Source organism: Porites lutea, chromosome 12, assembly GCF_958299795.1.
Source record: "Porites lutea chromosome 12, jaPorLute2.1, whole genome shotgun sequence".
In the NCBI taxonomy this organism is placed as follows: Eukaryota; Metazoa; Cnidaria; class Anthozoa; order Scleractinia; family Poritidae; genus Porites; species Porites lutea.
Window position 1 is genome coordinate 20649920 of NC_133212.1, and position 142435 is coordinate 20792354.

At 39.6% G+C, this 142435-nt stretch overlaps 11 protein-coding genes across 15 annotated transcripts in view; 5 read left to right on the forward strand and 6 right to left on the reverse strand.

Moving 5' to 3' along the window:
- The first annotated feature begins 20152 nt into the window (after positions 1 to 20152).
- On the forward strand, positions 20153 to 21106 carry LOC140953853 (histamine H2 receptor-like). The gene has a single exon (XM_073403230.1). It carries the CDS (start codon positions 20153 to 20155, stop codon positions 21104 to 21106), a length of 954 nt encoding a protein of 317 aa, XP_073259331.1.
- Positions 21107 to 26673: 5567 nt separating this feature from the next.
- LOC140922024 (melanocyte-stimulating hormone receptor-like) lies at positions 26674 to 27780 on the forward strand. The gene has a single exon (XM_073372055.1). The coding sequence runs from the start codon at positions 26734 to 26736 to the stop codon at positions 27682 to 27684; it is 951 nt and encodes a 316-aa protein (XP_073228156.1). The 5' UTR covers positions 26674 to 26733; the 3' UTR covers positions 27685 to 27780.
- A 3531-nt stretch (positions 27781 to 31311) lies between these two features.
- On the forward strand, positions 31312 to 34621 carry LOC140922025 (melanocyte-stimulating hormone receptor-like). Of its 2 annotated transcripts, XM_073372056.1 has the most exons (3): positions 31312 to 31755; positions 31902 to 31973; positions 33446 to 34621. In XM_073372056.1, exon 3 carries the CDS (start codon positions 33695 to 33697, stop codon positions 34619 to 34621), a length of 927 nt encoding a protein of 308 aa, XP_073228157.1. In that variant the 5' UTR covers positions 31312 to 31755; positions 31902 to 31973; positions 33446 to 33694. The 2 variants fall into 2 exon arrangements, with proteins under 2 accessions (XP_073228157.1, XP_073228158.1); XM_073372057.1 differs by lacking the exons at positions 31312 to 31755; positions 31902 to 31973 and adding an exon at positions 32848 to 32968.
- On the reverse strand, positions 34587 to 41861 carry LOC140953854 (tolloid-like protein 2). The gene is made up of 6 exons (XM_073403231.1): positions 41846 to 41861; positions 40709 to 41071; positions 40165 to 40554; positions 38832 to 39269; positions 38074 to 38418; positions 34587 to 36801 (listed from the first exon to the last, which is right to left on the reverse strand). The coding sequence occupies exons 1-6, from the start codon at positions 41859 to 41861 to the stop codon at positions 36629 to 36631; spliced, it is 1725 nt and encodes a 574-aa protein (XP_073259332.1). The 3' UTR covers positions 34587 to 36628.
- Positions 41862 to 46600: 4739 nt separating this feature from the next.
- On the forward strand, positions 46601 to 47838 carry LOC140922023 (trace amine-associated receptor 8b-like). The gene has a single exon (XM_073372054.1). It carries the CDS (start codon positions 46672 to 46674, stop codon positions 47836 to 47838), a length of 1167 nt encoding a protein of 388 aa, XP_073228155.1. The 5' UTR covers positions 46601 to 46671.
- Positions 47839 to 51260: 3422 nt separating this feature from the next.
- On the reverse strand, positions 51261 to 56648 carry LOC140922021 (uncharacterized). Its single transcript, XM_073372052.1, has 6 exons — positions 56610 to 56648; positions 55649 to 55960; positions 54625 to 54912; positions 54223 to 54531; positions 52659 to 52958; positions 51261 to 51679 (listed from the first exon to the last, which is right to left on the reverse strand). The coding sequence occupies exons 1-6, from the start codon at positions 56623 to 56625 to the stop codon at positions 51465 to 51467; spliced, it is 1440 nt and encodes a 479-aa protein (XP_073228153.1). The 5' UTR covers positions 56626 to 56648; the 3' UTR covers positions 51261 to 51464.
- A 1866-nt stretch (positions 56649 to 58514) lies between these two features.
- LOC140922029 (uncharacterized) lies at positions 58515 to 66682 on the reverse strand. Of its 2 annotated transcripts, XM_073372060.1 has the most exons (8): positions 66024 to 66682; positions 65731 to 65781; positions 65378 to 65413; positions 64870 to 64905; positions 64368 to 64403; positions 63276 to 63323; positions 59887 to 60078; positions 58515 to 59077 (listed from the first exon to the last, which is right to left on the reverse strand). In XM_073372060.1, exons 3-8 carry the CDS (start codon positions 65404 to 65406, stop codon positions 59068 to 59070), a joined length of 351 nt encoding a protein of 116 aa, XP_073228161.1. In that variant the 5' UTR covers positions 65407 to 65413; positions 65731 to 65781; positions 66024 to 66682; the 3' UTR covers positions 58515 to 59067. The 2 variants fall into 2 exon arrangements, with proteins under 2 accessions (XP_073228161.1, XP_073228162.1); XM_073372061.1 differs by lacking the exon at positions 64870 to 64905 and having other exon boundaries at positions 66024 to 66681.
- A 1319-nt stretch (positions 66683 to 68001) lies between these two features.
- Positions 68002 to 73347, reverse strand: LOC140953855 (uncharacterized). Its single transcript, XM_073403232.1, has 4 exons — positions 73182 to 73347; positions 71754 to 71996; positions 69440 to 69823; positions 68002 to 68360 (listed from the first exon to the last, which is right to left on the reverse strand). The coding sequence occupies exons 1-4, from the start codon at positions 73237 to 73239 to the stop codon at positions 68002 to 68004; spliced, it is 1044 nt and encodes a 347-aa protein (XP_073259333.1). The 5' UTR covers positions 73240 to 73347.
- Positions 73348 to 75794: 2447 nt separating this feature from the next.
- LOC140922022 (uncharacterized) lies at positions 75795 to 82345 on the reverse strand. The gene is made up of 8 exons (XM_073372053.1): positions 82192 to 82345; positions 81064 to 81306; positions 79978 to 80373; positions 78807 to 79157; positions 77644 to 77796; positions 76751 to 76838; positions 76322 to 76375; positions 75795 to 75934 (listed from the first exon to the last, which is right to left on the reverse strand). The coding sequence occupies exons 1-8, from the start codon at positions 82247 to 82249 to the stop codon at positions 75904 to 75906; spliced, it is 1374 nt and encodes a 457-aa protein (XP_073228154.1). The 5' UTR covers positions 82250 to 82345; the 3' UTR covers positions 75795 to 75903.
- A 1395-nt stretch (positions 82346 to 83740) lies between these two features.
- LOC140922016 (uncharacterized) lies at positions 83741 to 106369 on the reverse strand. Of its 2 annotated transcripts, none has more exons than XM_073372045.1 (13): positions 105575 to 106369; positions 97787 to 98035; positions 96076 to 96462; positions 95277 to 95633; positions 94562 to 94717; positions 89811 to 90059; positions 89126 to 89515; positions 88330 to 88686; positions 87630 to 87785; positions 86764 to 86854; positions 86124 to 86177; positions 85361 to 85408; positions 83741 to 85277 (listed from the first exon to the last, which is right to left on the reverse strand). In XM_073372045.1, the coding sequence occupies exons 1-13, from the start codon at positions 105630 to 105632 to the stop codon at positions 84779 to 84781; spliced, it is 3051 nt and encodes a 1016-aa protein (XP_073228146.1). In that variant the 5' UTR covers positions 105633 to 106369; the 3' UTR covers positions 83741 to 84778. The 2 variants fall into 2 exon arrangements, with proteins under 2 accessions (XP_073228146.1, XP_073228147.1); XM_073372046.1 differs by having other exon boundaries at positions 86764 to 86851; positions 105575 to 106367.
- Positions 106370 to 115402: 9033 nt separating this feature from the next.
- Positions 115403 to 142435, forward strand: part of LOC140953525 (uncharacterized) — a 50887-nt gene continuing 23854 nt past the window's right edge. For both annotated transcript variants that reach the window (XM_073402931.1, XM_073402932.1), the window contains exons 1-17: positions 115403 to 115733; positions 117305 to 117443; positions 118816 to 119141; positions 130858 to 130996; positions 131578 to 131903; positions 132303 to 132441; positions 133014 to 133342; positions 134150 to 134288; positions 134876 to 135201; positions 135636 to 135774; positions 136053 to 136378; positions 137020 to 137158; positions 137510 to 137835; positions 138305 to 138443; positions 139434 to 139735; positions 140432 to 140570; positions 141126 to 141457. In XM_073402931.1, the coding sequence (XP_073259032.1) occupies positions 115419 to 115733; positions 117305 to 117443; positions 118816 to 119141; positions 130858 to 130996; positions 131578 to 131903; positions 132303 to 132441; positions 133014 to 133342; positions 134150 to 134288; positions 134876 to 135201; positions 135636 to 135774; positions 136053 to 136378; positions 137020 to 137158; positions 137510 to 137835; positions 138305 to 138443; positions 139434 to 139735; positions 140432 to 140570; positions 141126 to 141457 (4020 nt within the window). In that variant the 5' untranslated portion in view covers positions 115403 to 115418. The remainder of the gene's footprint in view (positions 115734 to 117304; positions 117444 to 118815; positions 119142 to 130857; positions 130997 to 131577; positions 131904 to 132302; positions 132442 to 133013; positions 133343 to 134149; positions 134289 to 134875; positions 135202 to 135635; positions 135775 to 136052; positions 136379 to 137019; positions 137159 to 137509; positions 137836 to 138304; positions 138444 to 139433; positions 139736 to 140431; positions 140571 to 141125; positions 141458 to 142435) is intronic.

The window sequence follows — 142435 nt, forward strand, 5'->3', positions numbered from 1 at the left end:
TATCCACGTTGTAGGTCAGGCCAGTTGTTTTCCACCAATTTGAGTATACCTATACTTGTATAGTTAGCGAAATGGAATGGACCCAGAATGAGAGAAGCGATTTAGGGGTATGGATTTTGGGAGAAACAATAGATTCTGCTGTACTCCAAAGGTGGAAATGATTTCTTCAGACTGCTTATTTTGGCGAAAATGGTAGCTCACCGAGAGTAGACTAAACAATCAGCAGCGAGGGAAATAGGATAAAATACATTAGATTTTTTTCACTATAAATGTTGCATTAACTAAGTGGTGAATACTTATTTAGCGATGACACAAAAATTATACTGAGAATTAGCTACGGCACAATGTTATTTAGTTCTAATGAGCTCACTATTATAGTTAACAGGAACATAGACTGATGGCAATTTAAAAATTAAATAGTCTGCTCAGAAGGTCTGTCATTCTCATCAGGGGCGCAGTGAAATTAGACCTGTTAGGAGCCTTAGCGTCGACGACGGCGACGGCAGCAAAATAAGTCACTTTTAAAATGAATTCGCGTTTTTCAACTAAACTTTGTCGCGTCTATTCCGATCCGCCGAAAATGTCAAATGTAGGCGAATTTTCCTGGCGTTGATTTCTTGAGGGCCGCCGTCAAGTTAAGAAAGAGAAAGAAAAATTCGTCGTCGCTTGTTTACGTCCTCCATAAAACGTGAAATTAGGCATTTTCACGCAGGAGTCGTGCACAGTGACGGCAAAGAAATGACAAAAAAAGCGTGCAGAGTTTTTGTTTTTCTTCAAAAACCTTTTTCTTTTTCTTACATTCTCATTGCGCATGCCTTTGTCGTCGTCGTTGCTAAAGCTCCCTTTTTACAATCGGCTCCTGCCTGGGCTCATACGATGAATGTTTTATCATGCACTGTTTAAATAATTGCGCGTCAATAAAAGCGTATTTAGACAAAGACAACGGCTAAATTAAATTTTATTCAGTGGAAAACAGAGTAAGGCTTTTTAAAGAGTCAAACAGGTGCCAGTTAAACCACTAGGATAAATTATGAATAAAGGCTGCAAAGTCACCGTGTCGTTTTGTAAACTAAGAAAACTTGACGTGCATCAACAAAAGTTAAAAAAGAAATCCAAGATGCTAAACTACTCCTTTGTCAAAAAGAACGAAACAAAACCCGACAACATGGGAAATATGGAGAACAGTTCTAGCTTGGAAACTGTTCTCGTCATAAATTGCATCCTCAATGCTCCACTGATGCTGACATCCATCACTGGTAATGCTTTGGTGTTATCCGCCATCTTGAGAACTCCTTCGCTTCGTTCGGTACCGTCTAATATCTTCCTATGCAGTCTCGCTATTACAGATTTTCTTGTTGGGCTTGTTGTCCAACCTGTTTGGCTTGCCTTAAGACTTCACTATTTAACTGGTGGGTTTATTCGCAAAGCCACATTCTCGATGTCTATTTCTCTCTGTGGTGTTTCCCTCGCAACAATCACAGCCATAAGCGTAGATCGACTTTTAGCTCTTCACTATCACATGACGTATCCGAATTTAATGACAACAAAACGTGCATTATATGCCTCAGCAAGTCTCTGGTTTGTTTCATACTTTTACCATGCGTTACAGTTTGGAAATGGAGAGTTTTTGATCTTATGGAGAATTGTATATTACAATTTGTTTTGTCCTTTCATCCGCTTCTTACATCAAAATTTATTTCATTGTTCGTCACCATCAGATCCAGATTCGCGCTCATCAACAAGCTGTGAACAGTTTTAATATTAGCGTAAATATTCCAGATAGTAATAACATGATAATATCAAAGAAACGTGCTTTAAAGACTTTTATATATTTCATCTGCATGATATTTTGTTACTTACCTTTTCTGTGTTATTCATTGCTACAAGCCACCTCAGTTATAGTCTATGAGGAAAATTGGTCCTTTGCAGAGACTGTTGTGTTCCTGAACTCGTCCGTAAATCCATTTTTGTACTGTTGGTGTAATCGTGAAATCCGAACGTCAGCTGTAAAGGTAGTCCGAAAAATGATGTGTAAACAAACGGAAGTAGCTAGCGAGCTTGAAGGTAAAACTTGTCTTTGTAAAGAGACCTTCACTGCGCTATGCAAACTTCCTTAAACTTTGCCTAAACTTTGCAGAGAAAAGTATAACTTTGTTCCGTGAAGATTTGTGTGCTGAGCAAGATACCGCACTTTACATAATTCGTCAAAACCACATTTCACAGCGAAGCCTTTAAACAGTATACATTGCTAATGATTTTTGGAAAGTTCAATATCAGCTGTTGAAATTTAGAAAATACTTAAGTATGGCTTAGGGTACTTTGCACTGTCTCTCTGTTCGCAATGAATACCGAGAGCACGGTGATGACTCTTTCACCTACTTTGGTAACCGTAGATCCATGAACCGCAAAATAAGCGCTGCATTCCGCTCAGAACCAAAGCTGTGAAAAGGTAAATGCATGAGAATCCTCTTCCTTATGTGCGGCGAGTGCTCTAAACCTTTTTTGTACCACTGTCGACAAAATCGTGAAATCCGAACGTCAGTTGCAAAGGTAGTAAAAATTATGACAAAACATGTAGACAAACAGTGCAAAGTGACTAAGCTGAGCATTAGTCGATTCTGTTGAGACTGCTAAAGAGTTACTCTTCCTCTAACTCAAAGAAAAATACTAAAAAGTTATTTCCCCATTTTCTTTAGTAGTTTTTATTAAGGATTACCCGAAAATATCAAGAACGGTTCTAATGTATGCACAGTTTTAAAATCACTTGTTTATTCATTTGTATACACCAGTAATGATTCTCACCATAATTTTTTCCTTTTTAAAAATGCGTAATATGTAACTGTTATATACCAGCGTAATAGTTAAACTTTAATCATACTGGCGCATTATTAATTCTGTGTTATTTATCATAAATAGTTTGTTGTGAAGGTTGGTTAAAGCAACGATTGTGACGTCATGTGACTTGATTAAGCCGTTATTTATAGGCATTTTTGCCCATGTAGCTTTTTAGCAAAAGTCTTCTACAGTTTGCAAGATTATTGTAAATTCAGATCAGTTCAAGAAAAAATAAAATATTTTAAAAATGGCGAGGAAGCCCAAGGGAAGCCACCGGGCTTATAAGGAATGAGCTCTCTCGGTTAAATTATAACAACAAAATATTAACAGAAATATACAGTTATGTAAAAATCAGTGGCAGAGCTACAGTAAATCTTAAAATATATTCCAGATTATCGTATTAATCATGGTTAGGCTAAAAAACTGAGAAAAACTGAGAGGGAACTTACTTACATATTAGTCCTGCATTGTGGTAAAACAAAAAAGCTCCTAACTTCTAGTGCCATAGAATGCACCTGGCGTGTCACTAAAAACATATATACTATTGAAGCTATCAGGAAGTTAGCCGTGTTTGTATTGATACATAAATTTTCCCATTGGAAGTTTGTAGATACTCTCAAGATTCAGAGTTACTAAATTTTTAAACAAAGGGTCAGTGTGAGTATCGAAAGCACTCCTCGACATTATTCTTACAACCTAGGCCTTTTTTGAAGTGTAATTAATCTTATGGGGGTGGGAAGACAACAACGACGTTTATTTCGCAGTACCATTTACATAGATGGTGTTGCATATAAAAGGAAGGAAAAGTAGAAAAATAGATTTAAAATATACATGTAAAATGAAATAAGAAGGAGGGAAGAAGGGTCGAGGTTAATAACACTTAGTCTCCATCTTAGCGCCAGGTGAAGATCCATTTTATAAATATTTAAAAATATTTATTTTTAATGAAATCCCTAATTTACTATTCATCATAAACCAAGCAACTGCTCGCTTTTCTATTTATTTAAAAATAGAGAAAGGCACAAATTATTACCAAAAAATTAAAATTACCCGGTCTGTGTGTATATTAGTGCTATTATGAGGAAACAACTAAACCAATAAAGGTCTGTCACCTGCCTTATTAGCTAAGCGTGAGATCAAAGGCAAATGTTGAATAACCATAAATTGGTTCAGGTAGAGATGGCCAGTCTTCCAATAACTTCCGCTGAAACTAGCGGAACCGGTTTTAATTCTCTGACACTAAATTGAGCTTTCCGGAGCTTATTTTATCATATCATTGTTTTAGGTTCCTTTTTCAACTGCCAAAAGTAAAAAAAAAAAAAAACTATCACTGTCTCATTTTTTATACATTGCCCTCATCCGAAGTTTTTAAGTTCGATAAGGCAGAGGAGCCTTCTTTGTAGTAACACAATATCATTGATCATTTTTCACTAGAACAGAGAACGTCTTAGCGTCATGATAGTGTGTCTGAGTAATCGTAGAGAGTCCTAATTTTCACAAAGTTTATCTATTTATCATTAGAGGAAGGGAGACGGACCCTGAAATCTTTGTCTTGACAGACCTGAATCCGCGACATGTCTGATCTAAATAATTATAACTTGAATTCGTATTCAAATACTCTCTGGACGAAAGAAAAGTTATTAACACCCAATAAGTCGTGCTGGTTGGTAAATTTGTAGCGCTATCAGTGGCTGATTTTGCCGTCTAGTTTCTGTAAAAAATATCATGATCATTTTTCCAGTTATGTTTAGAATTATAAGTGAGTTCGATTTAGGTCTAAATGGGATCAAAATACGTTTCTTTGAGGCGTTCGAGCCAATTTCACCTGCAATTCAGTTAGAAACAAGTCGAAAGGTGAAAGCACTCGTGCGCCTAGCCTGCGTAACTGGCGGGGTTAGCGGGCGAGTGCTGCCGTTTTACAGTTAGGAGCCGCGTGAAAGATGCGCCTTATCATTCATGCTTGTCATGCAGACCCTTCCAGTTCAGAAGGCAAACATTTAGCGTGCATGGTTTCAACATTTGTTTTCACTACTTTTCTCGCGGACTCGCGCGTGGGAGCCGTAATTGAAATACACCAATCAGATAGTAATCGTGCCGACTGTTCCACATCTTTCGAAAGAGAAATAAATGGTTTAACTAACTTTCGCAGCGTTAAGATGTGGGTACTGAATTTGCTCTTTTAACAAAAAATTTTGAAAACGAGAAGTAGGAATTATAAAGATTAAACATCGATTAATGTAAAACATTAACGCTGCTGTCATTTTTACCCCAAGGGGTAATTCAAGTAGTCTGCATCGCACTGGCGTAATCTTTCCCAGCTAGTAACGTCTGCGAAGCGGCGGCGAGATCCTTGTTGTGGGTCCCTCTACAAAATACCGGAAGCACATTTGGAATTTCCCTTCAACCTAATTGGCAAATCGGTAATATCTCTTTTAACAGGCCAATCATTGTACCTACTCAAAACCTGCTACACAGGTGGGGGCCCAGAATAAGGCTTTCGGCGCTGGCTCGAAGACGGTCTTAACCAGAGCCGGTTTTAGTTTCGTTTGTGATGCAGGTCATTGCTTCATGAATGGGACGTTTTTGAAATGCCTTTATTGGATAATTTGGGATTACCAGTTCACGCATCATCAATAGGGAACTTAATAACCACGACGACGACCGGAAGTGAGTTACAGTGTAGTGCGCAAGCGCGACCAGTAAATTTCGTGGTCGTGGTGTCGTCTGAACCACGACAAACAAAGTACAATCACGTCGTGAACTTCGTCGTGGTTCTTAAGTTCTGGGCTAGCTGCGAGAAAATGGTCAAATAAGAATTTTTTCCCCTCAACTGGCTATCAACTGAAAGCTACAATCAGTCTCAAAATGGACGTCTTTTTTTATTGCGATACAAAAGTGTTAGAGATCGTATAGAGCAAACGCAATTGGACAACATGAAACACTTCTTGCTCAAGCGAACGGTTGTCATGGTAGTATCTTGAAATATTTTTTAGATATAAAACGGTTTTTGGTTCCATTGGTGGTTATTTGAGTATCGTGCAGTTTTTGGCTATATAAATGAAAACACGCAAAACCTTCCGCTCATGAAGTAAAAGGACGAGATAACAGATCTTTCCATTGTGTTCATGGCTGATGTTCAACGCGTCGCGCTACGTGAGTAGCAAGGCAGGTGATTTTTGGCAAATAAGAATTTAAGACGGAATCCAAGACAAAATTAAGCAATTTTAATTTTCAGTGGACAAAAACCTTGTACCTGAATATATTTAAAACAATATCGCATTCTTTTTTACATTTTTCAAGGGCTATAGATATAATTAGTTATGTGTAATAACACCAAAGAAAATTTCATATGAGAGCCCGAGAAAATAAATGTCAAATTTCACAAACTGACACGTACCTTACACATGAAATTTTCAGATTTTTACCTGTGTTTTCACAATTCTTGTGAAATTTGACATTTATTTTCTTGGGCTCCAATGAGAAATAGTCTTTGGTGTTATTGCAGATGACTAATTATATCCATAGCCCTTGAAAAATGTAAAGAAGAATGCGATATTGTTTATAAATTATTCTAGTTCAAGGTTCTTGTCCACTGAAAATTGAGATTACTCATGACAATTTCCTGATGGATTCCGTCTTAAGACAATTTTAAGATGTCAAATTATACCCAAAGATCCAAGATCAGTCACGGTATAAGCTAGCTGAGGCCAGCTGTTATTGTCTGATTAAAGGTTATGAAAAAAAAGTCGAACTTTAAAACACACTGTTATATTTACATCAGTAAGACTAAATAAAAAAACTAGTAGACAATAAAAACCAGAAAGCAATAAGGAATAGTCGGCTTAAATTAAAGCTGATATTTTTACCCTAATGGAGGCGTTTTGGTCTTATGAACAGCATTTCGTATGGCAGGAAGTCAAAGTTTTCAATTATCCCCTCAAGATGTGGAATTGTTTGCTTATTTTTGAAGGGGCTTTAATTGCAAGCGTCACGTACACTTTTGTCAGTCGGCGCATAATTTTTATTGTAAGAGTTCTTCCTTATGAAATGTTTAACCAAAGTTTCTTTCACCCGCACGATAAAACCTCTACACTTCTTCATCGCATTATAGAGACAAATCTTCAATTTGAGATCACGACATACGAGACCTATAATCATGGAGTTATATAATCCAGAAAAGAGCGTCTTTTTTTTGTTGGCAAATGGAATTCTGATGACAATTTTGCTAATCCTATATTGTTAAAGATTTCTAAGCAGATTCCTCAAATTTTGTAGCTTTCACTGCAGGCAACATTTCAGTGAAATACCTATTTGTTCATACCAAAGTTATTACTAGTTAAGAGTGGAATGGTTATGAGGCCGTTAGACTCTTTTTTTACATATCTTTGTTAGCTGTTTGGACCTGACCGTGCATAACGTTCAGTACCATTCCTATCATTTTGAACTTACTGACCAAGAGAAACATTGCATTAATTTATTCAGTCACAATTTGTGAACAAAAAACAATGGATTGTGCACGGTCAGGGAGCTTCCAACATAAACTACAGCACCGTTTTTTCAACTTTGATGTTTGCCGGCTTTTCTAACCAGTCTCCTTGGCTAACTATGTTCATACTGATCCTGAATGTTAAGTTTTGACGACATTAGGAAAATTCTAAGCAACACGCCTCGATTTCTGATGAACGTAACATGGTGTCAGAGGCGATGGCTGTTATCATTTTACCTCAAATTAAACGGTAAACTTCGCAGCTATCTAAGTTAAAAAAACAATGCAAATACGATTACATCCTCATCAAGGAAATTTTCAGACTTTTAAGTCAGTTTTAACTCATTTCTTGTTTAGGCCCCAGTAAAAAGCGTTACTTGTCATGAGGAGTACTTGGTTACAGTTTTGGTAAAACAGCCGAACTTAATTCAGCTCAACTTTTTTAAAAGAAACTCACCGGTCTTTTTGCTCAGCAGCTTTGCAAGACAAGTAACATTGCGTTCGACTCATGTGAGGTGTGACGATTTGACGATTGCCCTATTTAAGTTTGGATGGACGGAGGTGTAAAATATCTATTTGGAGAAGCAAACATTGCCTAGAACAGTTCTATCACTTGAGGACGGCTACAAATTTCCAGATGACCCTACCATTGATGTACAGTTTTCGAAGCCTATCTAATAAATTGCCTACGATTTTCTGAAGTTAAATTTTCGCATTTTATTCCCCAGGATGGGCTATTTTTCAGAGAATAAAAGGAAACCTAAAATTATCGTATTTAAAAATGTGATGGAGAAAGGAATCAGGAAAATTCTTAATTTCGTAATACGTTAAATTGCATCTAAAATTTTCGGGGAAATAATACTAAAGCCCTTGTAATTTGGAACAGATACATATTTTCTAGCGCCTCTTAGAATACATTTCTAGATATTTAAACGTGCTCTGGAGAGTCAATGTATTTAGGAGGAAACCGTCGTTGGGTGCCCCTTCTGTATGCCATCATACAAACTAAAAGGGGTCAAACGCCGCACCTCCGAACTCAGCTAGTTGGGTTCGGCTCGTTTGAAGTACGGTGCCACAAATTTGACTTCATATTTAGACGTATCTCTAATGCACCATTTTTCTTTGTTTGACTATTAGCGACGAAAATGTCGTTAGTCAGCGCCATTTTATACTGAAATAACCTGAACTGGTATGAATCCGAACACTAAATCACTTAATCACAGGTTGCTAAGAAGTCTTTCAGACAAACTTCGTGACACTTAGAGAGAAATTTTTGTTATGTTGTCATGTTAATTTCTTTGCAACCTTTTAGTTTTGTTTCAGTCGTCTAATTTTCTTTACTGGCGTGCAATCAGCATAGAACAATGCCCAACTTCCATTCCCTGGCTCGCAAATTTGACTCGGTTTTCCTGTTTTGTCTGTAATAATAGCTTTCTGTTGTCTTTATGCAAACTAGCGTGGTTTTGTAACCCAATCTAAACGACATAATTGGCTTCAGGATCTCGTTCTTATTTATAAGTGATAATGTAGTCAACTATCCCGCGGGCGATACCCATCAAATGCAAAAAAATAATTTGCGCATCTATCTTACTATCGTCATATGCAGAGAAATGTCACGTTTTATGGTTGGGTTAAAACTTATAAACACTACTTAATTTGTCCACTCCTTTACGGGCGCAGTTATAATAAAGACATGCGAAGGACATACATACGTTGCTTGGGTGCCATTCGGACAGTGAGGAAAGCCAGAAGCGCTTACTGAACTGAAAATGATAAACTTTTCTCTCTTTAGGAAAAACGAATCTGAACTCGATGGCATGGGAAATATGGAGTCTCCTAAAACAATTGAAATAATCAACTGCATCCTCAATGCTCCACTGATTTTTATGTCCACCATTGGCAACGCTTTGGTGTTGACTGCCATATTGAGAACTTTTTCGCTCCGTTCAGCACCGTCCATAGTCTTCTTGTGTAGTCTCGCAGTGTCAGACCTTCTTGTCGGACTTGTAGCTCAACCAGTTTACATTTCCAATGCGCTTATCTACTCAGATAGCAGCTTCGCTTTGAAACAAGCACAAGAAGGCATGTTTGTTCTAGCCTGTGGTGTTTCTCTCTTCACCATGACAGCCATCAGCGTGGATCGGTTTTTAGCTCTTCGTTACCATATGCGTTATTCCGACGTGATGACAGTGAAACGTGCATTATTTACTATAGCAGGCATCTGGTTGGTAATTGTTATTTTGTCATGTCTCAGGATAATTTGGAAAAGAACTCTTCTTTTCCTAGCCATAGTTGTCGGCGGCATTGCTATTTGCTTCTTTATTTCAACCTTTTCGTACATCAGAATTTACCAAATTGTACGGCATCACAAGTTGGCTATTCGATCACAACAACAGGCCATACAGAGGCTGAGTAATGATGCGACGAATGTTAAACAGTCTACAAAGAGTGCCATCAGTACCCTCATTTATTTCATTTGTATGATTTTTTGTTATTTGCCGATATTGGTGGTTACTATCATTTTGGCTTTTGGACAGCGTCTGGATAGTGGATTGCATATTGCAGACACAATAGCGTTTTTGAACTCGTCCATAAATCCCTTTTTGTACTGCTGGCGTGCTCAAGAAATTCGCGCGGCAGTTTGGAAGACAATTCGTCAATTCTTTTGTAAGCGAGCAAGACAAACTTAGTCTTTCCCCACTTGCGGAGAAAAATTCGAACTTTCGTTTCGTTAAATACTGTAAAAATGGCGTAACGCAGACGTAGTGCTGAATACTACTAGTAGGTTTTAATCGAATGGTCACTTCGTAGATTTTCTTTCACAAACTCAAAATTTTTGATCCAATTTCCTATCTTCATACAGTTGTCACATAATTGACTCGGGGGGTGAAGGCGCTAAAACTCTTTACGCTTTCCCAGCTGACTGTCACAGTTTAATAGCTTTCCCTAAATAAAGACTCACTTCTCTGGTATGTATTGTATTGAAGTTCTTAAGTAGACAACTTTCAGGAACCCAGAGATGAATTTGCAAAAACGGAAACTGAAAATATTAGGAAGTTCTTTGACATTCACTTAACTTTACAGATGTCTTCAGTGGCTGTAGATGAAGATATATAATTAAGAATAAAAAGGATTGTAACATAAAAAATTAAGCTATCTTTCAAATGTGGGTATTAGCTTTTAGGACTCAGAATAATCATTTCTTATAGAAGTTTAATAGGCCATTTGCACGATGGCGTCATTTTACTACTAGGACCAGAATCCTTCAGGGTATTGCTTTCTTGTTCAAATTATAAAAACCTCACTGGGACTAGCAAATTTAAAATATGAAAAACGAAATGAATTCTGGTCTTGGTAGTAAAAATACGCCATCGTGCTCTACTGTGAAAGGTAGGAGTCATTTCATAAGTAGGTTGAGTATGATCGTCCGGGTGAACGTAGTCCCGAATAGGACTGTTGTTGACAGTGACTGACGTTTTGACATAACCTGTGCGGTAGTTATCTTCAGAATCAAAGTTGCATCACGTCAGTTGATGGTATTAAAATCTGGTTATTGATCTGTTCGGTCAATTAAGTCGCGATGTTATTGGTCGTCTGTCAGTTAAGCCGTGATGTTATTGGCTATGAAGACTCGTGGTGTCATTGGTGCGTTTCGATCCATGTCACAGTTAAAGAGTCCTTTATTGTTAGTCCAATTGTCGGACGTTATCCGGTCTTTCTCTCATAGCTAATTTTGCTTGAGTCCGTCCATAAGCCTTTTGTACTGTGCCGGTAACTATTGACTACGATTCAGTGGCGTTTGTTCTAAGTTATAAATGTTCCAATTGTATGATGCGTGACCGATATTATTTATTTTAAGGTCTTATAGCTCTTCGAAGTTTGGACGGATTTCACGGGAAGAAAACTATATTATAATAGCATTCTTTTAACTTGGTGCGTGGTTTATTTGGAACTGTGAGAAGGAAAAGTGTGGGTGAAAACTAGAACATCGTTTGAAGAAGAAAACAAAAGTTAACAATGGGAAAAACAAAGGATTTAAAGAGGAATTCAAAATCGCAACATTATAACAGTGTAACATAAACTGAAGCGGATTACAGTACTTATGGTGAAGGATTGCTAATTTCACAAGCCACTCATTTTAAACAACAACAAACTTTCATTGAATGTATGAGGCTTAATCTACAGTCGACTCGCGCGATAACTCGAACCTCGCGCTAATTCGATCGAACCAAAATCGATTTCCCTAGGGTTTCCTTCATACATTTACTGTAATTTCACCGTCGATGACTCGAACCTCCCGCTAACTCGAAGTAGTTTTTGTGACCCCTCAGATTGTTTCCATATTATTTTACCTTCGATAACTCGAGCCATGTTTTGAGCGCTTATTATAACAGGTAAAAAAAAAAGTGCACTGGTGTCCGAAACATTGAGAAGACAAGAATGTTAAACATTTGCAAATGTGACGAAAAAAGTAACAAAGTTAGCATATTCTACTCAGTTATTCTTTGCTTGAGCGTGCTTATACCTTTGGGCCAATCTGGTCTTGACACTTCTCTAGTCCTGTCCTTTTCATTTAAAACGCCCGCTTCAGATTGTTTTTGTCGACACTGGCGTCTAAATGGACGTTCTTTGAGTGTTTGCTAAATGCTAGTCTGAATACTACTCCAGCCGATAATGTTAACTAACATGTATGAAAAGTGCTTTAAACACATTTATATATTACATTTGCATGATATTTTGCTATTTACCATTTCTAATAGTTGCATATTTATCTACCACTTCGATAGACTGGGACGCAAAGTGGTGTTTAGCGGACACTGTGGTGTTCTTGCACTCGTCAATGAATCCGTTTTTGGTCTGTTGGCGTAATCGTCAAATCCGAAGGTCGGCGTCAAAAAGATAATGCAGAAGACGATGGTAAATAAACGGAGGGAGCTGACTCGGTAGTGTGGTCTCGCATAAAAGTTAATTATGAAGAATTTCCTCCCATGTAAGGGTAAGGGTATCTAAGACAGTGTTGGAATGTGGATTCCATGCCGTGGATTCCGGATTCCGGGAACTCGGGATTCCAGGCTTTGTAACTAAAGTGGAACTTGGATTTTCCAATCGTTAGGAGGATTCCGGATTCCACAAGCAAAAATTTCTGGATTCGATCCGGATTCTACAAGCAAAAATTTCCAGGATCCTCACCATTTAAATTAGATGTCAGGTAACGACTTAGAATACTTAGCTCTCAGGTTGTAAGTTTATAAACGACAACCACAGTCTAATTTCATTGTAGTAATACAAAACATGTCATTACATATCCACGTTGTAGGTCAGGCCAGTTCTTTTCCACCAATTTGAGTATACCTATACCTGTATAGTTAGCGAAATGGATTGGACCCAGCATAAGAGAAGCGATCTAGGGGTAGGGAATGGGGAGAAACAATAGATTTTGTTTTACTTTAAAGGTGGAAATGATTTCTTCAGACTGCTTTTTTGGCGAAAATGGGTGGAAATAAATATATTTATATCTTAATAATTTACTGGGAAACTTTTGTTTTGCTTTTGCACCACGCCTTAAGAACACTACAGGCACCATCACTAACCTGAGTCTATTTAGTTTTCATTATTTTTTGTTTTTTTGTTTTGTCTGCATACTTTAGAAAAGACAATCAGTTCAGTGACCACACAAGTAGTTCATAATGACCACAACAGTAGTTCAGCGATAGTAGACTAAACAAACGGGGAAATAGGATAAAATACATTAGATTTTTTTCACTATGAATGTAGCATCAACTAAGTGGTGAATACTCATTTAGCGATGACACAAAAATTATATTGAGAATTAGCTACGGCAGAATGTTAGTTAGTTCTAGCGAGCTCACTATAGTTAACAGGAACATAGACTGATGGCAATTTAAAAGCTAAATAGTCTGCTCAGAAGGTCTGTCATTCTCATCAGCGGCGCAGTGAAATTAGACCTGTTAGGGAGCTTTAGCATTGACGACAGCGACGGCAGCGAAAAAGTCACTTTTAAAATGAATTCGCGTTTTCAAACTTTGTCGCGTTTATTCCGATTCGCCGAAAATGCCAAATGTAGGCGAATTTTCCTGGAGTTGATTTCTTGAGGGCCGCACTTAAGTTAAGAAAGAGAAAGAAAAATTCGTTGTCGCTTGTTTACGTCCTAAATAAAACGTGAAATTAGGCATTTTCACGCAGTAGTCGTAAACAGTGACGGCAAAGAAATGACAAAAAAAGCGTGATGCACGTGCAAAGATGTTGTTTTGCTTCAAAAACCTTTTTTTTCTTACATTCTCGTTACCTTCGTCGTCGTCGTTGCTAGAGGTCCCTATTTACAATCGGCTCCTGCCTGGACTCATGCGATGAATGTTTTATGCACTGTTTAAATAATTGCGCGTCAATAAATGACATTTATTACCAAGGGGAATAAATTATTTTATGCAGCCTGCGCGGCGTTTTTCAGTATCCCGGATGGGTACATCCGGGACTTACAATGGTAGATACTTAAACATCCGAACATGTGATTTCAGGCCTCTTTCAGTTCAGCTTCGGTGCAGGGCAAACATTTTTCTTCTCTGAAGACTGAAGAACATTTAGAAAGAAAACCCCCTTTATCCCAGTTCAGAAGGACCTTGAAAGGAGGAGCAGATTTCAACGATCAGTTAAGTAGGCTCTGTTTACTTGTTTTTAGCGCAGTTAATCGCTATCACAAATCCTGTTGTTCGAGTCACATGGCGGCTGGTGAACCAGAAACCGCGTGTGCTTATTCATTTTGCTGGTGCTTAGATCGCCGGACTGGCGATCCAAAAATCTCTTGGAAGGCTTCACTTAGAATGTGTTCAGCCTGTTTGGTAGTATTTCTCGTGATGGGGCGGCTTAGAGTGGATAAAAGAAACCAGTACGATCTCGGAAACATTCGCAGCACCGCCCCCCATTTTACTGACCTTGAGCTGAAATCAGGCGATTTTATACGGGATAATGAAAGCTACCCTGAGTTAATCTCACTCTCTGCGGTCGCTTTACCTAAGCTAGTACTTAAAGACCGGGAATTGCGAATTTGAAGTTGTACGGAGCCACGTCATGTCTTAGACGGATAAGAAAAAGAATCTTTCAGCATAAACAACATGGCCGATCCCAATAGTCCTAAGTCCCCTTAGGGAAACATTCCACGGGCGGCTCGTCGGTAGATACAGTCGTGAGAGTTGGCAGAATCAGGGTTAACCGGTAGCCAACGACTAGTGTTAAACGCCCTCGTTGGAATACTTTACATCGCCATGGGAAAATAGGCCCTTCACCGAAGCAATTGGGTAGCCATTTTGAGAGCACTTTCCGAAGTGAAAGAGTTTCTTTTGTTTTGTAGTTTTGTTAATATATATGCTAAGTCAGGGAGTTATGTTGCTCACTGATACAGCTATTTTTGTCAGCCACGATGCAATAAGTTATATTACTTGGTTTGCCCCAGTTCGGTTATTTTGAGTGGCCATACTATCACCACTCTGGTTGTGTATTAGAGGGATGTACAGTTCTGGCGTTTGTCAGCATGGGTCATGATACTTATTCGGCGGGAGTGTTATTGCTCTGTGCCATTCATGTACCATTTTGTGCTGTTGCATCCTTTTGTTTGCCTATAACTACCTTGTGGTGTTATAGTACAGTTATTTGTGCCAGATAGTTTGATACTGTCATCTTCTCTGGTTTTTATTTTATTTATTGTTTAACTGAGGGCTCCAATAAGTGGCTGTTTCTTCTTTTGTCTCACGGGTGGCCAGTGAGGGCTTTGAAGCTCTTAGTAGAGCTTTACTTTTGGTTGTAATTCTAGACAACCAGATTAATGTTGGAGTTTTTGTAGTTACCAGAATGCCACCCAAGAGAGGACAAAACTACACAGAGAGAGTTAACAAACGACGTCGTGTCGCTGACAGTAGTGCCACTACAGACGCGGTGGTGCAGCCGCATCCATCACGGCTTCAGCCAGTCCAGTTGCAGGAACCTTCAAATGCTGCCCGGGCAACCCCACAGCTAACCCTTTCGGCAGAAGTATTGGCAACGCTGTCAAATTCCATTTTAGCAGCAGTATCAGAAGCACTGTTGACTGTGGCACAGCCCCGGCAACCTGCAGCAACGGCAGCAGCAACAGCATTCCCAGTCGCCCATCCTTCAACATCTGCAGCAGCAGCAGAAGTCCCGGAGGTGCAGTTTGTTCCGGATCTCATTGCTATTTTAAGTGCAGAGGTGGTGAACAGAGGTTCAAGCGTTGTAGAAGCAAACCCCACCACTCCCAATGCTGACCAGTCGGTCCTCAACACCGTCAACAATACAGTGCAGCAAGTGACAAGCTCCTTACTACCTGGTGCAGCACCTCAAAGTAAGAACACTTTTTTGTCAACTGCAGTGCCACTAATCCATCGTGTACCCGATAAGGTCAACAAACAAATATGGTCTAACGAGTATGTGGACTTTGCACTACTGTTGAATAATAGCTTTACTCACTCAGATGATCATTATACCTTCAGGGTAGAGAAAGGTGATGGCGGCAAGCCAGCTTTAGTTTTAGCACCTAATCCTAAGCGGCAGACTGTTCAATCAATTGAGCAGTGGGTCTCGGCCTTTCAGGTGTTTGTCGCCATCTATTCAGAAAAAGCCCCTTACGACACCCCGGCCCTCATGAAGTATGGGTCTGTCATTCGAGAGTTAGCCTCTCAGGGAGCCAATTGGAGGTTCTATGATGAGAATTTTCGTAGTATTAGGCAGACAGGGGGGGCCCCTTGGGACCAAATTCACTCTGAGCTATGGCTTAGGTCTCATTCCTTTCGCCCCAAACTTAGTACCCAGCCGGGAAAAAGTAAACAACAGGGATCATTTATCCCAAAGGGATTTTGTTGGAAGTTTCACAGGGGGATTACATGTCCAGGATGCTCTTACAAGCACCAGTGTTTCCGGTGTGGAAACGGCCACCCAATTTCCAAATGCCAACAAGCCGCCAAACAGCCAGCTGGAAATGCGGGGCCCAAAACAACATCTTTTACCAGCCAGGGCACTCTCAACCGCACCCCTTCAATCCGAAGCACTCCCAACTCCGGTCAAAGCTAAGAGTTTAGCAAAATATTTATCAGGTTACCCAGAAAAGTTGTGTAATTATTTGTTAGGGGGCTTTTTACATGGTTTCCGTTTACATTATTATGGCCCCTTAGAGAGCAGTTTTTCTAATAATCTTGTGTCAGCATCTGAGCACCCAGATCGGGTTGATCAAAAGTTAACTAAAGAGATCCAAGAAGGTCGTATAGTGGGACCTTTTTCAGAGCCCCCACTGCCTAACCTTCGAATATCTCCCTTGGGGGTCATCCCCAAGAAAGTGCAAGGTGAATTTAGGATGATTCACCATCTTTCCTATCCCTCTGGTGCATCAGTTAATGATTTTATTCCGCAAGAGTTTTGTTCAGTACACTATGCTAAGGTCGATGATGCAATTCGGTTTATCAAACATTTAGGCAGAGGTTGTACTCTTGCTAAGACAGATGTTCGGAGTACTTTCCGCATTATCCCAATACACCCTTTAGACTATCACTTACTGGGAATGCAATGGGAAGGGAACTATTATGTCGACCGCTGCCTCCCCATGGGTTGTGCTAGTTCCTGCAAGACCTTTGAGGCCCTTAGTACCGCAATGGAGTGGGTAGCTCGCAACAAATTAGCGATACCCAACATCGTACATATTTTGGATGACTTTTTGATTCTTGAAAAATCCCACGAAGCTTGTGATGCTAGCCTTCAAAGGTTTTTGCATTTTTGTGAGGACATTGGTGTTCCCATGGCTCCCGATAAAACGGAAGGCCCTAGTCCGGTATTAACTTTTGCAGGCATTGAATTAGATTGTTTAGAGATGGAGGCCAGGCTTCCGAAAGAAAAAGTTGACAAAACCCTAAACGCAATTCGCTGTCTTCTACCCAGGAAAAGAGTACAACTGAAGGAGCTCCAATCCCTTGTAGGTCTCCTGAATTTTGCCTGCTCGGTAATTACTTCGGGTCGAGTTTTTATTAGGCGCCTAATAAATCTCACTGTTGGGGTCAAGCGTGCTCACCACAGAATTCGGTTAACTTTGGAAACGAAAAAGGATTTAAGAATCTGGGAAACTTTCTTAGAATCCTTCAATGGAAAGTATTTTTTCTTAGAAGAAGCCTGGTCAACCTCTCATAACTTGCAATTTTTCACTGATTCTGCACAGTCTAGTGGGTATGGAATTGTTTTTGGCAGGCATTGGGCTTACGGTACATGGCCAGACGCATGGAAGGCACAGAATATTTGTTTTCTTGAATTTTTTCCTATTGTCGTAGCCCTCAGTACATGGTCTAGTGACCTGAGAAACAAGAGGGTGCTCTTTTTTACCGACAATGAGAGTGTAGTACATGTTATCAATAAGCAAACAACGAAGGACACTAAGATGCTAGCATTGTTGCGTACAATGGTTCTGATTTGCTTGAGAAACAATATCTTCTTTAGGGCGCGTCATATTCAAGGAGTTAAGAATGTGTTGGCTGATAGTTTATCTCGCTTACAGGTCGACAAATTCCGCACAGTGTCGCAGGGCATGGACCCAACACCAACCCCGCTGCCATCATACCTTCTACCAGAGAACTGGGAGATAGGCTAGCCAAGCCATTAGAAGTTAGTCTGGGTACAACATCTTTAACCGTGTACCGTCGCCCCTGGCAGATGTTGCAAAAATTTATTAGGGATCGCCTAGGGCTCCAAATTCAGCTGTTTCCCCTTTCAGCACATACTTTAGCCCTGTTTATTGCCTTTATTAGCTGAGAAAAACTATGCAGCCTCCACCGTCTCTAGTTACATTTCTGCACTAAGTTTCCCCCATCGTTTAGCTTCTGTGCCTGATCCCACTAAGTCGGAAATGATCAAACCTGCATTGCGGGGTTACAGTAAAATGAACCCTTCGAGAGACACTCGGTTGCCCATTTCATTACCCATACTCGAAAATATCATTTTGGCCTGCGAACACACAAAATCATCTCTGTATAGCAAAAATTAACTCAGGCAATGTATGCTCTTGCCTTCTTTGCTGCCCTTAGAGCTGGTGAACTAACTTATCGGGGCAATCTACCTGGTCAAAATATTATTAGTTTCGGTCAAATTGCCTTTATGGAAACCAGGGAGGGCACTGTCACAGCACTAAAGCTAACGTTAAGGAACTACAAGCATAGCGACTCCTCGAGCCCAGTAGATATTTTCATTTACCGAGAGAGACCAGTTTGCCCGGTCCATCTCCTGTCAGAGTATATAAATATTCGGGGACAATTTCCGGGGCCTCTTTTCTGCTGGCCAGATGCCTCTCCAATAACTCGATCCTTCTTTGTGACAGCATTAAAGGAAGACCTGCAATTTTGTGACTTGGATATTTCACACTATAAGACTCATAGCTTTAGGATCGGTGCTGCTTCCTGGGCAGCAGCAAAGGGTATGTCAGATACACAGATAAGGGATTTTGGACGCTGGAAATCTAATGCATTTTTGCGATATATTCGAACCTCCACAATGGGGTCTCAGTCAGCCTTCCAAGCGTAACTTAGTGCCGTTTGCCCATGCTTACAGTGGTATACTAGTATAGACATAGTAAACTTCCCCAAACATGATGCAGATCTGTTGTGCAGGGGCCAATTGTATCTGTGTTATGTTTGTCTTAACATTGACAGTGAATACAGAGTATTATAGTCTGAGCCAAATCTTAGATTTACATATCTTACGTCTACTACATATAGTAGACACTCTTATATTGCTTTATCCAACCATGTGTACATGGGCCACTTGGTCACTGGGTTAAGCAAATGTAGTTCATTATTCTTGCAGAGCTCCACAGTGTATCGTCTTTGTTTAACTTGAAAGGATTAGGTAGGGCCGGCTTAGGAGCATTTGTGCAGGGGCCAACTGTTTCCTAAAATGGCAAATTTCCTTGAGCATAACTTGAATGTATAATTCATAAGCAGGTGTAATTTAGGTGCGGCGGCTGAGCAGGGGCCAGCAGTCTGACCTTGTATGATAGGTTTATTAGGTAGTCCCGGTTTTGGGAACATTTGTGCAAGGGCCAAATGTTTCCCTTCAGGGTCTGCTTCTCCCGCCTTTCAGCTATTCGAGGTTAATGAATTTATTTCAGTTCACAGTTTGTCATTTCACTCTAGGATTACCTGCTTGAGGGGCGGTTGTGCATGGGCCAACTGTTCCACAAGCATGACAATATTTTTCATTAGTATTAACATGTCGTTGGATACTAGGTTCCACTTTCTCATTCCCACCAGCGGGCACTAGGATTGTGTACTTGCAAGTTTAAGTGGTTTTACAGTATTTCTTGTTCAGGCACTGTGCATTGCTTGGGCTTCGGGTGGGGCGGCCCTGTCTCCAGGGGTCGATCAGGGCTTTGGCGTGTTTGCCCTCACCTTTGCTGGGATGAGGTTTTTATTTCCGGTTTTTGTGTAATTTGATTTGGTATTATCAATAAACGGCCACTTAACTGAGTGGCCAAATTACGGCAAATAATGGTGTCCGTTCAGTTCTCCCAGCAAACCGAGCTCACCCCTAGCAATGCACATTGTACAACACATGGTTTATTGGCAAGCGAGCAAGGGGCATAAAAGCGTATTTAGACAAAGTATGGCTAAATTAAGTTTTAATTAATGGAAAACAGAGTAAGGCTTTTTAAAGAGTCAAACAGGTGCCAGTTACACCACTAGGATAAATTATGAATAACGGCTGTAAAGTCACCGTGCCTTTTTTTAAAGGAAACTTGACGTGCATCAACAAAAGTTAAAAAAGAAATTTAAGATGCTAAACTACTCCTTTGTCAAAAAGAACGAAACAAAACCCGACAACATGGGAAATGTGGAGAACAGTTCTAACTTGGAAACAGTTGTCGTCATAAATTGCATCCTCAATGTTCCACTAATATTCACATCCATCACTGGTAATGCTTTGGTGTTGGTCGCGATCATGAGAACTCCTTCGCTTCGTTCGGTACCGTCTACAATCCTCCTATGCAGTCTCGCTATTACAGATTTTCTTGTTGGGCTAATTGTTCAACCTGTTTACATTGCCAATGAACTTCACCATTCAACTGGTGGGTCTCTTGCCAAAGTCAAAGAATTTATGTCTTTTTTCCTCTGTGGTGTTTCCCTCACAACAATAACAGCCATAAGCGTAGATCGACTTTTAGCTCTCCACTATCACATGGCGTATCCGAATTTAATGACAACAAAACGTGCATTATATGCCTCAGCAAGTCTCTGGTTTGTTTCCATACTTTTACTATGCCTTAAAGTTTGGAAATCAGAAGTTGTTTTTCTTATTGCAGGAGTGTATATCACAATTTGTTTAGTCATTTCGTCCGCTTCTTACATCAAAATTTATTTTATTGTTCGTCACCATCAGATCCAGATTCACGATCAGCAACAAGCTTTGAACAGTTTTAATATTGGTGTAAATATTCCCGATAGTAATAACATGATAATATCAAAGAAACATGCTTTAAAGACTTTTATATATTACATCTGCATGATATGTTGTTACTTACCTTATCTATCTTATTCATTGCTACGAACCACCTTAGTTATAGGCTACGACCGGAATTGGTCCTTTGTAGACACCGTTGTGTTCCTGAACTCGTCCGTAAATCCATTTTTGTACTGTTGGTGTAATCGTGAAATCCGAACGTCAGCTGTAAAGGTAATCCGAAAAATGATGTGTAAACAAACGGAGGTAGCTAGCGAGCTTGAAGGTTAAACTGTTATTTGTAATGAGACCTTCGCCATGCAAACTTCCTTGAACTTTGCCTAAACTTCGTTTCCGTGAAGATTTGTGTGCTGAGCGAGATACTGCATTTCCAAAAATTCGTCAAAACACAATTTCGTAGCGAAGCCTTTAATCAGTATACATTGCCGCTAATGATTTTTCGAAAGTTCTCTATCTGTTGAAATTTAGAAAATAATTAAGTACGCCTTCGCAATGACGACCGAGAGCGTGGTGATCGCTTTTTCGCTATTTATTACGACCCACTTGGATAACCGTTGATCAATGAACCGCAAAATGAGCGCTGCATTCATTTATATTTCAACAAGTCTTAGTTTGTTGTTTTACTAAGTTGGCGTTAATCGATTCCATTGAGACTGTTTAAAAGTTCCTCTTTCGCTAACTCAAAGAAAAATACTAAACAGTTATTTCCCCATTTTTTATTAGTTTTTTTTTAAATTAAGAATTACCCTTACTCGAAAATATCAAGAACAGTTCCAACGTGTATACTTTTAAAAGCATTTGTTTATTCATTTGTTTACATTTGTTTTTAAAGATTCTCAGCATTAATTAGTTTTTCCTTTTAAAAATGCGTAATATACAAGCGTAATAATTAAACCTTAATCATACTGGCGCATTACTCCTACTTACCGTTCATCAGAAATCAAACAACTGCTCGATTTTCTACTTATTAAGTAGCGAAAGGCACAAATTATTACCAGAAAAATTACCCGGTCTGTGTGTATATTAGTGCTATTATCAGAAAACAACGCCAATAAAGGTCTGTCACCAGCTGCCAAATTAGCTAAGCATAAAGTTCTGTCACCTGCCAAATTAGCTAAGCATGAGATCAAAGGTAAATGTTGAATAACCATAAAGATAGTCAGTCTTCTAATAACTTACGCTGAAACTAGCGGCACTTTTTTTGAGCTTTGTAGAGCTTATTCCTTTTTCAACTGCCAAAACTCAAAAACTATCACTGTCTCATTTTTTATACATCTCCCTCATGGGAAGTTTTTAAGTTCGATAAGAGGTAGAGGAGCGGAATCCAAACTTTAATTGTTGAACTGTGTTTAAAAAATCATAAAACAAATACAACTTCAGCCTTCCTTGTAGTTACACAATATTACTGATCCTTTTCCACAAGAACATACACCGTCTTAGCATCATCATAGTGCGGGATAATCGTAGAGAGTCCGAATTTTAACAACAAAGTTTATCTATATTTACCATTAGAGGAAGGGAGACCGACCCCAAAATCTTTGTCTTGATAGACCTGAACCCGCCACGTGTCTGATCTAAATAATTATAACTTGCATTCATGTTCACAAACAAGTACGTTGCCAAGTATCCGGTCACTTCAGTTTACCATTGCAGTAACTCTCCTGTCTTGATCGCAAGAGTTCTGAAATTTGGCCCAGAGACAATCTATTTAGTCCTTAACATGATGAAAGACAGTTTAATTTTTATACCTTTGTTTCTATCGCCAAATTAATATTTTTCCAGACCTCCTATGTTGCCCATTATCCAGCCACAACAATAACAACGTAATTATACATAAATTTCGACAGGCAAGCGGCTTTTAATCTTCTGTTGCACTTGCAAAATTAAAGTAGTCTGGCTTTCGATTCCAAAAATATAAATCGACCTGGGAACCAAGGATCGTGAAACAAAACATAACAAATGACTGGAATATGTTGGGGAAAACTACGCGAGCGGCTAATTTGCGAATCGGTTTTTCTTTTTCTTTCTCTTTTTTTTCATTTTTGTAAACAAAAAAATGGAGAAGGGCTCTTCCGACGGTCAAAGTAACTCCCCCATTTAGTCTGACGTGCAGTGTTGATTTTCTTCAAGCACAGTCTCCACATTTGGGCTGCCGTTTTCTAGCACTAATTCCGCCTTCTTTCACATCTCTCAATCCCTTTGAGAAATTTTTCAGACCGTTGCAACCCCGGCCCATTTGTATGAGAATTCCCGGTTCAACTTCGCGCTTCCGGTTATATATAGAAAATGCAGTCATGCGAAACAAGCCGTGTTTACCAAATCAATTCGCCTCGGAATGAGTGAAGAAATTTTCCATGTGAAGCTGAGTAGAATTACATTATTCAGATTATATTATATAACCTAAGCTTTAATTATTGTTATAGATATGAAATAAATCTTTACGGATAATGTACGCAGCTAATTCATCGATTTTGTACAGCAAAGAAAACAACTAGCCGGATACTGTGCACCTGACATCAATACTTAGTGAATGTTTCTGCACTCCGTTATTCCAAACAGATTGAATTTCAAGAAGAATTAATGAATTTCCTGACAACCTGACTTCTTTAAGTATCTTCACTTTGAATATAAAACAGTTTCTTTGAAAATATCACATAATTACCAACCCGTATTTGAACACCATTTAGTTTTACTGCGCAGTATTAAAACAGCGTAAATATTAGCCATGAAAAGTTTACTCACCTGAACAGAACGGCGCCTTGTCCGACTGTCTGTCAAGCTGTAAATCCGTCAAAACTTGCATTTTAAAGCTGAAATCTTCAGCTTCCATTCGAAATACTTTGTTTACCGAAAACTAAAAAGGGCGCTGCAAAAATTTAGTTTTTGTTTCAAACGGCCGGATACTGGACCGGCAGGATACTGGGCAACGTACTGTACTTCCTGGAAGAAGGAAAAGGTATGAACACCCAATAAGTCGTGCTGGTTGGTAAATTTGTAGCGCTTGCAGTGGCTGATTTTGCCGTCTAGTTTCCGTCTGTAAGTAGTTAAGACGTATCCGTAAAAATACCAGTTTTCCAGTAATGTAATGTATTATCAGTGAGTTCTGTTTAGGTCTAAATGAGATCAGAAACATTTGTTTTGAAACTATCGAGCCAGTTTCACCTGCAATTCAGTCAGAAACAAGTCGAAAGGTTAAAGCACTCGTGTGCCTAGTCTGCGTAACTGGCGAGGCTAGCGGGCGAGTGCTGCTGTGTTAGAGTTAGAGTTAGGAGCCGCGTGAAAGATGCGCTTTATCATTCAAGCTTGCATTGTCATGCAGACCCTTCCAGTTGTAAGGAAAAAATTTCCAAGAAACAAGTTCTAAGCTTACTTATAACTTCTTGTTTCACCATTCAACGTTCCTTTTCTTCTTTCCATCAAAGTAATAAGTCCCGTAGTAAATTCTTGCATTTTGGTACACTCCAAAATTCTACTTGACATGCAATATTTCACTGGTTTTACTGGCGTGGCTTCAACATTTGTTTTCGCCATTTTTTCTCGCAGACTCGCGCTTGGGGGCCGTAATTGATATACACCAATCAGATGTGATAGTAATCGTGCCGACTGTTCCAGAACTTTCGAAAGAGAAATGAATGAATGGTTTAAAGTACTAACTAACTTTAGCAGCGCTAAGATGTGGGTACTAAAGTTATCTATCTATCAAAAAGCCACAATCAGTCTCAAAATGGACGTCATTTTGTTTCATTGCGATACAAAAGTGTTAGAGATAGAGCAAACGCAATTGGACAGCATGAAAAATCTTGCTCAAGCGAACTGTTGTCATGGTAGTATCTTGAATTTTTTTTATTTTACATTTAAAACTGTTCTTGGTTCTCCTGGCGGTTATTTGAGTATCGTGCATTTTTGGCTGTATGAAATAAGTTAGAACACGCAAAACCTTCCGCTCATGAAGTAAACGGACGAGATAACGGATCTTTCCATTGTGTTCATGGCTAATGTTCAACGCGTCGCGCTACGTGAGCAGCAAGACAGGTGATTTTTGGCAAATAAGAAACTAAGACAATTTTAAAATGTCAGTATACTCAAAGATCCAAGATCAGTCACGGTATAAGCTGGCTGAGGCCTGTTATTGTCCGATTATAAGTTATGAAAAAAAGTCGCCATTGTGAAGAACGAACTTTACAACACATTCATTTGATATATTTACATCAGAGAATGTCGACTAAATAAATAAGCTAAACAATAAAAACCAGAAAGTAATGGGGAGTAGTCGGCTAAAATTAAAGCTGATATAGTAGTTTTGCCCTAATGAAGCCATTTTGGCCTTATGAACAGCATTTCGTATGACAGGAAGTCAAAGTTTTCCAACATCCCCTCAAGATGGGGAGTTGTTTGCTTATTTTGAAGTTGTTTTAATTGCAAAAGTCACGTAGACTTTTCTCAGTCGGCACGTAATTTTTATACGCGTTATAACAGTTCTTGCTTATGAAATGTTTATCCAAAGTTTCTTTAATCCACACGATAAAACTTCTACACTTTTTTCATCGCATTGTAGAGACAAATCTTCAATTTGAGATCACGTCATACAAGACCTATAATCATGGAGTTATATACTGAATCCAGAAAAAAGGGCTTTGTTTTTGTTGGCCAATGGAATTCTGATTACAATTTTGTGACAATTTGACGATTTCCCTATTGAAGTTTGGATGGACGAAGATGTAAAAAATCTGTTCGGAGAAGCAAATATTGCCTAGAATTTTCCATCACTTGAGGACGGCGACAAATTTCTAGATAACCCTACCATTCATGTACAATTTTCGAAGCCTATCTAATAAATTGCCTACGATTTTCTGAAGTTTAATTTTCGCATTTTATTCCCCAGGATAGGCTATTTTTCGTAGAATAAAAGGAAACCTAAAAATTTCGTATTCAAAAATGCGATGGAGAGAGGAATCAGGAAAATTCTTACTTTTGCAATACGTTAAATTGCATCTAAAATTTTTGGGAAAATAGTAATAAAGCCCTTGTAATTTCGAACAGATACTCATTTTGTAGTGCCTCTTAGAATGCATTTCTAGATATTTAAACGTGCTCTGGAGAGTCAATGTATTAGGAAGAAACCTTCGTTGGATGTTCCTTCTGTATGCCACCATACAAACTAAAAGGGGCCAAACGCCGCACCTCCGAACTCAACTAGTTGAGTTCGGCTCATTTGAAGGACGGTGCCACAAATTTGACTTCATGTTTAGGCGTATCACTAATGCACCATTTTTCTTTGTTTGACTATTACCGACGAAAATATCGTTAACCAGCGCCATTTTATACTGAAATAACCTGAACTGGTATGAATCCGAACACTAAATCACTAAATCACAGGTTGCTAAGAAGTCTTTCAGACAAACTTGGAGAGAAAAACTTGATCACAAAATTTTTGTTTCGTTGTCATGTTAATGTCTTTGTAACCTTTTTGTTTTGTTTCAGTCGTCTAATTTTCTTTACTGGCGTGCAATTAGCATAGAACAATGCCCAACTTCCATTCCCTAACCCGAAGTTTTGACTCAGTTTTCATCTTTTGTCTGTAATAACTTTCTGTTGTTTTTATGCAAACTAGCGTAGCTTTGTGACCCAATCAAAACGACATAATTGGCTTTAGGATCTCGTTCTTCAGTGATTAATGTACTTAACTATCCCCGTGGCATCCGGCGGGCGATACCCATCAAATGCAAAACTATAATTTGCGCATCTACCTTACTATCGTCATTATGCAGAGAAATGTCACGTTTTATTAGTTTGCCCACTCCTTTACAGGCGCAGTTATAATAAAGACATGCGTAGCACATACATACGTTGCCTGGGTGCCATTCAGACAGCAAGGAAAGCCAGTAACGCTTACTGTTATGAGTTACAAATTGGACTTAACTGAACTAAAAATGATAAACTTTTCTCTCTGGAAAAACGAATCAGAATTTGATGGCATGGGAAATATGGACTCTCCCAAAACAATTGAAATAATCAACTGTATCCTCAATGCTCCACTGATTTTCATATCCATCATTGGCAACGCTTTGGTGTTGACTGCCATATTGAGAACTTTTTCGCTCCGTTCAACACCGCCCATAGTCTTCTTGTGTAGTCTCGCAGTGTCAGACCTTCTTGTCGGACTTGTAGCTCAACCAGTTTACATTTCCAATGCGCTTATCTACTCAGATAGCAGCTTCGCTTTAAAACAAGCAACAGAGGTCATGTTTTTTCTAGCCTGTGGTGTTTCTCTCTTCACCATGACAGCCATCAGCGTGGATCGGTTTTTAGCTCTTCGTTACCATATGCGTTATTCGGGTCTGATGACGGTGAAACGTGCATTATTTACTATAGCAGGCATCTGGTTGGTGCTTGTTGTTTTGTCATGTCTCAGGATAATTTGGAAAAGAAGTCTTCTTTTCCTAGCCATAGTTGTCGGCGGCATTGCTATTTGCCTCTTTATTTCAACCTTTTCGTACATCAGAATTTACCAAATTGTACAGCATCACAAGTTGGCTATTCGATCACAACAACAGGCCATACAGAGGCTGAGTAATGATGCGACGAATGTTAAACAGTCTACAAAGAGTGCCATCAATACCCTCATTTATTTCATTTGTATGATCTTTTGTTATTTGCCAATATTGGTGGTTACTATCATTTTGGCTTTTGGACAGCCTCTGGATAGCCGATTGGACATTGCAGACACAATAGCGTTTATGAACTCGTCCATAAATCCATTTTTGTACTGCTGGCGTACTCAAGAAATTCGTTCGGCAGTTTTGAAGACAATCCGTCAATTCTTTCGTAAACGAGCAAGACAAACTTAGTCTTTCCCCACTAGCGGAGAAAAATTTAAACTTTGGTTTTGTTAAATACTGTAAAAATGGGGTGATGCAGACGTAGTGCTAAATACTAGGTTTTAATCGAATGGTCACATCTTAGATTTTCTTCCATTAACTAAAAATTTTAAACCATAATTTCCTATTTTCATAATTGTCATATTTTTCGGCACCTAAGTTTCGACATCTTTGTGAACTTTTTGGATTTTGAATGAGTTTCAGTTTGCGTTCCTAAAGATTAATTGATTAAACTTGTCCTTAAATGGAATAGAACGACTTAATTTACAACAACGTCAAAATTAAAGAAAAATACACCTGCCGGAGTGTATATGACAAGTGTGACAAAAAAGAAGTCCTCACAATGTCCACAAGACGTTCAATTCATGCTTGTACGTGAATTATTGAGTCAATTGATCACGATATCCAAAGAGACTCACGAGTAATTTGCGTACTTTTAATTCCCGATTTGACCAGTCCTTCAAGATCTGAGCCCTCCCCTTATTCTAGTGAAAAAAGATAAATTAATAATTCTTTTCCACCAACCAAGTTACGCGGATTTTGCATCAGTGGTAATATCTCGCGTTTGTTTGTTTTGTTTTCCTCTGGCCCGTTTATTCGAGTATCTTTCATTTTTCTGGTAATAAATCATACCTCAAAACATAGAAAATGTAAAACCTTTTCTTTGGCAGTGGCAAAATAGACGAGGTACCAGATTTAACCTATGTTTTCATGGCTGGTTTTCAACATGCCTGCTACTTGAGCAGCTAGGCAGGTGATTTTCCACAGATAAGGAGGACACTTTAAAATATGTCAAAATCAATCCAACGGATGAAAATCAGTCATGGTAGAAGCTGAAGTCTGCCATTATCTTTTTGTTGGTTTTTTTTAAAGTCTTTATTTCTCTGGTACAAATTTTAAAAAGTCGCAGTATTATATTTACATAGATTTGTCGACTAAATGAAAGAATGTGAAAAAATTGTGAGAAAACATCTTTTATAATAACGCGGCAAAAAAAATAGTCAAAACTACGTATACAGCAATGGTGAAAGGTCATTTGATTTAAAGTAATAGTTTTGCACCAACAGACTCACACAAATAGATTTGGTAAATATACGTATGACAGGCAGTCAAAGGTTCCCGACACTTTCTGAAGATATCTAGAATTGGTTCTTTGTATTTGATGGGCCGAAATTGCGAGCATCACGTAGCTGTTTGTCAGTCTCAGAATGTTTATCTTTGTCGACGCGTTGGAAAAGATTTTTCCTATAAAATGTTTATCCGAAGTCTCTTTCATGCAAGGAATAAAAATTAGGCTCTATCAGTTATCGCATTATAGAGCCAAACACTCTTTACACTTGCAAGTGATCAGACAAGGAAGATCGAGTTAAAATCCTGAAAGGGCTGTTAGGCAAAGGTAATTCTGATTACATTTTGCTAGTCACAAGTAATATCGTTAAAAATCAGTATAATAAGCAGAACTATAAGGCATTTAGATTTAACTGTTAAGTCAGCATTTAATAGGTGAAAATTTTTCTTAGGCCTCCGTTTTGAAGCCGAACTTTTCATGAGCCGAACCCAATACATTGAATTAACTTCATGAAAAGTTCGGCGTCTAAATCAATAAGGAACGCCTGTTTCAATTTGGAACGGCTCAGCCGTTCTTTTCGCCTAGCCCGGCCGGGAATTTCGCCTTTGGAGCGACTTTGGAACGGCTTTGGTTCAGACGCCGAACTTTTCATGTAACGAACCTGACGCATAAATTATTACAACGCATTTTGCAAGCAGTTTGACAGAAATGAGCATTTTCCCCCTTTTGAACTTAGTTTCGGCTGCAATTCAGATCGGCGTCTGAATCAATTCAGCCGGTCTAAATAATTTGAGTCGGCCTTAATTCGAATTAGGTTCCGCTTATGAAAAGTTCGGCGTCTGAACCGGGCCTTACTGTTTTTTAATTTTGCCCTTTTTACTAATACTGATACTGATACTGACCTCTTACCACCCACTTAATGACACTAAGAAAATTTTAAACATCATTTCCTCGATTTCTGATGAACGTGACATGGTGTCAGACCAGATGGACCTTTATTTTTCAAATCAAAGAAAGGACCTCGTAGTGGTGAGTCTAATTTTGACGTGTGATCACAGCCTTACAGTGATGTTACACGAGACGATTCTCAACGACGATTCTTAGCGCAACACAGCATTGCATCATTGTTGCGATGTTGTTTCGAATCTTACACCATCACCTTAAAGGAGCTGTGTCACGAAATTCAGGCAAATTAGGAAATTACAAAATGCCTGTTAAATTAAGAGAAACATAAAAATAACCGCTCAAAACTTTAAAGGAAGGTTAAAATAACATAACAGAAACAACAGATACCACGGATGGGCAAAACTGAAGAAGATTGAAACGGATTGAAATTAGGGTTTTTGAAAACTGTTCAGCCGAACAGTTTTTCAAAGTTGATCCCTGCTGCTTGCAACTTCAAAAATAATGCTCAGGAGACATATTTGTTTGTTTCGGATCTCTGATTTTGTCATTTACATGTAATTTCTTTGCTTACTTTAAGTTCCATAGCGATTGAGGGCGAGTAATAGGCAAAATTGAACAAAATGAAGTAGACTGCCGTGATACAGCCCCTTCAAGCCTTTGAGTGAACGTGAGGTTTTGGTTGACCTTGTTTTGACAAAAACCTCTGTCGTTTTCTTATGGAAATTATGCCTAAAAAAATACTACTTATAGTGTAGCATAAGAACCACATGATTTACATAATAAACTTGAAGGGTTTGTATATATCAAACATGGTCAACTCCAGCCTCGTTTCACCAGTCACTGTAAAATGGACTATTCGCATTTGTGAGAAAAAAAAAAACATGGAGAACTCAAAGTTTCTTTTCAAATTTGATTTGCAAATTAACTGCTTGACGCAAGTTTTTGAGAGGATATATTAACTGGTTTCTTGTTTCCCTTTCTATTTCAAACACACATTTAGACTTCGTATTTTCATTGTCACTAAGGCATTATTTACAACAGCAAAAACAACAACAACTTTATTACACATTGACACTGCCTGCATTTAGCAACAGTTACTAGAGGCAGGCATTGTGAGGACGCTACAAATTGATTTTGAATTTAAGGACCGGTTCAGACGCCGCTCCACTCATGTGCTTAACCTAACTGATGAATTAAGCACGGCAAAAGAGCGGCGTCTGAATCAATTTGGTACGGCAGTTTTAGTTTGGTGTGGCAAAAGCGTTAAGTTCGACAGAGTCTGTCGAACTTTTGTCGAACTTAACTTAGGTTCGACACACGGTACGCCGTCTGAATCAGATGTCGCGCCAGTGTTGCTCCAAAGTCGAACTTATTCAGTTAGGTTCGGCACATGAAAAGTACGGCGTCTGAACTAGGCCTAATTTCTGTTTCGCCACAAAGATCCATACACTTGTATAAGAGATTTTACAAATATAGGAGGAAGATAGAGATAACTAAAACAAAGATACTAAGTAAAGCTGATAAATCAACGTGTAAAAAAAAATATATTAAATCAAACTCCTCTCTCAATTACATCAAGAAGGGTGTCCATGTCAATAACTATCCTGGATTTGAAATTTATAAATTTAAAAATTGTGCACTTCTTTTTTCATAAAAGTGCATTTTTGAGGTTTACTCAAATACTTACAGATACTGTTCCAAATTTAGACCCGAAAGCAGCAGAGTCTGTAGGGGATTGGATGTTGTACTTTTGAACTTGACATAAAAAAGTGCGGTGTGGGATTATATTAAGACAGAGGAGAGGTTGACGTATAACGTAGATATTGGCATTTTATTGGAGGAAATGAAGTAAGGAATAGTTTGACGGTTCGGAATTCGGTAAAGTTCATTTTAAAACGAATCGCTTCTGTTCGGAGCACTAGATTTGTTTCGTGGAGAATCGAGATACTATACACAAGGATCTCATAAGACATCTTTAAACATGTTGAATTGCTGAGAATGGAATGCCTGTGACGGATTCCAATATTTCTACTTATCTTTAAAACAAATGATCGATACTACTGCAGGTGAGATGGCCGTCAATTCAAATCACTCAATATTAGATGAAATCTTTGCGTTCCAAAGAAAATTGTTTGTATGATGTGATTAACACAAATCTTTAATTTTGTACTTGGTAACAATTAACTTAGTTTTAATTTTATGTTCATTTAAGGGAAAGCTTTCTTGAAGTTGGCCATCAGTCGCACACATCGGATAATTCCACATTCTGGGGAGCCAAGTTCTTGTAAGCATTTTTTTCTTTACTTTGCAGGTAAATGTCTCTGTATTTTTTCGGCCTTCTTATTCATATTTGACTACGTACGATGATCGGATTCATTGACAGCTAGCGCCTTTTACTGACAAGATCAATTCGATCGAGTACTCAAACGGTTTTTTTCCCCTTCCTTTCCTTTTGTTTGTTTTAGCAATGAGGTATTTATGTTTGAAACGAAGTTAATAAAATGTTTTTCTTGTCAAGTTCATTCTTCATATCTAAGTTTAAATTTTGTGATATTTTTTTTATTCCTTTGTAACCTTTGCAATTTTTTATTCCTTTGTTTGGCATGTTATTATAACCAAAGAACAATACCGTACTTTAGCTGGTACTTCCGCTCCCTCGCTCGTAGTTTTCCTGTTTTGCTTTTTTCATTTTTCATTTTGCGTCGTCTTTATGCAAACTAGCATGTTTTCGAGAGGGAGGCGTTGGGATTTTCGGTTTTGGCCATTTTTTATGTCGGTTTTTCGGTTTTGTTTTCCGTTGCGGTTTCCGGTTTTTCCGTTTTCTAGCATTTGGTTTTTCGATTTTTTGGCAAAAATAAAGCAGGTTAGATTCCTCTTTGGGTCTCTGTACAGTCAGATGTTAGGCTATTTTATATGTTTCTATTTTACCGTCAATCCAGGTCAAACTGCAATGTGGGATTCTGGATTTTTTTATCAGAGCTTTAAAGCTATAGGAGAGCTTTTTGCGATCGCAATATTCAATCGAGGATCTTTGTGAATTCTCCTAGACGATCTTAGGGCAGATATGCCAGTCTTACGACTATAACATCCATAGATAGTGCTGAGACTGTGATGATATTGATATTTAGAATGATGATGTGATATTGTTAAGTCGGCAAATTGAAGAACGACTCCCCAAGAATTCTGTCGGCCGACTGTCGACGATTGTCGTTAAACTGTAGGAGAGCTGTTGGTCGATCATAAAATTTTCAACGTGAGAGTTCATATTTATTGATCAAGGTAAAAGAGCTAGATGTAGATAGTTTGAGTATCAGTTTTTTTCAACAAACCAGAGTTAGTTTTAATCTGTCCGCCGCCTGTCTGTTGGTCGTCATGTGTCGATGAACTGGCGGTCGACAGTCTACCAACAGACGGCCAACAGATTTTTTGGGGAACTTAATATGTTCTTCAATTTTACCGTTTAGTCCCTATGTTCCACATATCACTGACGTTTGAGATCTAGACTTGAGTTTTGCACATTTAGCTGTATAAATCTTCGGTTATGATGGTTTTGTATTCGCTTTTCGGTTTTGATCGAAATCTATCGCGGTTTTTCGGTTTTGGGTAATTTTTAGAGCGGTTTTTCGGGTTTTTATTGACCCATACGCCCCCTCTGTTTTCCATGACCCAGTCAAAAAATAATTTGACTTCATCTTGTGCTTAAGTTATGATGTTCTGTTTCCTCCTTGTCATTGTTAACTCCTCATTTTACCACAGCTGTTGGACGTGCTATTGTAGTTTACTTTCTTTTCCGGCGGGCGATATCCATCAAATGCAAACAATAATTTGCACATCAAGCAAACTACATCATCATTATGAAATATTACTCTGTGGTTGGATGAAGACGTGTATGCATTAAATAATTTGCCAACTTTGTTACTGACGTCCTAGAGAGATGATTGGGTACCATCAATAAGGGAAGCCTTAGAAGCGTATTACAAACTGGAATTGAAAACAGAATTGGAGATGTTAAACCTTTCCCTCTTTAGCAAAAACGATTCAGAACTCGATGACATGAACAATATGCAAGACAGTTATTATCCCGAAACAATTGAAGTAATTAATTGTATTCTCAACGCTCCACTTATTTTCGTATCCATCATTGGAAATGCTTTGGTGTTGACAGCCATATCGAGGACTCCTTCGCTCCGTTCAGCACCGTCCATAGTCTTCTTGTGCAGTCTCGCGGTGTCAGACCTTCTTGTCGGGCTTGTTGTTCAACCAGTTTACATTTCCAATGCGCTTATCTACTCAGAAAGCAGTTCCGCTTTAAAACAAGCAACGGAGGTCATGTTTTTTCTAGCCTGTGGTGTTTCTCTCTCCACCATGACAGCCATCAGCGTGGATCGGTTTTTAGCTCTTCGTTACCATATGCGTTATTCCGACGTGATGACAGTGAAACGTGCGTTATATACTTCAGCAAGCCTCTGGTTGGTGTTTATTTTTTTGTCATTTCTCAGGATTTGGAAAAGAAGTCTTCTATTTCTTGCTATAGTTGTCAGCGGCATTGCTATTTGCTTCTTCATATCAACTTTTTCGTACATCAGAATTTTCCAAATCGTGCGGCATCACACGTTGGTTATTCGATCACAACAACAGGCCATAAACAGGTTGAGTGCTGATACGACGAAAATTAAACAATCTACAAAGAGTGCCATCAATACCCTCATATATTTCATTTGTATGATCTTTTGTTATTTGCCAATATTGGTAGTTACTATCATTTTGGCTTTTGGACAGCCTCTGGATAACCGATTGCATATTGCAGATACAATAGCGTTTTTGAACTCGTCTATAAATCCATTTTTGTACTGTTGGCGTACTCAGGAAATTCGAGCTGCAGTTTGGAAGATTGTTCGTAACTTCCTTTGTAAAGGAGCGAGGCAAACGTAACCCGCCCAGCGAGAGAAAAATTCAAAATTCCATTTTGCAAAAGTTGTCATTCGGCAAACCTACTGCTAAATATAATGGTTTTTTGAACTAACTGGTTGCATGGTAGCTTTTCCCAGCTCCATAGCGCGAATTTTTTCTACTAATTTCCTAACTCCATAATTGACACACGGAGTGAAAAGGTTAAGTGTCTTTGCTTTCCTGCAATTAAGTGCCACAATTCAATTACTTCACAATATACCCTCACGACTCTAGAACCTATTTTAATTAAACCCAAAGATGAAGTTGCAAAAAATTGAGAAGTGCTTCTTCGGCCAAGGATAAAGATATATGAATGACCATAAAAAGGCTTGTAACCTTTTAACTGAGAGTATTAGCTATTAGGACGCGATGTGCGACCAAAAACATTTTTCTCAATATTTATCACAGTATTTTGTATTTGTTATTTATTAAGGCTCCTTTCGGCAGCAAGGCGGGTAAAACAGGTGTTATTTATGCCATCTGAATCATTTGAACTCTTTACATACTGCAATGTTGTCTTTGTTTATTCTAATAAAATACATTTCGATTTCTACGAAAGGGAAATTTTATATAGCACAACCCCTAACACTTCGCTTGAAGCCAAAACGAATAGTAACCAACGAAAGTCCGACCTTAATAATGCCGTGGGTTGCTTTAAAATATAGTTGATGTTGCTTACTAAATGACGCTGGAAATCACGGGCTGCCACGATGCCTCGATAGCTCTTAAATTTAATTTCAAAGGCTGTATTTTTTGGCCGTTCTCTCCTTACAAAAAAAAGGGGAGAAATTATTCATTATGAGCAGGATCCATCTTGTGTCAGATGTTGCCTTTCGAGCTGAATTCTTATGATTTCTACTGCTGATCATGACATGCACCGAGAGAAAGAGGGAGGGGTCCCGAGTTCGATTCCCAGCCGGTGACTACAAATCTTCGTATACGACTTCTTCCCTTTGTGGTTTTCACTAGCGACGGATTCGGAGTCGGAGTCGTAATCACAAGCGTAGAGCTTATGATCTAGTGAAAACAGCGTTCCGATTTCGCTTTCGTACGACTCCGTCGCTTACGTTCCGGTTATGATGTAGTGAAGATTGTCGGAGTCGGAGGCAGAAGCGGAAAAACTAAACCAATCACAAAGCGTGGGGACGTTTATAGTGATTGGTTTAGTTCCTCCGCTTCTACTTCTGACTCTAAGCTAGTTTTCACTAACGACGGAGTTGCAGTTGGAGTCGTAATCAGAAGCGCAGAGCTTATGATCTAGTGAAAACAGCGTTCTGATTCTGCTTACGATTCCGTCACTTACGTTCCGCTTCTGATCTAGTGAAAACCAGATTTTCGGAGTCGGAAGCAGAAGCAGAAGAACCAAACCAAGCGGGGGAACCTGCACTGCGATTGGTTAATCCTTCTGCTTCTGCTTCTGCTTCCGACTCCGACAATCTGGTTTTCACAGATCATAAGCGGAACGTAAGCGAAAGAGTCGTAAGCGGGCTCGGAAGAAATGGAAACGTTCTGATTTTTCTGACTCCGATTCCGTCGCGCTTATGATTCCGCTTACGACTCCGATTTTTAATTTTCACTAGGTTATAAGCGCTCTTACCACTCCGTTTACGACTCCGACTCCGACTCCGTCGCTAGTGAAAACCAGCCTTTAGTAGCTTTTAATACCCGTGGAAAGGAGTGCTGATAAAGACAAGGGGAAAAATGAACGCAGAGTCGGCGCAGACTCTTTATCTTAACCGTCGCCGCTGTTATGCTTGAAAAAAAAATTGATGTGTAACCAGTATCAGTATTATCAGTGCCACGAACGTGTAATAACCATGGCTGGTTGGCTTTGAGACTGACATCTAACAGTGCTGATAATTAGACATAACATTTATCTCAGTATATATCGGCAAAGGCAATGACTTCAGGCCTACGTCATGCGATGGTTGTTTTTCCACGATGGAAACTTGATGGCCGGACTATAGCTAAAACTTTTAACCCCGTGCTTTAACCGCTTACGGTTGACTGAGTTCTCATCCGCTTTATTATGCTAGTCTTGAATGAAGAACCGCGTTCTCGTGCTCTTTTGTTCCGCCTCCACGTGACAAACACAGTCACACCAATCGCCACCAACACGATTGGGATAACTATCCATGGAACAATCGACGCCACAGCAAGTTCTTCAAAGGATAAGAGAACATAAGCAACGGTGTAATAGGTAAGCTCATTAAATTATCTTTATCTAACAGTGCTCGCTGACGTAGGCCATTAGCGTGCGGTCGTCGCTTCTAATTCTTTTCACCCGAAAAGTGACTTACTTTTTGGGTGGAGAGAAGCGACGACCGGAAATGGCCATCAGGTTGCATGTAATATTTTGCGAAAAACGTATTTCTAGTAGTGATGGTGAGGCAACACCAGCATGTTGCTTTACAATCCTGGAGACAAGTCCTTGGGACAGTAGTGCATTATTCATAATTTTCTGTAATTTTTCGGTGCCCCTCATAAAACAGTGCATCCTTTTCAAAAATTGCTGCGGTTCTCCCTCCCCCACCTTATTGCGCAATATTAAAACTGGGGAAAAGTTCTGGATACAAGCGTTCAACGTTGTTTGTGGGGTGGAGGGAAATCTTGGGCATGTGTGAATTGAAAAACGCCCCACAAATGTAAATTTGTCCTTTTGCCCAAGATTGTAACAATGTTGAGTGATATAGACCAACATGTTCAGTCTCTTCCAGCACTAAAGAGAGCTGGGTTGAGTTGGACCAAATTTAGCATTCAACAATGTTACATTCCGGACAACACGTTGTCAGTTGAAAATGAGAATGATGGTTGGCCTTTATGTTAAAAGTAATAGCGCTGAACCGTTGTTTGGATCAACATATAAATGTAGGTAGCATCTTACCATGGTAGACTAAAACCCATGCACTGTCGTCTAGATTACAGGGAAAGTAGTCCGAATAGACCTTTTTACCTATACGGCGGCCATATTGAATTAATTCGATTTAAGGAGTATTATAGGATGCCCAGGGGGCATGAGCACATTTCGTTTGTATTTTCGAACGCTTTTCGGGACATTTTTTCTTAAAGTTTTCTTAGAATAAGATTGTAATGGGAAAAAAGATCCTTGTGCAATGTTTTGATGTAATAATGATCGCGCTTTTTCCAGAGAAATAAAACAGCGAAAGACGATATTTCTAATACTAAACTAGAAAAAAAGCGATCATTATTTCATCCAAACACGGTACAAGGATCTTTTTTCCCATTACAATCTTATTCTAAGAAAACTTTAAGAAAAAATGTCCCAAAAAGCGCTCGAAAATACAAACGAAATGTGGTCATGCCCCCTGGGCATCCTATAATACTCCTTAAAGCGAGTTAATTCAATATGGCCGCCGTATCGGTAAAAAGGTCTATTACCAAATATTATTGCAACATCACTTTTGATTACTAACCTCTTTCTGTCATTGTAAACGTGGCACGAAAACCACGGTTGTCCTGCGCCTCCGTTATGATCATCTGTATCATCAAGTCCGATTCAGATGTCAACAGTCCGGAAGGTTTGTTCGAGCCGCAAAACGTATCTTTGCCCACCAGTAGCTTACTTCCTCCCGAGCAGGCCATATCAAAATCTTCAATCTTCACCTCCACTATATAACCATCCGGGACCACAATTTTCCAGGTACAAGTGATGATTGGGTAGGAATAGGGATACCCCGGACTAACTAAAGACCCTGTATATCCTCGCACTTCGATGGGTTTCTGTGGTTTCGTGTCTGTGCGACATCGACTTGTATAACCTGAGGAAATAATAACGCATAAATATAAATCAGGATCGGACCCTACGCTACAGGCGAAATGTTTTCATTAAACTGAGCAAGACCAGTTGGATAATTTACGAGCAAACATCTCACAAAGATTGCTTATTAGTAAGTGGAGTCTGTAAGGATAGATACTGATAGTAACCATACAAATACGAAATATGTCTGGTGGTGTATACAAAATCATTTTTTCTAATTTCTTATCAACTAGGTAAAAAGCTTTATCAATGAAAGGTTCAATACCATGATGCAGCAACGTCATAAGTGTGTTAGAAGAAAACATAAGAACCATCTATTTTTAAGTCGTGCCACATTGAACAACATAGGAAAACCCCACGAGGCGAATTAATTTATGAATGTTTTAAATGAAATGTGAACAAACACCCATTTACCTTGTGGAATAACCTCATATGAAGCATAAAATCCTGTAGTATTTGGACTTGGTAACAGGTTATCACCCTTGGTGTACTCACTACTAGAGGTGTAATTTGTCGTGAAAAACACCTGAAGCTGATTCCTGGTAGAATATATCACCGGGGGCTGAACAGGACTGCAGAATCTTCCCCAATATGAAGAAACACTATCAAAATCAGGTACGAAAGAATCATCTACACGAACCCAATTTCCACCATTTATACCATTTTTGCAGTCACCCTGGATGTTTAATTTTGTAAACTGAAGCTTAACGCGATACCCATCAGGTGCTTTTAGTCGCCAATAGCAGGAGCTGATCGGCGGAAATTGAAGCGGGTAGTCTGGGGAGGCCAGGCGACCGGTTGAATCTTGGGTCAGATTTAGCGACACCACGCTGTTGTTAGGAGTGCACACACCTAAAAAGTAACTGATAACAGGTCAATCATCTACAGGTATATAGTACCATATCCATATTTCAAAACAAGGAATTGTTAAAGGGCAGTATCACGGCTCATCATCGTCACAATATAATCTTTATCATTCAGCCCTTGTGATCGAGAGGCTCTTAACAATGATCCGACTTCCGATCCGACATTACGTTGACAAGATCGGAAACACTCGACATCATATCTGGGAATGTCAAATGAAAGAGAATGGAAATGAAAGAGGGATTGAATGATTTCGCCCAATGCTCTTTGATGATTGGGCTAATTGGGGACGGTACTTCGTCAGCTTTTGGGAGACTGGTGTTTTTTTTGCCTTTGTGAATCTGCTCGCGCAACACTCATCGGCGTCAAAAGTAATACGGCTGTGCAGACTTCAAGGTCACAAGATGCCCCCTTTTTATGTCAACCTTGGCTACAAGGTAGCACAAGGTACGTACAATTGCTGAGGCACGAAAGAGCTCGCGAACAAATACAGAAAGATATCAATTCCGTCTCCGACGAATGATGACCAATCCTTAATTAACGTTTATGAACTTTTTACCCACATAACACACTCAAACTTGAAACATATAGGCAGAACTTTTTCATCCAGTGTTTAGCCCGCTTCCTAAAGACAGGTTTTTTTGCAATTGCATGTTATGATTAATTTTGTGCAAGGTCACTACTGAGGAACTTCTACTGATACAATCACAACTGTTGGAATTTGAATGACGACTTGTTCTTGTTGCCACTGCTCGCTTAAAGACTGGTTATGTTACCATGACCGTGACAAGCATCTGTTCACAAAAGGATCAAAACCAAAGGAGCGGGTTTTTCGTCATCATTTTGTCACGAAATGTCGTCAGTATAAAATAACTAACCTTACCGTTAGATATGGCGTCAAATCTTGCGGCGAATCCCTGAGAAACTCTTTCTTCATCCGATATGAACGTAACTAGAATCTTAGGTCCTACTGAATAGATCGGAGGAGGGGCAACATTACCACAAAATATTCCGTATCCTGGGTCGTTTTCTATGAAGCTGTCTCGTACCTCCACGTGGTCTTCCTCATCACAATTGCCCAGTCTTTTTGAACCAAGATAGAAGGCCTGGAAGCTAATCTTTATGCGGTGGCCGCTGGGTACTGTGATTATCCATCGACATTTCATGTTTATATGGTAATCTAATGGAAATAAAGGGCTTTGAAATCTGCCACTTGAACCGCTAAGCACGATGTTATAATTTGCCTCAGGATCATGGTATTGGCTGCATCTCTCTGTAAATGAGGTAGAGGCAGTTCAAGTGTGCACAAAGTGACGTTTTATATCATGCTTAAAAAGTAAGGGAGGGAGATGCCAAGACTGCAGTTTAGTGTCCGTTTACAAAGTGTTCTTTGAGGGAGATTTGACTGTCGTGGCAAAATATCTTACCCGCTGATTCCCGTGACAACGAGGCTTGGAATCCAGGATGTACCTCTATGGTTCCATTGGTTATCGTGTATATCACGGTAACATAGCTCAGGCGGGACACTACATCGTCAGGCACGTGATAACCACAGTATCTCCCCAATGACCCAAAGCTATATCCGTCATTCTCGGCTAATTCCACAGCCGAACTTGAGCAATTAGTGCTGTTTTTCAGATTGAATAACTGAAAGTGGACACGTATACGATATCCTTTGGCGACAAAAACACACCATGAATACTGCAATGACACATTTGAAGGAAACGCTGTTGGACTTGAGATGTTCTCCAAGGGTGTGTTTTTTGAAAGCCATATTGACCGGTTGCATTCTGGTTGACAGTAAAAAGATAGCAGAGCGCGACAAAATAAGAAATAAAGGGTTAACATACACTGCTTGCCAATGAACACATTACAGACGCTCTAGCCTTGTGGGAGCTACTGGACGGTTCTCGTCATTCTCAAAGTGCAGTGGCGGATCTAGGGGAGGTGCCGTGGGGGCCCGCCCCCCCCCCCCCCCACTTTATTTTTAGACCAAACTGAGGCCCGACGGGCCGAAAAGAAATTTTTTGGAGACCGGGCCCCCCTTTATCTTGGGATCTGGATGACCGCCCCCCCCCTCCCCTTATCTGTAGGTCTGAATCCGCCACTGAAGTGGGTAGCCTTTAGATTTAGATACACTTTGCTTGTCCGTGTTGCCATAAAAGCAGTAGTGAAAGGAAAAGGTCAGTGATAAGATAATGCATCTAGCAACTTTTATTGGCGTCAAGAGAGCATCATCCCTTCCTGCTAATGCATCATACAGGGTTCGCACAAAGTCTTGAATTCTTGAAAAAGTCTTGAAATTTTCCCGGTAATTTTCCAGACCTGGTAAAACTCTGAAAATGGAGATTAAGTCTGAAAAAATGGTAACGTTTTCATTGAATCGTATTCAATCCGCGCGTATTTTGCAGCACATCATGAAAAAAGCTTTGTTCCTACGTTTTTAAACGTCTCTATAGATCACCTATTTTTAAACCTTGAGTTTGCAAAAAGAAATTATTGTTTTGGAAAAAAAAAAAAAAAAGAAAAACTTTTGAATTTTGTATTCAAAAGTCTGTACGAACCCTGATCGTGAATCATGAATCATCGGTCATAAGAGATTCTCCCCTTTTTACGGTTATTAACCAAAATTATGACTTTCATCTTCACTAGGCCTCTTCTCTTACACCTGTAGCAGTCACTATGCATACTGCCTGTCACAAGAAATAAGTTTACATACCGTAAAATTCCGAAAATAAGTCCCGGGGCATGTATTTTTCAAAGGCCCTTTTTGAGGGGCTTATTTTTGGAGGGGCTTATATTCGGAGGGGCTTATCTACGGAGGGAAATTTGCGTCCCAAAATCTATTGGGCTAGCCTTATAGTTGGAAGTAAATTTACCGTTTTTGCTTTGTTTTCCTTTGTATTTGAGGGCAATTTTCCAAGTACAAGCCCCCTGGGGCTTATATTCGGAGGGGCGATTTAACGGAGGGTTTTTTGCGTTACCGGTTTGGGGGGCTTATATTTGGAGGGGCTTATACATGAGGGGCTTATTTTCGGAATTTTAAGGCAGCCTACTTTTCCCTTAGCTCAACTGCTAATGGCTGACAACAATAGTGAGTTTACGCAAGAGGACGGTAAGAAAAAGAGAACGGCAAAAGGCTTGTGTGTGACAAACGTGACAGGGCTATCACTTGCGTGTTTTGTCGTGATCTTCACTGAACATTAAGGTTTTCTGATCTTTACGAAAATGTCTGTTTAAAGGAAAGTGAAGTTTGGCGAGAAGTTATTTCAAAAAAAATTAATGTCACGCTTGTCACACAAGGCCTGACGTCTTCTTTCCTCCCCCGTCCTGTTGCGTGATTCACTACACAGTAATTTTCAGGGAGTTATAATAATTCCTCTAGTGGGGCTAATTTAACTCCTTACGGTGGAGTTATTTTTTTGGGGAGTTAACTCCAAAAAGGAGTTTAAAGAACTCTTTTTCAGGAGTAAAAGTGACCCCAGATATTGAGGAGTTAAAATAACCTCAAAAAAGGAGTTATCCTGTACCTAAAATTTTTACTCGACTTTTCAGAGTTAAATTAACTCCAAAAAGAGTAAAAACAACCCATGTAAGGAGTAAAAGTAACCCCATTTCGGAGTGATTTTAACTCCAGACTGGGAGAAAAAAAGAAATCTTTTTCAGGAGTAAAAATGACCCCAAATTCGGAGTTAAATTAGGAGTTAAAATAACCCCCAAAAAGGCGTTATCCTGTACCTAAAATTTTACTCCATTTTTGGAGTTATAATAACTCCCCAAAAATTACGGTGTAATGGTGAACTCATTTGTGAACACAGAAACGTATACAAACACAACAGTACAACAAGCAGCCATGTAACTGATTCGCAAAACTACTTTACAAAATCCGGCTCCTTGTGGACTAGGCCCTTGGGTCACATTCCCCAACAGGGGTATAGACGCTTATAAAGCTTTCTTTGCAATATAGTCTCTGGGGAACCATGAATTTGTCCAGGAAGCCTTTATTACGTACTAAGTAGTCTTCTTATTTGCGGACTTACCATAAACAAATTGCTCGCCATTGATTGGTTTCAAATGCACAAGAACTGCAATTCAACATAACAAGGAAAACTTTAATTGCACTGAATTGGTATCAGGGACATTTATGCATATGTGAAATTTGGAATCCTGGGCTTTGTAATCTGGAATTCGACTCAAGGAATCCGGAATCCCGCAAACGTTTGGAATCTTGAGTTTCAGTTTCGACTGGCAAAGAATCCGGAATCCACGATCCAAGACTGTCTTGGTTTACCTCATATAGGTCGATGAAAAGGACACTAAATCCAGAGGCTCGTAAATTCGTGGTGAAACCTTTGGCATGGCGTATTCAGAAATTTTTAACGAGTTTGTTTCTTTAACTTTGTCAACGAACTCGAGCGGAAACGCTTGCCACCCAGGATTTTTGTTTGTTTGTTTGTTTTAATCTTTTCTTCTCTTTTTTTTTTTCAAAATGTTGTGCTTGACTAACCCGCAGGTGGACTCTAAAGATATCCTATCAACAATGTGTTATGACCGTTTTAGACCGGGGACTTTTGAATTTGATTTATATTCCGCCTGACTTGAGGAACCTGACATTAGTGTGTGACATACGGTTTTTTTTATCATGATTTTGTAACAGACGGTTTTGCGTCCACTGGCGCCCTTTTTTAAAATATGTACATATTTCATGTCGAGTAGTAATTTCTAAACTCTTAACATTTTGACTGAATATACTACTCTATTTAATAAAGAATAATACGAGCATAGACAAGGACACATAATATTCATAATTCTTGACAGGAAGAGCAACTGAAATGATGTACCGAAATGACCGACAAAAGTATACAATTGATACCAAATATTCAAATTATATTACCTGTCTCTTGGTGTCACTCACGTAGCTGCAATTTGAACCCTTTTTTTTCAATCAAGCATCAGACACGTTTAACAGGATTCTGCTCTCTTATATTTCGTTGCGCAATTCAGCATACGCTTTATATCATGGTCGTACCCGTAAGATGTGAAAACCCATAAAGTTTATACGCGTAGAATGTGAATTTCTTATAGACTCCAAACGTAGACAAATATATAACTCAGTTAGCTTCCTTTCACTAAATTCCAAAAAATTTTATAGTACTCGGACCAGCCTTGTTTAGAGCTTTATGTCAGGACTTGTTGATACTTAATACAAACTATGACATTTAGGAACCTATCTTACCTGTACAGAGAACTTATGTGAGGTAAATCAGAAACATTTTGTGACATCGGAACAGAATAAACAGAAGAAACTCCGCCAACCGATCTCTGGTGTCTTGTATGTCGGGTAACAGGAAGACCGTAATTGAATACCGAACAGTGTTAGCTAGTCAAGTAACGCAACTCTTATGTCTGTACGGCCGTTACGATCACTTCGCTCTGGGTTCTCAGTGCAGTTTGCTGGGATTAGAATGAGCGGAACAGGACAAGTTTTCCAACAGAAACTTGTCCGATTTTTTTGTCTGATTTTTTTTGGTCCAATTTTTTTGTCCGATTATTTGTCCGATCTTTTTGTCCGATTTTTTTGTTCGATTATTTGCTCGATTATTTGACGTATGTCTGATTTTCTCGCAGGCTATCCGATTTTTTGTCCGATTTTTTTGCCCGATTCATTTATCTTGTCCATAATTTTTGCCCGAGTATTTGTCTGATTTCTTTGTCTGATATTTTGTCCGATCATTTGTCTGATTTTTTATCTGATTTTATGTCCCATTATTTGTCCGATTTTTTTGTCTGATTATTTTGTCTGGATCATTTGTCCGATTAAGCGTAAAACTGAGTTGATGTCATTTCTCGGATTTTACTTTTTAGGAATTATTTTAATTTTTACAAAATTTACTTTCAGTTTAGCCGGAGGTTTTGACGATAGCACTGGGAGAATTATTTTCCCCCGAGACAATCGGACTTAATATTTTTGTTGCGCGTCAGAGTGCTAACAAAACACTGGAGTGTTTAATGAGAAAGCTCGCACCGGCGCGAGTCTCATACCGGGATGACTTTTTGATTTCGTATCGGGTTTACATTATGACCGAGTCATTTCATATCTTATTATTTGAAGGTGCACGTGTGATTCAAAATCGCAAACATTACGCATGGGTTACCCGTTCCAGCGTTTCACACCGAAACGGGTGGTCGTTTCGCGTTTACATGATACCGCTGCCAGATTTCGTACCGGAGTGAAATTCTCGCCCCGGTACAAGAACCGGGGTGAACTCACGCCGAGGTGACTCGCGCCGGCATAACATTTTGTGGTGGTATCATGTAAACAAATATAGAGCCATGAGAGGGAACCGGAGTGTACTCGCTCCGGGGCGAAAGTCGCCCCGGTGTCATGTAAACACCCCCTAAAAATATACGTCGTTCGCCACAAAGGTATTGCTGAAGTTTTGTGTGTGAGTTTAAGATCATCATGAAGCATTGTAGTGTAAGACGTTTTGATAGTATCAAAACTGACGCAAAATAAAAGTCAACGACCGAATCAAATATGCAGTAACTGGATGTGCAGAACCAAAGGTAGATGTTTTGAACAGACATCTTTTAAACAACAGAGATATTCTATCCTTTTGTTATTTAAACAAAATCAAAAATATCTATTGCCGTTCAGAGATGGGACATCTGCTTGACACCAAATTCGTGTCATTAGAACGTTTATGTTGACCACTGTTTGTAAGTTCGCAGTGTAAATCTAAAATCTGCAAGACGTTTTAAAGGGGAATCTTGAGATATCATCTACATCTCGATAAAATATCCCTTAAATTCTAAGGAAATCTAACGCATGCAAGTAAATCTAAATTAAAACTTCTCCGTCGATTGAATTGTTATTGTTAATACTAGTTGTGCATTTTCAAATTGCTTCCGTTACATGGACACAGTCCTTCCAACCTTTTCCCGATAGGTGCTTATATGTTTGATTATTCATAGAATGAAAACAAAAATTACATCGAAAAAACTGTTTCGATTTCAGTTTTTCGACTCTAGTTTTGCAACAAACTGTGTGTCTTTTCTTATTTGACCTGCTACTGAACTTAACACACTGGCTACTGATACAGGCTTCTTTTACTGTTTCTCCTCACCAACGGTTTAAGGCACAGATGAAAACCGTAAGGCATTGAGCTTACAAGAAGGAAGACGGAAATTATTCATTGTGTCTGACATTTTACAAAAATGCCGATTTGTTTTGTTTTGTTTTAATCAGCTAAGCTAGTTTTCCTGCAAACGTTTCCTTTTTGTCTTGCACCAAATAATTTTCTATGAATTTCGGAACATTGTTCAAACGCTACAAAACAGCGCCGATGCAAGACGTCTTAACACTTATTCAACAAATATTCAATCCAGAATGGTGTTTTTAAAAGTTATTGCAGTGATCCATGCACTTTTCGATGTGGTCGGCCTTCCTGGTAATTTGCTGGTGATCTTGACGATATCTTTCCAAAGGAGATTGCACGTGATGCGATACATTCTCCTTGCCAGTCTCGCTGTGTCGGACTTTCTGAATCTAATTCTCGACAGCTCGTTTCGCATCGCAAGCATAGCACAAGAAAAATGGCTATACGGCCAGACAATGTGTTATCTCAATCCATGCTTTCATCGCTACTTTTACATCAACACGATTCTTCACCTGGTGGCAGTGTCTTACGATCGGTATAAGGCAATCGTCAAATCGCCTTTAACGTACGATGGCACGATTACTGTACGCAACGCGCTGTTCATGTCCCTGATCTGGCTCATCCCAATCCCAGTGTCCATGGGTCCAATTTTTGGTTACAGCTTGCAGAACGTCTATAATCCAGAGGTGTTTCGCTGTGAAAATGGATGGCTTTCGCAGAGAGATAAATCTCATACAAGGAATGGGTTGATCTACCTGTCTTCCTTCATTGTGCCATTTCTGGTAATTTTCTTTCTAAACTGGTCGGTTTACAACACGGCAAAAATGCAAATAAACGCCTTGGCACAAGAAACCCAGCTAGGAGGTTTTGACGATTCTGCTGAAAACCTTGAAAATAATCAACAAGAACTTATAAGAAAAAGAAAAGAAAGAAAGGCGTCCGTTGATGTCGTTGTTATTATTGCAGCGTTTCTGTTTTGCTTTTTTCCACTATGGGTTGTTAATTTACTCCGTAAGTATGCGACAAGCATTCACGTTCCACCCTATCTGATTCTTGGTGCAAAGTGCATCTATGTTGTCAGTTCGGTGTGCAACACGATTATCTATTCTATTCGGAAGAGGGAATTTCGCGCTGCGGTTAAGCAAATTTTTAGTCGGCTAGGGCTCATTGGAAGCTCACAAAACGACAATGATGTCTTTGCGATTGACATAAACAATTTGAGGAACAGGGACACTAACAGCAAAAGTCCTCCAGCATGTACATCTCCGCGATCAGCGGCCTGCTCGTTGGGACTTGTCGTAAAAAGTCAGGACAAAAGTCGGGGCGAGGACAATAGAGAAACAGAAGTTAACTTTCAACGAGCTCTTAATACCATCCCAGAGATTGATGGATACTAACTGACTGTAACTGGTTGAATCGGCACTTATTAAGTCTAGACAGAAAGGACTAGATGGTCTCGATTCTCTTTTAGTGTTGAAAAATATTTAGGTCTAAGCTGTCAGCATGAAATGTTCTGTTTACTCTCTTTATTATGTAACTACCAATAAAACCAGCCAATAGAATGACATCATGGCGTCCAAATGATTCGTCCTTTAATTGTGGGGCATTGTGGCCAGTATTGAAAATAACCCGGGGGGTACTTCGGATTTTAAGTTATAAGGGTGATTCAATGCAGGGGGCAAAAATCAAAACCCGACAAAACCCCAAAAAATCCCTGGACCAGATAATTAACCCAAAAAAATCCCATGCCAAGTTTCCGAGCCTTAAAAATTTTAAGTAAGTATCATGATATAACACGAAAAATAGAGTTTTTAAAAACGATTATGCGCAGAACTATGGTACGCGACCGGGATGTGCAGGCACCACCACGAAACTTCAGATTGTTTTGAAAACCCAAGAAAATATCTACTCAAATCCTTCCGCCCCAAAAATACTTGCTAAAATTTCCTGCCTAATCGAAAATTTCAAACCCGAAGAAATCCTTCAATCATCCCCGTCACTTGAAATCCGGAGTACCCTCCCTGGAAACATTTCTATAACGTTATTCAATTCTTCATAGCGCCCAATCGGTACGGTATCTGTGCATGCTTAAAAATTCTAACTTTATAACCGAATTGTCACTAGAGCACCATCAACCTTTTCACTTTTTTTTTTTTTTTCATTTTTTAACTGATTTCACATCAGCTAACTCCTATGTCAAATGGCCCACAATCTTGACTCGCAACATACTAAGTCATTAACAAATACAAAAATTTCACTTTAAAATGCTAAAACAAAGAAGAATTTTCGGTATATATTTAGTGTCAAATCCAAACAAACGGTTTCGTTAACCGAAAGGTGATGGTTCGTTTATGATTACTTTTCATTTCAGTAAGATATTTTTAGGCTAATGACTTTCACTTCCATTTTTTTCTCCAGTAATTAGCAACAAAGTTTCACCGATCCTATTCAGTCCATTATTAGTCGTTCGCCGATTGATACCCTATTGAAAACGTTTGAGTACTTATTGGGAAAAACGAAATAGAGCTACATCTGTTCAAGATCGATTCCTTCCTATAAATAATTTAAAAGCATTAGTTTAATTTCTGCTCTAATTTTTTGTAACAACAAACAGTTATCAAGACATTTCTTATCAGTGTACCTTATACAAAAGAAAACAAAATTTTAACGATAATTTCTTCCATCTATGAAAAAAAGAGAAGATAGTGACGCTGTGATATTTTTGGAGCATAACATATGTTACGAAAATGGTTGCGATTACTTTACGTGCAGCCCTTAAATAAAAGAACACAAGTATACCAATAAGCATTGTACAAATACTGAAATTCCCAAACCAACAATTATTATCCAAAATAATTTTATCGTAGCCTTTTATGGGGCAATATGAGATTGACTTGGAGGCAAAATAATGGATAGGAAAATGTAGGTAAAAAATTAAAAATAACTATAAGAGAGTGAAATGAAAATGCGATTTTTGGAGGTTTGTCTTTATCTTTCTTAGTTTCGTTCTTTCTTTATTGTCTTTTTACATGCTCTGTACCACTCAAACATACTTGAACGATTGCTGTTATTACTTTTTACAAAAGGAACATAATTACAAGCAAATATAGGGAAAAATAGAAAGCTATCCAAATCCTGTTTTCTACTTATCTCGCGCTTTCAGTGATTTCGGCTTGCCTGATGCGGATCAGATGAAATAGTTTTGTAGTAGTTAACGGTGTGCAAAACACCGGCATGACTTTTAAAATCTCAAAAAGATACTTTTTGTTCCCCGATATTTTCTATTCGGGATTTGCTTTGGGCCTTTAAGGCCACTGAACTGCTTTTGATACCGCAGGTGGCCCAAGCTTGAATAGCGTCCCTGCATTGAGTGTGTCGGTTACTGGATACCATTAAAATTATGGAAAAACTATAGTCATTACGATGGAACAGGAAACGACACATTAGGGAAAGAGACATAGAAAGTTGTAACTGTGCCCAGGAGTGACTTCATAAGTAAGTTGAACATGTCTGATCGTCCGGGTAAACGTAGTTCTAGAAAGGACTGTTGTTGACAGTGACTGTCCACTACGGTCAGAAGTGGTTTTGTCCATGTTTTCGGTAAGATCGTCTCTATAAGAGTAAAGAATTGGCAAAAATAGTTTGGTAGCGTCGTGGCATATTAAAAAGGAAAATGCTTCACTTCCGGTAGACGTGCGTCGCTCAAAAACGCCTTTAATTTTTGAGAGACGCATGTCAGTCAACCGGAAGTGAGGACTTTTCCGTTTCAATATGTTTTGGCACTATAAAATTTGTATTACTTGGTTTCTTCACCCTTGTAGACACGGTTTAACTGAAAATCTGGGCAAAGCCACTGCTCAGGAACGTCTTTTCCTGTTGACGTGCGTCACTCAAAAACGCCTTTGATAAAATTGTTTTTTTGGGATCAATTTAGGTTTCTGGGAACTACCCACTTACCCCTCCCTTAAGCTAACGTTAACACTTACTTCTCACTTAGGGATTAAAAATGATGACCTAGGCGAGGGGTAGGTGCACAGTTTCTCAGAAACCTCCCCACTGCGGGAGCGGTTATTCCTGATAGGGCTACCTGTGCAGAGGTTTGAACATTCTTTGTTTTCAAGCGGATATTAGAGACCTTGAGATCCAAGTTTGGCCATCTTACCGCAAATGCCGGCAAACTGCGGTTTGCGGTTTCACGTTAGCCGTCTTCCCATATTTGGTACTAAAGATTTGCGGATGGTAGGTTTTCGTTCAGTCATTCGTTGACTTCTGATTTAGCTGAGAAATCGTCTTCAAAATTACGTTTCGATGAAAAAGGATTCGATAAGCCAAATAGTTCTAAAAAGTATTATATAATAAACGTCGGATTTTGACGCTTTTGGTTGCAAGAACCTTGCGGTAAATCTCTTCCCTCAACAGCGTAGTCTAGCCGTGAAAACGTGAACCTAACGGCACGGCACTAGTCATTTGAATTCTTAACGTTCGCAGTCTACGGGAACTACCAAAAAACCTCGATCTGAAGGTCTCTAACAGCATAGTTTAACGTCAAATTTAACGGCTAACGCGAGTCTGACTTTCAGCTCGGTCAACTTAGTCAACCTCTCTAGCCTTTCTATCCTCTTCTCTTTTAACGCCAGCCTTCAACTGGCTTCGGGGTTACACTTGAAGTAATGTCACCATGTTTGAACAAATAATTTTTAGTATTCGTGGTATTTTTATCCTGCAAACAAGCGCACCACAAAGTAACTCTGCCAAAATGTTCTTTCGCCACCACTTTTAGGGGACACAGACGAGGTTTACGACCCAAGGGGTACTCAAAAAAGCTTATACGGGGAGGCTCCGCCACGTGGTCCAACCCCTTACCGTTCTATATACCAGTTGTGAATCAGATACCTGATTCGGGCGGAGCTTCCCCGTATGGGCCATTATAGCGAGTACCCCCTCCCCGCCAAGGGATCGAGACCTGTGACAAGGGATAGCAGGACAATGTAACTGCGCAGACTTAATGTGAACAGGATAGGTTTTACTCCAGGTCGTCCTCGTTATTGTTACCGCTTCTGGATATTTTTTGTCTGTAATGCAGCATAGCTATCTCTTCTCTGTTAGTTGCCGCGTCCAGAGATTGTTTCCTTCGTCGATGGCGGATCCGAGCCATTTTCAAAAGAATCAACACGACGATGAATATTGCAAAACAGATAAAGCAAGTTGTAATGACAGCGATAGCTACATGATTGTAATCTGTCGAGAAAGGTAGAGAGAATGTTAGTTCGCACAACAGCTATAAAGTAAATCGTATTTATAGTGTACTAGTATTCTATTAAAAATGTTGCATTCTGATCTGATATTTACTCACGTTGTGAAAAAAAAGGAAAGCTGGGTTATATGCCCATATATACTGGGGGCCCGGGGGGGTACTCCCTTGTATAGGCTATATAGGTATGTGCCGTCCCATCAGGTAGGGTTTTTGCGCCGTTTTAGCTAGTTTTGGTCTGAAACGGGTATACACTTTGCCCATTTTGGTCTGGAATCGGGTATGGTTTTCGAGGGAACTACGCGAGTGTATGAACGTATTTATCGTTTTAATTCCAAATGAGTAAGAAAGAAAGAGAAATATGCGAATGCAAACGAATTTGAGGAATTTTTTTTTTCGTTTGCGCTCTAATCTAAGCAATACTAACATAATTTCTGCCTAACGGCCAGTTCTGAAAACGGGTATGGATTTTAGAGGTCTGGTCTGAAAACGGGTCTGGAAAATGACATTTTTTGGTCTGAAATCGGGTCAGGATTTAGAGAACCGGGCGGCACTACCCCGGCAGGAATTTCCACGAGTATCCACCCACGGGACTGGGGGAAAAATCATAAAAGGTTGTTCTAAGTCAGACAAAACCTATGAAATTTAGTTAATGAGGTTAAGCTACCACCGTGAAAAGACTCGAAACCTTGTTATTAACCCGGCTGCTCTCGGTAAGAGCGTCACGCGCGTCCGAAGACCGCGCTCAGTGGATCACTATGGGCAGAAAATTTGGTCATCTATGCATCCAAGAAATTTTGGTTGCCCGTCAGTACGTGCGTACATCATCCCTGTCATATAAGTGGCCTTGGATAAACACAGTTAATAATATTATTTAACGGTAGAAACATTTTCATGCGGCAAAGAAGGTTACTTGATCGCGCGACTTTTCTTATACCAGTTAACGATAATTTAAGGAACTGATACCTTCCGAGGCCGCTACTCCAACGTGATCTGTATTCTGACAAACTGTTATGTTGTAGCTTGTGACACCATGTTTATTCATCGCGTGACAGGTGTACACCCCAAAATCATCCGATGAGGAAATAGGTACATTTAGAACGCCACTGGTGCTCCCATTGGAAACTACTCTTCCACCTCTAGTCCATTTGAAAACGGTAATTTCGCCGACGGGCGTGTGACAAAACAGTGTTATAGTATGGCCGGTCTGTGACGTTATACATCCGGGATTTTGAGAACTCATCCAAATTTGATAGGTTGTAAAATCTAAAATATTAAACAGGAAAATTTGACTTTTCTTTTTTCATGCAATGTTTAACTAGCTGGGATGTTAAATCCCAGTTTAGAACTCTAGGCCGAGTTGCGGACTTTTGTTTTTGTTTTTTGTTTACTGTTTCTAACGAATGTTATACTACCTGCTAAGTTTCAGCCTATAAACTGTTCTCCTAGCACCTGAGTCCTCTAAATCTGTTTTCTTTTCAAGTATTGCACATACTCTGTAACTGGTTGTTTTAAACATGCGCTGAGGAACGGGTCGGTGTTGTGTACAATTGCGTTATGGGATTGTTTGTTACACCATCATTTCTTTTGTTGGCAATAATGATGTTGCGCAGGATACTGGGTCCAAGTTTGTCCACATACCAGTCCCACAGTGCCATTCGACACATCACAGACCCAGTCTCACTCGCTACCCCAAAATTGCCACTATCAGGAGTATTATTGGTTTGCAACCACGTGACAAGGCGGCCATCTTGGTGGTGGTAATATCCTTTTCCAAACATTTACATGAAAACAAGTTTTAGTTCCCAGAGGAGAGAAACGCTTTCGTTCCGGGTTAACCACCAACATGTCCTCCGTGACCTCACCTGCAAACCAGTAATAAATTAACTCATTGGATACAGTTTTAAGGGAATCTTTTACAGCAAACGGTTAACAAAGTAATATCTTTGCTTTTCTCATTATTTTCGCTAATTTTCCTTTCGTTTGCATGACCATGGACAACTAGACTGCGTGCAGTCTCTCATTTTTCTTTGCAAAGCTACTTTACACGTAACCCATGCTCGCGAGCGGCGAAGCCAGAAAAGGCATCCCCGCAAGCAGTCTAAGGTCAATAAACTGCCCAAGAGCCATGATGGGACATTATGGCTCTTGACTGCCCGTATTAACTCATCTTGAAAGGCAGAAAAAAAGGGTATTATTGTCAATTACTACAGAAATACTATCAAATTGTAGATTGTGCGTTTTTTATGTTATTGATTTTAGCTGAAGTTTGACCGAAAGGCTCAAGTAAAAATATTGACCATCATGCACTGTACACTAAGCTCCAGACGCCAGAGAAGAAACTGCAACTCGGCCCTCTCTTGCAATTGGTCCTTCCACTAACTGAAATTGAATTTTAATTGCACCTTTGACTTGTGTTAACTGAAAGCGATAACCATTGAGGATTTTGAATTGATTGAATTTTCTATTTTAGCTGAAGTTTGACCGAAAGGCTGACAAACGTAGTAACATGTACAAAATATTGACTTACTTTTGACTTCTGGCTTGGTCCTGACTGCTCCACTCGACATACTCACCGCGCTCTTGAAGTTCTTATACAAAGCATAGACTCTGAAATAATACTTTTCGTTTGGCTCAAGACCAATCACTGTGGCCGTTGTATCGCTTAAAGTGCAGTCTCGACCAATCAGACTTTCTGAACAGTACGCTTTTGTCCATGTGGTTTCCTCGCAGCATTTTACTTCCACGGTGTAATTAGAGATTACCGAGTTGGCTGACACCCATTTCAAGGAAACGGAATTACTTGAACTAGAAACGATTTCGAGTTGCAGAGGGAAACCTTGAACATAAAATGAAATAAAGATTTTTTCAGTTGGAATTATCATGTCAGCACTGAAATACTAGAAAGAAAATGTTAGGGTCAGGCTCTTACCTAATTTCTTGGTTTCCATTGGCTCGGACACTTGACTAAACCCTTGAGAGGAAGAAGCAAGTCTGACGAAGTACGCATGCCCAGGACTCAAACCAGTCAGAGTGACAATCCTACTCAGGTTTGTCACAACACAAGTGTTTTTAACTGTGCTTTGAATGCATCTTGTGTCGCGCCATGTTGCAGTAGTGTTTGACCATATTTGGACCGTATATGAAATATCTGTAACGCGGACTGGTTGATATTTTATCGTGATGGTGTCCAGGCCACTTGAAATTAATTGTGGTCTTGCTAAAAAATACATGTGAAAACACAAGAAAATAAATAGTACCCCTTAATTAGTGGTGACCAGAAGAAAACACCAAAGGACAATTTGTAGAAGCAGTACGTATATTTATTGATGGAAAAAATTTAAACTTCCTAATGCTAAATTTACGTTCTTCAATATTCGTACTCCCACGTATTTACTATATTAACCAAATAACGTCCACTTTTCACTACTTTGTCATGTTTTATAGCATTTGAACATTCCCGGCTTTCAATAGGCCACTTCTGAGTTCCAAAAACCCTCACTTTCAAAATGAGGCCAAGTGCACAACCTTTCATGTGAAAACGAGTTTTACTTGCATGAGAATGAAAAATCACTTCCATATCAAAGGCTGAGCACTTAACCTCGTTTTGATACAGAGGCCCCGGGGAAACTCGGAAATGGCCTATTACGTTGTAGTTACCCCTACCATTCGTACAAGTCGGGCCAGTGTTGCCTTTCTATCTACCGGTGGACGACAACGAAGCAGCTAACTTGGCTGTTGTTAAGTTCTCAGTTGAAAACCATTATGCGTTGATTATTTTGAGAAATCAGAAAAAAAGGAAAGGTCTATGGGCCCATTTTAAATGTCTGTTTTACCGAAGTGCCTTTCAATAGAAAGTCGACTGGCTTGTGTTTTGCCCTAATATGGTAAGACCCGCATTGCAGTTCTGATTATTGTTTATTATTATTTATTCTTTAACGTGTACGATAACCAACCTTGGTGAAAACATGTGACACCTGCAGCTCGATTTTCGGCACAACTGTTTTCTCCCCATCCATCATGGGCACACTCAGAAAGAGAGGTCTCGTTTCCGATGCATCGCACTCCACTTAGCCACACGGTATTGTTTGCCTGATTGACAATGGTGAGATTTACACTGTATGCAGAGGCTCCTCCATAACCCAGGGACTGACAAACAACTTCGGCATCTGACATATCCCATCCTGCACCACACACTAAGCTCCAGACCCCAGAGAAGAAAGCTTCAACTCGGCCCTCTCTTGCATCTGGTCCTCCCACTAAACGAACTGAAAATGAACTTTAATATTGTACTTTCACTTGTGTTAACTGAGAGCAATAGCCATTGAGGATTTTGTATTCTGGTTTTACGTTTGGTCTGTGGATGAAGCGAGACCAAGCTAGTGACAACTACTTTCCTGTGCTGATGTTCATCACCCTGTACAAGCTCGGTCTAACCGGCGGGGTCTAACCTTTTTAGTCTATGAGTAAAAACCTATGATGAAACCGTTCAAATGACAGCTTGTGAGCTTTTCCGTGGTACAGACGCTTAATTACGCTGTGCAACGTTACCCTTTTCGGCCCTGCGCTGTTTATAATCCTTTTCGTATAAGTCAGAGAACAAAGTTTTTCTAACTTTTGAGATACTAAACACTAAATACAGGTGGCCATTCAGGTCTTTTTGAGTAGTTAGTCCCTTTGCCAGAGGACTCCGTTTGTTTCGCTAACAAAAGGGCGGAAAGAAAGTCGGATTGCGCCTATGGTCAGAATGCAATTATCGCATTCGATGAAGAAGAAGACATCCTAGTCTATGCTTAACAGTGTGGACGGCGTCATCTCTCAACCCTTTTGCGTTTTTTACGGGCATCCTCGGCCGAGAACTGGCTACCGCACGGCCTTAACGAGCGAGTCTCCCTAAACAACCGGAAGGTTACCTACCGGTTTGTTGTGCCATAGCATTCAAAAGCAAGACTCCTATTAAAAAGAAAACGAAAGAGAAAAAAACATTTAAAAGGGGTATTTAATAAAAGAAAGATCAGAGTCATGTTTACACTTTCATGTGATAAGGACACACTAACACTAAGGACACTAACCTTCTTCTGTGGGTTTTAGAGGAAAGTATAGCTTCTAAATACCGAAGGGGGACTTTTCCAAGATATTTAAGGAGAATTTGTCTTAGAGAAGAGCCAAAATTTTTATCCTGACACTTGCGTTAGAGAAATCCCGCATCCAAGCACAGGAAATAACAACAACAAAAACAGAACAGATGAAATAGAATAGATGAAAATAATGATAATAATAATAATAATAACTAGACATAAAACTGTTTTTGACTTATTAGGTTTACGAAAAATATCATTAATTGAAAACGAAGATGGTTGAACTGTAGCTTGAATTGTAATTCACTGATTATAAGTTAATGTCGCGTCACGGGTGAAGTAGTCTGATTGCTAATTATTCATGCGATTTATTATCTAAAACGATTAATGTATACTAGAACTGAGTATTATGCGATTGTGATCAACACAGTACAGTGGCTTAAAAACGCGAATTTCTTTTGTAGACACCTTGAGCTTAACTAACTAACTCAAATCAGTGTTATTAAGATACTACAAGTTTCGTCGGTGACCTCTGATTGTGATGGACTGCAGTTAAGTTATTTCATATCCTGTTCCACAATGTACCCTTCTTAATTGCATCCTGCTAATCTTGTGTGTGCACCCAATTCTGGTAATTATTAACTGACGAGCACACATCAAAGTATTTTTTGTCGCCTAAACAGTGAGGATTAAATTGAAACAAACTACAAGGCATAATGCCTTTATCTTCTAAAGTCAAAGATGTGATTTGTCAAATTATGCGTCCCAAGCTTGTGTTGTCAAGAGAGACAACTTTGTAGGAAGATTGTTATTAACCTCGGCATAATTACCAACCATTTAATAAGTTGTTTTGGGCTGTTTTGTTCCCCTTTGTGGCGCTTTTTATCTAAGCAACAGTCGAAGGAAAAACGAACGGTTTGGATTCAAAACAATCCGCCTGTAATCAACACAGTGTTTCAAGTCCACGGTTTAGAGACACTATGTAATTAGAAGATTAAACACCCTTATATTGGATATTTGTAAACATATCGAGCGGGGGGTTGATTGTGCCAAAAAGCTAAGGTTTCGACATCCTTTGACACGTCTGGTTGTTAAAAAATAGATTGTCTTACCTGAGAGCATAACAAACTGAGTTGTCCTTTTGCCGTCCATTGCTCAGGAATTTACTCTGTTTACTATGAGCCAACGCCAATGTTGACTTGACATCGTTAGATATTCTACTACATTTGCATTTGTCACTTACAGATGACGTATTAAATTCAGCGATCAGCTTTTGATTTCATTAAAGACAACAAAGGTTGGAGAGATTATTCCACACATTCCCAGGGGGTCCAGTGAGTCAAACTTTTGTACGAATTTAGTTTGATGTAAAGAGGATCTTTAAAGGGCTGACAGTAAAATCGTAAAGAGACAAAACAGAAGATCAAATTAAGTTACAGCATCACCTGTTTTTAAAGGATTTTTTTTTTAACACCAGCTGTAACACGGTCACTGAACAGTTGGTAAGGTTTTTATAGGTTTTCGGGGAGTTTTTGTTTAGTGTCACACAAACGTACCCTCGCTTATATTTCTTTAACTTCATTTCTAAAAATTCTTATATTTACCCACCAGAGCAAAAATAGCTCCAAATATCCCATAAAAGATCATATCAAACCTACGTATATTGGAAACATATGGATAATGGATTTGATTTGATTTACTGTTATCATGAGCAACGCAGCTCTCATATTGTTTTCCTCTTCCGGGATGTCTGTTCCATTATTTACCAAGAAAGTATTATTTCCCATGAATGTGAAATCGCCAAATCAAAACTTCTTAACATTCAGACTCACAACGATTAAAATGAAGGCTGACTTTAAGAGAAAATCCAACCGAATTGCCACAAGACAACTTGACACTACACACAAGCGTATAGCAACACGTCAAATTCGATAATATTTAATAACACTTCTTTCAGCTCTTTACATCTACTGATCTACCCTGCTGAAATTAGGCTCGAGATTATTGCAAGTAGAATAGATGTGACGCACATGTGACGCACACACTCTTTAACAGTGTATATTTAAGTTAAACCTGTTACTTTTCCGCCTAACTCACTGATTCGTAAAACTCACCCTGTTAGCTGCTTTCCTTCACATTTGGCAACAAGCGAATAGAAAATTTATACAACGCACTTTCTACAAATTGTTAATTAAAAGGCTGTTATGTCTCTCAGAGTATACAGTGTGTACGTTTCCGTCTTCTTTGCTCGTCGCCCTGTTCCATACCCTCTCGGCGTTAACCAAAAGGTTCCTCTTTCAAGAGGTGCTGCAAAGGTAAGGGAGACAGAACAGTTTTCCAAATATGAAATAATATATTACAACTGCGGGATGAAGAATTAAACATAATGAAAATCATCGCAGTTGTAGATGCAACTTTTGCAAAAGCGAAAAGAATAAGAATTTTGGACTTAAAAGTTAAATTAGAGCAGTTTTCTAAGACTTCAAAGCACAAGGGCAGCCGAACAACTGGGGACAAAAAAACTGGGTCTTTTTGTGCTGCCCACAGCTGGATCTGGTATGGCGGTCCCGTATTCAGCCAGCATAGTGGTTCAAATAACAGTATCGTAAAAAGTAATGGGTGTAAACATAAAGCTTCCTATTTAGTGGATATCCCTTAGGACAAATGGAACGGCATCATGCTAAAATAAAAGACCGATCAGCTGAATCCTCCAGTCAGTGGTGAGCCTCTGAATGGTTACCTGCGGACATCGATTTCGACCTGCGTTTTCCATCGAATCGTCAGTTTTTCAGGCAAAATCGTGCCATGATCGAGAATTGTTTTGCGTGGTAACGGTACTATCGAAATCAGCGCAACCACAACGACGACGGAAACGAGAAAATAAGTAAAACAAACACTATGAAAGTGTTGCACACTTTTTGCAGTTTTCTTTGCCGTTATTACATGACTGACGTTGTCAAAGGCGCTTTAATCCGTCGTAAATCGTCGCTTCATCAATGGCGATCGTCGCGACTTCCAGTAATCATACAGTGGCTCAGTAGTCACACGGTCACTAGAACCTCGGGTTACGTGCGCCACCTTATTACTCATAAGCAAAGGCCATGCAGCACACAAACCTTTCATAGATTGGGTTACTCGCAACCTGGCCCGGTTCTAGAGTGTCGTATACTGGTGATCCCCTGTAAAGTGTTTGGTACTGTTCGTCTGGTTGTCCGCAGGCTTCTCTCCTGTCCATGGTGTTCGGATTTAGTGAAGAGTATAGTTCGAAGGCTTCTGAACACTCATCGTTAGCTAAATTCATGAAACCACTACGAAGAAAACAGCAAACTGGATGGTTTTAAATTTTATTTAAAGACATTCAAGCGAATATAATAAAAAAGAATACTGTCGGTGTAATGTTAACCCTCATCAGTCTCGTTCGAAGTCAAGACCTTAGAAAAACTGCAAAGCGAGAAGAGATTTTTCTGAGCAAAAAGCCAAAAAACATGGGATAGTTAATGAAAGTCTGGCCTAAAAAATCTTCAAATACCATTATATCGTCAGAATTTACGAATGCCAACTCATTAATAAAGGGTTTTTTTTCTATCATCAGAAGTAAATTCGCAACTAATTTATTTTTTAATTAGGCACTTTAACTTCAAAAACGTGTCCCAGAACAAAACACATCATTTTGACACAGAACTAGTGTTAGAAACGCTACATTCACATTAGGTACTTTCACACCGACTCTGCATTACTATTTCCTTAGAGAGACTGAAGTTTTCTTAATCAGTTGTGAGTTATGAGTTTTATCTTCGGAAATAGCAAGTTTCGCTTGATTCTTGTTCATGACTGGTGTGTGTGCCTGCATATAATAATACCTCGAACATGTGGTACTTCACGGCGTAATTCTGTATTTATCTGGCACAACAAAGGCCGCAGGAAGTTGGGGCAAGTGGCCCCAATCTTTCTCAGCAATCTGAAACAGCTGATCAAAGATGGCGGCCACCTCCTGCCCTGAAACGCTTGCATTCCACAAGCATTAGAGTGGTTTTCGTTTGAGTGTCGTAAAACCAAAACCAAAGTAATTACTCTGGCCAATCACATAGGACACAGACAATACATTGAACCAATCAAAACTCGAAGTAATTACATGTGGCTGACGCAAAGCGCGGGAAAATGCATGCGAGCGCGTCACAATTGGCTTTGGTTTTACTTCTGATTGGATGAAAAGGTGGCGCGAATCTTTTAAGCCAATCGCATCGTGTAGAAAGTGCAAAACCAATTACTTTTCGACACTCAAATGAAAACCGCTCTATTAGCACTAGAAATGTCCATCGCTGACAAGCTTATACTCACGAAGGAAAAGTTTTATGGTTTGTGTTTTGCAAACCTGCATAAGGTGGGTAAGTTAAGCAACGTCTAAATATGGCAAATATATCATATAAATGCGACTTTAAGTTAAATTGCCGGTCACAGCACAGGTAACCCAGGCTCTGTGATAGCCGACCACCGTACGGTTCCAGTAAAATTACAGTGTTTGTATGGGGTAAAAATATCATCCTAAAATTTCTAGGAAATACTAAATAAAGATCAATGAAACTTACTCTGCAGTTAATCGTTGTTGTCCTTATTGCTCCAACGAAGTTTCGTGATAATTTGCAGTAATTTGTTCAAATTCACTCTATCTACAATAATAATATACAAGGTAGGAAACACGAGGTGCCATTTTCGCCGACATGCTCTCATTCAACACAACTTTTTCCACGAAATTCGAACTCCAACGGAAAATAAACATGCCAGGATCGTAGAAATAGGATAGCAGCAGATATAGAAACCAATGAATCTTTTCCAGATAGAGAAACGAATCCCACAGACTTTGACAAACTCGAAGAATATAATCCAAACACACCGAGAATACGCTCGCCGAAGCAGCCGGGCCAGATCAACGCGCGGCCAAGAAAATGAAGCCTGTGTATCACGATGATTCACATATTTAACCGATAGAGCGTTCACTTGTATTGACAAGAAGTCGGCGTGTTACTGCCGCATTAATCGCTAAATATGTTAATGGCGCTAGTTCTTTGTTTACTAGTGCACGTGCCTTTCACATTCGTCTCAGTTATCGCAATTCATATTCTGTCGCAATTTTCTGTATAATTTTTGACATTAGTTTGTAAGCTTCACCGTTTATTTACGATAGTTTCGCTCGAGAGTTCACAGCAACAGTATCTCAGTCATCATCTACCTTTTGTTCAACCTTGTTTTTAGCCCGCCTTGTAAGCATTTCGCGTTGTTATTTCATTAGTTTCATTACTGTTATTTGCATTCCTTAGTAAAAGAAATGGGACGCCTTGTAACTCCGCAGACTCTCCTGATTAAATAATTTTTTTTTTAGCCATTTAAATTCAGGCGCGTGTGCGGGGTTTGCTCTGGCAAATGGTGATTGGCTAGGAAGAACAATTGTCTTCTATCAAGTATTTTTCCAGCAGGGGAGGGTGGCCTTGGGCAAATGATGTATCGGTCCCTAGAAAGGTCACCCCAGGACTCCCGGGATGGAATTTTTTTGTACAGTGCCCAGACTTCATTTTCTTGGCCGCGCGTTGATCTGGCCCGGCTGCTTCGGCGAGCGTATTCTCGGTGTGTTTGGATTATATTCTTCGAGTTTGTCAAAGTCTGCGGGATTCGTTTCTCTATCTGGGAAAGCTTCATTGGTTTCTATATCTGCTGCTATCCTATTTCTACGATCCTGGCATGTTTATTTTCCGTTGGAGTTCGAATTTCGTGGAAAAAGTTGTGTTGAATGAGAGCATGTCGGCGAAAATGGCACCTCGTGTTTCCTACCTTGTATATTATTATTGTAGATAGAGTGAATTTGAACAAATTTTTGCAAATTATCACGAAACTTCGTTGGAGCAATAAGGACAACAACAATTAACTGCAGAGTAAGTTTCATTGATCTTTATTTAGTATTTCCTAGAAATTTTAGGATGATATTTTTACCCCATACAAACACTGTAATTTTACTGGAACCGTACTGTGGTACTATCACAGAGCCTGGGTTACCTGTGGTCACAGGTCACAAGGGCGGGTCACTACTCTATTAATAAATAACTGAGATAAGCAGTTTCCCTTTAAGCTAAAACTCTATATTTCAGATTGTAGTTAGGGCAAGGAGACGTTTTTAATGTTTTTTATTTACCGTAGCATGGTGTCCTGTACTCTAACCTGACTTGTGACCTGTGACCTTCTTTTTGTATCTGCCGACTATAGAAGCTGGTCCATTACCACCCTACAGTATTATACACCCACTGATAACAAAGATAGGATTTCTGCTCAGGCCCATAGTCATCTATTATGAATGCATGCTGAGACTATTAATAGTAGCTATAGATTTGTGAGATTGCTGCATACATGATAATTATTATGATATTAAGTGTATGGGGCTGTATGGAAATCTTACCATTACAAGGTCTGTTCTGTTAATGTTAGCCACATTTAAATTTACTCAAATTTAGGTTCTCACCGTTCATAGCATGGATTTCCAACTGATAGTGGGGCCCTGCCAGTTGACCTAAAAGTCAATATAGTGTTGGTACAATATTATTTAGGTACATTGCAGCTGAATAGTCACATGGTGCAAAAACCTTTCTGGCCCTAATTGTTGAAATGTTCGATAGCTGTATCCGGTGGATAAATATTAGGGAAACCAATTATGTTATCCACTGGATAGAGATTTATCTAGAGGATAGCTTTATTTATCTTTTGAACATTAATGAGGCCTGGAAGGCAAGGAGACAGTGGGACTGTGCTTCACCGCAGCACAAGAGGTTGTTTGTCTAATTTGACCATTTAGCTGCAAATGGCCCATTACAGAAGGTAACTGGTTACACTGATCATCACAACATAAATAATGTCCTTAGTGTACTTTGATGAAAGAAACTCCCAAACAGTAGATTATTTTTAGTTTAAAACTCAGTCAGCCATGTTTATCTTACTTGAGTATTAGTGTGTCGTTCATGATTTAGGGGAATACAGACTTTAAAGGATGAACTAAGGTGGGGAGAAGGTAGGGAGCTTTCACCATAGGCAGATTTAGGGTTTGGTCGGCGTGACCAAAGCCACCCCTTTCTGTGTGAAATTTTGTGCTATTTTTAAAGAATTCTCACTGAAATAAGTAGCTGCCAAGTATACCAGCCTCCCTTTTTGAATTTTCCAGATCTGCCCAAGCTGCCCTTCTTTGTCCTCCCCTTATTGCTTCAGTCTTCCCAGCACTAGGGCTGTTTAAAATTAAGATTGCTCATTGTGCAAGACAACCTTAAGATGTCTCTGTCCTCTGATTTTAAGGCTCTGAACCCAGTTGTTCGAATGCCAGTTGGCCCTAACCCAGGGTTAAATTTTAACCCAGGCTTCTTTTTCTTTTCATCAAAAGCACTCTCTCAGATAATTTTCTATATTCTTTTTAAACTATCCAATCATCAAATTTTAGACGATGAGAATTAAACTGAATTTGCTTTTAAAGCTCTCATATCTGAGTTCAAATTTTGCACTAACCTTGGGTTATCTTAACCCATGCAGTTTCAAACAAACCTGGCCCAGGACTGTTCTTAATCCTTACCTATCAGTAGAGGGATTGTCGTGTGCCGTTTGCAGGCTAGAAATCAAAACGGTAGAAATAGGTAAGTAAAAACAATGAAATAATTTTTTACTGCTTTACTATACTTTAATCTGTTACGATTTTTTTGTTTTGTTTTGCTGATACGTCAGTTACTTTGAGTGTTACTCATAACTGTTATAGCTCACAAGTACATGTCCTTTAGTCAAAGTCAGAGCTAATCAATTAAGTGCTTAGAAGTGGGTTCTCTATCCTACTCTTCAAAGGGAAGCAAACTTGCTAAAATGTGCATGCTGAAATGTTTCAAATGTTAGTCCAGTTTCTAATTTGTTACGGCCGCTGAATAGTGGATTCACCCCTGCTCTACCTTCACTATCCATCCAATTTTTACTTCAGTCTTCTCACCACTAGGGCTGTTTAAAATTGAGATCACTCATTGTGCAAGACAATCTTAAGATGTCTCTGTCCCCTGATTTTAAGGCTCTGGAGTGTTCAGAATCCTTACCTATCAGTAGAGGGATTGTCATGTGCCGTCTGCGGGCTGGAAATTGACATGGTGCAAATAGGTAAGTAAAAACAATGAAATAAATTTTACTGCTTTACTATGCTTTTTTTCGGTTATGATTTTTTTTGGTTTTATTTTGCTGATACATCAGTTACTTTGGTTGTTGCTCATAGCTGTTATTGCCCACGAGTACATGTCCTTTAGTCATATATCCGTCAAAGCTATTCAGGAAAGTGGTTAGTAGTGGGTTCTCTATTCTGCTCTTCAAAAGGAAGCAAACCTGCTAAAATATGCCTGGTGAAATGTTTAAAAAAAAATCCAGTTTCGAATTTGTCGCGGCCACTGAATAGTGGATTCACCCCTGCTCTCCCTTAGCTATTCCCCTACTTTTTGCCTCAGTCTTCCCAGCTCTAGGGCAGTTTAAAATTGAGATGACTCATTGTGCAAGACAACCTTAAGCTGTCTCTTTCCTCTGAATTTACAGCTCTGGAGTGTTCATAATCCTTACCTATCAGTAGAGGGATTGTCATGTGCCATCTGCGGGCTAGAAATTAACATGGTAGAAATAGGTGAGTAAAAACAATGAAATAACTTTTACTGCTTCGCTTAATGCTTTAATCTGTTGCGGTTTTTTTGGTTTTGTTTTGCTGATACATCAGTTACTCTGGGTGTTACTCAGAGCTGTTATTGCTCACGAGTACATTTCCTTTAGTCATTAGCCGTCAGAGCTAGTCAAGAAAGTGGTTAGTAATGACTTTTCTATCCTCGGCTGCTCTTTAAAGGGAAGCAAACCTGCTAAAATATGCCTGCTGAAATGTTTCAAATAATTGAATTCATTCTGCTTTGTTATTTAAAGATTACCTCGCATAAATAACGTTTGGTGTCTCCTTGTCTAGTTTTGTGCTTCCTCTCCTGTATAATGAACAAATTTTTCTTTTTTTAAATTTTGCTGTTGAAGAACAAATTTAAACAGTACTTTCATTGACTGGTTAATTAACATGTGAGTCAACGATAACTTATACTACTGTAATGGAAGTCTGTTTATTTGACACATTATTGAAACACATTGAATTAGTGAAAGGCGCCATTTGATGGCTGCTCGCTGCTCTCTAAAGTAACACTACTTTAGCTTACCTTTAGTTAATTACAAGTACCTTTTATAATAAAAAAACGCAGCCAGAACCAGGAAAACCAGGATGATTAAAATCACAACGGGAACTACAACAGCAACTACATTTACACCTGTTGGAAAAAAATATTTAGCGTTTTACATGCGTTTTGACTATAGAAACCTTAAGCAACGAGAAAGTTGCCGTCCAGGACGACAAAAATGGCAACCGGAAGTTGATATTTGCTCTCTTTCAGCGCTGACTCGACAAATTCATACAACGGGAGCTAAAACAAAGGTATTGAGATTTGTTGTGAGAGACAGAGGCGTTCCATCAAGCGAGACATCGAACTTCCGGTTGCTATTCTTGACATCCAGGTGCCAGTTCAAAAGGTGGATAGCGCTATCCACTGGATAAATCACTATCCACTAGATAGCACAATAGGTTTTCCTAATACTTATCCGATGGATAGCGATTTATCCGATGGATAGTACTATCCATCTTTAGAACAACCAGGGCCAGGACATCAGCGTTCTCGTTGCTTAAAGCTCGCTCATATCAGCACCGTAGAGCGCAGGTTAAAGCCTAGAGCGAGGGTCCCAAATAGAGCGTTTTCACTCATGTGGCCAGCATCTATGCAAATTTATTGGAACAAAAGAAAGCGTTTGAATAAGAAAACAGTTCAACTCCAATAGGATTGGTTTGGAACACCAACATGGCCGTCGTGACGTCATGTGAAAATGCTCTATAGGTTTCTTCAATAACAATAGTAATAAGAAGAATAACGCCATTTCCATTCCTGTTCAATGGCGCTTTACAACGACTATTAATTTTTTTAAAACAAATAAAATAATAATGCACTGTTTAAGAATTTTGAAATTAAGCTAAGTGTTAAAATTAACAATATTGTTAAAATGGATAAAAAAATCACGGAATAAAATCAAATAAAGATAATGTAGCAAATACGTTCCTAGGATGATCATAAATTTTAAAAAGATAAGTTTTCACTAAACGTTTAAATTGATTAAGACAAGCGCAGCACCTTTTATGTTTGCTCCATACCGTAATCCCGATGGTAAATTTTAGCATCCTGCGTGCCACGCATGCTTTAAATCCCGAATCTTACCCCCGTTTTGCTTTGAAATTCCGAATAAAGACCTCGGTTCAGGTTATGGCCAAGCCGGGATCTCAAAAAACCTATTGGCGACCCTGTAGAGCTTCTAGCATAACAAACGCGTAGAGGCCGAGAGGCATTGTAGTCCTTGTAAATCTCTTAAAACACTGATATGCAATTTGCCCATGTCATGTGATATATATTAGATAATTAAACCACTGAAATTAAGAATCACAGTTTATGGTAGAAATCTAGAATCTAGAGGTTTCTTGCCTTTTTCCTTACTCTCTTCCTTTTTATCGCTCTTTCCAGTTCCTTTTGTCGTTGTAGATTCTTTGCTAGTTGTGCTCTTCGTTATTACTGACAAGGTTGAGGCAGCAGTGGTCGTTTCTGAGAAAAGGAGAAACCGTTAATATTCTTTTTTTTTTCAGACTATAAACACTTTAAACATTTTAAAATGTTTAAAGAAATGCGCAAGCTATAATTGGCCAGAGAGGGGTCATGAATTTGCGCAGTACAAAGGAGTACATTATTATTATTATTATTACTATTATTATTATTGTTATTATTATTATTATTATTATTATTATTATTATTACTATTATTACTATTATAATTATTATTATCATTAAGGTCCTTCCCCATGCCTAAAGTCGCATGTGTGCTTAGCACGTAGGGTACCCAAGTTAAATTAGACCAAGCTCACGTCAAGTCAACGAAAAACAACTTCTAAGCTAACGAAAATCGTTAAAAAGACACGGAACCTCTCGGAGTAGTTTCACGTATTTCGTACACAGAGCGGGACCGGACTTACTGGCCAAAACAAACGTTAAGTCCCAACCAAGTTTGATTATAACTCCCCCCCGCCCCGCCCCGCCCCGCACCATGGAACCTCTCACATCCCGGACATCACTTACCTGGGCATTGATTGTCGCAGTACGACACGTTGAAACCGGTGTAAGACACACTACTATCCGAAATAAACATAACAAATATTTGATTTGACGAAGAGTAAATTCCTCTTATAGGAGGAGGATGTTTTCCATAAAAGACTCCCAGTTCCTTCCCCTCTTCATTCTTGCCATCGTAAACGTATAATACATCCGTGTTGGTCTCGTTTTGCAAGCTGAACGTTGTAAATACTAAGTGAATTCGCTGGGCTGGATTAACCGTGATCCTCCACGAGCAGTATTGTCCATCCGGGTATTTTGCTGGATAGTTTGGCGAGTGAAAAGTTCCTCTGGTTCCATTTAAGGATATATTGCATCCTACAAAAAAAAAATGAGAGTGTCAGACAGCTATGTTGGAATATACAGTCGACGTTGCGAACGTTGCAAACAACTCAATAATACTCAATAATACGAACAGCTTCGAACAGCAGTTAAACCCTTCACAAAATTAAGTTGGAGACTGGAAAAAAAATTGAACTTCCGCTATTCCAACCCTCTGTTGAGGACTCTAACTTGCGATCCCAGGGTTATCCGTTAAAGAGGAAATTGACTGTATAGCTCAATGATTGAATAACTGGCATTAACAATGCTAAAACTGGTCATATTTCGAAAAGTGAGCAAAACGTTTCTTGCATTCCCTAGAATCGTGATCGCCTCCTCTTCGAACCTTGCGAGAGAAGACGATATGTTTAAGAGAAGAGTCTGGGAGGCCATCGAAATATTTTATTGGGTTCCAACAATGAACTGAGACGCTGGTTACGAGCTCCCCGCGAACAATAGGGACGCTTTGTCACGTGATTCGCAGTATAAATCAAGTTCCGTCCAACTTCATTACGTGATAAAGATTCCACCGTGGAACGAAATGAAAGCTTGTGTATAATAGGTTCTTCTACCTTGGGATTTGAAAGTTCGTTTACTCTAGAAATTGAATATGTTTCAAAGAATTAATCAAATAGAGAGTAAAAATTTATGTGTATCTAAATTAGGTTAGAAATTATTTGCAAGTCTAAAATAGTAGGTCTTTAACTGTTTCTCAAAATACTATAATTTTCTTGCTTCCTAATTACTAGCTGTAAAATGTTTCAAATAGTGGGGAAAGCCATTTTAAATCCGAGCCCTGTCTCCTAGGTGGTGGATTTCGGATTCTTTGTCAGTGGGATTTGTGTTTCGGATTCAAATCGTTAGTCGGATTCCGGATTCCTTGAGCCTTATTCCAGATTCTAAAACCGTGAATTACGGATTCCACTGACCAAAATTTCCCATGTATGAAATTAACCGAATTAACCAACGGCACACCTACAAATTGAGTACCGGAAGTAGAGTTCAATCCTTTCCGCGCGTTTTCGCGTTTTCATTTATGTTGCGTTGACTTTGCTAAATCCGCCAATAATACTCACCACGATAGTAGCAGTAATGAATTGTAGGATGTTGTGTCCCAGCATTATAAGGATAGGACCAATTTCTGCCGTCCGTATTGTTAACCTTTTCTGTGTCGTAATATATCCATTCTGAGGTCGCTATCGCCCATTTGACCATTTGGCATTCATCTGATCCAAAAGCCAACAGATAAAAAGGGAGTTTAGTTGGGAGGATGACGGGTTCTCTCTTGTCACCGTCTGTTCTGCAGCAAAACCTTATCTCTGTGTTATCGCCGACATATTTGCCACCAGGACGCGTTCCACCTTTAGAGTTCGCGTTCAAAGAATTTTCATCGTCCCACTTGACGAAACCACCGTGCATAACGTAAGGGCACGCCCCTTTTTTATAAATACAGTATTGACCTGCAGAGAAAGTTAAAATGAAGCGAATTTAATATATGAACAACAACACGATCATCGTCATCAGCCGCATCCTAATCGTCGTCGTCATCATCATCGTCATTTCTATTACTTTTATTAACATCATAAAAGTGATGATTATGATTTTTAGCAATTATTTAATGAGGCTGAGTATGATCTGCATAATACTTGAGATCCTACGAAAATCGAAACCAATGGTTGTTTTATTATTCATTCAAAATAATTGTTACTTTAAAACACGCTTTCCTCGATCGATGTCAAGTTCCCGTCTTCATCATCTTGCTCCTCGTCAAATTCAGGATATGAAGAGCTGTTTAGTCATATAACCGAACGTCGCAAACGTCTTAAAAATCTGGTCAACGCTAGCTGGTTATGAAGAATTAGCCGGGGAATTTGAGCCAATCAGCAACGGAGAAATGTTTTAAGTGGATAATAAGTGATGATTATTATTATCGTGTAAATCAGGCTTGCATGACTTCGCTTCCTTTGAGCAATACGGATCAGAATTCACAGAAAAAGGTTAACCTTGCTGTTTTAATCATTTATTAAAGTACCAATTGCATAGTGAGCACTCTAGTAACAAGGGCCCAAAGGATGTCAACATGTTTCGGGAATATTCAGTTAAATGTGGTGCGTTGTGTGTAATTTTGGACAGTTGGTTAATTGGAGCATGTTTATTTACTTTTCGTTCATTCAGCACCCAAACTGTAACTCATTCTTTATCTTTGGTATTTATATTAGATGCAAAATGTAAAGAGTAAATTTACTACCGACGCACGAACAAAAACTCTATGCGTTTTTAAACTCAAGAGAGAATTACTTGCCGTTGGATAGCAATGAAAGAAGCAAGTTCTCAGCTTTTTTTAACAGAATTACAAGGAACTTTATTCTTTTTCACCGACCAGTTGACATAGCGGCCATGTCAGTGGTCAATGCAATAAAAAATTATTTTAAAGAATTTACATGAAAATAGAGTTCCCAGAGAATAGAAATGTTTTTGTTCTTGGACACCAACATGGCTGCCATGACTTCACATGCAAATTAGCAATTAAAATAGTAGTACCTCAGTTCTAAGTTTAAAGGAACTACAGTAACTCGTAAAATGCCGAGTACACTTGCAACACCTGCATCTTGTTTTGTGCCAAAAATAGCAGTCAAGCAGGAGAACAAGTTATTGAAATGGCCAGGCATAAAAGATCGCCTTGTGTTTTATGCTGCGCTCCGTTTTTAAACGGCATAACCTAAACGCAGGCACAACCGAAAGCAGGGGCCAATTTAATAAACCTTTCACAAGTGTAATTTACAAGTGTAGCTGTTGTTTTCAGACTCTAAAACAATGGCTACACTTGTAAATTACACTTGTAAAAGTTCTATTAAATTGACTCTAGGAGAAAATTAAGAAATTATCCCGATCCTTGTGCTTACGGTACCATGCTTGCGGTTATTGTGAAAACCAAGCAAATATGAATGTGAAAGTCACTAGGGACGGACCATTAGAAAACTTATGGGGGGGGGGGGGGGGGGCGAAGTACAAAAAAAATATTCAAGCAAGGGAAAATTAAATGAAAAAAAATTCATGCACGCCAATTAACCCTAAAAAATCTTCATGCTACGGCCTAAAAAATCTTCATACAAGGAATTTGATAACGAAAAAAAATTCCTGGGGCTCACAAATTCCCCACCCCCACCATAACATTTCTAATGGTCCGTCCCTTAGTAGGGGGTAGATTTTCAAATTGTGTTTATTAAATTAAAATAAACAAATAAATGATTAACAATAAATAAATAATAATAAATAGTAATGAGTCACAAAAGTTATCTGTCGTTTTGGTAACCAAACATGAAGAGACCTGAATAAACACCAGTTCTCGAAAAACTAGTCCAGGTTATGGAAAAATACTTCAATACAAACCTTTGGGCCAGACGGGTCTAATTGAGTCGTATGTTGTATTGTCTTTGATGCAAAATGACCTGTTAACTTTTGTGTTGTCTACGGTTCCATCGAGGTGAAATTCCGCTGAACACGAATTGTTTACGTCATTGCTATTACTGCCTTGGGATCTCCATCCCTCCAGCCACTGAAAGTGGTCCGTCTTTGGACACCCGGAATCAGGTTTTGGTATCCCGTATGTACCGGCGGGCCAGCGATTTGACCCTAAAAAAAAATTCAGTGTTCACCTTTATTCAAACGTCATTCAACAATTGTTAGTGTTGCAAAAGGGGCACCATCCAGCAAGGACATAAACTGATCGAGGTAAAAAAATATCATAGGTCATCATACAGTGAGTTCGACAAAACCTCAGAAGTAATAACAGTAATTATTACATAGCGAAAATGATGATTGGGTTGATAACGATAGTAACAATAATAGTCATGACAATGAGGTTTTGCCAACATTGCGGACATATGCCGAAAGTCAATATTCGCGTGATAATCGATCTTAGAAATAAACTGGGCCCTGAAAACGCCGTGACATGTGACATGAAGACGTGTGTTGCTCGCCGCGGTTCATGGGCTCCTTGTACAGTATAATGGTCACTGTATTTCCTTAGTTATTGGAACTCCAGTTTATTTTCAGTATAGCAGTTTCAGTTTAAAAGCCAGGAAGAAAACAAGCAAACAAAGCAAAGACCAAAAATAGCGTCTGATGGTCTGAAATAAGGTCAAGAAGAGGACATCACACCCAAACAACCACCACCCCCCCTCTCCCCTTCTCCCTCACTCCCCAGGAGTCTAGGGAATAAAACGTAGAGATGAAATGTTTTTAATTTCTTGACTCGTTATTTCAAATGCTAGTTTAGTCCTCAAGTCCTAAGGATTGGGAATTTTCAAGTCCGAAGAAAATTTTAACACGGTTATGCTAAAATTCTTGGGAAGACCAATTAATCCGGCTCAGTCGTTGGAGACTTCCGGTCAGTGTGTTTGAGATTTTTAGTCACACAATGTAGCAAAGTACGTTTCCCAATTTTCATAGCAACAAATAATCGGAAAACGTCAAACAGGTCTCCTAGCTCAAGATCTCTTGTCCCGAGCACTAAATTTTTATTGTATCTGAACCTAGTTATCATCGCGCTAGGTATATGATACGTCAATCGGACATTTTTTGTAGTGAAAGTGGAAAGCATGTCTTGTCAGGAACTGTCTCTTCTGTCATTTTGCGGCCAGTTTAGATCATATTCAAATCAGATAACGAATAGAGTATTTTCTGTGACTACTGACTGGCCCAAAAGAAAATAATTTTGAGATAATCTGGTAGAAAATATCTGACTAAAATGGAAATAACACTCAGTGGAATTAACATTCCATCTCCTTGTCGTTACACTGAAAATCCGCTACATACCTGAAGGTTTCAAACACTGAAGAAGGTTAATAAATCCTAAAATGTCCCTCAGCAGCATTTCAGTAGTTTATACATTTGATGCAAAACACCGAAAGAAGCGAAACAGGCGAAATAACATTAAAGGTCTGTGAGGATGCGGGGCTACACTTCCTGCCAACTAATAAGATTGCGTTACAGTTAATAGTTAACTGCTTAGTGAGCTGCTATAAATATCTAGCCTCTAGGCCATCAGCTCAGAGAGGTTGATAAATCTGATAGTTTCCTTTTCGTATGAAAGAAACGGTTCGTACCCCAGACATTAGTGGAAGAAGGCAAGGTGGAGGGGTGGAAGAATGCTTGGATAATGGGAAGTGAACAAATATTCGCATGCCCATTTCATAAATCAATATTAGACCGGCCAGTGTGTTACAAGTTTGGAAAATCCCGCGGTAACTCATGTAATTTATTAGATTTAATTATGTTGGTTTGTGTTTCGGTTTTGGTCTGGTGATTTTGTTTTGAGAAATGCGTTTACATTTTTATTTTTGTGATCCTGTTTCGAGTTGAGTCTGTTTTGGGTTTGTGATTCTTTTTTTAATAATAATATTAATAGTAATAGTAATAATAATAATAATAATAATAATAATGGCTTGGTTTTAGAATATCCACGGAGTGGTTTTTTATCTGCTCAATTTTGTAGGTGTGTGTGTGTTTTTTGTCCGTTTCGGCCACAATATATAACTGTTCAAATCCAGAGATCAAACCGCAATGTCCTTTTCTCTCGTCATAAATAAGCCTATAACGCAAGAGAATTGCAAAGATTCTATTGTTTTGATAAACAACTGGACAACAAATGGTCGTTCGTTTTCTTTGACGTCGCGTACTGCATAGCCTGAGAAAAGGCCGACATTTCGCGACACACAAGTCTGCGTACCTCGCCACTGATCATTCCGGGTTGGGGGTGGGGGGAGGGGGGTGGGAGTGGTGGCGTCGAGAAATGTTGGGCTGTTTTCTCAGGCTACGTGCTGTGTAGCTTGCGAATATGCAACCGTTTCTAGCCCGTTCCAGGCTCTCAGATAGTCAGGACGTCGCGGAAACAATGTCCAGGGAGAATAGAACGCGTGATGTGATCCGGAAAAGTGGGCGTCGGCAGGACAAGGAGTGCAAGCCACGGATCGAGTGATCATCAGATTGCTTTTCCAAAATATCATTTTATTTTATTGTCCTCTCTTGTTTTCATTTACTGTCAAGAAATACCTTACAGCCATTTTAAGAGAAGACTAAACTTTATAAAATTCTGAAAACTGGTTTCGAGCGTTATGCGGCAAATTCGGCTAAGGAAACTTCGCACTCCCTCGCCCTATTAACGAAAAAATCTATTTAAAAGTTAACCAACAGTGAGAGTAGATGCATCAAAAGGGTTATAAACCCGTTTGAAGGTACCCGCCTCTGGAGTTGGATTTCATTAAATTCATTAATTAATAAAATTGAAATAACAGTATAGTGGAACATACCGTAAAATTCCGAAAATAAGCCCCTCCATGTATAAGCCCCTCCAAATATAAGCCCCCCAAACCGGTAACGCAAAAAACCCTCCGTTAAATCGCCTCTCCAAATATAAGCCCCCCGGGGGCTTGTACTTGGAAAATTACCCTCAAATACAAAGTATAACAAAGCAAAAACGGTAAATTTACTTCCAACTATATGGCTAGCCCAATCGATTTTGGAACGCAAATTTCCCCCCGTAGATAAGCCCCTCCGAATATAAGCCCCTCCAAAAATAAGCCCCTCAAAAAGGGCCTTTGAAAAATATAAGCCCCAGGACTTATTTTCGGAATTTTACGGTCTGCTAGCAAGATTTCGCGCTTCGCGAACGTTTTTCAGTATAGGGTACGGGTATATTTTGTAGGATAGCTTTTCGCGGTGCCACAAAAAGCCATATGGTATAGCATCAACAGCAACGGCCCAGTGCAGCCCCAAAGTCCGGGTTCACACACATCAAACAGCGCGCCGGCGCGGTTGGCCGAGAGGGTTTGGTGCACTAAATTCGCCTCAGTGAGTTCCAATCCTCGCTTTACTTCCGCAACAGGCCGAATAGGTGTTCACACTGCACCAAAGTATGGCACAAAACCTATCCGATATGTGACTCTCCACTTTCGAGAACGACGCGGCGCAGCTTCCCTCCGTCGCAGAAATCGCGCCGCCACAACCGTTCTTATGTGTGAACAGAAACCTTAAGAGGTATGATTTTCGGATCAATTTAGATTTCTGGGAAACTACCCACCTACCCCTCCCCTTAGCCCTTAAGCCCTACCCTTAAGCAACCCTTTCCCTACATTTGATTTTGTTTTCAGCTTCTCTTAGGGCGACGCCAACATTCAACCCTGTCCCCTCAGAGATATTAGTCTCCCATGGCCAACGAACACACGACCACTAAGTGAACAAATTACCCATGCTCGTCTCGCGGACACCGCGCTTTAAATGTGAAGAACAGGACGGTGGGTCAATTTTCCTGAAACGTTTTACTGCTGGCAATCTTGTTTCCTTTCTAACCTGCATAACAGGCGCTTCATGAGCCAAGCGAGGTGAACGCGGTATTTTTGAGACGAGCGTGAAGGGGAATACAAAATGAGGACAAAAAATAAAGCTTTGTTTTTTTCTCCTCCCCTCGTCTTGCGCTTCGTGCAAAATGCCACGTTCCCCTCGCTTGGCTCATAAACCGCCTGTTTCCATTCCGTGGTGATCATCCAATTGTATTTAAACTGGGCGTGGAACTACAAGAAAAAATGAAAAGTACATATCAGATAAAATAAATTAAATTAGGATTGTTTTATTGCAATTAAATAACGGAATAAACACAATGGCAACATGATTTACTGAAGTAAATCTAAACGGCTGATAAACGGGATAATAAACGGGAAATCGTCTAAACCAATAATTAGAAAATGTTTGTAGCCCTGCCCAAAGTTTTTTTCGCCATATTTGATAATTGCGTGAAATTAAAGCTATACCATTCACTGGTTCATGTTCCCACGAAAATAATTAATAATCATAATTTAATGCAAGGTACCTTACCGACCGTACAGTGACAACAAATCTATAAGTGCGTTTGTGGAGGATCTAGAGGCGGAATTTTGATAGAAAAGTACTGGCATGCTTACCTTGAGTAAAACAGAAGTTTTGGAATTGCTTGCTCTTTTTCCCGCACTCTTTTTCTATAACGAACAGAAAGATCAGATTATTCACAATCAAATTTTGCCGTTAAGAAAGGCCTTAAATGAGAGGTGAAAGTGAAACGTGGGAAAATGGGATCTAACCCTTATGATCGTTTTCACATGACGTCACGGCGTCCACATTGGGTACAAAACAATGAAATGGCGGCCATGTTGGTGTTCAGAAAACTTCTGTGGGGATTGAATTCTTTCCTCGTGAAAAAAACTTTCTTTTATTCCAAGAAATTTGCTTAGCTGCTAACCACGTGAGTGAAAACGATCTATGAAATAAAGAGTACTATACTCTATCAGTTTTTAGGTCAAATGTAAACGTCCCCTGTGGTTTTATTTATGAACCAGTCTTCAACAATATCTCACCTTTTGCAATAAAGTAATCCTGCTACCAAAAAGGCAAGAATAAAAGACAATGCCACCACTGGAACGATGATGGCCAGCAAATCGTTACCTGTTAGAGACACAAATTTACACCTAGATCAAAAAGACAGTACTTCACTAAGGGAGCTTTTCCTACGGGCGTCAACAAAGTTGACGCATCAAAGTTCGTCCTTTCAAACCAACCTTAATTGTTCCCAGGGTCCTCTCTCGTTTTGGGGGCCGAGTAGGGGAGTGGAAACGAGGTTGCTTTGAAACTTGGTAATGAAAGTGAAGCCAAAGAGCACCTTCTGAATACGCCTTGGCCTTTTTTTAAGAAGCTTAAAACTTCATCTTGTGCAGAGGACGGCAAAGAAGTTAGAGAAAGGCGTGGTTTACGTTGATAGGTGTTGTTCTGCTCACTACCGAAGTGAAGTGGTGCTGTCGCTGAAAATGTTGGTCTGATCTCCCCATTAGGCTGTTTCTTGGTGTTGCGGAAAGTATTGTTGGTATTGCACCCGTCTGCATTACAACCTTATTAGCTGAACGGCACTAACTAAGCCGACGGCTTTACACTACCAGTCGAGTCTAATAAGGCCTCTTTCGGTATCTCTCAAGAAGGAAAGACGTTTCGCCGCATATGACAGTGTGTGTGTTCGTTTGTCTCGTACTACTAAGATGCACACAGTGGACTATACCTTAAAGGCATTTGTTCTTGGGCCATCGTAGCTTTATAACTTTACCTTATTATACCGTATCTAACAAGATTACAGCATATAAATTACGCGATGAAGGTTAAGTATGATGGGAGATACTTATGATGGTTCGGGCATGATAAGCTCCCGCCTCTGCTTATAACGAATATGGGAATGAAATAAAGAACGATTTGTGTTCGATACCTTCCTCCTTAGATTTTTTAGTGTAATCTGTCTTCCCGCCTGATTTTGAAGACGACTCCACTATTACTGTTGTCGTTCCTGAAGGTTTTGGAGTTACTTTTCGAGATGGCGTCACTTCCGGCACACGCGTAGTCTTAGGTGCAGCAGTTGGAGCTAATGAGAAAAAAAGAGGCATGATTTGTAAAGGAAGCATGTCGCCCAAAGTAAGGGAATCCAGGACGGTCTTTGATTCTGGTTTCAAGGTACTGGATTCCATTCTTTGTCAGTGGAACTTGATTCTGGATTCTAGTCGTTGATGGGTTTCCGGATTCCTTGGGCTGTTTTCCGAATTCCGAATCCCGGGATTCCGGATTCCATAAGCAAAAATTTCCCGTATTCCATAGTCTGGATTCCTTTATATGGGGCGAAGCATTCCCGGATAGCTTAGACCGCTAGGTTTTAACGCGGTCACTCCGGGATCAACTAGCTCTATCAACGCCTGGCTCTGAGTTGTTTTGTAGGTCCCGAGTTCAACCTGATTACGGTTTCACTTGTAAATAGCTCGCTGGTTTCTCTCTGACACTTGAAGTTTTTAATTTGTTATGTTTCAATTGACATACCTAATTCCTTTCATAATCGTTGAAAAGCCCCTTTACCCTCTTAAGTCTCAAGAGTGACCAGCATCAATTTTCTCTTAACGATATCAATACATAGTCAAGAGAAAAGCTGATGAGAATGAATAAAGTGATCACTAAAGGGAAAATGCTTTAATCTTTTGTCAAATTCTTTGAACCAATTCGGTAAGGAAATATATGGAGGTCAATCTGGAGAATTTGTATTGGGATATTGGGGCTAAAGGGTTAATAAGCGGAGAAGATAATTAACTGCCTATTTATTTCCGTTTTTTGTCCTCTGTCTATACAATAACGTTATGCCACGTGACCTACCGAGAAATTTTATGTTTCCTTTAAAGAGAAGGAAATTTCCATTATTAATCTCTCGTGTAGTACATGTGATATTATTGATCATAAATTTGAATGTTTCTTGTTCTGCGCGCCCAATTAACTTATAGGCCTGTATTCTTGGTCCGTATTGTGAGTTACGGATCACTGGAAAGAACGCTTGGTCCATAACGTTCAGTAAGAACCCTCGAAGTTGTTTGATAAGAGGTACATGATCATTACCTGAATAATTAACAGCACTGTAAGAGGCATTGAAGCCGGTGTAGGAGCCATTATTGTCTGACTTGAATATTATGAACATGTGGTTTGAAGTAGAGTTTGTTCCTTCTTTTGGGGGAGAGTAACTTCCATAAAATACTCCCAGCACCTCCGCTGTGGAATTTTCTCCATCAAACACATATAAAGCGTCCGTGTTATTTTCGTTTTGCAGATTGAAGTCTGTGAAAGTTAAGTGGATTTGTTGGGCTGGGCTGACTGTGATCCTCCAGGAGCAGTATTGTCCATCCGGGTATTTGTTTGGATAGTTTGGTGAGTGAAAAGTGCCGTTCAATCCAGTTAGAGTCTTGTTACAACCTGAAAGATAAATGTATGCTTAACATGCACAGGCTACCCACGCACATTCGTCAAGTGCAAAATATTATATCTTAAGATAAATATCATCGGTATTGACGCTTTTCCAATCACACAATACTGTCACTGTTTCTAAGAAGCTGGGGTCGTAGTCCCCGGTGATCTATCTAAATTTTACACTCGTAGCTAGTAAGGGGCATTCATAACTCATTCCTTCATTGACTGTAAACTGCTCCACAAACAGTTTGGCAAACGTGCCCCAACCATATATTGTTGTAAATTCCCTGAAAAGCCGCGAAGGTAATCGGTAATGAAACATTTACGATTTGAAGTTTATTAGTAGTAGAAACGAAATTTACACCAGGGGGTGCTCCCATTAATTTCGGACAGGTGTGTACCGCTCAAGGTCTTAAACCCTGACCCTTATTTAAGCATGAGATAAACGAAAACTGATACTCTATTTGAGGCCCAAACCTGGAAAATAAGACCCAATTCAAGGGAAAGACAGAAACTAAGTATTTAATGGAAACATGCCAATCTTCCATGAATCGCTTTCCTAATACTCTAAGATAAAGTTTAGTTTTCACAGATGATTTATTCGTCGTGTACAAAGGCATTTACTCTCTTTTAGCTGATATAATAACGGTACCCTATCTAATGATCATACCAAGAACACAGCGCCAACAAGGGCAAAAATGAAACCTTATCTTAGGATGGAGACCCTCAAAAACCATACACTATCGGGCGGCCATACCTATCTACCCCATATATGGGAGTAACAGCCCCCCCCCCCCCCACCTCCCCACCCGAAAGATTTACTTACCATGATAATAACAGTAATATATAGTTGGATGATTTACACCAGCGTCATAGGGAAATGCTCCGCTGCGGTTATCTGCATTTCTATGTTCCTCTGTATCGTAATATATCCACTCAGGCCTCACTGTAACCCACTTTACCATCTGACACTTTGGCGACTCATAGGCAAGAAGGAAAAATGGTTTTTCAGAGGGTAGAACGATAGCATCATTTTTGTTTCCGTCTGTTCTACAGCAAAACTCAATTCTTGTGTTGCAGTCGTATATGCCATCTGGAAGCGTCCCATTTTTATCATTGAAATTCTTTTTATTTACGCCATCTGGATCAAGATCATCCCAGTAGACAAAGCCCGTTTTCATTTTAAAAGGACACTGGTTCTTTCTGTAAATGCAGTATTTTCCTGTTGAAAGAATACGGCGGTAATTTAGTAACCACACTGCTATATAATAGTTTCTCTTGCACTCCGAGAGATTGGGGCTAAGGGAGCATAAATTAAATCACTTAAAGGGTTTTAACTTATTTGTCCATCAATTCCCAGATGTAGAAATCCAAAACGAGTCTGGAGTGTCCCTGCACGTTAACGTAACCAGATTCACAAAGAGATTCATGCATCTCGGTATCTAATTCGATATTACATAACGATCGTAGAGTTTCTTCATAATAAGAACGAAAAGAGGACTAAAAGTCTTGTGCACTGCTATAAGGAAACAACTCCTGATCTGAACACTCCACTGAGTCTATCTTCTGCTAACGGGAACCTTTTTTCAACTGCCACATGTCTGTAACACCAGCGCCAAATAAACGCAACGTCAAATGAAAACGACTTCCGGTGCTCGATTTACCGCTATGCTGCTATTGGTCAATTCGGTACTTAATCAACGGCTGACCTACGCGCACAGTGATCATGATATTAAAAGTTTAGAAAAAGTGACGAAGTATCTGAAACCCAGAACTGTCCCTCCATGATGGATACCGCTGACCTATCTCCATGGGTGAGCGCTTAAGTCAAGATAGGTTCAATTGTACTTATATCAGAAATAATGGATTACAAACAAAACTAATAACATGCCTTCCTTTGATAATTACTAACCTGGAGGCCAGGGGGGTCTGTTCCTATCATTTGTTGTATCGTTTTTTATGCAGAATGACCTTTGAACCTTCGTGTTGTCTACTTTCCCATCTAGGTGATATTCTGGAGACCTGGAGTTCTTTGAATTTACTCCATTTGTGTCTTGGGATCTCCATCCTTCCTTCCATTGGAAACCGTCATCCTCGGGACACCCGGATGTGGGTTTGGGTATCCCGTATGTACCAGATGGCCAACGAAAAGTCCCTGGAAAGTAAGATATTTTCGATCATGTAATTTTGTGACCCTGTTGCTTGTACTTGTGCGAATTGGAACAAGTAGCTGTGCAACGGCCAATCAAATCTACGTCCATTTGATTGGACAATTAGCCCGTTGCGTGTCAGTGTTATCTGACAATACGGCTGAGTTCACCGTTGGAGTCTCGACCCTCATAGGCGTATCGCGCATGACATTACCCCATGAGGAAAGCTCTCTTGGAATTCAAGTTCGCTTTTCAATTAAGTGCTGGAATAATACGAGAGGGTATTCGATAAACATAAATTACTAATAAATACTGTAAATGCAGGTTATGCATTATGAATGTATAGCTACTTCCGGCATTAATTACCAAGCTCGAATAGTTTTAAAGCATTGATCACGCAACCTCAGATTATGATATTGTACCGTTTTGAACAGGAAGTCCGAGTATACTGAGCAGAATAATTAAGAAAGAATTTATTAGCGAAACGGAATCCAGCAACAAGAATATCTAACACCCAATCCTTTATACTTAACCTTGAAAAACCGGAATGATAGAAATCGGCCAACGACAAAGTTTTGAATGGCTTTTCATCGTGAAACGTCTCAGCCGTCATAACTAAAACACCCTAAAACAATAATCCTCGTGGAATTTTGCTTTTGGATGCTTATCGATGTCCTACTATGGATAAAAACTCAAAAGAGAAAAAAATCTCAACTAGCTGCGTAAAAGAGAAAAACTTGTTCGGGGAAATAGTCTGACCAAACCCATTCAGTGAACAAATGTGTAAACCGCATACAACGGTGAAATATTTGCCATGTCCGGTTGCAATGCTAGTTTCACCGGTCACTGCAATAACCCTACAAAGGATTTCAATTGTTACAAATACCCACCTGATGGTCTCAGGTTAGACCAAACGCTCAACAATCCTAGGGTAGCAAACAAGAACATTACAATACTGGTGTACGTTGCGAATGAAAGGAAGGTACAATAAGTTAGACATCACACTGATAATTTAGACCTTTCAATCCCTTTAAGAACGTGACCCTGGTGCGTTACCAAGGTAAAAAAAAACTCACACAATTAACAAATTACCCATAAGATAAACATAAGTGGGGCGTTAAATTTTTTCTTTCTTTCGTAACCGAACCTTTTTGGGCAAAAAGGTCAATGGTGTCCAACCTCCAATTTAGCGAAACGTTTCCGCAAAGGGGTATGGATTTTCGACGTGTTTCTATGAAGTTTTTATTCCATAAAAAACGTTAATGTTGCGTGGCAGGGTGGGTAATGAGCCTGCTTGAGGGCTTTATTTTAATACCCAGGCCGGTCGACGAATATTTCGGTCCACATGGAATGGTTTATATGGGTCTCTCAGTGGCGGTTCCAGGGAAGGGGCCCTGAGGGTCCGGGCCCCCACCTTATTTTTAGACCATACTGAGGCCCGAAGGGCCGAAAAAGATTTTTATCTCAGGGTCTGGATGACCGGGCCTCCCCCTTATCTGAAGGTCTGGTTCCGCCACTGTCTTTTTACTCGAGCTCGAGCTCTGTTAGTCGCTGCATTGAGAACAGGGCCCGGGCCCCCACCTTATTTTTAGACCATACTAAGCCCCGAAGGGCCGAAAAAGATTTTTATCTCAGGGTCTGGATGACCGGGCCTCCCCCTTACCTGAAGGTCTGGTTCCGCCACTGTCTTTTTACTCGAGCTCGAGCTCTGTTAGTCGCTGCATTGAGAACAGGGCCCGGGCCCCCACCTTATTTTTAGACCATACTAAGCCCCGAAGGGCCGAAAAAGATTTTTATCTCAGGGTCTGGATGACCGGGCCTCCCCCTTACCTGAAGGTCTGGTTCCGCCACTGTCTTTTTACTCGAGCTCGAGCTCTGTTAGTCGCTGCATTGAGAACAGGGCCCGGGCCCCCACCTTATTTTTAGACCATACTAAGCCCCGAAGGGCCGAAAAAGATTTTTATCTCAGGGTCTGGATGACCGGGCCTCCCCCTTACCTGAAGGTCTGGTTCCGCCACTGTCTTTTTACTCGAGCTCGAGCTCTGTTAGTCGCTGCATTGAGAACAGGGCCCGGGCCCCCACCTTATTTTTAGACCATACTAAGCCCCGAAGGGCCGAAAAAGATTTTTATCTCAGGGTCTGGATGACCGGGCCTCCCCCTTACCTGAAGGTCTGGTTCTGCCACTGTCTTTTTACTCGAGCTCGAGATCGCTCGGTTAGTCGCTGCATTGAGAACAGCTGTTTCTGCCACTTCAAGTGTGCATATACAAAATATACTGACAAATGATGACGATCGAGGAAAAGATGAAAACTTCCAGCTGAAAGCACGATGAATCATCCCTTTATCCCGGGGGGCTCTCGTGAAAAAAGGTGCGGGGATGGCTGTTGGGATATTATTTCAAACTCCGCTAAAATTAAAGGAAACCAATCTAGGTGTGGTGCAAGCTTTATTAAGGTTTATTTGTTGAGCTTGAAAGTAAAAGAAGAGTCATTTAGACGTGCTTGAGGTCGATCAGAAAATAGCATTTTATGTCATAATGTTTTTGTCGTTTAATATCATGATAATGCGGCCATTGACTTATAGTTATACTTGATTAAATAAGTTATAGCAAGGCGAAGAGTAAACCTAAACTTCTATAATTTGCATTGCCTCAAAATGGCTACTATTTTGAGAGAAATTTCGTCTTACGTCTTTTTTTGTTCTACAAATCAGTGTCAATGGGAAACACTTCACTTTTATTGCAATGTTCTACAAAAACATTAACAGCTAATTGTTTATTGTAGCTACAATCATCGTCAAAAGTGTTGGGAAGGTTGCTTTTTTCACCTCTTTTTTTTCTTCCTCCTCCCGCCCCTGGCCCAATGTTGAGCAAAACCTTAATGGTTGCGCGTAATTGTTCTGTTATATCCCAACATTGAATAGGGGGGACGAGGGATATTTAGCAAAGGAGAAAACTCTCTTTTTTGAGGATTAAAATGGACCACTGTTAAGTTGTACAACCTTCCCAACAACTTTTGTCCGTGATTGTACCTTGGGCAATAGGTTTACTGTTACTGGATACGGTTAGCTTAGGACTGATGAACTAATTGCAGATTAAGTGTCAACGTCATTTTTTCAAACGTTAAGTCCTATTTTATTCTTGCTCTTTCACTGCCTATGTAAGGAAATCCAAGACAGTCTTGGATTCTGGATTCCACGCCGTGGATTCCGGATAGGATTCCAGGTGCTGGATTCCAGTCTATGTAAGTGGAAGTTGGACTCTGGATTCAAATCGTTAGTGGGATTCCGGGTTCCTTGAGCTGTATTCTGGATTCAAAGCCCAGGATTCCGGATTCCAAGGCAACATTTTACAGACTCCGGATTCTAAAAGAAAAAATTTTCCGTCACATGGTGACGGTTTTCAGACACAGTAGATAAACTACCAGCTACAGAATGACGCGACTTTGATGAGGAAATAAGGCATTAAAACGTGTTTGTCAGGTATAGATGGGATTAAATTCCACTTCACTCGTAGCAGACTCGTACAATGGATTTTCACTTTCCTGCTCATTGCGCGTCTCCTTGTTTATCCTTTCGTCTTCTTCAACCTCGGTGTAGAGCTCGTTTTCTGCAAGTTTTTCTTCACAGTATGGATTTTTATCATCCCTGAGTTCTGTCACAACATTGCTGTACACTTCGCTTTCGCAAGGCCACGGGCTTTCACGTTCAAGTTGTTTGCATGTTTCCTTGTCAATCCTACGGTCTTCTTCAACATTGGCGTACAGTTCGTTTTCGGCAATTTCCCGAAGTTTGCATGTCTTTTTATCACTCAGGTGGTCCTTTGCACCATTGCTGTACACCTCACTTTCGCCAGACAATGGTTTTTCAATTTCATGCCGTTTGCATGTACCTTTGTCAGTCCTTCTATCCTCTCTAACATTAGTGTACAACCCGTTGTCGTCAGAAGAGCAAGCTGTATTTACTATCACCATATCACTGTAAAATACCAAAAAGATGTTTTAACTCTAATATAATCTGCAGAAACAATGACAAATGTTTTATTTTCTTTATATTTGTACCTGTTATAGTATGGATTTTCAACAGACCTGGGTCCTTCGCTATTGGACCTGTAAAACAGAATCATTTCAAACAGTCATGAGATTGATCCATTTGCAATTTAAATACACAATCAGCCGCCTGTACATTCAGTTCAGGTCAAACATATCCCGTAACTATTCATTTTTATTTTAAAATGAATTCATTGTTTACACGTTCATACGTTACGAGCGGTGTATTCACATGGGAGGTAGATGAAATTTCAGTCTTGTCAGCTTAATTTTCTTCCTGAACTAAAAATCTACATAGGAATTTTATCCATTCAAAGTGTGAATGATTTTTCAATCTGTCCCAATATGGTGAAGTTGCAATCACTCCTCATTATGCTCGCTTGCAGTAATGCAGATTTGAATTTGGTAGTGGTCAACGGGTAACGGGTTAACTAAATTTTTATATGATCAATTCATGAAATGGTTCTTCAGGGTACGCTTTTCCTGTCCTGACTGTGACAGCCTCGAATTCGAAACAAAGTGTTAACTAAAAATTGCCAAAATCAGATTGAGTCTTACGTTGTATACAAGGCCATGGACAATACACAGACGTCCTAGTTGTTACCAATAAAGTTTCTGTAAGCTTATTAATAAATAAATACCCACTTTTACAAATCAGAAGAGCAAAAATTTACAAAAAATGCGTATAAGGTTATTTATTTGAGTAACTGGGGAATAACTTCTTCCTAAGTAGTAAAGCTATTCAGGAGCAGCAGAGGAGAGCTTCGTACACTACCTCGAAAAAACTACTTCCTTCGGTGTTCCTTGTCCTTGCCTTTTCGTCCTCCGCCTAAAGTGAATTAAAGCGAAATATAAAGATTCCTTTTAAGTTATTCCTGATAAATAATTATCTTAAATCAATCATACAATTATATACTAATGTCTGAGTTACTGGTTAATATATTAATTGACTGAAATTTTGATTAACTGTTTGTGAGGGTTGCTTGGCTGGTAGTTTGGTTTTTTCATTGATTGCTTTCATCGGTTAGTTGGTTGATTGATTGACCTTCTGAATATTGGTTGGTTGGCTAGTTGTGTTTCGGACGGGTCATTAGCGGCTTGCAGTGGGTGGCTGGTTGATTAGTTAATCGGCTGACTGCCTGACTGATTGTTTGTTTGCTTGGTTTATTGGTTGTTTGGTTGCATTGTGTGGCAATAGATTGACTGACCAACTGACTGGTTAATAGATGGATTGATTGACTGATCGATTGATTTGATTGATTGAGTAAGTGGACGAGAGTAAGTGAGTGAATGAGTGAGTGACTGTTAAATCCTATAACTGAATAATGATCCAGTGCCTTTTAAGGATACTGAGAAAATGCGAGGAATATATTTTTGTATAGTCAGTTTGTTACCTGAGTCAACACAAATCTCACCTTTTGCAAAAAACGAATCCGGCTACAAGCAAGGCTACTAGGAAGAGCAATGCCACCAACGGAACAACAACAGCTACAATGTTTAAACCTGCTAGACATAAATTCAGTCAATAGTAACGGGGTACGTCTCAACGAGAGCCACTGATGATATTGATAGTTTTCTTTGTGAGATACAGTGAAAACCTGCGTTAAACGGACAACATGACTCTCGCTTTTGTTCCTTTTGTTCCTTGCTACCAAAAAGTGTCTCTAGGTAATAAGGTTTTTGTGGAGGAAATGTAATCTTACTTCACTGGAAAAACTAGAATATAAAGCCGCGTGTAAGGACGAACATTTCTTGTCAGACAAAAAAGAATCTCGTATTTTGGGGTAGTTATTTTCAATTGAGGCTAAGTAGTAGTTAAATTTTTAATTTCTATGAAGCAAATATACTTGTTGTCTGTAAGAAAACGAAATATACTTGGGTTTTGTCCTTATATATAAGCAGTTATTCATAAGTGTATTATTACAAGCCTGACTAAATTGATTGCGGAATGTATATGTAGGATTATTTCAATAACAAGAGATGTAAAAAACAAATAAGATAAATAAATATATATATATAAAAGAAATAGATAAAGTATTATCTTCAAATCTTTGCAATCTCAAAGTCAAACTTCTTGCTTGAAATGTTTGTCATAACTTAACTGTAACTTACATAGAATGTATAACCTGCTTGATCTTGCTTGGCTAAAAAGTTTCTTATATATGTTTGGGCAATGAATTGGCATATTTCTGCCAGCAGGTTAAACGTTCTGAAACCACTAAGTTTTTACACGTGGGTTTTTACTGTGCGTTACACAACTAAAAACTCGAGTACATGTTACCTTTTCCTTGAGACGCGTTCCTTTGGTCTTTGTTCCCGATGTCTTTTGTCGCTGCAACAGTTGTTGCTGTTACTCCCATGTCAGATGTGGTCTTTGTTGATGATGGTAAAAATGTTTTAGCAGTTGTTGACGCAACTTCTTGGGTAGGTATTACGTCTGCAGGATTTTAATCAGAAAAAAATACAGTTACTTTTAGAAAGCTGGAACAGTTAGCCTAGGGCCCAGTTGTCCAAAGGCCGATTAGCACTAACCGGGGGTTACATTTTAATCCAGGTTTCTTCTTCTTTTCTCGGATATTTTTCTCTATTCTTTTTAGAGTATCCAATCATCAAATTGCAGACAAGAATTGACTGAATGTGGATTGGGCTTTAATATCTTCGGAATTCAAATTATGCAATTACCATGGGTTTTCTTAACCCAGCTTTGAACAACCCAGCCCAGGGGATTTTTTTTTTCCTCAGATTACAAAAAATCTTGTCTTTCATTAACGTATGTTGATATTAATTACAGTTCTTATCCAGCAGTTTTTCAGGATAATTCAATATAGTACATCCACAGTTGCCTATAAGTTAATATCATTTCAACGATGAAAATGAAAACGTGGCCGACTCTGCACTTTAGATTATCCGTTTTCGATAGTTTATCTGCAGGTAAATAGAGGTCATAAAATAGCACTGAAAGTAATTTCCGGGTTTTTTACCTGATTTGTACACGGCACTGTACGTGGCATTGAAGCCGGCGTGATAACTGGAATCAGTTTCATCTGATTTGAATATGATAAACAAATGGTTTGACGAGGAGTTGATTCCATTCACGGGGGGAGGGTGCTGCCCATAAAATACTCCCAACAACTCCCCTGTGTCATTTTGCGCATCAAACACATATAAAGCATCAGTATTGTTCTCGCTCTGCAAACTGAAGTGTGTGAACATGAGGTGGATTTTTTGTCCTGGACTGACCGTGATCCTCCACGAGCAATACTGTCCATCTGGGTATTTGTTTGGATAGCTTGGAGAGTGAAAGGTGCCTTTGACTCCACTCATGGTTTTATTACATCCTTAAAGGTAAAAAAGGAATAGCATTCAGAAGGTATAACGCTTTTATAGCTTTAAAGTATTGAAAGAAAACCCAATAGAACGACTGATTGCGAGTACAACCTGTCGTGTTTCATTTTTGGTGTAAGTGCAATAGATCTGGCGGGTCAATTTAATCAACCTTTTACAAGCGTAATTTGCGAATGTACCTATTGTTTTCAGACTCTAAACGATGGCTGCACTTGAAAATAAACTTGTAAAAGTTTTATTATATTGACCCCTGAACCTCCATTTTAGCGGCTATTGTAAGTTGAAACTGGAAAAGTGTTTCCTCTGTCAAGTACTGAATTGGTTTTACGACGTTCAAAGTTCGCAAATCAGTTGTATTTTTACACAAAACTGCATGGCTGTGGGGTGATTGGATAGAAAAAAAAATTCAAAAATGCTATAGAGATGACGTACCACGGTAATAACAGTAATATATGGTTGGATGCTTTATTCCTGCATTATAGGGGTAAGGCCAGTCTGCACGGTCGCGGTTAGCCCAGTGTTCTGTGTCATAATGTATCCATTCCATGGTCGCTATCGCCCATTTGACCATTTGACATTCATCAGATCCGTAAGCCAACAGAAAAAATGGGAATTGAGTGGGAAGGAGGATTGGCCTCTTCTTGTTTCCACTTGTTTGGCAACAAAAATCTATCCTTGTATTTTTTCGATATTGGCCTGACGGAAGTATTCCACTATCGTCATTCAAATTATCGTAGTACAGGTCGTCGTCATCCCAGTAAACGTTACCTCCTGTCAGTCCTGATGGACACTGTGAATCTTTCTTGTAAACACAATATTCGCCTGCAGGAGAACAGAAGTAAAGTCTGTAAATAACAGTTAAAAACGACCCCTCCCTTACTTTTTTAACTCCTTTGAGGAAACCTAGCTAGGAAACAAGCCAATTTCTAGGAAACGGTTTCTTAGTTGACACAGTACAATAAATTGAACCGATGTTCGTTTGAAAAGAATCAGTTAAACGTAAATAGATTAACTATTCTACACATATTGAAAGAAAGAAGCAAAAGAAATAAATATTTTCATTTCTGTTTTAGATATCTATCTTTTGTGAATACTGATGGTGCACAACGTTGCTAACCTGAGGGCCATGGAGGCCTACTGTTTTCGAGCTCGTTGCCTGTATTATCTTTAATGCAGAACGACCTGTTTACTTTTTTGTTGTCCACTTCCCCATCAAGGTGAAATTCGCTTGACTTATTATTATTTGAATCTTCGCCATTAGTGTCCTGCAATCGCCATCCAGTCTTCCAGTGGAATCCATACGACGAAGGACACCCTAATGTAGCTTTGGGTAACCCGTATGTTCCCGATGGCCAATGAACGCAACCTAAAATCCACAAACTTATTAGTGACTGAGAGGGGAATAAAAACTAAAGGAAAAGTTAACAAATATTTCCCATCTCTCTGCATTAGGTTTCGAGGCTTCAGTGAGGCTTGCGTGACTGCAAATTGCACACGCGGAAGTTAATTTCAGCATTCAGTTTTATGGTGTAAATTCTGACTAATTTTGTACGCAATGCAATTTCACACACAAAAAAAAGAATCAGTCAGTTGATAACTTTATTTTTTAATGCGTCAAATCTACAAGATGGTCTAAATATCTTTAAATTAAGGCAACAAGAGATGGTGGATGACTTTTACCACCTACCATTACCATATCGACTGACTGAAAAGTATAATTTACACAATAAATAACTTATCCATTGTCAGCGATTTTCGCTCAGAATAGGACATTGTTATAAACTACAATAATAAGTATATCGAATTTATCTGCTAAAGATCTTCTTTTACGCAGTGTAGTCGATTCATCAAGACCAACACCGTTTGAAGCGACGAGATATAAATCTAAAGGGTTCTTGTCAGCGCCGTAGCTAATATGAGGCCAACCGAGGCACTCGCCTCGGTAAAATTTTGACGAATTTCGCCGATCATTTTTATTTTACATAAGCGATCATCGGATATTTTTAACGCATCATGATATTACAAAGAATTCAGCAATTCAGTCAATATACTATGAAAAAATTACCATATCATCGATCTCAAGGGGCTACGTACGTTAACTCAAATTTTTTTGGAACAAATACTGATCAAAACCATAGGCGAGGTTAATGGTCACCCAGATTATGTAGCTTGTTTCTGATTATTGCTTTTTAAATTCCACTTAAATTAACTCGAAAAAAAGTTACCGAAAGGCCCAGAAAACGCTGCAAATCGCATTTCCGAGAGACTAAAGTTCAAAATTTCTCGGGGGGGGGGGGATGCCCCCGAACCCCCCTAGCAACTCCCGCCTGCCTCGGTTGGCCGTTTGGTCTGGCTACGGCACTGCTTGTGAATGTCTTCCGTGTCTCGATTTAATTTCGTAACAATACATGACAATTGAAGCATCCTGTTTTGCAAAAAGCTACAGAACCACTTGAGAATTATTATTACCATCAATGAAATGTAACAAATAAATCTTACATCACTAAAAGTCTAGATTTCACAGTACACTTACTTGTCGTGGGCAGACAAAAGAACACAGTTATGAGTCCCAAAGTACCCCACCAACACATCGCAATAGCTTTAGATTCTGTCTGTTGTCTTAGAGGAACTTGAAATGATTATACTTGATACTTAAGCCTCATGACCCCTGACCATCTTTCACTTTTTTGCACTACATGTAGTCACGTATCACTATATCACAACATGACGTCACGTAACGTAACGTCATCTGATGATTAAATATTTTAGCAAATTTGGTACGCCAGTTACGCACAAAGGTTTAATGTGGAAATGTGATTGAATTAACGGATAAGGTGTTCTGAAGAATATTCTTTGACTGTTTACTTTCCTCTCCCGTCAGCAGCCACAGGAAGTGTTAGACTTTCCATGGATCAACTCAATCTGCCATATCCGTCTCCCGGGATCCGTCCTTTCCGGGGTAGAGGTACCCTGGGTACCAGAGGTTTTTCCAGCGTGCGGTGGGAATTTTCGGTGTTGGCCGAAGGCCGAAGCCGCGAGAGCCGAGAGCCGAGCTTTTCGCGCGGGTCACTGTAAAGACTTGACAGAAACCGGAAACCGCGCTAGAAAAGTCTCTGGCACCCGGGGTAGGGTAGAAGCACTACCTCATTTGACCTTAACACATGTGGCTTCCTTGATGTGGCAAAAAATAGAAGACAAAAATATACGGCCTAAACTCTGCGAAAATTTTTGGACTCTGCACTGGCAACATCAGTAAACTATTCCTGCAACCAAACACGAGTATATGCTCGGTCGTTCTTAAATCGATGAGTCGAAGCAAACACGCTACACATGAAATAACTCGTTCTTAAAGCGATGAGTCGAAACAAGCACGCTACACGTGGACATAACTCGTTGTTAAAGCCGTGAGTCGAAACAAGCACGGTAAACACAGATGAGGTGAAGAGGTCCCAATCTGACTGATTCACAATAGGAATCCTTCAGGGTTTATCTTTCTTATGCAAATTGCAGCGTGAATATAGTTCAAAACCACTTAAACATAGCATTGTTAAACGTATTTTAGTATTTAAAAGGTAGATATAGGCATATTTTTATCCCCTAAAAGTTTGGATTTTCGGATTTCCTAGCTGAAAGTCTCGAGATCCGAAAATCATAGGGATCAAAACTTACCTTTTCGAAAATTTCAGCCAGAAAAAAGGCTCCCGAAAATTCTAGGTGAGCTTTTTAGGGTAAAAATCCGTTAAAAATGGGCAATTACACCAATTTTTAGATGTTCAAAAATCTTAGGAGAGGTAGGCAAGCAAGAAATTTTACAAAAAATGTTCCGAAAATTCTAGATCTCAAATCGTCTTTCGAACAGATATTTTCCGAAAACTGACGTTGCGTGCGCCTGAAATTGGGGCTTTTGCTATTTGAACCTCGCTGTGATTATCAACTGGATTCTGACAGTTGTAAAATGACGCCATCATGCAAATGGCGTATTAAATGAAAATATAATGACGTATTTTCCGCTGGCCCTGGGAAGAGATACTGTAATTCTTTTCATGTTTGCGAACCCATTATGCTGGGGGCTCCTTGGGGAAAACACAAACAAACTTTTAATTAGTGATTAGTAGACTGCGGCTTAGGTACCGGAAAAAAAGTGTAAGATTTCAAGGCTCAAACCCCACCAATGAGCTAAAGGATTAAATATATATGCTTAAAAATTAAAACAGAGCTGCGAGAAGAGAGGTTGTACTAAAAGTGAAAATTAAAAAATGAATCCACGAAGTCAACCTGGAATTAAAAAAAGACTGGATTAAAGTGAAGTAAGCTTGGAAATGGCAAATTGTGTCAAAATATCAATATTCAAATCCTTTTTATTTTGATACTTTCTAATTATTCCTTATTACTGGTTTGTGTATCTGTAAAATGTCCTTGGAGTTTACAGAGCTATCATCGTGTTAAAAAATAGTCTGAATTCATCTACTTGTCGATTAAAATGTATTTAATAATAATAATAATAATAATAATAATAATAATAATAATAATAATAATAATAATAATAATAGGAACTGAGACTGTATAATTGTAAATGCTAGAGTATGGAACTTGGAGACAGAAGTAGTTCCTGTGGTGATTGGTGCCCTTGGCTCCATTCTTAATTTGTATCTCTGGATTAAAGTGCTTGTCTCGGACGTTTCACAAATCAGCGCTGCTTGGTACAGCTAATATCCTGAGAAAGGTGCTAAACTTTCTGTATGAGGTCATTAACTTGATAGAGAGAACAATTTCTGACAAGAGTTCCAGTACCAACGTTTACTGTGAGAATAATAATAATAATAACAATAATAGTAGCGATGCCGGATGATAATGATAATATATATATTTTTCAATAGGATTTTTAGCCTACAGGAGTTAGCAATGCTTTTAATTGGGGACGTAAAATTGGTGATTTCGCGATAAGTACAGACTCAGTACACGGACATGTGGCATTTCGGGCTATAAAGAGGAACACGTTTTGGACCGATACCAAAGCCTGATGACCCCAACTTGAGCACTTTTTCTGAGTCTTTTCCAAGAAAGGAATCTTCAGACATTATTTAATTTTCGCTTAAAAGGTCACCGTACACGTGTCAATTATACCAAATCAAAAATCAGCTGTTTTGAGTGACAAAGGGCAATTGACCTTCATTGTGCATACGTCTACATACTAAATATAGGTTTATCTTTGACGACAATCGATCGGGCTCTGAGCAGAATATCAAAAGAGTTGAAAGGTGAGGTTAATTCGTCTTTCTACGACTTACATTGATATCAAATATCAAGCGTCTTTTTTAATCGTCTTTTAGATATTTGTCAGCTGATTTGTACTTTACGACGCTTCATGCTCAGCACAATTCGAGCAGATGTCGCTGTGGAGAGCTGTTGTCATCTTGTGTACCTTGTTACACGTATTTTCGTAACGTACGTATTATATTTGTTTCAGTTTCGTGCAAAAGTAGCTAAAAAACAATGTGCATGTGATGATGTCGGTACCAGGCAATACATGCAGCGATAGTTTAGGTGGCAATTTTTCTTTTATAAAGCTCAAAGGAAAAAGATTTCGCTTATCGGATGTATAAAAGGATGCTCTTAATCAATACATGAGCAAAACGTTTTACTCAGGTCTTTATCAGTACAATTGTAGCATCTCAAACTTCTTGCTTTAAATAACTTAAATGTAACTTACATAGAATAACCTGCTTGATCTTGCTTGGCTAAACAGTTTCTTATATATGTTTGGGCAATGAATTGGCTTATTTCTGCCAGGAGGTTCTGAAACCACTAAGTTTGTACACGTGGGTTTTTACTGTGTGTTACACAACTAAAAACTCGAGTATATGTTACCTTCTCCTTGAGACGCGTGCCTTTGGTCTTTGTTCCCGATGTCTTTTGTCGCTACAACAGTTGTTGCTGTCACTCCCATGTCAGATGTGGTCTTTGATGATGAAGGTAAAAATGTTTTAGCAGTTGTTGACGCGACTTCTTGGGTAGGTATTACCGCTGTAGTATTTTAATCAGAAAAAAAGTACAGTTACTTTTAGAAAGCTGGAACAATTAGCCTAGGGCCCAGTTGTCCAAAGGCCGATTAGCACTAACCCGGGGTTACATTTTAATTCAGGTTTCTTCTTCTTTTCTCGAATAATTTTCTCTATTGTTTTTAGAGCATCCAATCATCAAATTGTAGACAAGAATTAACTGAATATGGATTTGGGCTTTAATATCTTCGGAAATCAAATTATGCAATTACCCTCGGCTTTCTTAACCCAGCTTTGAACAACCCAGGCCAGGGGAATTTTTTTTTTTTTTTTTTTGCTCAGATTACAAAAAATCTTGCGTTTTATTTACGTATGTTGATATTAATTTCAGTCCTTATCCCGCAGTTTTTCAGGATAATTCAATATAGTACATCCACAACTGCCCATAAGTTAAAAGCATTTCAACGATGAAAATGAAAACGCGCCAGACTCTGTACTTTAGATTATCCGTTTTCGACAGTTTTTCTGCAGGTAAATAGAGGTCATAAACTGGCACTGAAAAGTAATTTCCGGTATTTTTTTACCTGATTTGTACACGGTACTGTACGTGGCATTGAAGCCGGTATGAAAATTAGAATCAGTTTCATCTGATTTGAATATGATAAACATATGGCTTGACGAGGACTTGATTCCATTCATGGGGGGAGGGTGCTGTCCATAAAATACTCCCAACAACTCCCCTGTGTCATTTTGCGCATCAAACACATATAAAGCATCAGTGTTATTCTCGCTCTGCAAACTGAAGTTGGTGAACATGAGGTGGATTATTTGCGCTGGGCTGACCGTGATCCTCCAGGAGCAGTACTGTCCATCCGGGTATTTGTTTGGATAGTTTGGTGAGTGGAAGGTGCCGTTGACTCCGCTCATGGTGTTATTACATCCTGAAAGATAGGTAACGAGTAGCAAGTGAAAGGGTTAATGCCTTATGGAACCTCATGTCTGTCCTCTGTTCTCATTCAAGCAAGTTCAGGATTAAATTCAAGTGAGAAAAACCTGATAGATCGGATCACTGCGAGTACGAAACATTAAAATTCGTTTAGCAAGTGCAAAGTGCAATGGAGTTGAACGTCTTTTTTGGCCTAAATGCTTTCGCCCTTTATAGGAAAACGTCAAGTAGTTAAAATGGGCGCGTGAAGCATTTAACAGTACAATTTGGATTTTTGGTTTCATAAATCAGTTGATTATTGTTAACAGCTGAATTGTTTTTAACTGCGCATTCGACGGTCAACTGAATAGACAGTAAATCGGTTGTCATGTTTAATACAAAACTTCATGGGTGTGTGGTGATAGGATAGGCTACTACAGTGCCATAGGGTGACTAACCTCGGTAGTAACAGTAATATATGGTTGGATGTTGTTTTCCTGCATTGTAGGGATAATACCGTCCTCTATTGTCACTGTTACGATAATCCTCTGTGTCGTAATATATCCATTCCGGGGTCGCTATCGCCCATTTGACCATTTGACATTTCTTTGATCCGTAAGCCAACAGAAAAAATGGAAGTTCAGTGGGAAGAAGGATTGGCTCACTTTTATTTCCGTCTGTTTTGCAGCAAAACTTTATTTCTGTATCACCGTCTTCATATCTGCCGGAAGGAAGTATTCCACCTTTTTTGTTCAAATTATAGGAGTCGTCATCATCCCAGTAAACAAAACCATTTGTTAGACCTGTCGGGCACAGTAAACCTTTCTTGTAAACACAGTATTTACCTAGAGAGAGGATAAGATGTAAATAAAAGTTTAAAGCGTTGCATGCCTCGCCTTAAATTGTAAACCTTCTTGAGAAACGTAACAATATTTGCTTCCAATTACTAGCAATCAGTTTCATTTATTTAGTCAGGAAAATACGTATTAACGAAATTTAGTAAGGGTTATTTACCTGGAACGAGGGGGTATGGAAATATTCACCTAGTACCGCCCCTCGGGCTGCCCCCTCTGGGCGGCACCAGGTGAGTATATCACATTTCCCCGAGGGACAGGTAAATAACGTGCTTCTTTTAAACTTGTGAGTTTTCCTAAAGCAAAAAGCTTTAAATTAATTCTTTAGAGGTGCCTGTTCCCAAGAGCCTCGAATTGTTTGAGGTTGAATTCTAAAATATGGAAATTGGCCAATTCTTGTGGAGTAGTCAAGCAGTAGTTTTACCAAAAAAGAAAGAGAAAGAAAGAGAAAGAAGTATTCTTAACGTTAAGGCACAGTTTTGGAAACTCTTTTGGACCTCCCACTGCGACAGATCTCAGTTTGTGTCAGTCGTCCAGCGAGTCACATTGCAAACCAGGATGTTCGCAGGTAGACGTTGGAGATGTTATGTCAAATTTGTTTAAAGGTGACGCGGCTGGTGATGCGAATTTTTAGTTTGAAGGACATTGCTCTGTGACAACTGCCGACGAAGAAAATGAAGTCCACGAAAATGTGGTAAGTTCATTAAACCGAAATTCAAAATTCTGACTCCTGTTGTTTTACTAGGATGGTTAAACATGTCGAGGGGAATATGACCGGGGGAATAGGAGCAGGGGAAATATATATTGCATTGTTTTGTTATTCTTTTCAGCTATTGTTTATTTCAGCCCCGCACACCCCTGCTACAATCAAAAATATACAAAATATCAGCAGGTCCACAGCGACAAACCAATGAGTGGTGCCGGATCTCCCAGTTTTAGACCTGGATCAGTACAATTAAACTTGTAGAAAAATATGAAACGGCAAACTGATCCTTACGGTAAGGCGATGAAGAAGTAAACAAAAGAATAAAACAAAAAATATATATATTTGAAGAAAGCCGCCACCAACTTTTCAGACAGTGAAGAGTAATGAGGGGTTATGTAAAATATTCCCCTAAAAAGAACGAAGGAAACCGAGCAAACTGAAAAATAAGTTAAAATGGATTATGAAACATCTAATTAAATTGTGCTACACATAACGAAAAAAAAAAGAAGAAGAAGCAAAAGAAATTATCCGCATACAAAATACTTTCACTTCTGTGTTCAGTAAATATCATGTTATCTTGTAGGAATGTACCAGCAGAAATTTGCTAACCTGAGGGCCAGGAAGGCCTACTGTTTTCGAGGTCGTTGACTGTATTCGTTTTAATGCAGAACGACCTGTTTACTTTTTTGTTGTCCACTTCTCCATCAAGGTGAAATTCTTCGGACTTTCTGTTATTTGAATAATAGCTGTTTGTGTCTTGAAATCGCCATCCAGTCCTCCAGCGGAATCCATACGACGAAGGACACCCGGATGTAGCTTTAGGTAACCCGTATTTTCCCGACGGCCAATGAACACACTCTGAATTCCCACGAAGGAATAAGTGAATGAAAGTGAAGATAAATTCGCAAAATATTAAATAAATCAAGAGTCATATTCTAGGGATGTGCAATATTTAAAGGAAAGAAAAGAACGCTTGAAATATATATTAAATAACAGACAGAAGTATGGGTTTTAGTAGCGGGGCTCCCGCGCGCGCGAAGCGCGCGTGGGACAGAGCCCCATACTCATGGAATATGGTCATTCTCTTTTCGTTTGGTTGTCACGTGATTGACCGAGCGTACGTACGTACGTACGCGTCTACAGATTGTACGGGTGGGATAGGGGAGACTATCAAAAGGAAGGGAGGGGTGTCTCAGGCGTGTCTTGGCAAGTCCACATCTTTAATATGGGATTTTAGGACATTCACACTATGGTCAATTGACAGCTGTCAAAACAGGATAGCCACTGACCAGTATCCCATGACCATATCGCGGGCTCATGTGTCAACTCATCGAGGTGACGTGATTAATTTGGAAGCTGTCCGCTGACCAGTTAATTGTTTTACTAGATCGCGAACAATGTTCAATCTCATACTTTTACTAGTTAAACTGATAATGCACACATATTGGACATCAATGTTTTGATCAATTGACAGCTGTCAAAACAGGGTACCCGCTGACCAGTATCACTTGACCGTATCGCGGGCTCAGGTGTCGACCTATCGAGGTCACGTATTTTTTGAAGTTATCCGCTGACAAGTTACTAGTTTTCAAGTGATCGCAGGCTCAAGTTCAAGTTTTTTCTAAATTCATATGAAATATGTTGTGTTTACGTGCTACACAATTAAAATTTTGATTGCAAACTGACCTCGGACGCGAAAATTCAGCCAGCTGTTACAGGCAGGGAAGACAGTTGCTTTTGACTTTTCTCACCATGGTCACGCGTTGGTCACGCTCTACGTCCAATTTTTATGCTCTGATTGGTCAAAATTTGACAGGTGAGTTCATGCGGAAAATTTATGCAGCATCTTGAATCTTGTTTACTTTGACAGCTGAAGCTGACAGAGTTTTGTGTCAACTTGTGATGTTTTTAACTGTCTTTTTCCACTGGATGTGCAAAATGAAATTCAGCTGCTATCAGGAGTCCTCTGTTATTCATGGCTAGTTTGTTTACTGGGTTTTTGGTTGAGGAATACGTCGCTTGTCAAAGTCGGAAATCCGATTTCGGATGGCATCGTTTTCGTTTTCACCTTGCTTGATGCGTAAGAGGATTGCAAAGTCTGAAGCGATACTGGCTTTTCTTGATACCTTTCGGGAGTTGCATCTCGAATGGTAACCCAGAGAAATTATTGTATTTGATGTTTGTTTTTTTGGATCTAATTTAATGAAGTCGAGCGGAGTTTATGCGGTCATTTAGTTTATGCACGTTTGTAGGATTTGAGACAATGATCTGACCGAGTATCAGCTTTGATAAGCTTACAGAACTTTAAAAAGCCTTTAGACAGTTTCCTTACCGCAAATAGAAAGAAAACGTTCCAAAGAATATTTAGTTATAATTCTGGCCGGAAAAGAAAGCTTTGAGCGATTTTCTTACCTCGAGTTCGTCTTTGAAAAAAGCAAACACCGGGAAGCCGGCTTAAAACATAAACTTAAGCTCGAAAGGCCTACTCTGGGACCTTAAGTCGCCGTAATTTTAGGCGACTTAAGGCGATTTAAGGCGACTTTAGGAAAATTTGGCCAAAATGTTGCGCGACTTAAGGGGATTTAAGGCGACTTTAGGCGATTTAAGGCGACTTTAGGTGACTTAAGGAGAAAAAGGTGACATTTAGGTGAGTTACATGTTAGTGAATATGTTGCAGTTAATTTTTAATTTCAGTTAATTTTTGGTTTTCCTTTGTTTTAAATTCATTAGCATACATAACCATACCCAGTAACGATGAAAAAATAAAAATTAACTGAAATAAAAATGAACTACAACATATACAAAATCAAAATCTGATAACACTACCTCTCTAGGGACACAATGTTGTAGCATAAGTTAATTCAGTCTTGAAGACATCTAAATTAGTCTTCCAAATTTTCAACAATCTCAGCTACCTAATATTTTGAACATTAAATATCAAGGTAGCTTGTGTTGCAGGTGTATTCTAACCGTGGTTAGTAACATTTGCAAAGCAGCTCTAATATCCTTGTTCTGGGCCCTGATGCACTAAATGAATTACCAGCATTTTGAGTTCCCCTTCAACATGATTGGCAAATGGACAATGGCATTTTTAACAGTCCAGTCCTGGCATGTTCTCTAATCCTGATACACACTCAGGGGGCCCAGAACTAGGATTTTGCCACTGTTTTGCAGATGGACTTAACCCAGAGTTTAGTTCTATCTGTGGCACAGGCTAATATCAAGGGTGTTGGTTTAGTATTACATTAGCAGAGACAAAATCTGAGTTAGAAGCAACCAAAAGGGTAAATTTTCTCTTGGTCTTTAAATGCATTATTTCATAATATAAGGGACAAAAAGTCAATGGTTCCTGCATTTCTTTTTCCAAAAAATAAAACCCTAAAAGTAGAGTATTTCAATACATCTCTGTAAAATACTGTGAGCTGGTTTGCAGCAAAAACTTTATATTGAAATGTCTTTTTTTTCATAATTTGACAACAAACATTTAAGTAATTAATTTAAAACATCTAAAATCACTTATCGATATCGCACATTATGGAAATGACGATCCCCATTGTATGTCTTGGCAGTTGCTCTGCCAATGTTTGTCCCCACACGTTTGGCTACGAGGATGTTTTTCCAATTGAATTCAAAACAAAAAGTTTGTAGTTCTCGCCGTATATATATTGCTCCTTTCCTGTCTCAGTCAAACAAAACACTTCCAAATACTTGCTTCGCTAGTGAACCGTACTCTCTTATCCATGGTCTCTCTGGAAACTTTCCAGTCGGGATGATTTCATGAGAGCATTTATGCACCAGCAGAAACAACTAAGCTTAGCTTCAACCAACCTCGCTCGGTCTGTTCCACGCGGCAGCGTTTACGCTCTTAGCACAAAAGGAAGCATTATGCGTCATGTTTAACCGGTGGCAGTACCAGGTGTAAACGTTTCCATTATTATGTCAGAAATTTCCATTTAAAACGAGATCTTTAAACGAAAACGCGAGGTACAACATTCTATCCGCCATTTTGCTTCTCCCAGAGTTCCACTGCAGTCGCAAGCTAATTTCCATGGTTTCTCGGTCCCGCCCTCTCCCCGCCTCCAGACCAGTTAGTCACGTGATCAAAACACACTGCTTTCTGGGCGGCCATAACGTGGAGGAAAGAACAGTATTATTTCGCTTTTCAACGTTCTTCATCAATAATGGTCGATTATATCAAATCGTTTGGCAGGGAGCAATCACGACAACATAAACAAAGAGCAGTATTACGCACCTTCGATGTACAAAGCTTGAATTTCTGTCTGGAAGGGAAGACCTAAAGAGACGACTGTACAAGCTAAGCTAAGTGTTCAAGTTTATAAGAGTGATTGTGTTTCTGTCAATGATAGATGGATATAATTCGACGGTAAATACAGATCAGAGGTTGTGTGCTGGAGAAAAAACTTATCATTAGTTGCTCTTAAAATCTGGGTCGGTAATTTACATGGACACTTTTTTCGATTGACCTTTAGACTTGTATTAACTACCAGAAAATTTAGATTAATGTTGTGGCGGCAATAATTGTTTTTTTTTTCTCCCTTCAACCTACCTGTATTGATCTTAGTTACTTGAAATGTCTTTCAATGTTGGACTCTCACAAAGCAGTAGAAAAGAGTTTTAACTATATTTTGTTCATGGTGCAAAGAAAGTCAACTTTACAGCTTGCCTAGCATACACTAGCCTGAAAGCCATGTTTTAACTAACCCCAATTTTTTTTATGAATGGGACTGATTACAGTTCTTCTGTAATCTGAATTCCCTAAAAAACTTTTCTTGCCAGCCAGGCAAGTTAAAAACGCAGTTCACTAGCCCAATCATAAAATCCAGTACCCCAGGGCTATTGCCTGGACACTACTCTGTCTACTCTCTTTGCACACTGTTTAATGTAATTTAGCTAGAACTTGAACCTTTGAATGCCTTCTTAAACAATATTTTTACTCAGAAATATGAGACAAACCTCTCGGATGAAATTAATAAAATACCTGTACAAGTGACTGGATAAAGTTGTGTACTATATGTTGTCATTTTTGCATAAACAATACAGGAATGATTATTCTTGTATTGCTTACGACTAATTATTAAGTGTAGTAAATTGTGTAAGGTAATTAAATGTATAAATTAGAGGGCTGGAGAGGAAATTAATGGGTCTTAAGTCACCGTGGGAGTTTTTTTTTGGGGTTGGGGTGGGTCTGTGGCTAATATTATTGAACATGGGTTATTACACACTTTATGAGAAATCATGCATTCTGGAAATAGAAAACTAAAAAAGTAATAACTACAAGACCATTTGAACCTCGTTAAGATTTGAATGATTTAGTGACTTAAGGAAACCAAAGGTGACTTTAGGCGACTTAAGGCGATTTTAGGCGACTTAAGGCGATTTTAGGCGACTGAAGGCGACTTTGGGCTACTTTAGGCGACTTTAGGTCCCAGAGTAGGCCTCTCGAAGCTTGAAGACTCAGGATTTTTAGGGATACTTTAATTGTCTTCCTGAATGAAAATTGTTGTTTCTGTATATGTTACACCGAATTATATTTCTTTTATTGATTGTTAGTAGTCTCTCTTGTAATTTTAATCGCTGTGCCGATTGTTTTCAGTCGTTCAGTGAACATCGCTTGCAGGAGTACTCAAAATGCCGCGCGTTAATAAACCATTAAACAAAAAAAAAAAAGATTAAATTCTTTATAATGTTGGAGCGTAACTCTGTTAATGTTCATTCAAACACTCGCCACAGCTCGCACTACGAAAGTGAGAACCGGATTGCCGTATAGGTGATTTTGGAAATTTTTTTAACAGTTTATGAATATTGAATGAGTGCAATTTGTATTGTGAAATACTGCTTTCTGTCCGAGGTCTGCCGGTATGATAAAAACAGTGCCTCATACTACTGTTTCACCTCAGATGTGATGTATAAATGGTATAAAAGGTTGGTTTACACGCACCCAGATTTGTTGACAAGATTTTGCAAAGTAAACTTGTCGAACGCCAAAAAGTTGGCCTGATTTTTTTTCCACTAATTAATCTACGGTGATCAAGAGCCATTATGGCTCTTAAATGTGATCGACGATGATTACCAGTTTTTGGGTGTACATATGAGGCTACCAACTCGATGTAAGATTTGGTTCACTCTTGGGCTGTTTGCAAATTATTTTTCTCTAAAATCAGGTAGCCTTTCCCTCAAAAGTCACATAAATGTGCTCTAAAGTTAACTGAATTGTGGAATTCGAATACAAGTTTATTGTTTGATTTAAATTATAAATTTATTAATGGGAGCCTCGCTTTTAGCCCTGGCTAAATCTATATATTACGAAATAAGTTACCGAGGATGTTTTCCTGGGCCGGTTCCGTACCAAATTATTAAAATTGACATTAAAGATTGGAACTGCTTATTTTTCACTTGAAAGACCTGTTTCGTGCTGAATTTGGTAAATTTGCCTATTTTATATGGAAAAAGGCTAGTTTGAAACAAATTACTAGCCTTTCCGTAACATTAAACATTGGAATTTCTTCTGTTTCACCTTACAAACCTGTTTCATGCGCAGGTTGGTAAATTTGACTATTTTATATTGGAAAAGGGCTAATTCCAAGCAAATTGGTAACTTTCTTTAAACAAATTAATAACTCACAAACTGGAACATAAAAACCATGGCAGTGTAAACCTTTTCTCGGCAATGAGAACAACAACAACCAAAAAAAATAGGAGCTTGATATAAACAACTTCTGTAGCACTTACGTATACAGGACAGTGCAGCAAACCGATCCAAAAAAATCATCCTCCCCTGCCTCGTACCCAGGCGCGTTCTAGCGGATTTGAGAGCGACTGGGATTTTGGTCCCGCGCTAGGTATCATGGGAAAGACGAAGAGAAGAACGCTGCGTCTCATTTTTCTTGTTCACCTTCCCAACGTGCTTTGCGTCCACGCTTAACGTTCCCATGGTCTATTGCGCGATACTCCTTGATGGCTCGTGCAGTTGCGTTTTTTCACACTTGAGACACCTAGGAACGAGGCAGCACCCTCTCCTGGTAACGTTTACAGTACATCTTCATCCCGTGAAAATTACTTTAAATTAGTTTGACACAATTGTTAAATTGCGTTACAACAAACACAAAAAAAAAGACACAATTGCAGTTAGGTAAAAGCGCAGTATTAGTATATAAATGTGTAATCAAATGGTGACGAGTGAAATAAGGGAATAATTTCACGCGCGTTTTGTCCAAATCCTGATAATTTCCCGAGCCTTCAGGCGAAAGAAATTATTAGGATTTGGACAAAACGCAAGTGAAATTATTGCCTAATTTCACGAGTATACCATTTGATTACCTATTAATATCATGGGTGACGAATTACGTTAGCAATCTTGGATTTTTGACATGTTTATCCTGGACGGTATCGAGAACTCCACTCTCTCAAATGTTTAGACCTTAAATTTGGCTTATAAAGTTCAGAAGTTTTCAAACTTTTTCGGCAAAATACCTGTTAGAATCCTTGTTGATGCTCTCTTGTGTGTTCAGGTTTTCTAAAGCGTCTTCTTGTTCCCTGACATCTTCATTTACGGCATTTTAAAACTTCGTCGCCATCTTGACACTGAGACGTACAGAAGGGTTGCCATGGCAATTTAAATTAACGCTGAAATTTCGAGCCAAAATTAAAGAGTAATTCGTCACCTATGATATTAAAATTGTAGTTGACGCCGCGTTGTTCTTAGGTCGGACATTTTGCAATATCTCAGTCGTTCAGTCTTATTTCATTCATTCCGCATCCACTGAATGTGTTTTTCTAAATTTACATTTTAAGTTTCGAGGCTTGCGTGACTGCAAATTGCACACGCGGAAGTTTATTTCAGCAATCAGTTTATGGAGAAAATTCTGAATAATCATTAGTTTACACGCCATGCAATTTCACCGAAAAGCTTGATCCTTCAGTTCACAACTTCATTTTATAAAGTGTCAAATCTACGAGATGGTCTATGTGTCTTTCAATTGAGGCAACTGGAGATCCACTGTGCCAATTACCGATGACCTACCATCACCATATCGACTGACTAAACAATTTAATTTACACTATTGTAACTTAGCTATTGTCAGCGACATTCGTCGATTATCGAGGATTGTTAAAAGGTTTACAATGCGTGTATCGTACTTTTCTGTTTAAGATCTTCTCCTGCAGTGTACTATTATCACCGAAACTGTTATGAACTAACAAGATATAAATTTAAAGGGTTGTCAGTGGGACTTTCTTCCGTGTCTTGATATACAGGACAATTAAGGCATCCTGTTTGACAAAAGCCTACAGAACCACTAGAGAATTATTATTACGATCATTGAAATGTAACAAATAAATCTTACATCACTAGAAGTCTAGATTTCACAGTACACTTACTTGTCGTGGACAGACAAACGATCACAGTTATGAGTCCCAAAGTACCCCACCAACACATCGCAATAGTTTTAGATCCTGTCTGCTATCTTAGAGGAACTTGAAATGATTATATTTGATACTTAAGCTTCCTGACCCCTGACGTTCTTTCACTTTTTTGCACAACATGTAGTCACGTATCACTATATCACAACATAACGTCACGTAACGTAACGTCATCTGATGATTATATATTTTAGCAAATTTGGTACACCAGATACGCACAAAGGTTTAATATGGAAATGTGATTGTACAAACGGATAAGGTTTTCTGAAGAATATTCTTTGACTGATTACTTTCCTCTCCATTCAGCAGCCAGAGGAAGTGTTAGACGTTCCATTGATCAACTCAATCTGCCATATCCGTCTTTCCGGGGTAGAGGCACTACCTCATTTGACCTTAACACAGCGACGTGTCATTCATCAGGGTATGGCTTGTTGTGGCTTCCTTGACGTGGCAAAAAATAGAAGACAAAAATATACGGCCTACACTCTGCGAAAATTTTTGGACTCTGCACTGGCAACATCAGTTAACTATTCTTGCAACCAAACACGAGTATATGCTCGGTCGTTCTTAAATCGATGAGTCGAAACAAACACACTACACATGAAATAACTCGTTCTTGAAGCGATGAGTCGAAAGAAGCACGCTACACATAGGACATAACTCGTTCTTAAAGCCGTGAGTCGAAACAAGCACGGTAAACACAGATGAGGTGAAGAGGTCCCAATCTGACTGATCCACAATAGGAATCCTTCAGGGTTTATCTTTCTTATGCAAATTGCAGAATATAGTTCAAAACTAAAAATTTTTCATCCGTTCGGATTTCCTAGCTGAAAGTCTCGAGATCCGAAAATCATAGGGATCAAAACTTACCTTTTCGAAAATTTCAGCCAGAAAAAAGGCTCCCGAAAATTCTAGGTGAGCTTTTTAGGGTAAAAATCCGTTAAAAATGGGCAATTACACCAATTGTTAGATGTTCGAAAATCTTAGGAGAGGTAGGCAAGCAAGAAATTTTACAAAAAATGTTCCGAAAATTCTAGATCTCAAATCGTCTTCCGAACCGATATTTTCCGAAAATTGACGTTGCATGCCCCTGAAATTGGGGCTTTTGCTATTTGAACCTCGCTTGATTATCAACTGGATCCTGATAGTAGTAAAATGACGCCGATCATGCAAATGGCGTAGTTAATGCGAATATAATGACGTATTTTCCGCTGGCCCTGGGAAGAGATATTCTAATTCTTTACAGGTTTGCGAACCCATTATGCCGGGGGCTCCTTGGGGAAAACACAAACAAACTTTTAATTAGTGATTAAAAGACTGCGGCTTAGGTACCGGAAAAAAAGTGTAAGATTTCAAGGCTCAAACCCCGCCAATGAGCTAAAGGATTATATATCTGCTTAAAAATTAAAACAGAGCTGCGAGAAGAGAGGTTGTACTAAAAGGGAAAATTTAAAAAAAAACCACGAAGTCAACCTGGAATTAAAAAAAGACTGGATTAAAGTGAACTAAGCTTGGAAATGGCAAATTGTGTCAAAATATCAATATTCAAATCCTTTTTATTTTGATACTTTCTAATTATTCCTTATTACTGGTTTGTGCATCTGTAAAATGTCCTTGGAGTTTACAGAGCTATCATCGTGTTAAAAAATAGTCTGAATTCATCTACTTGTCGATTAAAATGTATTTAATAATAATAATAATAATAATAATAATAATAATAATAATAATAATAATAATAATAATAATAATAATAATAATAATAATAATAATAATAATAATAGGAACTGAGACTGTATACTTGTAAATGCTAGAGAATGGAACTTGGAGACAGAAGTAGTTCCTGTGGTGATTGGTGCCCTTGGCTCCATTCTTAATTTGTATCTCTGGATTAAAGTGCTTGTCTCGGACGTTTCACAAATCAGCGCTGCTTGGTACAGCTAATATCCTGAGAAAGGTGCTAAACTTTCTGTATGAGGTCATTAACTTGATAGAGAGAACAATTTCTGACAAGAGTTCCAGTACCAAAGTTTACTGTGAGAATAATAATAATAATAACAATAATAGTAGCGATGCCGGATGATAATGATAATATATATATTTTTAAATAGGATTTTTAGCCTACAGGAGTTAGCAATGCTTTTAATTGGGGACGTAAAATTGGTGATTTCGCGATAAGTATACAGACTCAGTACACGGACATGTGGCATTTCGGGCTATAAAGAGGAACACGTTTTGGACCGATACCAAAGCCTGATGACCCCAACTTGAGCACTTTCTTGGGCCATTTTTTGCCATTTCTGTTTTCTTTTTCCCGCTCCTTTTCAGTTTCTGAGTCTTTTCCAAGAAAGGAATCTTCAGACATTATTTAATTTTCGCTTAAAAGGTCACCGTACACGTGTCAATTATACCAAATCAAAAATCAGCTGTTTTGAGTGACAAATGGGCAATTGACCTTCATTGTGCATACGTCTACATACTAAATATAGGTTTATCTTTGACGACAATCGATCGGACTCTGAGCAGAATATCAAAAGAGTTGAAAGGTGAGGTTAATTCGTCTTTCTACGACTTACATTGATATCAAATATCAAGCGTCTTTTTTAATCGTCTTTTAGATATTTGTCAGCTGATTTGTACTTTACGACGCTTCATGCTCAGCACAATTCGAGCAGATGTCGCTGTGGAGAGCTGTTGTCATCTTGTGTACCTTGTTACACGTATTTTCGTCACGTACGTATTATATTTGTTTTAGTTTCGTGCAAAAGTAGCTAAAAAACAATGTGCATATGATGATGTCGGTACCAGGCAATACATGCAGCGATAGTTTAGGTGGCAATTTTTCTTTTATAAAGCTCGAAGGAAAAAGATTTCGCTTATCTGATGTATAAAAGGATGCTCTTAATCAATACATGAGCAAAACGTTTACTCATGTCTTTATCAGTACAATTGTAGCATCTCAGGGAATATCTTTAACCCGGGGGGGTACTCCCTTAAATAAGCCATAGAGGTATGTGCCACCCCATCCGGTAGGGTTTTTGCGCCGTTTTGGTCTGAAAACGGGTTACGCTTTGTCCATTTTGGTCTGGAATCGGGTATGGTTTTCGAGGAACTACGGAGTGTATGAACGTATTTATCGTTTCAGTTCCAAATGAGTAAGCAAGAAAGAGAAATATGCGAATTCGAAATGGATTTGAATAATTTTTTGTTTGCGCTCTAACGGCTAAGTAATGATAACATAATTTCTGCCTAAAGGCCAGGTATGGAAACGGGTATGGATTTTAGAGGTCTAGTCTGAAAACGGGTGTTGAAAATTACATTTTTTGGTCTGAAATCGGGTCAGGATCTGAGGAACCGGGCGGCACACCCCCACCAAGAATTCCCAGGAGTACCCCCCCGGGATCTTTAAGTTTCGCGGGGATTACTTTGGTTAAGTTGTGCTAGGTATGTGCCGCTGGCCTATCAGAATCCCTACCCCATTATAGTCCATTCTGTCGCCAAATATAGACCCTATCTTAGTCACTTATGGGAATATGTAATTTTCGCCATCCCAACTTAGTACCTTTCTTTCTATGCGTCAACCTTATAAAGCCTTTTAACCCGGGGGGGGGGGGGCACTTTAGGAATTTCTGGGTGGGGATGTGCCGCTGGGACCCTGGAACCTTTGACCTATACCAGAGCTAGTCCAGCTGAATTTTGCTACCCTATACTAGAGTAAACTCCCAAAATCCCCCTATCCTAGAGTAGCTGTTTCCCCATTCTAGGTAAAATCTTCAACCAACAGATCAGTTTCCTGAAAAATGATACCCTATTCTAGACCCAAACGCTCTGATTTATATACCCTATCCTAGAGTAAACTGCTTGAAAACCATACCCTTCACAGCGGCACATACCCATATAGCCCGTATATGGCAGTACCCCCCCCCCCCCCCCGGGCCTTTTAACTACAGTAGGTCATTCCTGAGATGAATTGACACATTGGTTAAACTTAGTGAAGTAAAAATCTTCTCATTTATAAATCCCTACCTACATGAATGTTCTGATCCCCCAAATCCTGAAATTTGCGACCCCATTCTAGTAACTCTAATGAAAACGCAGCCCCACTATAGTCAACCCAGACGTGCAAATACCAGCCCATCCAGCGGCACATAACCATAAGCCTGTTACTGTGAGTAGCCAACAAACTTAATTGTTTTGAAAATCTTATAACCCTAGAATGTCAAGCTTGTAACGAAACTTTCAGCGCACAAAGTGGTGGCTTCCGGTCTCCAAATTTCCCTCACAAGTACCCGGATGGAGTGTACTGCTCCTGGAGGATCACGGTCAACCAATCTCAACACGTGTTCTTAATGTTCAAGCATTTCGATCTGCAGGCTGAAAACAACACAGATGTCATTCGTGTGTACGATGGAGAGAATACCACAGGGGAGGAGTTGGGAGTGTTTTACGGAGGAGACCCACCCCCTCAGGATGGACTCTATTCATCAGCAAACCAAATGTTTGTGGTTTTTAAAACAGACAACAACAAATCTTTCTCCGGTTTCCAAGCTTCCTACCACGCCTTAACGTGTTCTGGTAAGGATGTTTCAGAACAACTGGCCTTCTTCTAGGGCAGTTTCCAATTCACAAATTTTCAAAGGCAATAGGCCAATTTCGAGGTCCCGAAACCCTCATTTTTAAAATGAGGCCATGTGCACAACGTTTTGTGAAAATGAGTTTTATCTGCATGAGAATGATAATCATTTCCTTATCAAAGGCTGAGCACTTAACCTCGTTTTGATACAGAGGCCCGGGGGAACTCGGAAATGGCCTATTCCTTGCATTGTCAAGACGGGCAGGGGGGGTGGGGGGGAGGCGATCTTTTCGCGTAACTTCGTTCGGTAACTTCAAGCCTTGTCGAAGACTGGCGAATGAAGGCTTTTTTTAAACTTCACTTTTAAAACGTTGTAGATTATACGCTACTTATTAACCTCGTCCGTTCGGTCATTACAGGGAAATCTCAGACCGAGAGAATCTGAGATTTATCTGCAATGACCGAACGGAGGACGTTTATAAGTTATGTAGTATATTATAATTATATTATTTTTCTTTAATTGATACAATCAAAACATAAGTAGGTTGAGTATGATAGCGAAACACAGTAATATGTACCTCCATTAAGCTGCCACCCTCGGGATACCGGCCGGCTAATGGCCGCTCAATAGAGGTTCATCAATATAGCATAATCTAAGCAAAAAAAAAGGGGAAAGGGGAAGGAAAATTGGGAAGAGAAGGAGAGGATCTCTCCCTTATCGCTTTCGTGCTTTCTCTTTTTCTCCCGCTCCTCCCCTCCTGTTGTGCGGTAAGAATGGTTGGTGCTAATGGAGATTAGTACCCCCAACCCCTGCCCCCTAAAAAAACTTGTAAGCGTGTCACATAATCTCACAAAGTGCGTGAAGATGGAATTTTACTGGATGTAGCTGACCCTAGTAAACGAGTCTTTGAATCATTGCCTTCTCAACGTAAATTAAAGATTCTTTGAGCAGTTGAGTTAAAGTTGACTTAATTCCAACACTGGGAAAAAAGCGCTTAATCGACTTAAACTAACAGCGATCTAACTCTGTCAGGAAGATGCCACTGTTGTTCAGAGAGCTTTCTACGGCCCTTGCCGTAGGGTAGGTTATAGGATCTCGTCCAAGCGGGCTACGAAATTCGACATCCACTACCTCTTGACTTTTTCCTATTATTTGTTTCCTTGTTTGACATATTTTTTGCCTGAAATATATAGATCCTCTTGGAATGGAAAGTGGTTCCATTTCTAATGCTCAAATAAGTGCATCTTCACATTATACCAAGAACTGGCGACGTGACTATTCTGCAAAAAAGGCAAGGCTAAATTCGAGACAGTCGTGGAGGAATATAGGATGCTGGGCAGCGGCTACAAATGATCTTCACCAGTGGCTTCAAGTGGACCTTGGTGGTTACACCAAAGTAACACGTGTCGCGACTCAGGGAAGTGGATACGGACTTTCAGAATGGGTGACAAAGTTTAAGATCCGGTATAGCTCTGACGGAGTCATATGGCAATTTTACAAAGAATCTAATAATTCGAATGCTTCAGCAAAGGTGCGCTGGACTTGCTAAATAGGGAGCTTAGGCAACGACGACGACAACGGCAAAGAGAACGGCAAACAATCAATAGTTCGGTTTGATTAGTAAAACAAGAACCTTGCATGTACATCACGCTTTTTTTGTACATTTTTTTGCCATCTTTGCTAAGTGAAAGTGCCTAAATTCATGTTTTGTCGAGGACGGAAACACAAGACAACAACTTTCTTTTTCTTTCCTGAACTTTGACACATTCCTTTAGACGACAAAGTTTGAAGCAGCGCGAATTCACTTTTTAAGTGACGTTTTCGTAGCCGTCGCCGTCGTTCAGTGCTTAAGCTCCTTAATGAATCCCTAATGCCAGTCCCCCCTCCCCCACCCCCTACTGTGGCAAAATCTGCCTCAGGCATATCCTCAGTGTTGTATGGAACGCTTAGTGATTTAATATGAAAGAAGAAGGTGAGGCAAATACTGAATTCAAAAAGGTTTCCAAACATAGCTGCCTTAATGGAGGTCTCAATGGGGTTTACGGTCAGCTGTCAAATAGCTTCAAATGGCCTAAACATTAACCGCGTACAGCCAGAAAAGGTTGTTTTTTACCGTCAACGGTCAAAAATGCAGGTTAAGATTAAGGGTCAACAAGCTTTAAAGTATGTCAAATCTCACTATTTCAGCTGCTCTTCACGGCATTCCGGGAGAGTCGGGAGTCCGGACCCCCCTATCAGACCTGAAGCTTGTTTGAGAATGCAATTCTTACATCGACAGGATCGTGTATCACTTTTTAACTGGCTGATTTTTTTAATGAAACGCGGGTTGCATTTTGCCACTAAACTAAATTCCAGGGATATTCAAAATGTGATTGTTTTTGAGTACCCTCCCATGAACTGTTCGCCTCTGCTCGCAAAGCAGTCTTTCCCGCGCCAACGGCGACCAGCGTTCACAGATTGAGAAACATGTGGCGGTCTTTGTGAGAAGTAATTTGCCACAAAAACGTTCAACAGTACTTTCTGAACCAAAGTTTGGACCCCCCAGTCAAAAATTCCGGGATCCCGCCCCTAGGTAACACAATAACTGGTAGACCTCATTGTGACCTACAATGGTTAAGAATCCCAACTGGCAGGAGGCAAACCAGGTGGCTATTTACAAGGGTGACCGAGGAGTTGAACTCGGGACTACCGAGAACCAGTCCAGCGAGCGGTCACGGCAGGGTTTGAACGTGGGGCCTCCGGATTAGAGTTCTAGCGCTCTAACTGCTATAAGCCGCTCTCCCTTAGTACTGCTACACATCCGTTTTCAGTGTCGTCACGCAACGCTCTCCCCCCCCCCCCCCCCCCCCCCCCCCCACCCCAGCGTTGCGTTATGACACTAAAAACTGCTGTGTAGCAGTCTACCCTGTCTCAAAGGACTGCTCAGTGTTGTCATACATGTAAATGATTCTTTTTCCAGGTTTTTACTGGGAATTCTGGCGGTCCCAATCGAATTATGTATAACCGAGTGAATAAATCCATCTTAGCACGATACATTCGAATCGTACCTGTGGCATGGTTTAACCACATAACGATGAGACTGGAAATCTACGGTTGCCAAGGTACTCTTTTATTTATTATATCCCTTTTGAAATCACTGGTGATCCCTGCAATCTGATTGGCTCTCAGTAGAGAATACGTAGTTTACTCACGAGTCTCACCATTTTTTTTTGCTCTCAATTATATTCTGAATCACATCATTCATGTTCTAAATCGCATCATTTCTGTTTTGACTTGCACCATTTTGACTCTATACCGCATCATTTCTGTTTCGAATACAAAATTAGATGTAAAAGCAGTTTTGTTTCCATTTTATAAAGTAAGGGCGGACTAAGAAAAGGGACACGACATTCAACCCACTTCCACCAAGAGAAAGGGGAAGAATTGGCGTAAGCAAATAAAATACCAGTTAACAAAGGGGGCCTTCGGCTAGCTCCCCTAAATGCTCTCATGTTTACGTGTTATTTGTTGTGTTTGCTACGATGGACATCTAGCTACTAGTCCGGGGATAGCGTTGTAATATAATTGTTGGCTTCGCACTAGAGCCTCCAAGTGTAATGTAAGTGTACTTGGAACCTACTTTGAGTGTGAAGGGGTAAACTGTACGCACTTCAACTTTACGTGGTGACCATGGAAACGTTCGTAGATCAAACAAGCCGAAGTTCGCCGCCAGGTATGGTCTACACCACACTTGAGAACACACTTGACCAATAAGAAATGGAAGCCATGTGCACGTGCAGTGCTAGTGGTTCCAAGATTCTAATGAACAGAGAGATTGACAGCTTTTACTTCAAGTAATAGACTTTGTCAACAAGTGTGAAACCATGTTTTCTATAAAGCCACTTAAGATTTCCAAGTGCACTTGAATCAAGTGCGTCCTTGAAACTAACTTCGCTTCTAGTGTCAAGCCAACAAATATGATCAACTTATCAAAGTATTATACAAGCATACTAACATAGGTACATTTGAAATCACTGGTGATCCCTGCAATCTGATTGGCTCTCAGCAGTGTAATTTACTGACGAATCACACTATGTTTTGCTCTCAATCATACTGTAAATCGCATGTAAAAGACTTTTTGTTACCACTACCTTCAACACGGAAAAGTGAAAAAATTGCCGAAACCAAAATAAGATACCAGTTAAGAAAGGGGACCCTGGGCTCCCCTAAATGCTCTCATATTACGTATCATTTAGAACTCTGTGTTATTCGTTATTTTTGGTACAGGGATAGCGCTGTAATAATATGATCAACTAATAAACCAAGGTACTATACAAGCATACTAACATACGGTTAAAAACGTTAAAGTAGTTAAATTCTAGTAGGGGTCAAACATTTGTCAATGAACACAGTTAATATGATTTAATCAGTTGATGTATTTAATCACTAACAGTTGTTGTTGAAAAAGAGACGTCGTTTTAATTTCCGGACTCAGATGTAGGAAATACAGTTTCATTTTTTATACTACCACCTGAGAAATTTCTGCAATTTGATTGGCTTAGAGCAGTGGTATTTCAGCTTAATTTAAAATACCTACATGTGATAATTACAAAACTTTTGCGGGTAGTAGTATGAACAAATGATAGCATACTTTGTACGTGATATTTGGCGTAAATACCACCCGTGATATTTCAAAATTGTCCCAAATTTCACTCGCCTAACGGCTCGTGAAATTACGTATAACAATTTCGAAATATCGCTCGTGGTATTTATGCCAAATATCAACTACTAATCATGCTATTACCTGTACTAATTTTTATATTAGAAGCAAATTTAACCCTTTAAGTCCCAAGAGTGACCAACATCAATTTTCACCTAGCAATATCCATAAATAATCAAAGGGGAAATGCTTCGATCTTGAAATAAATTCTCACAACTAATTTTTCAAGGAAATGTATGGAGATGAGTCTGGAGAATTTGTATGTGGATATTGGGGCTTAAAGGGTCAAGTCTTGTTTGGTCTGAGAAAAGGAAGGGACTCCGCGACCCAGCGAAACTTTGCACCCAAATGTTTTTATGCGGTGAATTCCGGCCGTCATAACCCCTCCAGAGAAAGGCTGCTTCAAAGAAATGGCCCAGAATGGGCAACAGAAGGGCGGCTATCTGTTTTACGATTTATACTCATTGATACACAACAAATACATTTTTCAAAGCTGAAAATCTATGAAACAGGTTGCATTGAAGCTCTTGGTATGGAAAGCAGAGCGATCAAAGATGCCCAGCTTTCCGCCTCTTCACAATGGGGTGGCAGAGTTCTACACACTCCCAGCCAAGGCAGGTTAAATTTCCGGTCATATAGCAACAAAGCTGGTGCATGGTGCCCTCGTAAAAATGACCCAAATCCCTGGCTTCAGGTTGATCTTGGTAGTTACACAACGGTGACTCGCGTCGCAACACAAGGGAGAAATGGATGGGGGAATTGGTGGGTTACCAAGTACCGACTACTGTACAGTGATAATGGAATAACCTTTCATTACTACAAAGATCCATCGGACAATTCGGCCAAGGTAAACTATCTTTTCCTACCTTTATTCACTTAGCACTATTAAAATAGTATTTTCTTTTTTCAAGCCTTTAAATGCTCAGACATGGCTCAGACATGCAGAGCACATATTGTTTTTAAAACTCACTCAATTCACGGTTTGGTAAGATTGTAGGAGAACTAATGACACATCTTTACTATCAATCGTTTTTGAGTGAAGTTGGTGAGGCATTCTATTCAGTATGGCGTTTGCCTCATATGCTTCGTCTACTATGGTTTGTTTTGACTTAGAAAGTTGTAAAACGTCCAAACATTGGAGTCAGATTTAGTATAGCTAAGGTAGCAAAGCTATCCTAAATATAACAGTTAAAGCTAATACAGACGTTTGGAAGCATGGAGACTCGGGTTCAAGCTTTGCCGTCGCGTTCTCATCGTAGACACAAGCCTTGGCTTCATTTTGTCTCTCTTCACCGAGCTGTATAAATGGGTACTGGAAACGTACTGCTGGTATGCTCCGATGGATATGCAACCCTTCCAGGGAGAAGTGGTATTACTCCTAGTCGCTTTATGCTACAGATACCGGGATTGAAGTCCCGCACGGTCTGGTAAGCCACACGGCTCGTATGCAGACTCAACCCCATACCTTTTACAGGCGGAAAAACCGATCATGGCTAATTCTCGGAGTTTGAATTATTTTGGACAAGAAAATTAGGAGTACTCTGAAGACCTGTATTAAAAACTATTATGGGAAGCCTAGACTTAAGGTTCTGAAGTTCCATTGATAACAATGTTTCAAAGAAGGAGATAACTTTCTTGCGTTAAGTAAGTGCGCCGAGGTCCCTACAGACCTCCTTGTCAGTTAATCATTTGTCTTTCATTGGTAGGTTACATTTTGAGGGGTGGAGTCGACCCTTTCTAAGGGACGGACCATTTGAAAAGTTATGGGGGAGTGGGGTGTTGAATTTTCGAGCCGCAAGAATTTTTTTTCGTTATCAAATTCCTTGTATGAATTATTTTTAGGCCAAAGCATGAATATTTTTTAGGATTAATTGGCGTGCATGATTTTTTAAAATTAAATTTTCTCTTGCGCGAAAATTTTTTTGGTACTTTGCTCCCCCAACCTCCACCCCCCCCCCCCCCCCCCCCGTAACTCTTCTAATGGTCCGGACACCTTTAGGACCGGCATCAAGTCACCGTCTTAGAAAGTTGTCTGTGTTATAGTCACAGATTCAAATAAAGGAAGTAAAGGAGTACAGAGGCTAACTCAGCTAGGTGTCTTTTTTACCGAGGTGTCCCTCTCATGGAAAGGAGGCAACTTAAAAAAAGTAAAGAAAGGCAGGGATTAAGTCAAGGTGTCCGTTTTACCGAGTTGTCCGTCTAAAAAAGAGCCAACTAAAAGAAGTGAAGAAAGGCAGAGACGAACTCGAGGTGTCCGTTTTACCGTGTTGTCTTCTTATAGAGGTGTCCGTTAAAAGATAGTCTCCCTCGCAGCCGTTTGTGTTGTTGTCGCACAACGCTCCTCCCCACGCTGACTAGTTCAGACAGAGTAGACTGTTGTGTGTACTAACGTGAAGAACTGCGTCGTTCTCTTTCTAGATTTTTGACGGGAATAAAGACAAGGACACTGTTGTGTATAATCGAATAAATCCGCCAATTACAACACGTTTTATCCGCTTACAGCCGGTGCAATGGAATAACGAGATGGCGATAAGAATGGAACTTTATGGTTGTCCAGGTATACTTAGCTTGTTTTTAGTCCAGTTGTACATTATCACACATTTTTGTTGAGTTCTTCGTGTGTGATGATCGATGGTTAGCGCCGAGGTGATCTTCAGACGTGTTGGACGATCCAAACTCCTTCAGACGAACTTAACTAAGCCAAACGTCGAACTTTTCATGAACTTACCTCACTAGGTTTGTTCCGTCTCATGAAAAGTTGGACGTTTGGCCTGGGCCTTAGCTCCGTTCCAATATGACTGATATCTCGAACACCGTAAACCGTCGGTTACAAGCCCTGTGCTAGTAAAACTTCGTAAGGGGTTTTAGGGGGGCTAATAAACTGGGTGGGGTCATATATCGGGGAGGCTGACTTATACTGGACTAAAACAGCGTTTCAAAACAAGCTACATAGCAGTTCTGGCAAAATACGTTTTGAAGGTACTGGCTTTTGGAAGCGTCACAACATCATTTAAAAAAGAATTTCCTTCAAAACAAGCTAGGGGGGTTCAAACTGGGTGTGTTTTTTGCTTACAGGTAGAGGGGCCTGCACCGACTAGGAGAGCTTTCAATTGGGGGAGCTTATACCAGGGGGGAGAGCAGCCCACAGCAACCCTTTTAAATGTAATGAAGATCGTCACAGTTAAAAACGCAACTTTAGAGTTCCCTATTTTCCCGTAATTAAGCTCGTCGATTTTTACCCTGGGGGTGGGGTGGGTACTTGAGGGAAGTTTAGGTTGAGGTGTGACGCCGAGGCAAATTCTGACCCTGTTTAAGACAAAAAATGTTTATTGTTTCTTTAGGAGAGGGAGAGTTTATTTTAAACCTTGACTCATTTCGTTTTGCAAACAGAATTAAGTAATTTTTTAAACTAAAATCCAAAATGGACGCCCGTTACGGTAGGTGCTCGATCTCGACGATCTTACGAAAAATTGGGGATTGCAAAAAATTACTTTTTCGTATTTTGTGAATCCTAAATAAATAAATTAATTAATTGATCAATTGATTGATTAATGACGATACCGTTGTGGTTCACCTCGATGCAAGAGAGAATGATCTCTTGCTCGATGTGATTCTTTGTTTACCATTGCGGATCAAACTGGAAATTACAAATGTTGGTTTCTGCAACACCAAGAATCAGCCAGCAAAGCGGAGTACCCAGTTATTGCTACTTGTAATCATCGAGATGAGTCATTCGCTCGAATCAGGACGGCATTGAAAGGTTCCAATTCATAGGCAATTTTGTCGTTCATGAATATCCGCAACGATAAAACATAGTATACTATCGGGTAGGATATCCCTTAAAGTGCCTTACTCTTGCGAGCTGAATTTATCCCAACAGAACATAACAATAACCACGCAATAGACAGTTAAGAGTTTGTATTTAACAGGTTGCATAGCTCCTCTTGGAATGGAAAGTAGAACAATTCTTGATGCTCAGATAAGCGCCTCTTCACAAATGAATGGCAACCATTCTGCATCACAAGCCAGGCTGTACTTGCAAGCAGATGGAAGCAAATTTGGTGGCTGGTCAGCTCTCACAAATGATGTCAATCAATGGCTTCAGGTGGATTTCGGTAGCTATACTACAGTTACACGAATAGCGACCCAAGGGGAAAATGGATATAACAACTGGGTGACCAAATACAAGTTAAAGTATAGTGATGATGGTACTACCTTCCAGTTTTACAAAGACGTTGGAGGCACATCTCCGAAGGTACTTTTAATCCTTTAACCGCCATACAAATTCTCCAGACTGATCTCCATACATTTCCTTAGAGAATTAATTGAGAGAAGTTGATAAAAGATCAAAGTATTTTTGCCTAAGGTGATCATTATATTGACTCCCATCACCTTTTCTCTTGATCATGTATTGATGTTGCTACGAGAAAGTTGATGTCGATCACTCTTGGGACTTAAAGGGTTAATTTAACCAACCTAACATGTGATGGTCTGACTTTACAAAATAGTGTTGATATTCGCACCATTCCCTTAAAGCGCGAGTATAAGTAAGAGCTCTGCATCTCGTTTAGGTCTCTTTTGCGAAAGAATCCTTCGGCTGCTGGCAGCCGTGAATTGTTTTCTCTCCTTTTTACTATTGCCTAGCTTCTTACGCTGCCGCACTTCTCTCTCCCCTCCCTCCTTACCCTGTTCTTTTGTTTTTCCAACTTGCTTAAAGGGAACCTCCACTTCAACAAAAAGATAACTTTAAATTACAGGAAATAACTGTTACAGTCAAGTCAATCCAAAATATTTTTAAAGAAAGCGTTTCTATCCGAAAGAAATAACTTTTAGATTCGCCTATTTTTGTTTTCAAATTTTGCGGGCGTCGCCATCTTGAATAATTGTGAAGTGTTACGGTTGCCCTATTGTTATTAAACAAAAGCTCTTTGTGTCAGAACAATAGAGCAACCGTAACACGTCACAATTATTAAGATGGCTGCGCCCGCGAAATTTGAAAGTGAAAATAGGCGATTTTAAAATTCACTTTTCCTGATATAAACACTTTTTTTAAGGACAAATTTCGAACAAATTTGTTTATCAACATAATTTTATTCGATTTAAACTTATTCTGTAGTAAGAGTGGAGGTTCCCTTTAAGCGCGGTCCCGTATCTCTGTCTTTATTTAGCGAGCTTTAAACTGACTGTCGCGAATAATTAAGAGCGGCTGTCTGTAAATATCGAGAATTTGCCGTCAAAACGGAAATTTCGAAATTCTTCATATTCAGTCAGAAAAAACCCTTTGGTGAAACATTTTCGAAAATCACAATCAAAGTTTCCAAAGAATTTTCTTTTTCGAGAAAACCGGCAAAAAGTGAAATGCAGCCCCACGCCATATAGTCGCCGGTCTAAAACCTTTGAATTATACCATTTTCAAAGCCCTCGGGAAGAAAGACGGTTCAAGGAAACAAGTTCATCTTTGGCAGGTAAGTAAGGCATCCCAGTTACAATAGTATTTGGTAAAAATATTGCAAGATAATGAATTTTTTACTCGGTTAAAAAACGCCCGAAGATTCCTATCTTCAGCACTTTCATAAACAATGAAATTTTGCGAAACTTTGAAGGAAAAAATCACGGCTTGGTACACGGAATTTTTGAAGAATTATTAAACCTCAGTAAAGCCCTTCTGTTGTAGTACAACATATAAAAAATCCAGCTTGGGCAATTAAAAAGCAACGAGCCGAGAGAGGTAAGCGCGCAGTTCATTTTCGATGTTTTTGCATAAAACGTTGAAACCGTCACGCAACCGCGGGTAACACAAACTCCATGAAATTATATTTAATGTGGCCAAATATGCATTTTTTCAGTGAAGATGAATATAACGTAATATAATGTTCTATAATGTAGTATCTAATGAATATTTAAGTCTTCTATCGTTTTTTTTTTTAATTTTAACGTATACATGGAATAAGTCAAACCGCGGCTCAGAAGGTCAAGTGCAGTGTCAATACCGACACAATTTCATATTGGCTAAACGAAAATACATGTACAGTATCTCAAATCAAGAACCTTCGATAAAGTGCATCTGAAAGTTTGTTTCATTCGATAAAAACCCGTTACTGAGGGGCTGGAAGTTGTTAGAGTTCAAATGGGGAAAAACTGCGTTTGGCGAACAAACAACAAAGGTCAACAAATGATATCGACACCACCCAAGGTACTACTTTTTTAATTTATTTTTCAACAGTGTTTATGTTCATTGAAGAGCTTGCATTCATTATAAACTCGTCCTGTTGCTTCAGTGACCCAGGGGGAAGGTCGCCCTTAATGCACCCTTCCCAACTGGTCGACAAAATGCTTTAAATTTACTAAAAATTGTTAAATTGACACAAAATGTTCGTACAAATAGTAATATAGTTAAAACAAACAACTGAAGAGCACTCACCTCTTCATAAAATACGCTATTTCGCCGGCCAAGAAAGTAGTCAAAGTTTCCTCTTATGAACTTTACAGGCAAATTTATCATCAGTGAACTCAGAGGAACCATTTGAGGCACGTCATTACCTGATTACCTGAGTAAAACCTTGCAACTCTTTACAAAGAGTACAGGATCGGCCTCTGAATGGTTCCTTTCTACCATCTATCTCTCACTTGTCGGTCTATTCCCCACCGTAGAGCAAACAAAAAAGGCCGTAATTTCCACTTCGGGACTTTTCATCGAACGCAAATATGCTGTTTCGTTCAATAATTTATGTAGAAAATATAGAGAACCTGACTTACATTGCATCAACAAAAAACCGGGATACCCAGACTTTAAAAAAACAACAACAACAACAACCGGCGATATTGTTTCAAGCGGCCAGAAATACTTCGCATACACTGGCACACACACACAGAAGAAAACAATGAAAAGTTAGTTTTAATTTGCCCACCCTCACTATACCAGCCCTCGGACCCGAAGCTCTGGACTTCTCCCCCAGGCTGCCTCGGGGACGGATGGTAGCAGATAAAAAAGAACGAGGTTTTTAGGGTTTTGGTCATCTGGGTAAACCATTTGATAGCCAATTGTGTGTGTGTGGGACAATTATTTTGTAGCTACTACTGCGTAGAGAGCAAAGTGTTCAATGCGATACCGTCACATCGAAGGTCAAAAAAAGACAAGAAAGGGACTGATGCCAGAGGGTACTAACTCTAGGAGCCCGTAAAAGTTATCAAAGTTAGCTGGATAAATTGTCGACCAGAGAAATGGATTTTCGCCTGTAAATCAGCCCTTTTTTAAAGTAGGTCAAGAACCCACGCTGAAAAGAAACATCCGGGAGCGAGGATTTTTTTTTTTTTTTTTTTTTTTTTTTTATTAACAGAGATCTTTATTACCACTACATCACTTACAACACTTTCACTACAAAATTTAAGGTTACAAAAAATTACAATTAAGAATTAAGATTCCAACGATTAATACAACATACACTGCAACCAGGCTTGCTTCACGCATACGTAGATTAGATTATAATCATTTACAGTAAGGAGAGGAGAGGCTTCCATTGTGAAAGAAATTTTGCTTTTTGTCCTTTGGAATAAAAAATCGATCTTTGTACAATTAACTTGTCTTTAACGAATTCAAGAAAGTGATCAAAGCTTGGGGGTTTAATTTCGCTCCTTTGCAGGAAGATATGTCTCTTGCCAAGAAGGATATAATAGTTAAGGATTTGCCTTTTAGGATCTTCGGGATTATAGCCATACATTATACTTAAGTCATCTAATAGCAAACATTCACCACTGTGAGTTTTCCACCAGCTAATTACTTCAAACCAAAACTTTTGAATTACTATACAGTTAACTAGCATATGGGAGAGCGTTTCTAGGGAATCACAATGTATGCAGAGAGGAGAGTTTACGATTTTCATTCTGTGTAACAGAACCCCATGTGGAAGAATATTATGAACAATCTTATATTGAAATATGCTTAATTTTGTTTCTTTAGTTATTTTAAATGGAAGCATATAAATAGAACTAAGTTTGGAACTGTCCAATCCTTGCCTGCATAGTCGAAGGCTAGCCAACGGTTCTACAAATTTCCTTTGAATAAGTATATTGCGAACCTTCTTGCTAGTAACCACGTTAATTTCCTTAGTTGTATTTTGTTCCATATCTTGATTGTTCATGATAAATCCCGGTCTCAAAGCGCACTTCCATCTATAAGGTATAGCTGATATTAAACCAAATAACTTAGTAAAAGGCGCCTTGAGGCCAGTTTTTAAAAGAAACTTATTAAGTGTGAGGAATCTGTTTTTTTCATCTAGTAGGTCTTTAATTCTAAGTATACCAGCTTCATGCCATTCTTTCCAATATACTGATTTACCGTCTATTAAAATATGCTTATTATTCCATAAGATTACATTCTCAACACAGATTTCATTGTCCAAAGTTTGCTCTCGGACTTCGGCCCAGGTGTTAAGAACATCAGCGTAAAAGATTGGTAAGTTGTTTAGGCCTAGAAATTTTACATCATAATCACAATCAAAAATAAATGGCCCTCCAACATTTTTCAAATAAAATAAAGGAATTAACATCCACTGATCCTCTACACCATTCTTCATTCTTTGAACCCAAGCACTTTGTAACGACTTGGATATAGTCTCAAATTCTGGTAAATCCAGCCCTCCTCTTTCTTTTGGACCTATAAGAGTATCCCTTTTTATCTTTGGTTTCTTGTTATTCCAGACAAAATCTGTAATCAATCTATTAGTGATATCTATATAATGAGGCGGTGTATGTATGCACGAACTTACAAAGATAAGTTTCGATAGCCCTAATGTTTTGGCGATTGTTATCTTGCCATAAAGTGAGAGATCTCTTTGAGACCATATATTAAACAGCTTTTGAATTTTACATATCTTTTGTGAAAAATTTTCCTGTTCGCAAAGTTTTAGATTGTAAGAGAATGATATCCCTAAGGCGGAGATAGGCCTTTGTGGCCACTGAACTCCAAATAGTGTATCAGTCCTATTTGGGTTTTTTCCAAGCCACATTGCTTCAGATTTACTTTGGTTAAGCTTTAAACCGCTGCAATCTTTAAATAGGTCTAATAACTCTAACAGTTTCCCAAGCGACTCTTTATCTTTGCAAAAGGAGGTGGTGTCATCGGCATATTGAGATAATTTTATTTCTTTGTTTAGGACTCGAATTCCCTTTATATGTTCATCAGCTCTTATTGAGCAAGACAGTAATTCTGCGGCTAAAATGAACAACAAGCCAGACAAAGGGCAGCCTTGTCTTACTCCTCTCTTTAAAGTAAATGACTCGGAGGCGAAGCCGTTGTTTATTATGGAGCTAGAAATGTTTGTGTACAGAGTTTTCACCCAAGTCTTAAAGTCGGGTCCAAATTGAAAGGTATCTAGAGCTTTAAATAGGTACTCCCATTCTAAACTATCGAATGCTTTTTCAAAATCGATGAATAAAGCAATTCCCTCTATGTCCTGGTCAACGGTGAAATTGAGGATGTCGCTTATAAGTCTGATGTTTTCACCGATAAATCTTTCCTCTACGTAACCAGTTTGTGTGTTATTTATAACTGCCGATAGAACCTTTTTTAGTCTGAGAGCTAAAGCTTTAGAGGCAATCTTATAATCCACATTTAAAAGTGAAATAGGTCTCCAATTTTTAAGATACAATAAATTTTTGTTCTTTTTTGGAATAAGACGTATGATGCTTTGTCTTTGAGAAACTGACAGCTCACCTTTATGGAATCCATAATTAAAACTGTTTACCATTATCTTGCCTAATTGACTCCAGAAGAAGCTGTAAAATTCGGCAGTAAAACCGTCATTGCCAGGGGATTTGTTTTTTTGGAAACATTTTAAAGCATTCCAGCACTCATTCTCCGTCAGCAAGCCTTCGCAATTCTTTCTTTGTTCATCATTCAGCTTTTCTACCTTGTCATTATCGAAGAACACTTTGAATTTAGGATCGTTTATTTGAGGATTTTGCGAGGAATATAAGGATTGATAAAATCTTTTTTGTTCTTTTAGGATTTCCTTTGGGTCCGTGATACTGCTTCCGTTTTCTTGTATAAGGCTGGTAATGCATTTATTTTCATAATTTCGTCTCTCAAGATTAAGAAAATATTTCGAACTTCGTTCGCCGAACTCATGCCAACGGGCCTTGGAGCGCACACATGCTCCTCTTGCCCGGTCGTAGGAAATCTTATCCAATTCGTTCTTAACTTTAATGTATCTCTGGACGGCTTCTGCTGATGGGCAGTTTTCACCCATATTTCCCAGTCTTGAGACTTCCTGTACGAGATCTTTTTCATAATCTTTTTTCATTTTAGCTTTTTGTTTTGAATAACTAATTGTGAACGCCCTTATTTCCATTTTAATCAACTCCCATAAGAGTCCGTGATCTTCAAGATCCTGATACTTGTTTATAAAGTGCGGAATTTTAAACATTAATTTTTCTGCATATTCATCATCTTCTAAGAGGGAGGAATTGAATTTCCAGAATCCAGGACCTCTTGGGTATTTCTCATTAATTGGCAATTCCAACGTCACTAAAGAGTGATCGCAATGTGCAGCGTGCTTGATTTCACATTTCTGCACGCGGGAATTTTGTAATAGTTGACGGGCTATTAGCCAATAATCTAATCTGCATTTTATTTTCAAGTCAGATGTTCGCCAAGTAAATTGTTTTTCTTCTGGATGTAGCGTTCTCCATACGTCGTCTAAATCCAAAATACACATCAGTTGCTCGATCTCGCTGGCGACATTCCTTCTTGACGAAACATCACGTCCTCCTTCTTTATCGGTTTTGGAAAGAGGGCAATTAAAATCGCCACCTACTATAATGTTGTCGTTGGGAAACTGTTCAAGTAAAGATCTGAGTTGTTTAAAAAATATAATTTGCGCGTTATCATTATTGGGTGCGTAAATATTGGCACAAATAAATTTCTGATCATCTATAGAAAACTGCAGGATAAGAATCCTGCCGTTTTCACAACAAATTTCATTTTCTACTAGCACTTTGAGTCGAGGATTAAACAGAATTGCTACTCCTTTGCTGTGTTTACTACCATGACAGAAGTACACTTTACTACCCCACTCGTTACTCCATAATTTTTCTTGGTCAGTAGAGCTATATGTCTCTTGCAAGAAAATTATTGAGTACTTGTTAACGTGCAGTTGCCGAAAAATAGCTCTTCGTTTTCTTGAACTATTTAAACCCCTAACATTTAACGTAATAAAAGTTAACTTATTCATATTAACGAATAAATATCGATATCTTAATAGTTTCACAATACAGAAGCCTTCTTAAGCTAAAGCCTGGAGAAAACATTACATCACTTACAACATAAAAACGAAAATTACCTTTTATGAAACAAATTAAAGGCATTGCCTGTGAAGTTCTTTTAACTCCAACAATGGGTAGAATGTGAGATTAAAGTTGTTGTTGGTCAGTATCACTCCGACGGCGTTGCTAGGTTAACTCTTTGCCTCTTCCATTTCATGGCGTAGTTTTGCTAGTTCTTCTGTTCCTACGATTCTGTGACGGCCATTGGCATCGACATATTTGAGTATTGCAGGATATGCGATGTAGACTTTCCGGTCGTCTCCGAGTTTCTTCTTTAGAAACTTTCTGTAGGGCACGAGCTCTTGCCTCCGCCGTTGGGTTTTTTTGGCGAAATCCTCACTTATACCGATGGCATTTCCGTTTAACGGGTTATCCTTTAGACGAGCGGCGGCATTCCTTAGTACCTTCATCTTATCCGTGTATCGAAGAAAAGCGACGTGCATTGGTCTGGGACCCTTTTCACCAGCAGAAGGCGTTTTGCTTGGCGTGCGGTGTGCCCTCTCCAGCTCAACATGGCCACATAACGTTTCAAGGCCCATATGCTGCGTAATAAAATCCTGTACAAAAGAGATGCAATTTCCTTTTTCGGCTTTCTCTGGTATATTGTAGAAGACTAAGTTGTTCCTTCTTGACCTGTTTTGTAATTCTTCGATTTCATCCTTCAGCGCATCGACAGTGGCGTTATCTGCTTTTGAGTCTAAATCCGTTTTTACCTTCTGCAGTTCTGCTGTCATAGAGTTAAGTCCTCTTTCCATGTCACCAACGGTATTTTCAATCTTCAGCAGTCTTCCGTTTATTTGTTCAAGCACGTCTAGCTTCTTTAGCTTTTCGTGTATGCTTTCCAAGATGGCGGCGCCGGCCTCATGTTTATGTGGTGGCGTTCTTTCATCTTCACTGCTTAAGCATGCCACTTGTCTCGCTCGCTTTTCGTTGGGCATAACGGAAAGGAAAAGCAAAGATTCTCTAAATAGTTTGAGGCTGATTTGGCTAATTTCCTGAAACTGATATGGTGAAACGGCAAGGCAGCGTCGGAGCGACAAAAAAACACGACTACTCCATTTGGCGCCCAGTCCCAGTCCCAGTCCGGGAGCGAGGATGATTTGGAGGAGATTTGCCACGCCCTATGACTGTGTGAGGCCCACGCGCGTGCCAAAATCATACAAGGGCATAAAAAAGGACCGGCTGTTTTACAGTCTCGGAACTTCTGGTAAACGCTCATCACACATTCCAGCTTCAAAGCGAGTAAATTTGAAAACATCAGGTTTGCGTTTTAATCTGAGAGAAAACATTTAGAAAACAATATATGCACTAGCATGTTTATCCATTTTTGACGAAATAAATGTTGTGTTTTCCAATACACCGGTCCAGCTTGGACCAAAAACATTTAACACAGCATGTTCAAACGTGAACGTTTTTAATGTGGACAGGGCTTAAGATAAACGTCCTCGCGAGAGGGCGAAGAGCATTGCGTGACTCCAGCCCGAGCGGCTGCGAAGGAGACTAAAAACCAAGAGAGAATCAGCTAAAACCAAGAGAGGATAATGACTCCGATCAGTCTCTAGCCACGATAATGCGATCTTTGGGGAAAGCGTTCATGTGTAAATCACATTTCATGATCATGATTCATTCGTAATGGTGTCCCTTGTTGTTCACATGTTTGCTATGGGATGAACCAGCCATTTATTTTAGGGTTAGGAAGTGGGGGGGAGGGGTGTTTAGCAAAAACGGAAAAACAAAATCATGCACAAGAAAAGAAGGAGAAAAAAGTGGTACACAAGGAAGCATGGGAAAACCTTTCTACCTTTATGCAAGTCTCACCTATTTCTGGGATTTGTATAACGGAAATGTTAGAAAGGAAATCTATTTCAAAATCCTATTCGAATGAAACATAATTTCGTCCTCCCCACCGATATAAAATAATATTGCTCACATTGCCGACTCTCTGTAAATCTGCGATAAAAAGATTTCTAGATTAAGCCCTGAATCAACTCAATTTGTTTTGGCAATGAGTATAAACAATGCCTGTTCTTTAAAGTGTCCAAACTAACTTCTATTTTTTTATAAATCGCAACTGAATTGCCAGCTTTTTCGTAAGGTATCAGCCCTGTCTGTTACACACTCTTTCGGTAGACCAGTGTTCGTATGACAAAAGTTTAGCCCTGTCTTCTCGGCGCTTTGTATCCGTAGTTTTTGTTGTAGTGGTACTTGTCAATGTGCAGTTTAGTTTTGCCGTCTTACCAGCCATTTTTGTTTCGTGCATTTAGTAGTTTTTAGTTTTTTCCTCCTCTGTTTTTCTTGGCAACCTTCATTTCGAAACGTCGAGGCAAATTTTCACCGTTTAATTTTACCGTCATTTAGCCATTTTCGATTAAAAATTTTAAGCATTGCTTGGTAATTTCCCCCTTTTTCTCCCGCTTTCCACCCTTTTAGAACTCCCATCACACGCCCTTCCCTCTCCCATCTCCCAAACCCCTCCCAGTGGTCCCACCCCTTATTCTCCCGAGCTCCAGCCCCCTCTCAACCTCCACTAAATTCTTCGTTCATTTTCGCCCCGCTTGTACCGTAAATCCCTTCTTATTCCGTTCTTGCTTAGAAGTTTTATTTTAAAGTCCTCTTAACGTTCCTCTACGTTCGTTAAATATTATTATTAAGCGCAAGCGACTACCTAACTGGCCCTTGTCCAGGCAAAAATGCGCTTGACCTGAAAATCTTTATGGCGCATAACCGGTTTAATTTTAGTTATTTCCACCTCTGTTTCAACAAAGATTTGAATCGAGAACAGAGAAAGCCAGTTGTTCCATTGTTAATGTTGAGTAACAGAGGCTTGCCTTATTATAACTTGTGGGAAGTTACAGATTTTGAATGAATTTGGAACCAGTTTCAAATTATTAACCCCTTGAGTTTAACTCCATATATTAAAATATAATACAGCAACCTGTTGCTAGAGGTACTACTAAGGTCGATGACTCTAAACTTATGAAGCGTGGGCTGTGATAAAAGGCTATGAATATACGTGTACAGTTATCGCGAAAAAAAAAACTTCTGCAAATAAGAGCGGCTGGTCAAAATGGAAGAAATTGCTCAGCCTCTACTCTCCCTCCGCCTCTCCAAATAAAATGCCCCTTTCCTAATAAAGTGGCCATAGCCCAAGATCGGTCTATATTTTTTGTATTGATTGCCTTTTTTTTTTCAATCAGTTAACAACGAAATCAAGAGACATACCTCACAGATGCCAAGTTTGGCACACATTTGACACGGCACCTGATCTTTCAATCAGCTCATTAAGGAAACTCATATTATTTACCTTTTCAATTCAATGTTTGTCTGAATCTTAGTCCGTTTTCTTTCCACCAATTTCTATATATAAAATACACCCCACGACTCAAAAAATTTCTATCAAGTAAATTGAATTTCAAAAATATATATATTTTGATACAAGACTCCTTACGTTCCTTAGCATTGTTGACATTTATGGAAATGGTCGTTTGACCTTTCAGAGGCTGTTCTTTGCGATCGCCCACGTCTAACTTTCTAACTAGTCACTTCATACCAGAGTAATAAAAGACTCAATCAATCTCTCGATTTTACATGCAAAAACTATTTTTTCCTGATCACCACGAAAAAATGTGAGCCAAGACAATGTTTTGGAGTTTGTGTTACCCGCGATTGCGTGACGGTTTTAACGTGCATTTTATGCAAAAACATCGAAAAACAACCTGCGCGCTTACCTCTCTCGGCTCGTTGCTTTTTAATTGCCCAAGCTGGAATTTTTATATGTTGTACTACAACAGAAGGGCTTTACTGAGGTTTAATAATTCTCTTAAAATTTCATGTATCAAGCCGTGATTTTTTCCTTCAAAGTCTCGCAAAATTTCATTGTTTATAAAAGAGCTGAAGATAGGAATCTTCTGGCGTTTTTTAACCGAGTAAAAAATTCATTATCTTGCAATATTTTTACCAAATACTATTGTAACTGGGATGCCTTACTTACCTGCCAAAGATGAACTTGTTTCCTTGAACCGTCTTTCTTCCCGAGGGCTTTGAAAATGGTATAATTCCAAGGTTTTAGACCGGCGACTATATGGTGTGGGGCAGCATTTCACTTTTTGCCGGTTTTCTCGAAAAAGAAAATTCTTTGGAAACTTTGATTGTGATTTTCGAAAATGTTTCACCAAAGGGTTTTTTCTGACTGAATATGAAGGATTTCGAAATTTCCGTTTTGACGGCAAATTCTCGATATTTACAGACAGCCGCTCTTAACAATTATTCCTCGAGCCCGAAGGCCGAATGGGCCATTGACTCAGAGGCCATGAGGGCGAGAGGAATAATTGTTTTAGTAAATTCCAACTAGTTGGTCAAAAATATTGAGACAAAACAACTTTACCTAGCAAAAGGCGATTCCTGCGCCATGGTTTTGGTTTTCAAAGCCTACGCTTGTTGCTACTAGAGGGCTATAACATGTAGCCTAGTAGTAGCTCAACCAATCAGAACGCAGCATTGATAATAGACCACTAGTTGGATTTTACTAATATGCAATATTTATTTATTATATTTTTCTGTTAGATCGGTAATTTATTTTGCTGATTTTATTCAGTTTAGTTGATCTCCTTGGATTATTAAAATCAGCTTTTTTTTTTCGTAACTTTCAGGTGTTTATTGGAAACACGGATAGTGAAACGGTTGTGTACAACAAACTTTCCTTATCGATCAGGACACGCTTCATTCGTATTTTACCAATTCAGTGGAACAGGCAGATTGCAATGAGGATTGAAGTGTATGGTTGCCCAGGTATTAAACTGATAATGCTCGAAAAAAATGGTTTATTTTACAATAGACTGAACACTTTTTTCTGCACAAACATTCGCCATTAGGAAAAAGCCTATACTTGTTTAGCATGTGCCAGGCAGTGTAGTCGAGAGAAAAATCGGGCGAGCAGTGAAAAAACAAGCGAACGAAAGACGGCAGGAAGGAAAACAGGGAAGAACCTGTAAGCACTTTACAAATATCACGATCCACCCACTACCCCGCCCACTCCTTAAAAAGCCGTTTCTCGTGTTAAAGTGTCAAAATGTTCCCGCGCTCGCTATGTATTTTCTTTGTCTTTGCGTGCGGAAACCAAGCGATTGACGTAATTGACGTAAACTATCAAAATTGACCAATCATAGGGTATAACAGGAGCTGGAATGAGGTGTTGAAAACAATGCTTACAGGCCCCACTTACCCGTCTCTACCCCAGCTTCCCTGCGGTTTTCGCGCAGTTTTTCTCGATGCGCCTTACCTACTATGTCGGAGTCTGGAACAGGCTTATAATCATGTGTTTCTTACAGACATGTTTTGGCATGTTTTGTTCCACTTTGTCTAACTTACAGGTTGCATAGCACCTGCTGGCATGGAGAGTGGAGCAATCTCCGATTTCCAGATAAGTGCTTCGTCTCAAAAGACCGATAGTTTTGCGGCAAGTCGCGCCAGGTTAAATGTGAAAGTGACCGGAATTAAGCAAGGAGGCTGGTCGCCTTTAAAAGACGATCTTAATCAATGGCTCCAGGTGGATCTTAGTAGTTATACCACTGTAACACGTTTGGCAACACAAGGAAGGGATGGATCAGATGAGTGGGTCACCAAATTCAAGTTGCAGTACAGTGTTGATGGACTAATATATCACTTTTACAAAGGAAGAGGAGAAAGCTCATCAACGGTACGTAAATCATACTAAAAATGAATATCTCGCCCCATGTAAGGAAATCCGGATTCTGCATTCCGAGAAATTTGTCCTTTGGAATCCGAAATTCCTTGAATGTTTTTCTTGTGGAATCCGGAGTCCTGGACTTTCGAATCCAGAATCCAGCTCAAGGAGTCCGCTAACGATTGGAATCCGAAATCCAAGTTCCTCCATTGGTTTTTCCCCTGCTGGAGAAGTTTTTCTCCGTTTTCTCCCTCTCGTAAACATCCAACACTTACAAGTCTCAATTCGATATAGAACTCACGGACACGTTCAAACGAATTCCTAAGTGCTTCGTGGGTAAACAAATTACTCAAAAAACATTCGAAATGCCCAGTCACGAGATTTCTTAATAACTTTTTCTCTTGCTTTTAGATTTTTGATGGAAACCAAGATAGTAACACCATTGTGTATAACAAGTTGAATTCGCCAAGCACGGTACGCCTGGTTCGGTTATTGCCAATGGAGTGGCACAATCACATATGCCTCAGAATGGAGATCTACGGCTGTCCAGGTAATAAGCCGGTTAACAGTTACTAAACTGCTTCCATCAATTAAACCATATATGCTGAAGTCAACACACATTTTGGTTGGTCATTACCTGGGATAAGTCAAAGTACAAATGCACGGATGACATTATGAAAGCTTTTTCAACTGTTTCGTCCCACATGCATGATCATTCGCAATGTTCTAAAAGAATGAAAAAAACTGGGTACGATATACGACCACAAAGTTTCTTGGGATCGTTATGAGGCACAACATGAAAGTCAACAAATATGTCGTAACGCAACATGTCGTTACAAACTGCAATGATAAGTTAAGAAATGCAACCATTCTTTACTCATAATGTTCTACAGAACTCCCAAAGAACCTAATGCACCAAGTGTGTCTTCCTTCAGTCAGAGTGACCTTCAGAGCGTTTTTGAGAGGTGGCTTGCTACTCTCCGCCGTGTTTTTGCTCTGTATTTATATTGTCCGCTGTTTCTTTGATCTGTAACTATATTGTCCAACCGTTAAGGGTCCTCCACCATAATGTTGCAACATTTTAATTTCTACTTATCAACCTCGTTATTGACTGTATTACAGGTTGTATAGCTCCTCTTGGTATGGAAAATGGAGCAATCTCTGATGCCCAGATAAGCGCCTCCTCGCAGTGGGATAACAATCATGGTCCGCGTAGAGCTCGATTAAACGGGAAACGGTCTGCTGGAAACGGCGTGGGAGCTTGGTGCGCCATCACCAATGACATTTATCAGTGGCTTCAAGTTGATCTTCGGAAATATACCACAGTGACTCGCATAGCAACTCAGGGCAGAAGTGATTGGAACCAATGGGTTACCAAGTACAGGTTACAATACAGCGAAGACGGAGTGAACTTCCATTTTTACAAAGCACTAGGACAAGATTCAGCAATGGTACGCCCAGTTAATATTCTTCTCGCCTCATTTTACGTAATCCGGATTCCGGAGTTCCGGAATTCGGCAAATTTTTGTGTAATCCGTGATCCGGCAAGACGTTGATACTTGTGGAATCCGGAATCCTGTTAATGAAGCTCAAAGAATCCGAAAATTTCGCTAACGATTGGAATCCAGAATCCAGTGCCTGGAATCTGCAATCAACAGCGTGGAATCCAGAATCCAAGACTGTCTTGGATCACCTTACATGGGGTGATTGTTTCTCTACCAGTGGTGGATCCAAGAGGAGGGTCCAGGGGGTCCGGAGCTCCCATATCAGATCTGACGCTTGTTTGAGACTGAAATTCTCACATCAAGAGGATCGTATATCACTCTTTAACTTGCTGATTTTTTTCATGAAACGCGCGTTGTACTTGCCACTAAACTAAACGCCAGGGATATTAAAAAAATGTAATTGTTTTCGGTACCCTCCTATGATCTGTTCGTCTCTGCTCGCCAAGCAGTATTTCCCGCGCCACCGGCGACCGGCGTTCGCAGATTGAGAAGCGCGTGCTCGTCTCTGTGAGAGGTAATTTGCCAAAAAAATTTCAAAAGTCCTTTCTGAACCAAAGTTTGGACCCCCCCCCCAATAAAAAATTCCTGGATCCGCCCCTCTCTACGTTACTTGGTTCTTGTTTTTGCTGTTATTAATTATTGTTATTAATTTGCTGTATTTAAGAAAATTCATTTATAGTTCAAAAGGTAACGAGCCAATAATAATTAAAAATATGTCAGTGTATGAAATAATTGTTTATTATGTTTGGATAGTTGTTTGATGGAAACAAAGACAGAAACACCATTGTTTACCAAACATTGAGCCAGCCAAAAAGAGCGCGTTATGTCAGGATACTTCCGGAGGCTTGGTACGGTCACATATCAATGAGAATGGAACTCTACGGCTGTTCAGGTATTTTTTTTAAAAAAAACTGCCTCAGGATTGTTCATTTCGCGGCCTTCAGACCATAATGGAATCCCAAGTCATATACAATCAAGAAACCCAAATTGCAGCGAATCCTGCCGAGATCAACTTCAGTTCAAGTTTTTAAAGTCACCCGCCTTAATAAGACTTTTGATAAGGCAGAACATACGTGGAGACAAAAAGCTAGGCCGGCTGTCTCGCTAATCCTGAATTATTTTGAAAATTCTTCAGGGGCGTCTCTATTTCCTGAAGAGGTCAGAAGGTGTCCTAGTGGACTTTCTCAAAGTCCTACGCTTCTAATTTCCTCTTCCTGTAGTAACTCACTTGTGCCGCAGAAGACAAAAACATCTCCCGCTCGTGCTTCGCGCTCGAGAAAGTCTAGTATCCCAGCTGTATGTGCAGTCAGCCTTGATTTTTTTATTTCTTCTAAGACCTTCCTGACGTGATCCAAAATTTTATGAAACTTTTTTTGAAATATGTTGGCTTTTGCTGTATCATGGCAAAATACCGTTTTGACATTGATGCAACATCTAACATACATGTAAATTTCCTCTACTGATCTTTCTTACGATTAGCCTGTGAAGCGCCCCTGGGCATGGAAAGCGAAGCAATTACCGATTCTCAAGTAAGCGCATCTTCACAACTGGATGGCCAACATTCTGCAACGAAAGCCAGGTTGCATTTCAAAACAGACGAAAACAAAGATGGAGGCTGGTCATCTCACACAAGTGATCCCAACCAATGGCTTCAGGTGGATTTCCGTAGCTATGCCACAGTAGCACGTATTGCGACCCAGGGTAGACACGCCCACAATGAATGGGTAGTTAACTACAAATTAAACTATAGTGATGATGGCGTGACATTCCAAACGTGCAGAGTGCCAGGAACCAATATCTCTAAGGTACTGCTCTGTCCTGACAAATGGCTCTCTTTCACGCTTTTTTTGAAAGAGTAAGGAACTGGAGCCGAAATGTGTCCCTCAATTTTTTTTTTGGATGGAGACTGGGGAGGCGCCGTTCAGCTACTGACCAATTTTTTTCCCTGTCCTTAATAACAATTCCAGAACTCTTTGCTAAGCCTATTTTTTTCCTTGTTTTTTAGGTGGCGAATTGCGTCCTTATAATCTTTCTACTTAAACATAAGCTTTTTAATGAATTGAACTAAAGGATGTATTGTTTTCATTCTGATTGCCATGCGTACTTTTTACCCGATTGAAATAGCGCCTGTCAAGAACTCCTGTCAACAGGGGTTTTCCTCCCACTGCTTGAAAGCATTTCATGTCCCCCGAGTCCTGTCGACGTAAGTACACTGTTAATGTTTGTTTTCTTCGTTTAGGTTTTTGCTGGTAACAAGGACAGTGACAGTGTTGTGACCCAAGACTTGAATCCGCCAATCACAGCACGCTTTTTAAGGATCCTCCCGACCAAGTGGAATAACCGGATTTCCCTCAGAATGGAGCTCTATGGTTGTGCAGGTATTCTGAAGTATTTTCTGAGACTTTTTTTTACCCAACCTATCGACTCAGTGTTCTTTATTTTTTCCTTCACTTGCTTAGTAAATAGGGCATGTCCACTAAAAGGCATGCTAAGTGACATGTTCTTGTTATTTTTCTTCAACTTAATGCAGTCGCTCGTGCAATATTTGGGCCACTTTTATACTGAATGAACGGAATGATAAAGGAAGAAAAGCCTGCACATTACAATCCAAACGTATTTTAGATTTCATATATTTATATTCCTTGTTATGTTCAAGCTTGCTTCGCCCCACTTGGAATGGAAAATAATGCTATTTCAGACGGCCAGATAAGCGCTTCTTCACAAGTGGATGAAGATCACGCTGCAAACCAAGCTAGATTGCATGCTAAGATAAGTGGCAGCAAAGGCGGTGGTTGGTCAGCTCTCAAAAATGATCCTAACCAATGGCTTCAGGTAGATCTTGGGACTTACACCAGAGTAACACATGTGGCTACTCAGGGAAGAAACTCCTTTAGTGGATGGGTGACTAAGTACTTGTTACAGTACAGCGACGATGGATTCATCTTTCGGTCGTATGAAGAAGCAGCTAACGCCTCCGCAATGGTAAGTCTTTGGTCTCGGGCGGAAAGTTTACATCTCGAACACTACTCAGGTTAAAACTTGATATGATCAGTCGTATTGCTTCCACTGGCAACTCCAGAATTTCATTGAAATAAACCCTGACACTAAAATCATGACTTTATAAACAATACCAACGTCATGGTATGCCTTTTTTCACGCAAGGACTCAGCAAAGTTTTATACAAGGAGGCTCCGTTCCGAGGCTCAACCCTTCACCCTTTACGCCTCTTACTTACCTTTTTGAGAACGAAGACTGCTAAGCAGCAGGTTTTTCTCCCTTAAAATCGATTTTTTAAGCCACCCACGTGAGATTTTCGCACGAAGCACACAAGCCTCACAAGCCCATAGCCCGTAGCGTGTGTTCTTGACCAACGCAAAAATAAGGGTTGTTTTGCTGGACCAGTGCTGAACATAGCGATAGCAAGGACAACAGGTTGGTTCCCAAGTTGTGGCAGTTCGGGAGGATTCATCGTAAATGCCATCAATGATATTTACACGTAAATGTCAATAGCAGTTCTATTCAGGACTACGTGCACCCAGACGATCATACTCAAGGTACTTATGAAACCTCCCCTGGGTTCAAACCTTTCACAGTTTCTTGTTACTTTGATTCTACTTTTTTAGATTTTTGTTGGAAACAAAGACAGCGACACGGTTGTGTACAACATTTTAAAACCACCAATCACAGCACGCTTCATTCGAATTTTGCCGTTAGAGTGGCACAGTCAGATATCATTGAGGATTGAAATTTATGGCTGTCCAGGTAATCCGAATTGTGTCGGAAAACAATAAATCATAATTAAATATTTATACAAAGAGCCTGCCTGGATTTTGTCCCTGTTAGCCCTACTGTCGACTTGTCATAGTATTACGACACCAATCAACTTAAGGCAAATTTTGGTGAAATATCGGTACAGTCTAGTGTGAAACGAATTTTCTTTCTCTTTGATTCTGGCGTTTTAATGACCCTCACCTAGTTTGTACCAGATGGCGCTTCTATTTGTTTCTGGGAAAGAAGTGTTTGAAAATTAAGTAAGGAAATTCGCTTCACTTTAGCCGAAGATTGCTAGGATGTTTTTGACGCGGTATTAGAGATATTCATGAATTTATTCAGGTTGTGTAAAATCACTTGGAATGGAAAATCAAGCCATTTCCGATGCCCAAGTAACAGCCTCGTCACAAATGGACAACACCCATTCTGCAAGAGAGGCCCGATTGCATTCCAAGTCAGATGGGAACCAAAGAGGTGGCTGGGTAGCTCTCAAGAATGATCTCAACCAATGGCTTCAGGTCGATCTTGGTACTTTCACCAGAGTAACACGTGTGGCAACTCAAGGAAGGGATGGGTATGATCAGTGGGTGACCAAGTACAGGTTACAGTACAGTGATGATGGAGACACCTTTCACTCTTTCAAAGTGATCACCATTAACTCTGCGAAGGTATGGCTGTCTAGCCTGCAGAGCAGGCTTTTTTTTTTCTTAACGAAAGCTTGGAGGTACCGCGGGAGCCGTATTGAAAGCAACTGAAAAAGTAATTGACTGGCCCCAACTCTGTAAGTTTCTCTGGCCAAGATCGGAGGACATGATATCATCATTGTTTCCGCTGCAAAATACGCCTGCTTTGCAGGCTAATGGCTGTCACGTTTCTGCTAGAACTCTTCTGGTCCTAGGAGAAAACCCTATGAAAGCACGACCAGCTCGCAAATCAATTTTTAAGTCCTAATTTTGGTTAGATCAATTTAGGTTTCTGGGAAACTGCCCACTTACCCCTCCCCTAAGCCATCATTTTGCCCTAATTAAGAGATAAGTGTTACCTTATCTTAAGGGAGGGGTAGATAGCAGTTTCCCAGAAACCTAAATTGATCCCTTTTGTTGACGTATAGCTTTCTGGTATTTTTCCTATATTCAGGTTTTTCCAGGGAATCAGGATAACAGCACAGTTGTTTACAACCCACTGAGTCCACCAGTCACGACTCGCTTCATTCGGCTGATTCCAGTGGGCTGGCATAGTCGCATATCGATGAGAATAGAGATCTATGGCTGCCCAGGTACTGAGGAACTATTTCATATAAATAATGTATTTCCCTTTTGGCTTTACTATTGCCACTACGACTTTCATAATGTCATTACCTGAAACATTGCGACCATCGTCCCAATCTCGCCTCATGTATTTAGTAATCTGAAGTTCGGAATCCTGGAAATTTCGCTTGTGGAATCCGATATCTTAAGGTGACGGAACACAGTTTTTCGGCGGTAACTCGCGTGACGGCGCCTGTTTTAGATTAGACAAACAAACATGGCGGCGAAAAAAGCAACGGTACACAGAAGATATTTGGCAGAATTTTCACTTTTATCGTATTTTAGATAATGAGAACTTTAAAATGGAAGTTGAACAGACGAATTTTGTGACACATTTAATAATTACAGTACAATTGCATTATCGATTATCTAAAAACCGGTCTGTTAAAATTTGGTCAAATAAGTTTTTAATGGTAATGATTACTTATAGTAAGCTGTGTGGAAGTTTAAACGAAAATCTAATGAGCGAATTTTATATAAACTGAGCAAAAGTGAAATTTTAAGGTTGTATTCAATCGTCACATTTTACCTGTCAATCAAAATCTTTCATCAGTATATTTTTCACTTGCCAAGCTGCAACCTTTGTCTTGCCATGATTTGGCAAATGACATTTACTCACAAACTGCCAAAACTGTGTTCAGCCACCTTAAGCTTTAGAATCCTGAATCCTGCTAACAATTAGAATCTGGAATCTAAGTTCCACTGTCTAGGAATGCGGGATCCAGTGCCTGGAATCCACAGCGTTGAATTCAGAATCCAAGACTGTCTTGGATCAATGGACAAGGGGCGACCAATCGCCATTCCCTCTAACAATCATCTTCATACCACCGTTATTCCCAACATCTGGATCTCAACTATCTCTCTATTGTCTTTCCTCGATTACAGCCCCTGTTGCTAAGGTTACGCCGTGATTGGAAATATCGTTGAAAAGCTTGTTTTTCCCGCTCTTAACAATTTAGGTTGTACAGCAGCACTTGGAATGGCTCTCAGAACAATCACTGATGCCCAGATAAGGGCGTCTTCAAAACTGGACAACACCCATTCTGCTGCGCAAGCCAGGCTGCATTCCAAAGCGGTGGGAAGCAAATTTGGAGCCTGGTCAGCCCTTGAAAATGATCATCATCCTTGGCTTCAAATAGATTTCGGTAGCTCCACTAAAATAACGCGATTGGCCACTCAAGGGAGAAATGGCGTTAATGAGTGGGTGACCAGGTACACGTTGGAGTTCTGTGAAGATGGTGTGAATTTTCATCCTTACAAGGTAAATCAATATGACTTAGAACCCATTTCGAAGGAGAAAACATGTCCCGAGTGGGTACCACTGGTGAGCCAAGGTTTCCTACATTTCTTTACCAAACTTGGCGAACCTTTTACATGACAAACAAAACATTGGCTCGGCTAGAAATATGAGCCGCCTAGCTGGGTTGACCGTCCGAGTCGAGTTAACGTTTGTCCACTGAAACTTTTTGTCTTGTCTATCTGGGCCACCTCGGTCAAGGACAGACAATCAGAGCATAAACATAACAAGCGCCATTGTTAGCTCTCGACTCGGCAAAAGGGTCACCTTTTTCTCACATAAACTCTCGGTAAAGTTGACTTGGCTGGGAGGGTGACCCTCTTTCCCTTGACAACCTTTCTTTTCATGAAAGAGGCCTTACTAAGATTTGGGTGGCTATGAACTTTTAAGTTAAAACCACTTACCGTATCATTTTCTAAAATGCCCTGCCAGATACAGTAAAGCATTTCGACTTCAGAAAACTTTTTTGGATACTACGGTTGTCAACGTTGCATCTGTGTTCTAGGCGAAAGATGTCAATTATCGATTGGCAATGATACCCAGCTGTAACTAAAATGTTCTGTTAATGTTAAACGTCAGACTAGCCCAAAGCTCCCTACTTGTGCAATTTGAAATAGTTTTAAAACAATCTCGTTCTTAAAACCGTTGTTTGCTTTGTAGGCCTTTCAAGGAAATCAAGACAGTGACACTGTTGTATACCACACTCTGATTCCACCAATCACAGCTCGGTTCATTCGGCTGTTGCCTCTTAAGTGGCACAATCACGTGTCTTTAAGAACGGAGGTCTACGGTTGTCCAGGTGCTGTTACGTAAAATTGCAAGACTTAATTAGAACAAAAAAAGCAAGCTTTCATTTTTTTCATCATGTAAGATGCTGCTTGGGCCCTGGGCCGTATATAAAAGACTACCAGAACTTGCAGTAAATGTTAATCTGACTGAGTTACTCTAACAACTTTCACCGTACGAGCAGAGTCTTTTCTTACCTTATTCATCTGTTCATTAGAAGGAGAAAAGGAGGTTCTGCTAGAATGGCAACAAGCCTTTGAGGTTGCCGCAGCCCCAACTTCTGGACTATTCAATCTTGTTTTCTCTCGTCAACATGGTGTTTTCGAGTGCAAGCATCCGTTTATTGACAAACCGATGGTCACAACCGAGCCTTCTGTAGCATGCACACGGGTAGTAGGTCTGAGTTCGAAACTCTATCTTAGAAACATGGCGCGCATGGTAAACAAAGATGTTACTGGATTCATGCCGGGTTTTTCTCGAATACACCACAATCAAGCAAGCGATAGAAAGGGGACTTTGCTGGTAGGGTGCCTGCAAACTACTGTTATTGATATATTTTTAAATTTAGGTTGCGTTGACCCTCTCGGCATGGACAGTGGAGCAATAACTGATGCCCAAATAAGTGCTTCCTCGCAGTGGGATAACAATCATGCTGCATCACGGGCCAGGCTACACATGCGATATCAAAAAAGGGGCAGTAAAAGAGGAGCCTGGTCATCTCGCTCCAATGATCTCAACCAATGGCTTGAGATAAACCTTGGTGGTTACACTACATTAACTCGTGTTGCAACACAAGGGAGGAGTGATTACGATCAATGGGTAACTAAGTACAGATTGCAGTACAGTGATGATGGGGTGATCTTCCAGTTCTATAAAGAGCCACATCAGACTTCAGCAAAGGTATGTAAATAGGGAGTTTAAGCAACAACGTCTTTGAGCGCCGCATGTCAACAGGAAGTGAGGCCTTTTCCCTTTCAGTACGTCTTGACGCCAGCAGGTTTTAATTGTTAAGTGTCTTTACGCTTATACAGACGATTTGCCCAAGACTTTAGGCAAAAACCGCCTTCTAAGAATGCAAAAAGTCCACTTCCGCTTGACGCGCGTCGCTCAAAAACGTCAGATGTCGCTCTTATAGCTGTTACCTCCTTTGAAAGCAGTTTGAAGAAGCAAAATGCGGATTTACGTTCTCCTTAAGCAGAACATAAGTGCATCGTCGGTTCCGTGGTCACCTTTCACTTGAGTAGACCTAAGAACCCTCTATTTTTACTTATAAAAGTGCCTCATTTTCTGAGAAGATGTGATTATTCAACCGTTTGAAAACATTGCTATTGCGCGCAAGAATACGGTCGAACCTCTATTTAACCGCCTCCTATTACGCAGTCACTCTCTGAGGCCAAAATTGTCAGTAAATCCCTGTAAGTAAAAACTCTATTAAGCGACCACTTAGGTCTCCTCATAGAGGGTGGCACCTTACAACTGGCTTGACTGTATCTTATCCCACTTATAGCAGAGCTGTCGTTTGCTTTGGCGCACCATAGGTAAGAAAATTAAGTCATCTATGTATCCAAGAAATTTCGGTTCTGACAAAATTATCTGTACGTACGTACGACAGTCCGTAGGTACGTTCGTCCGCCCCATCATGTTAGCGGATATGGAATGTCTTACTTACTAGCATAAAAATCCAAGGTTTATCCAAATTGTGTTTTACTTGATACTGGGCATCCGGGTTGTGATCAATCGACAGCTATTAAAATAAGGTATCCGCTGACTAGTGTCACATGACGGTATCGCGGGCTCAAATGTACAACTCGTTGAGGTGAAGTTTTCTTTTTAAGTTCTCCGCCTACCAGTTGCGGTATTCAAGTGATCTCAGGCTCA

Excerpts from the sequence above, each read along its gene's own strand:
- LOC140953853 (XM_073403230.1), top strand. The coding sequence starts at position 20,153 with ATGCTAAACTACTCCTTTGTCAAAAAGAACGAAACAAAACCCGACAAC.
- LOC140922024 (XM_073372055.1), top strand. The coding sequence starts at position 26,734 with ATGAGTTACAAATTGGACTTAACTGAACTAAAAATGATAAACTTTTCT.
- LOC140922025 (XM_073372056.1), top strand. The coding sequence starts at position 33,695 with ATGTTAAACCTTTCCCTCTTTAGCAAAAACGATTCAGAACTCGATGAC.
- LOC140953854 (XM_073403231.1), bottom strand. Across the intron at positions 40,555-40,708 it reads GTTGTCACGGGAATCAGCGG|AGAGATGCAGCCAATACCAT; the intron begins GTAAGATATTTT and ends CCTCATTTACAG. Across the intron at positions 36,802-38,073 it reads GTTTACAATGACAGAAAGAG|AACTTGCTGTGGCGTCGATT; the intron begins GTTAGTAATCAA and ends TATCCTTTGAAG.
- LOC140922023 (XM_073372054.1), top strand. The coding sequence starts at position 46,672 with ATGGTGTTTTTAAAAGTTATTGCAGTGATCCATGCACTTTTCGATGTG.
- LOC140922021 (XM_073372052.1), bottom strand. Across the intron at positions 54,913-55,648 it reads TGTCACATGTTTTCACCAAG|CAAGACCACAATTAATTTCA; the intron begins GTTGGTTATCGT and ends TGTATTTTTTAG. Across the intron at positions 51,680-52,658 it reads TGGAGTAGCGGCCTCGGAAG|ATTACAATCATGTAGCTATC; the intron begins GTATCAGTTCCT and ends CTTTCTCGACAG.
- LOC140922029 (XM_073372060.1), bottom strand. The coding sequence starts at position 65,406 with ATGGCACATGACAATCCCTCTACTGATAG. Across the intron at positions 64,404-64,869 it reads GACAATCCCTCTACTGATAG|CCTGCAAACGGCACACGACA; the intron begins GTAAGGATTCTG and ends TTTGATTTCTAG. Across the intron at positions 60,079-63,275 it reads GGAAATCCATGCTATGAACG|TGGTTTCATGAATTTAGCTA; the intron begins GTGAGAACCTAA and ends TTTTCTTCGTAG.
- LOC140953855 (XM_073403232.1), bottom strand. The coding sequence starts at position 73,239 with ATGCTGCTGAGGGACATTTTAGGATTTATTAACCTTCTTCAGTGTTTG. Across the intron at positions 69,824-71,753 it reads TAGACCCGTCTGGCCCAAAG|GTCAATACTGTATTTATAAA; the intron begins GTTTGTATTGAA and ends CTTTCTCTGCAG. Across the intron at positions 68,361-69,439 it reads TCATTACTGCTACTATCGTG|GATGCAATATATCCTTAAAT; the intron begins GTGAGTATTATT and ends TTTTTTTTGTAG.
- LOC140922022 (XM_073372053.1), bottom strand. The coding sequence starts at position 82,249 with ATGTTCTTGTTTGCTACCCTAGGATTGTTGAGCGTTTGGTCTAACCTG. Across the intron at positions 80,374-81,063 it reads CAGACCCCCCTGGCCTCCAG|GAAAATACTGCATTTACAGA; the intron begins GTTAGTAATTAT and ends TTCTTTCAACAG. Across the intron at positions 75,935-76,321 it reads AAACTTCTGTTTTACTCAAG|TTCCACGCCCAGTTTAAATA; the intron begins GTAAGCATGCCA and ends TTTTTCTTGTAG.
- LOC140922016 (XM_073372045.1), bottom strand. The coding sequence starts at position 105,632 with ATGTGTTGGTGGGGTACTTTGGGACTCATAACTGTGATCGTTTGTCTG. Across the intron at positions 90,060-94,561 it reads GCACGCGTCTCAAGGAGAAG|GTTGCGTTCATTGGCCATCG; the intron begins GTAACATATACT and ends TGTGGATTTTAG. Across the intron at positions 86,855-87,629 it reads GAACGCGTCTCAAGGAAAAG|CAGGTTTAAACATTGTAGCT; the intron begins GTAACATGTACT and ends ATTTATGTCTAG.